Genomic DNA, 144179 nt, shown 5'->3' with positions numbered 1-144179 from the left:
CAGTTTCTAAAGAGTTTTTATCATAAATGGGTGTTGAATTTTGTCAAAAGCTTTTTCTGTATCTATTGAGATAATCATATGGTTTTTATTCTTCGATTTGTTAATATGGTGTATCACATTGATTGATTTGCGTATATTGAAGAATCCTTGCATCCCTGGGATAAATGCCACTTGATCATGGTGTATGATCCTTTTAATGTGTTGTTGGATTCTGTTTGCTAGTATTTTGTTGAGGATTTTTGTATCTATATTCATCAGTGATATTGGTCTGTAATATTCTTTTTTTGTAGTATCTCTGTCTGGTTTTGGTATCAGGGTGATGGTGGCCTCGTAGAATGAGTTTGGGAGTGTTCCTTCCTCTGGAATTTTTTGGAAGAGTTTGAGAAGGATGGGTGTTAGCTCTTCTCTAAATATTTGATAGAATTCACCTGTGAAGCCCATCTGGTCCTGGACTTTTATTGTTGGAAGATTTTTTTTTTAATATATTTACTATTTTTTATTTTTATTTATTTATTTATTTTTGGCTGTGTTGGGTCTTCATTTCTGTGCGAGGGCTTTCTCTAGTTGCGGCGAGCAGGGGCCACTCTTCATCGCGGTGCGTGGGCCTCTCACTGTGGTGGCCTCTCTTGTTGCGGAGCACAAGCTCCAGACACGCAGGCTCAGTAGTTGTGGCTCATGGGCCTAGTTGCTCCGCGAAATGTGGGATCTTCCCAGACCAGGGCTCGAACCCCTGTCCCCTGCATTGGCAGGCAGATTCTCAACCACTGCGCCACCAGGGAAGCCCTGTTGGAAGATTTTTAATCACAGTTTCAATGTCATTACTTGTGATTTGTCTGTTCATATTTTCTATTTCTTCCTGGTTCAGTCTTGGAAGTTTATACCTTTCTAAGAATTTGTCCATTTCTTCCAGGTTGTCCAATTTATTGGCATAGTGTTGCTTGTAGTAGTCTCTTATGATGCTTTGTATCTCTGCGGTGTCTGTTGTAACATCTCCTTTTTCATTTCTAATTTTATTGATTTGAGTCCTCTCCGTTTTTTTCTTGATGAGTCTGGCTAAAAGGTTTATCAATTTTGTTTATCTTCTCAAAGAACCAGCTTTTACTTTTATTGATCTTTGCTATTGTTTTCTTTATTTCTATTTCATTTATTTCTGCTCTGATCTTTATGATTTCTTTCCTTCTGCTAACTTTGGGTTTTGTTTGTTCTTCTTTCTCTAGTTCCTTTAGTTGTAAGATTAGCTTGTTTATTTGAGATTTTTCTTGTTTCTTGAAGTAGGATTGTATCGGTATAAACTTCCCTCTTAAAACTGCTTTTGCTGCATCCCATAGGTTTTGGATCATCGTGTTTTCATTGTCATTTGTCTCCAGGTATTTTTTTATTTCCTCTTTGATTTCTTCAGTGATCTCTTGGTTATTTAGTAACATATAGTTTAGCCTCCATGTGTTTGTGTTTTTTATGTTTTTTTCCCTGTAATTGATTTCTAATCTCATAGCGTTGTGGTCAGAAAAGATGCTTGATACGATTTCAGTTTTCTTATATTTACCGAGGTTTGATTTGTGACCCAAGATGTGATCTATCCTGAAGAAGGTTCCGTGGGCATTTGAGAAGTGTAATCTGCTGTTTTCAGATGGAATGTCCTATAAATATCAATTAAATTTATCTGGTCTATTGTGTCATTCATTTATTTTTTATTGTGTCATTTAAAGCCTGTGTTTTCTTATTAATTTTCTGTTTGGATGATCTGTCCATTGGTGTAAGTGACATGTTAAAGTCCCCCAGTATTATTGTGTTACTGTCAATTTCCTCTTTTAGAGCTGTTAGCAGTTGCCTTATGTATTGAGGTGCTCCTATGTTGGGTGCATATATATTTATAATTGTTTTATCTTCTTCTTGGATTGATCCCTTGATCATTATGTAGTGTCCTTCCTTGTCTCTTGTAACATTCTTTATTTAAAAGTCTATTTTATCTGATATGAGTATTGCTACTCCAGCTTTCTTTTGATTTCCATTTGCATGGGATATCTTTTTCCATACCCTCACTTTCAGTCTATATGTGTCCTTAGGTCTGAAGTGGGTCTCTTTTAGACCACCTATTGGTCTTGTTTTTGTATCTATTCAGTGAGCCTGTGTCTTTTGGTTGGAGCATTTAATCCATTTACATTCAAGGTGACTATCAATATGTATGTTCCTATTACCATTTTCTTAATTGTTTTGGGTTTATTTTTGTAGGTCCTTTTCTTCTCTTGTGTTTCCTGCTTAGAGAAATTCCTTTAGCATTTGTTGTAGAGCTGGTTTTGTGGTGGTGAATTCTCTTAGCTTTTGCTTGTCTATAAAGCTTTGGATTTCTCCGTCCAATCTGAATGAGGTCCTCGCCGGGTAGAGTAATCCTGGTTGTAGGTTTTTCCCTTTCATCACTTTATATATATCGTGTCACTCCCGTCTGGCTTGTAGAGCTTCTGCTGAGAAATCAGCTGTTAACCTTATGGGAGTCCCCCTGTATGTTATTTGTCATTTTTCCCTTGTTGCTTTTAATAATTTTTCTTTGTCTTTAATTTTTGTCAATTTGATTACTATGTGTCTCGGCATGTTTCTCCTTGGGTTTATCCTGCCTGGGACTCTCTGAGCTTCCTGGACTTGCGTGGCCATTTCCTTTCTCATGTTAGGGAAGTTTTCGACTATAATATCTTCAAATATTTTCTCGGGTCCTTTCTCTCTCTCTTCTCCTTCTGGGACCCCTATAATGCGAATGTTGGTGCATTTAATGTTGTCCCAGAAATCTCTTAGGCTATCTTTTCTTTTCATTCTTTATTCTTTTTTCTGTTCTGCAGCACTGAATTCCACCATTCTGTCTTCCAGGTCACTTATCCATTCTTCCTTCTGTCTCAGTTATTCTGCTATTGATCCCTTCTAGTGTATTTTTCATTTCAGTTATTGTGTTGTTCATCTCTGTTTGTTTGTTCTTTAATTCTTCTAGGTGTTTGTTCTTTAATTCTTCTAGGTCTTTATTAAACATTTCTTGCACCTTCTCAATCTTTTCCTCCATTCTTTTTCCGAAGTCCTGGATCATCTTCACTATCATTATTTTGAATTCTTTTTCTGGAAGATTGCCTATCTCCACTTAATTTAGTTCTTTTTCTGGGGTTTTATCTTGTTCCTTCATCTGGTACATAGCCCTCTGCCTTTTCATCTTGTCTATATTTCTGTGAGTGTGGTTTCTGTTCCACAGGCTGCAGGATTGTAGTTCTTCTTGCTTCTGCTGTCTGCCCTCTGGTGGATGAGGCTATCTAAGAGGCTTGTGCAAGTTTCTTGCTTTGGAGGGACTGGTGGTGGGTAGAGCTGGGTGTTGCTCTGGTGGGCAGAGCTCAGTAAAACTTTAATCCGCTTGTCTGATGGGTGGGGTTGGGTTCCCTCCGTGTTGGTTGTTTGGCCTGAGGCGACCCAACATTGGAGCCTAGAGGCTCCTTGGTGGGGCTAATGGCAGACTCTGGGAGGGCTCACGCCAAGGAGTACTTCCCAGAACTTCTGCTGCCAGTGTCCTTGTCCTCATGGTGGGGACATTCTATGACTACCAAGAAATGAAAAAGTTGTGGCAGAGATTTCTAGCTATCAACCAAAATATACTACTCTCCCCTTAATTCATAGGGTGTAGGTTGAATTATTGTTCTCAACTATTCACATACTCCCTGTAATAGAATTACACACACACACCTTTGCTATTTGAGCTTGCAGCATCTCCCAATAGAATAGGCAGAATATTTCCCTACACTATTGATGTTGAGCTTGGTCATGAGACTTGATTCGACCAATGGAAAGTGGGTGAAAGTGACAATGTGGCACTTCTGGGCTGAGCCTCCAGAAGCATCAAGCATTTCTGTGCATTCTTGTGCACTTCTATCATGAGAAGAACATGCCCCAAAAAGACACTTCCCTTTCTGCCTGGGTGCCAGAACAAACACATGTGGAATAGGCCTGAATCGAACCCACAGCCTGACACCATGCCCAGCCAACCTATAGCCTTAATCAGAGCATTCCTGCCCAGCCAAGCTTAGGTCAACTGAACAGCAGCCAATGAGCAAATTTGTCAGAGTGAGAATAAATGCTTGTGGTTTAAAGCCACCAGATTTAGGAGAGGTTTGTTACATAGCATTATTGCTACGGTAGTTAACTAACACACATACTAATAGTTCTCATCTAATACTAATAGTTCTATTACTGGACACGTGGTTGCCTCACTACATTATATGTCCCTTGCAGTTAAGTACAGGCATGTGACTAACTTCTTACCAATAAAATGTAAGCAGAAGTGTTAGGTGCCACTTTCAGATCTGGGCAAGGCTATGAATGTGCTTCCTCTTCTCTCAATGGCAAGGACTCAGATATGGAAGCCACTCAGCTTTGATAATCCATATGATGACAATTCCCTATAGCATAATGGGACTATTCTGGGTCCCTGGATGACCACCAACCTAGAGTGTTCTCCTTGGAACTGTTAGATGAAAGAGGAGAAAGTTCCATAGTCTTTAAACCATGGTATGCTGAGCATCTTTGTTACAGCCACTTACTTTAACCCTTACTAATGAAGTTGGGAGACAATGCCTTCTCTGAGAAGTTCTGAGGTGTTACTCCTAAAAACTTAGCCCCAAGTCTGCTTCTCTATCCCACTTCCCCCTCCCCAATGATTTTGTGAGCTACCCAATATCCTTTTAATATCACTTATTTTCTGGCTAATCAGTCAGCTTCCAAAGCTTGCTTGTGACATAGCAAGCAAACAGAAGACATCAAAAGAGACAAAAGCACTATGAGCCTTTCCTGTCCAGTTCATAAGGAAAAGTTTATGACACCCATCATGGCCAAGTGCCTTCTAAATTTCTTTACATAAGACTTTCCAGACCCTACTGAACCTCCCTTCCTTACTCTCTCCTTCAAGCCTATCTGACCCCTTCAGCTCTTCATTCATTCCAAAAACTTTTATGGAGTAGTTAGTATGCACCAGACACCAGGGTATGGAGACAAGTAAAAGTTTATTAGACAGAATTTACTAGGTTATACTGCAGTAACAAATGACCCTAAAATCTCAATGGCTTTAAACAACTTATTTCTTGCTTATTCTGCATGACCATCACATGTCAGCTTCACTCCAGGATGCAGCATGACAGAGTAATCTGGAATATTTGATAGTCATCATGGCAAAGAGCAAAAGGAAAGAATATGACAGATCACAGTCTGGCTGTTAAAGCTTCTGCCTCAAAATGATATATATATCATTCAATCAGCCAAATAAGTCCCATGGCCAAGCGTGACAGTAATAGAAAGAAGTTAAATAACAATAGTAGGGAAGTATAATCCTTGCCACAGAGAAGAGCAGTATATTTATGCAAAGAAGAACACAGACTACCACAAAGAAGAGCTCAGGCTGCCCTCTTTTCCTCTGTGCTTCCACTGTCTCCATTATACTTCTCTATCTGTATTTACTATGCTGTATCACAATTAATTATGTATGTGTCCATCCCATCTCCAGTATTATGAGCTTCATCAGACAGGACTCAGGTCTTATGCATCATCCCAGCCTAGCACAATGCCTGGTACCAGGTAACTATTATCTACTTGGAGAATAAAGGAATAAAGGTGTGGATGGAATCAAGTGCTCCTGGTCTAGAGAAGGTGTGAGATATGCAAGTGAACACTCAGAAGGCAATCTGACTAGATATTTAGGAATTGCTGAAGAGATGACAAAGGCTCCTTCAATTCAGCGGGCTTCTTTGCCCAGAAGATAGAAGAGTATCTATAAACTGAGATGAGAGTGGGCACGTAATTGGCATCTGTGATGAGTAGGTTCTGAGATGTGTCATCCTTTACTACTTGAATGTGTTGTCAATCTTTGAAGGAAGCTAGGGGAGAGGGAGGATGAAATAGCACTATCTGTGGCAAAAGCAGAGACACGAGAAGCTGATGACAAAGCAGGCCACCGCAGTGACCTCACTGACAGAGGCTGCCCACAAGCAGCTGGGAGGCGCTCACTCCAGTGTCAGCAAGTTTCTCTCTGGGGAAATGATTTGAAAGCTTAACAAAAACCACATCCCCGGGCAGACCACCACAGGGCATTCAAGGCGGTGCTCAAGGTGACTCCAACCAGAAATAAATACAGGATTCTAAGACTCCACTGCCAGGACACCTGGAACTCGGTTCTTTCCTAGGCCTTAGCTGCCTTTGCCACCACACCTGGCTCCACACGACCTTTAGCAATTTCCAAATACTGAAACTAATCCCTCAGGGCAAGAATTTGCTGTCATTGAACCACAGGCTCTGTGAAAGAAAGATTTTACCCTTTTGGGGAGGGGAAGGAGGGAGGCAAGATATCAATGTAAAACTTGCAATAATAGTAGAATTATAGAATGTCAAATTGGCAGAAGCTTAGAGACCAACCACTTATACCTCTCATTTTGGAGCTCTGGGATGTAAGTTCCTTGAGGACAGAGTCATGTCTGTTTGTAAATCCAGTGCCCAGCAGAGTTTCACCTACGAATGGTGCTCAATAAATGTTTGTTGAACAAGTGAGAGGTGAACAGTAAGTAAATAATTGTTAAATTAAAAAAAGTTTCAAATGAGAGGGTGAATGAAGAAATGCACGCATACAATGTGGAAACTGAGACTCAAAGAAATGCAGTATTGCGCCCAAGATTACATGGTGACATCGAAGCAGAGCTGTGATTAAAAGCCAGGCCCTATAGCGCCCAACCAGGGCCTTTTATGGTGTACCAAGGCTGTGTTAGCCACTGTCCCAGCTCAGGGCCTTGCCGAGTTGTTTCCCCGCTTCCCCGAACTTTCCACTTCCCAGGAGAGTGTGGGGAGCTGTCCTGTCACCCCACCCTCACCTGCTGGGTGTCTAGGATGCCACGCCACTTCTCTTGGGTCCTACAGGTGTCCTGAGAGAGTGCAGGGTCAGGCTGGCTGTCCTCACAATGTGACAATCCTGCTGCACAGCCTCTGAGTGAGGTGCTGGTGGTCATGGAGGTAAAGGTTTCACAGATCCCCGACAAAATGCTGGGTTATCCCAGCCCCTGGCTCAGATGCGGAGTGACGTTCACTCAAGTGTGAGCACTGACTGGGACCCCAGCTGGCTCCTGGGTGCTCAAACCAAGGCCACAGTGCCGCTCCCGGTGGGCCCTGAGGGAAACGGCCTCCCTCTGGCTCCAGTGACCGTCTGCTCTCTCCCCACCCACCCCAGCTAGTCTAGGCGGGGGCCTCTCCTCGGCTTCCCAACACGTTAGCTATGCCCCAGTCCTCTGTGGGTCACAAAGGGCATGGGCTTTCAAAATGCAAAGCCAGGAAGAAGGCTTCTTTTCTCTGCTTTCTGCCAAAGAGGGAAAAACGACAAATGATGGGGCATGGAGCTGGGGAGACTAGTCAACCTCTCAAACGTTATCCTGCCACAAAGTGCGTGAGGGTCTTCCAAGCATTTTCACTGGAAAGAATATTCAAACAGTAACGTTTGCTATATACATTCTGACATGTTTATTTAAAATCAGTCACCTGATGGTATTCCTACTTTGCAATGCCAACTCAGTATGCCCACCTCTGATGAAACTTCATCACCGTGAGCCCTTCCTTAGTCTTTAACAGCATTAAATTCACTGTCACGATATTTAAAGGCTGTTGCCAGTGAGAAAGGAATGCTCAGGTCTCAGTCCCATCTACGCCTTCAGGGGTCTCGAGGCTGAGACTCTGTCTGAGTCAGTCTGAGTACAGCGGTCACATCAACAGTGGAGACAATGATCAAAGGTTCATTGACTGACCTACTGAGAACACTGGCCATTCACCTAATTTCTTTTAAATCATCCCCACTGCTGTATAAAACTATGTCCACTTACTGCCTAAATATTCCTCTCCTCTTCTACACCATATAAGCAAGAAGAAAGGGAAAGAAGGAAGGAGGAATTTTCTAAATCCCTATTAAGTGCCGAGCTCTAGACTGTCTGGGGAAAGTAATCACTGTCAGGGCCAGCAGTCTCATCCTTTTCTATTTGCACATTTGCATGACTATGAGGTCTCCCATCACCATCAGATTGTCTAAAACCTGACAACTTAATATGAAAGCCCAACTGAGAGCAGTAGGTGAAAACAAGGGCGGGTTTCCCTGACTAAAGCACAGCAGAAAACTGAGAGTTCAGGGAAAGCACATCTCTGATCTGCCTCAATTATCCAAAGCTTCCTGTGGGCTGGTCTGTGTTGAGTTGGCAGATATGGGACCATTTGTAGAGAGAGAAATACACGCTTTCTTCATGCTCAAGAGCCATCACTTCAGTCACCGATACCTCTGATTGCTGGCAAAAAATACACATATTTCTTAAAGAAACTCCACTTAGCTTGTCAAAGGGCGAACCCAGAATAACAGCAGAGCTGATTATCGGCTTTTTAACATCAAGAGGCCATAAGGTGGAGCAGGCCAGCCAACTTGAGCAAAGTTGGAAAATAATCACCTCAGAAAGCAGAGGCAGACATTGGAAACACTTTCTACTTAAGGCTTTTGCCCAGCTGGAGCTAGCTGGTAGTCAGCTTGTTGATGCCAGAGATATTTAACTTAATTTTCCCCACGTAAACACTGCATGAATTCATTCATCCAGAGAGGCCATTTCCCAGGAAGAAGAAGGAGATTTTATCATGTACACAATTGTTCCAGTTGCCTTCCTTTCTCTGTTATTCTGCTGAAATATTCCAGAGACAGCTGACGCTATTTCTGAAATGGAAGCAAAGGGCACAGACCACCGCCCATCACAGTGGCAGCGCTCCCAATCCTTCAAGGATTCACCGGGCCCCGCTGTACCAGGTCATCGTGAGAGGATACAAAAGTGCCCAAGGTTAGAGATTGTCTACTGATGTCACGGTCACTTTGGATTACTGGAAGCACATGCTATAGTTTCACAACAGAACCATGAGGAAGACCGAGAGCTGGAGGAAGATGTTACCCAGAGATGAAGTATAAGGAAGCTGATTCCAGCGTGGGGCCGTCCACCCCCAGATCAGGACCCCTCTTCTTCCTCCTGGAGGCTCCTCACCGGCCACAGGGCTCCTGAGCCTGAGACACATGACTTCCTGCACAGATACTGCCCATGCCCCAGGCCAAACCCCAGCTGTCCCCAGTCCCTTTCTTTTCACATCTGGCTGGTGAATGGCGGGTCAATCCAGTACATTAGTGAATGATAGGGATGTGATGGGTGACAATGACACATGTGTCATCCCTCCAAGTAAAATTAACATGCACTTAACTGAAGTTTAAGCCTTGACCTGACTTCCGCTAATGATGGGGATTTTAGGTAATACAGCAGGCTAACAGAGAAATCTGGGGGGACTGGTCTCATTTCACATCAAATAAGCCACCAGTTATTCAGCTGACACACAGAGCCAGCTCTGCATACCCCGTCTGTGAGAGGAATAAAGGCTCTGAAGTGGTGTGTTAAAGCACTATTTATAATAAATAGTCCAATTATCCAAAAATATGGAAATAGCCATGTATTAATTCTGGGAAATCTAGTACAGCTTCTGACATTACAATTATGAGGATTATGTAGAAATATGCCCACAATTATGAGGATTATGTAGAAATATGCCCAAGTACATTTTAAATTATGCTACATGAAAAAAATCAAAATAGCATCTATACTATAATTGTAACTATTTTTAAAACACATGTAAATATGAATGATATTTGACACAGTATTGGAAAATATAAACAGCCAATACAGTAAGGGGTAGGATTATAGAACCAGTTTTGTTTCTTTGAAGTTGTCCATAAACTTTTTTTTTTGCAAAGATAATAGTCTAAGAAAAGGGAGGATTTGGTCACAAACATTCTAGCCTGCAGGTTCCAGAGACTCTCGGAAGGTAGATCGAGGAGATATCAGTGTTCAGATATGGACTGTACCGAATAAAACAAGTAGAGATTTAATGCCATTTTTAAAAGACTCATGCCATCTTTTTACCAAGCATGTTTATCTTAGATGGGCCAGGAAACTTCAATAACACTAGAGATCTCTCTCTTACAGGTGGTCTTTTGGGATAAATAGACTCTCCCCCAAATCAATCTAAAGAGCTTCGGCCCATCCACAGGCATCCACCTGTCCTGCGGGCTGAGGTGAGAGCATGCTGCCCATGGAAATGTGGACGTGCTGTCCGGTGCCCAGCCCATCCTTGGAATTCTGCAGCGTTTCCTTCCTCTCCTGCAAGTAGCCTCAAATCAAAGGAGTAAGGAAAGCGGCTATTTGATTGTTGCTGTTTCCATTCCCAATTTTCTAAATTTAGCTCCCAGATTTTCTGACCTGATCATCTGAGGTTAAATCACTTGAATATTTTCCATCCAAGTTTTTTATTTCAGTTATTTTATGTCAAATTGAAAACATTTCAACACACAAGCTAAAATTCTCTAGAATTTTCTGGTTTCTGTAAATTCCAAAGTTTAAGGGTAGGTACAGAGCTCCTGGGTTTCATTCAAGTTCCCACCAGATTTTTCAGCTTGAGTTTTTGTCGAAAAAAGTGGTTTGTGCTAATTCCCACCTCCTCCACCAACCTCCTTTCACTCATGCAACACTGGACATTTACTAAATATTGTGTTGGCCAAAAAGTTCGTGCGGGTTTTACATATGGTACAAAAAACCCAAACGAACTTTTTGGCCAACCCAATAGCTACTATTGGTCATGTACTCCTCTGGACACTGAGAACACAGCATGAACAAAAGATGTCTGCTTACCTTATAGTGAGAAATAATAAGAAATAAATAGGAAAATAGTAAGATAGATGGTCATACATACTTTGAAGGAAAATAAGCAGAGAAAGGAAATAGGGGTGTCGAGAGTAGGGATGGATGCTGCAATTTATTAGGGGAACTACATGAAATTGTTATTTTGGAGGTCAACATGGTTGATGACTGGAAATTTCATGTCATTCAATCTACATCAGTTTTCTATTGTTGCAAAACAAATTACCACAAACTCAGCATTCCTGGCTAAAAGTGCAGAGAGTACAAAGGTCCTGAGGCACTTGTGTGTCTGGATTAAGGTCTGTGTAGCTGAGCTGGAGTGATAGCAGAAGAATAATAGGATCCCAAGTCAGGAGGCATTGTGGGCTAAGTAGATCATGAAGGGATTTCTAGGTAATTTCAAGGATTTTGACTCTTACTCTGAGAGAGCTGAGAAGTCAACAAAGGATTTTGAGCAGAAAGGTGACATGATCTGACTTACAAACTAACTGCGAACGTGTTAAGAACATGAGAAATTCAAGGGAAGAAGCAGGGAGACCCAATTAGGAATCTGTTTCCATAATCTAGACAAGAAATAATGATGATTTGGACCTGGATGATAGCAATGGAGGTGGTGAGCAGGGATTGGATTATGGATGTATTTTGACAGTAGGACTGAATTTTTCTAATGGACTAAATGTGAGGTAAGAGAAGAAAAGTCAAAGATACCTCCAAAGTTTTTGACTTGAGCAACCAAAAGGATGAAACCACCAGTCATGAAAATAGAAAAGACTGTAGGAAGAGCAGGTTTGTAGGGGAGCTATTGAGAGCTCAGTTTTGATCAAGTTGAATTTTATCTGCTTGTTGACATCTGAATTGAAATTTGAAGTAGACAGTTGTATATAAAAGTCTAGGATCAGGGGAGGTGTCTAGCTAAGATAGCAATTTGGGGTCTGCAGATAGTATTTAAAGTCACAAAACTGGATGAGATCACCAGGAAATATTTGTAGATGGAAAGAGAAAACGTCCAAGGACTGAGCCCTGGGACACACCAATGCTTAGAGGTCAGAGAGATGAGAAGGAATCAGCAAAAGAGACTAAGAACAATTAGCCAGTGAGATAAAAAGAAAGCTAGGGCCTACAGTGTCCTGAACTAAGAAACATTTGTTTGTAGCACTTTGCTACTTTCTGGTTTTATAAGATGCTCCACCTCATCTGTATTTACCACCCCCCCAGCCCTAAAGTCAGCCATTTCTTCAAGGGGCCCTGGTTCCTTTTATTAGAGAAAGGTATTAGAAACCAATATCTAGGCCTTGAATGTGCTTATTGCTACTGGGGTGTCATTGCTTCTAGGTCCCCTCAGCAGACTGGGCTAGGTAACATGTACATGTATGCTCATGCATATATACACACTTATCTAGAATTATTTCCATATATATAATATACATATACATATATTAAGCTAAGCATGAGTTCATACTGCTGTCTCTGACTCTGCTTCAGTACCACTGGGCTCATTCTAGTTTTCCTATCTTGCTTCTCTATAACTTTCCTCTCTGCCAATTGGAAATGTAGCTCCCACCAATGGAAGTTATTTTTGACCTCAACAGAGCAGTTTCTGTGGAATGCAGGGATCTAAAGCTTGGCTGGAATGCATTCAAGAGACAATGAGAAGAGAGAAATTGGAGTCAGCAACTATATGCTAAATAGTAGTTCTCAACTTTTAGCTTGTATCAGAATCATCTGGAGGGCTTGTTAAAGAGAAGATTGCTGGGTAAAAATCCCCAGAATTGTTTATTCATTAGATCTGAAGGGGGGCCAGGAATTTTCATTTCTAACAAGCTCCTGGGTGGTGCCAATGCTGATGCTGCATCTCAAAGTGCACTTTGAGAACCAAGGAGTTCTGCTTGAAAGAAAGGTAAGAAATGGAGCAATAGAAACTAATATTGTAAGTCAACTATACTTCAATTTAAAAAAGAAATGGAGCAGTACATAGATAGTGAAGTGCATCATGAGAAGTTTTTTGGGTGTGTGCATGTGTGTGCGTGTGCATGTGTGTGTGTGTGTGTGTGTTTTAAGGAAAGAAGTAATGATACATTTGTAATCTAATGAGAAGAGTCCAGTGAATAAGAAAATAATAGTGATGCAAGAGACAGGGGTGTTAAGGATGGTAGGGAATTGCTGAAGCAAAATCCTTGAGCTGGTAAGAGAGGATAGAATCAATGCCAAGAAAGAGCTGGCCTTAAAGAGGAACCTGTTCAGTTCATCCATAGTAACAGGAGGAGAAGCAGAGCATATTGGAACAAATGGAGTTAGCTAGGAGAGGCAGTAGTAAGGTCTTGAAAGTTCTCTTCTGATTGCCTCTCATATCTCAGTGAAAGAGAATGCAAGGTCATCAGCTCACATAGAGGTTGGGGGAGACAATGTTAGAGGTTGGAAGTGAAAGAATGAAATAATCTAGGAGAATGGGACTGTGAATTGATTCAAAAAATATGCAATGGTTGCTGTGCAGAATCAAGGGTCCTCTTGGGGTTAAGTGATCAGAAATTGACAGTGAGACCTGTCCAGTGTGGTTGGTTTTTTTTCTCTAGCCACATTCAGAAGTGCAGGAGCAGGTGTGGTGTAAGTGAAGACTTGGATTTGAGCAGTATGTGATTTTGCAAGGAAAGACAATACAGAAGGGGAGAAGCAGATTTGCCTTGTTGGCTGTGATGAAAGCACTTTCAATTTCTGTTTTGCCTTATGAAATATTCAGTATAAATACTTTCTAAATTTATCTTTCCCATTATTGAAGCGATAATAATAGCAATTTTGAAGGCTGTGAACATCATGTTTATAACATATCGTTATTGAAAAAAAAAGTAGAATACAAAACTGGGTCTGATCTGGAATTACACTTAAATAAAAATGATGAAAGAATGTGGACAAATCTGGGTCCAGAGAGAAGTAAAATGGTTTGATTCACTTAGTGGCAGTATTTGGGGGGAATTTCTTTCTTACTTTCCCTTTATTTTATGTTCAATTCAGGTCATTAAACATTAATTGAGCATCTATTGATGTCGGGCACTGTGCTGGGCTCCAAGAGTACAAAAAAAGGAGAAGAATGCAAAAAAAAAGGAAGAGGGGAAGGAGGAATTATAGTTTTATACTTAGGAAGCATATAGGCTAAGAATGATATTGTTGTTTCTCTTTGTATAATAAATCATTATATTAAAACTATTATCATAAATGTGGCAAATAGGATGTTAGTCTCTTTAAAAGACTACATTAGTTAATATTATCTTAGTTGTAAGTAGTAGAAACCTACTAAAATTGACTAAAGCAAAAAGGGGGTGATATGATTTAAGGACTGGATCACAAAACCTAAGGGCAGTAGACAGTAGGACCCCGGGAGCAAGCTGGAAGCAGGGACCTGAACTCAACTCAACTAGTCTCTCTGTCTGTCATCTCTGTTATGCTTTGCCTTCATTCCTCAAGAGATACTGGCCAAGCTGGGGCCAGATGGACACCTCTGAATAAATCAAAAGTGGCCAAAGGGTTGTGTTATATTTTCAAAACATGGCTGTTGGGAGTCCCACCACTGTAAGCATGCGGATGAAAGGGAGAGACCATTCTCAAAATTAGCAGGGCTATCATCCCAGTAGATATCAGTTACATCCTTCCCTTTTCTACCTACCTCATACACTCTTATACTGCACATAAAATTCCAAAAGTGACCTTACCTAACATACTACAACTATCATCTCCCAAAGGGCAAAGTCACACCCAGCTACTGTACTGAGAGGAGATTTCACAGAGCCACCGTTCTTCATTCAGGATCTTTAGGTACCATCTATTATTTCTTTAGTACAATCCCAATCTGGACCAGATATGCTTCTTCCTGATTTTGCAACTGGTGGGAAAATGATAAATGTAACCAACCCTTACCCAATATACAATGGTGCAGGGAAAATAACTACAAAAAACAGATCTCTAGATGGTCACTGGCCCAAAATATATATCTTACCCTTTTGTTAGACACAACAAGGTACATGAAATAACTGGTGTATTTCATGGATCACTAATAAATTCCATTTAAGGAACTCCATTTGACAATACTCCTCCTTGGAACAAATCTTTTTATTACCTTTACATCCCTAACTCTGCTAAGTAGTACTCCAGGAACAGAGCTATGTTCATGCACCTTCTGTTCCTTAGCAAAAACACTGAGGATTCTGCCCATCACCTCTGTATCCATTTAAGGACCTTGGTCTTGGGCCACACATGCAAAACTGGAATGTAGGACATGATAGCAAGGTGGCTTTCCTCTAAAATTACATTCAAATATTGCCCCTGTAACTCAGGCTCTACCCTTAGTCCTGAAAGCCACATCCCTTGGTTCAATGAAAGACCTAGAAGAAGATGCTTTGCAGGGACATAGGTCCTCCAAGACTTCTCTTTCCTAACTGCTAGATTCTCCACCTTCCTAATGAGAACCTCAATCTTAGTTTTTAAAATGGGGTATAACAGAGAATGCAGCTATTATCTTTCAACCAAACAAGTGATTTTCTGAACTTAAATTGCCTCAGTTCACTAGCTACTAACAGGAAGGATGTTTCTGGGTGATTTACATCCTTTTTCTATCATTCTCTGACTACTTTCAGCCCAACTCCTGAGACTAAGACTTACCACTGACGGTGACACCACCTTGAGAACACAGAATGCAGCCTCACCTGCCTGCAGTTACAATGCCCACTCCCCAGGACTGGGTTCTCTACTAGTCAAGACTCTATTAGTTGTATTTGAAAGATGTCTTCTCAAAGGATCTAATAAACAAAAGGCTGTGAGAGTGAGGGATCACTGGCAGGGGTGCAACCCAATTTCAATAACATGAACTAAAACCAGGATTTAATCCTAACCAAACCTCTGCCCCCCATATTCACTCAAGTCAGCTGTGCTGATGCCTCTCACTGCAGAATGGTTTTCTGTTTTTCAGGCAATGGGATGGTAAATGTGGCTGCCAATAGCTTCTGACCTTACATGTTACTATGTGACTAAAGGGAAAATAGCTCTTTCTCAACCCCTCATTGGTCAGATGGACCAGTCAATAGTATCTATGCAGCCTGGCTCATATCTTATAAATGTTGCTAGGGAACACTGCCACAGTAACCACAGAGAAAAGGGGTGGACAATTCCCAGAAAGAGGGGGGGATACACTTGGTCAACAATTACATAAAATTGTATACCAACAAATTTAGATAACTCAGATTGAATAAAGTCCCAGAAAGACACAAACTATCAAAACTGACTCAAGAAGAAATAGAAAATCTGAATAAACCTATAACAAGTAAAGAGACTGAATTAGGAAGAAAGTGCCAATTCTTCACAAACTCCTCCAAAAACTAGAAGAGAAGGAAAGGAGCAATTTCCATCTCATTCTGTGTGACCTGGTTCCAAAGCCAGACAAAGATTTTTAAGAAAAGAAAATTCCAGATCAATATCTCTTATGAATATAGATGAAAAAATCCTGAACAAAATACTAGCAATCCAAATCCAGCAACATATAAAAAGGATTAATCACCATGACCAAGTAGGATTTATCCCAGGAATGCAAGATTGACGTAACAGTCATAAATAAATTAATGTAATACATCATATCAATAGAATAAGGGACATGATAATCTCAAGAGATGCAGGAAAAGCTTTGTTTGAGGACTTCCCTGGTGGCACAGTGGTTAAGAATCCTCCTGCCAATGCAGGGGACACGGGTTTGAGCCCTGGTCCAGGAAGATCCCACATGCCACAGAGCAACTAAGCCCGAGTGCCGCAAATACTGAGCCTGCGCTCTAGAGCCCGCAAGCCACAACTACTGTGCCCTCGTGCCTCAGCTACTGAAGCCCACCCACCTAGAGCCCGTGCTCTGCAACAAGAGAAGCCACCACAATGAGAAGGCTGTGCACCACAACGAAGAGTAGCCCCCGCTCACCACAACTAGAGAAAGCCCACACACAGCAATGAAGACCCAACACAGCCAAAAATCAATAAATTAATTAATTAATTTTAAAAAAAGACAGTCTTGCATTTGATGGACCTTATCAAGTTGTGTACCCATCTTGCCAAATTGCTAAGTCTTCAAAAATTCTTTAAAAAAAACAAAGAGAAAGAAAAAGCTCTGTTTGAAAAAAAGCTTTGCAGAAAAGTTTGACAAAGCCTAACACTTTGTCATAATAAAAATAACAAAGAATAAAAGGGAACTTCCTCTACCTGATAAAAGATATCTACCAAAAAAACCTACAGCTAATATCATTCTTAATGTTAGAAGACTGAACGCTCTCTCCCTAAGATCAAGAACAAGACAAGGATGTTCATTCTTATTACTTCTGTTCAAAATTGTGCAGAAGATTATAGCCAAGGCAATTAGGCAAGAAAAATAAAAGACATCTAGATTGGAAAGGAAAAAATAAAACTATCTCTATTCTGACATTATTCTATATACAAAAAAATCCTGATGAATCCACAAAAAAGCTATTAGAACTAATTAACACTTTCAGCAAGGTTGCAGGACACAAGAGCAATATACAAAAATCAATAGCATTTCTATACACTAGCAATGAACAATCTAAAATTTTAAGAAAATAATTCCATTTACCATAGTACCAAAAAAAAAATACTTAGAAATAAAATTTTTAGAGGAGTACAACTGAAAAGTGCAAATTATTGTTGAAAAAAGTTAACAATTTAAATGAATAGAAAGAATCCCATCCCATGTTGATGGATAGGAAGAATGTTGTTAAGATGGCAATATTCCTTAAACTGATACACAAATTTAGTGCAATCTCCATCAAAATCCTAAATGACTATTTTTTTTGCAGAAATTGACAAGCTTATTCTAAAATTTGTATGAGAATATAAAGGACCCAGAATAACCAAAACCATCTTTTAAAAAAAAGTTAGAAGCTCACACTTTCTAATTTCAAAACGTACAACAAAGCAACAGTAATGAAGACAGTGTGGTAGTGACAAAAGGATGACACAGATCAATGAAATAGAATTAGAATCCACACATTAATCTTCACATTTATGGTCAATTGATTTTCAACACGGATGTCAATGCAATTAAATGGGAGAAAGAATAGTCTTTTCAACAGATGGTGCTGGGACAATGGGATACCTCCATACGAAAAAAAAAAAATGAAATTGGACCCATTCTTCAACCACACACAAAAACTCCAAATGGACCGTAGACCTAAATGCAAAAGTTATTAAAACTTTTAGAAGAAAACATAGGTAAAAATCTTTGTGACCTTGGGTTAGGCAAAGACTTCTTAGGTATAACACCAAAAGCACAAGCAGCAATGGAAAAAATAGATAAATTAGACACTATCAAAATTAAAAATATGTACTTCAATATATCATAAAAGTGAAAAAACAACCCATAGAATGAGAGGAGATATTTGCAAAATATATATCTGATAAGGAAATTGTATCCAGAATGTAGAAAGGACTCTTACAATTCAATAATAAAAAGACAAATAACCCAATTTTAAATAGGGTAAACATCTGCATAGATCTCCAAAGATATACAACCGGCCAATAAGCACATGAAAAAACGCCCAACATCACTAATCACTAGGGAAATGTAAATCAAAATCACAACTGTATACCATTTCACACCCACTAGGATGCTTATAATCAAACAGACAGATAATACCAAGTACTGACAAGGATGTAAAGTAATAGGAACCCTCATAAACTGTTAATGGGAATGTAAAATGATACGGCTACTTCGGGAAACAGTTCAGCAGATTAAACACAGAGTTATCAAATGATTAAACACAGATTAATCAAAAGATTAAAAATACAAAATAGGGCTTCCCTGGTGGCACAGTGGTTAAGAATCTGCCTGCCAATGCAGGGGACACAGGTCCGAGCCCTGGTCCGGGAAGATCCCACATGCCACAGAGTAACTAAGCCCGTGCGCCACAACTGACCCTGCGCTCTAGAGCCCGCGAGCCACAACTACTGAGCCCAGGAGCCACAACTACTGAAGCCCACGCGCCTAGAGCCTGTGCTCTGCAACAAGAGAAGCCACCGCAATGAGGAGCCCACGCACCGCAACAAAGAGTGGCCCCCGCTCACTGCAACTAGAGGAAGCCCATGCTCAGCAACGAAGACCCAACGCAGGCAAAAATAAATAAATAAATAAATAAATAAATAAAAAAGACAAATGTCCACACAAAAACTTGCACAAAAATGTTCATAGAAGCATTATTCAAAATGCTTCCTGAAAAGTGGGAACAACCCAAACATGCATCAACTGATTTGTGGGTAAATAAAATACGGTATATTCATACAATGGAATATTATTTGGCAATAAAAACTAACAAAGTCCTGATACATGTTATAACATGTAACATGAATCTTGAAAATATCATGCTAAGTGAAAACAATGACAAAAGACCACATAATTTATGAATATTTTATATGTAATGTCCAGAATGGGTTAAGGGGCAAGGGATTTGAGAAAAAACGGGGAGAACTGCTAATGGGTCCAGGGTTTCATTTGGGGGTGATAAAAAATGTTCTAAACTTGACTTTGATGATGGTCACACAACTCTGCAAATATACTAAAAACCACTGAATTGTACACTTTTAATTGTATGGTATGTGAATCATATCTTAGTAAAGCCATTATTAAAATAAAAAGAAGTATCTAAATCAAGTCTTTTTATTGAAATATAGTTGATGTACAATATTATGTTAGTTTTGTGTATACTACATAGTGATTGGATATTTGCATACATTATGAAATGATCACCACAATAAATCTAGTAACCATCTTTAATCAAGTATTGAGATAAGACCCAGATCAGAAAATGTTGAGACTGGAAGCATTCCAGTTTCAGTGAAAAGATAGCCAATGGATCTTTAAGAAAACTTCTAAAATGATACAAATGAACTTATTTACAAAACAGAAAAAGACTCACAGACATAGAAAACCAATTTACGGTTACCAAAGGGGAAAGGAGAGGAGAAGGATGAATTAGGAGTTTGGGATTAACATATATACACTACGATATATAAAATAACAAGTACCTACTATACAGCACAGGGAACTATACTCAATATCTTGTAATAACCTATAATGGAAAAGAAACTGAAAAAGAATAGGTATATATAACTCAGTATATATATATAGCTGAATCCCTTTGCTGTACACCTGAAATTAACACAACATTGTAAATCAACTATACTTCAATAAAAAATTTTTTAAAAAAGAAAACTTCCAATGTTAAATTCAGTTAAAGTGGTATCACAGAGTTTATTTTCTCTTAAACTTGCTTTATTAGGGAACTTAGCACTTGCAGATATTTTAATAAAGAGTGGCCTTTTCATTTTAAAATTTTAGGGTAGGAAAATATGCTACCTCCCCTTACACTGGAACACCCCCAAAATCACCAACTTCCACATATGACAGTGTGCTCTAATTACAATCTCAGATGAGGTATACAGCTCTCCACAGTGACAGCTTATAAGCTTGATTATAGGCTTAATGTGAATTAAGCAGAAGAATGAAATATTGGTGAGATGCTACATTTTAATTTTAATTCCCTGGAATTGGTAGTGTTTGGAAAGGTTCCAAACATTAACTTATAGTATCAGTGAGTCAGTTCTCAAACTTAAGTTGCTTTTGTGACCTAGAGTTGAGGTCAGGTACAATTAGTGAAGGAGCTGAGGAAATTTCTCAGAGACCCAGAAATCAATCTCTAATAGTAAGGAGAAATTGCAATTGAGGTAGATAAGCCTATAGTCATTTTGCCCACAAAAGTTTTGAACGTGGAATATATCTCACTCATAAGAAAGCACTGTGTTTTGAAAATTGAAATTATTCCAGGAAACATAAAGTCGTTTTCAGGTGATACTTAGATTCCTCACTGGCCATGACTTATTTCCAGAACCAACAGTAATTATTTTTCATCTGAAATAATTCTGTGACTTTCAAATCACCTCTATTTTTGAGAATTCATTTTAGTGAAACTAATCTATTTTTACTGCCTTTTCTGCACATGAACTTGTCCTTGTAAAAACTTACTTTGTTCAGATTATTCTTCTCAAAAAACAAAAAAGGCTAAATTTCACTTTGGAAAACTTCAACATTAAGAACTTAACCATACATCACCTTACTCACACCTGGTTCCCTTAAACTTGTGTTTAAAACCAGCTGGGTTCCAGCCCTGCCACCAGAGGGAGTAGTAGAGGTCCTTTCTAGCAATACTAGCAGCAATTTTATTTATCTATTTATTTATTTAAGATTCTTTTTTTGATGTGGACCATTTTTAAAGTCTTTATTAAACTTGTTACAATATTGCTTCTGTTTTATGTTTTGGTTTTTTGGCCCAGAGGCATGTGGGATCTTAGCTCGCTGACCAGGGATCAAACCTGAAACCCCTGCATTGGAAAGTGAAGTCTTAACCACTGGACCGCCAGGGAAGTCCCAATACTAGCAGCAATTTTAAAATGCAAAAGCTTTTTGTTCTTTTCCCCAATTTTCCCACAGTACTGGACATATTTCTATTATATTTTGGCCAGAGGGAAAGTATATTTTTATCATTTTTCTCAACGAATAACTTAAATCGTGTTACCAAATCCACTGAACATGCTGTGGGCTTCCAGCCACTCTTCCAGATTTCCTTTGACTTGAGTTCACAAAGAACTCCAATTTCACTGTTGGTGGGAATGTAAATTTGTGCAACCACTATGGAAAACAGTATGGAGGTTACTCAAAAAATTAAAAATATAACTACCATATGATCCAGCAATTCCACTTCTGGGTATTTATCCAAAGAAAATGAAAACATTAATTCAAAAAGACATATGCACCCCAATGCTTATTGCAGCATTTTTTACAATAGGCAAGATATGGAAGCAACCTAAATGTCCACGAATAGATGAATGGATAAAGAAGATGTGGTGTATATGTACAATGGAATATTATTCAGCCTTTTGGGACAACATGGATGGACTTTGAGGGCTCTGTGCTAAGTGAAATAAGACAGAGAAAAACAGATACATGATTTAACTTCTATGTGGAATCTGAAAAACAAAACAAATGAACAAACAGAACAGAAACCAGCTCACAGATACAGAGAACAAACTGGTGGTTGCCAGAGGGGGGAGGATGGGTGAAATAGGCTAAGGGGATCAAGAGGTACAAACTTTCAGTTATGAAATAAATGTCTTGGGGATGTAATGTACAGCACAGAATATAGTCAATAATATTGTAATTACTTTGTATGGCGATAGATGGTAACTAGACTGATTATGGTGACCATTTTGTAATATATAAAAATATCGAATAATTATGTTGTGTATCTGAGACTAATATAACATTGTAAGTCAGTTATACCTCAATAAAACAAACAACAACCAACCAACTCCAATTTAAACAAGTTCCCTGCAGTGTGAAACCTGAAAGGCAGGGCACTCGGGGGGCTCAGGCAGAGGCTGTGTACTAGTGCTCATAGAGGCATTTCAATATTTTAGTAACTGGCACAGCCCTATAGTTGGGAACCAGCCAGGTATCAGCCCTTAATATGTGCTTAAAGATAAGTCTGAAAGGAAACACCTTAGACCTTTAGCATCAAATGCCTTGGGAGAGAAGAGAGGGACTTCTAGAGACAATCATTTTATGCTCTACACAAGTCCACAGCACTTAAATTTTTTTACAATGCACATATTCTACTTTGGGTAACTTTTTTTTAACCTCAAAAATAGCAAAGATTTGCTGCTCTCCCTGAGCTTCTGGAAGACCGTCCCAGGATCCCGGTAAATTACTAACCTGACATTGTTGTATAAAATATGAGATCCAACGCTTTTATTTCTCCAGACCATGGTACTATTAACAAATAAACAAGAAGAAGGAAAGTTTGGGGCCAGCTAGGTTAAGCACCCAATCCCAGTAACTTAAGCAAGTAGCAAGGCATTGAAAAACACACTTGAAAATTCTCATCCTGGACCTTTTCCTCCCTTCTCCTCTGACAGGAGGAGGAATAAAGCTGACACAGAACGTCCACAGTCAGGCAATGCTTGGCGTATCCCTTGGTCTCCCTGGCTGGAGACAACAGGGACAGCTGGCCCCCGGACCAGCAGCATCACCTGGAAGCTTGCTAGGAACACAAATTCTCAGACCCCACACCAGCTGAATTAGAAAGTTTGGGGGTGGGGCCCAGCAGTCTGCATTTTAGCAAGCCCTCCAGGGGAATCTGATGCAGTAAAGTCAGACTCTCTGCCTTAGGGCATCTGCTTTCCCCTTAAGGGATCCATTGCTGGAGGCCACCTGAACAGAGCAAGCCGGCTGTGGGAGGCATGGGACCCTTCAGAGGAGGAAATGAGCTTCCTCCTTGAAACCCTGGGGAGAAAGGATGTATTCAGACTGCTGTTTTGCCCGTGTATTCCACAACTTGTATCACAGGGCCTTGGAAGCTTCTCACATAATTATATACCAAGATGGAAAATACAGATGTTTTCTAACCAGAGAAAAACATGGACAGAGAAGGGCAAATGGAGAGGGAAAGTTGGCTCGGAGATGATTTAAGAAGGGACTTGCCTTTCTGAAGAAACATATCCTACCTACACAGGGCTCATCCACGCCTGAAATTCTACCACCAGATCCCTGCTCCTTGCGCATGACAGCCTCTGAGATCGTCAGCTGACACCTCAGTGGCGATGAGGTCAGCTGAGAGCACACGGGAGGCGGTTGAGGGAAGGTGAGAGATGAGATAATGACTGAAGTACCCCTTGCACTGTTATTCCTAACCATACCCCGCATGGGGATGAAAGAGTGAACACTAGGAAGGAGGCTAGAAAGCTACGTTTCTTGAAACCAGTGTCTTGGGAGATTTCAAGCGAGTTTCACTTTGCTTTCAAAATTGTGCCATAACTCTTCCAGTTTCCCTCAAAAGGCAACAGAAGGGAGGGACAGTGGTTCTCCCAGGACACAAGCTCAGCACTCGGCCATTTATTGGCTATGTGACCTCAGGAAATTACTTAACCTTTCCAGTTGTCTGGTCTGTGAAATAGGGCAATAGTAGTACAAGTAAGATCCCTGGCATGTAGTGTTACCTGTTATGATTATATCGAAACGTCGATTATTGAATTAAATTAAATAAGTGAAAACTTCATAGTAAGACACTGAAAGACAAGGGCTTCCTGGGAACAAGAATAAAGCATTTCGATTCACCTTGTGTTTATGTCTGAGGTTTCTTAAACCAGAACCACATTAAAACTCCTGGAAATTGTCTACTTTTCATTTGGAGCACGGACAGCACTGTCACTGGCAAGTGAAGAAGGGATGTGAGTGAGTCAGAAACCCACAGGGCAGCCAACGGTCAGACTCATTCTATACAAACTGGAGACCTCTCCCAACCAGGAGGAGCGAGGTGGTTCCTTTAATACAGCAACGTAAGAGCCCAGGAGGGAAGGCCTGAGAGCCAAAAGAACCCAACAAGAGAGGGGGTGTTCCCAAACCAGGTGTTCGCCCAACTTGCAGCAAGCCAGATAATGAGACGCGGAGGTTTGCAGCAGAGAAAAGGTTTATTCCAAGGCAGCCAAGCGAGGAGACAGGAGAACAAATCTCAAACCCACTTCCCCAAAGGCGAGGGACTCAGGATATTCACGGGATAAAGCTGAGTCATCAGGAGCATGGAGGAAGGTGATTGGAAATAAGAAAAAGGTGAGATAATCATCATTCTGCGCAGGTGCAACTAAGCTAAAGCTTCTTCATGGGACATGTACTCAGAAAACGGTGCCTTAGCACATTCGGAGGGTGGAGTTTTGGGCCCTCTGATGTCAAAAGGACACTTGTGCATGCTTGGTTGGTGGGTCAGTGTTCCCAACCAGTCTTAACCAGCTCAAGCTCAAATTGGACACAGCTGACTCCAAGTTACTGAATAACAACTTGGGCAAACACCTTATTGTTTATTTAGGTCACGTGATGCTTGTAGGACATGCAAGTTTTTGTAAAAACAATTAAAGCGAGCTTGGTCAGTGAAGGCAGATTACAGTTCATTATTTATTAAGCAAGCTATAGTTTAATGAATCTAACTGATGACTACCCTCGGTTTCTTTAAAGAAATACTAAATATAACACAGTAACAAACTGTTATATATACATCCATAAATAAAGATTACAGTTCCCAGGATCCTTTGAAGTTGGGTGTGGCTGTATGTCTAAATTTGGGGACAACAAAATGGGATGTAAGCAGATAACAATGGGATGTAAGCAGAAGTGAGTTTACCCTATTCTTTCTTCTTCCTCTCTGCTGCCTGGAATGTAGACATGATGGCTGGAGCTCTGAGCAGCCATCTTGAACCATGAGGTGACCATGAGCCTGGAAGCCTGTGCTAACATAGATAGACAAGAGCCTGAATCCTCTACAATTTTGTGAAACTGCCATCCAGTCTTGAACTGCCTACTTCCAGATTTCTTTTATATGAGAGAAAAATTAATTTCCAATTTATTTAATCCACTGTTATTTTTGGCTTTTCTAATACATGCAGACAAATATAATCCCAAATGGTACAGAAATTTGACACATTAGTTATCTAAAAAGATTTTTTAAGTTTGTGAGTGTACAACATAATCAGGGAAACTAGATATTTGATGCTGGTTCCTGAAGAAAGGGATAGTGAGTATCCCAAATGGCAAAAGAGATAAAGAGGGAACTTTCATAATAAAAGAATAATTTCAATAGGAAGATTTTTTTTAATCTTAAATGTGTATGCAGTTAATACCATAGCTTCAAATTATATAAAGCAAAAACTGGGGCTTCCCTGGTGGCGCAGTGGTTGAGAATCTGCCTGCCAATGCAGGGGACGTGGGTTCGAGCCCTGGTCTGGGAGGATCCCATATGCCGCGGAGCAACTGGGCCCGTGAGCCACAATTGCTGAGCCTGCGCGTCTGGAGCCTGTGCTCCCCAACAAGAGAGGCCGCGACAGTGAGAGGTCCGCGCACCGCGATGAAGAGTGGCCCCCACTTGCCACAACTAGAGAAAGCCCTCGCAGAGAAACGAAGACCCAACACAGCCATAAATAAAATAAATAAATAAATTTTTTTAAAAAACAAAAAACTAACAGACTACTGGGAGAGGTAAACAAATTCACAAATTATTTTAACAATCTCTCTTAGTAACTGATAGAACAAGCAAACAAACAAAAAGGTAGTAATAATGTAGAGGGTCTAAACAATCCAATTCCCTCCTGGGCATATTCAAAGAAATGAGCTCTTATGGGACTTCCCTGGTGGTTCCACATGCCTCAGGGCCAAAAAACCAAAACATAAAACAGAAGCAGTATTGTAACAAATTCAATAAAGACTTTAAAACCGGTCCACATCAAAAAAAAAAAAAAAATCTTAAAAAAATAATTTAAAAAATAATTTAAAAAAAAGAAAGAAATGAGCTCTTATGTCCACCAAAAGACATGTGCAAGAATATTCACAGCAGCTTTATTTATAATAGCCAAAAAACTGGAAACAACCTATATGGTTATTAATAGCAGAATGGATAAATAAGTTGTGTTATGTTAATCAACAAATATGGCACAGCAATGAAAAGAAATGGATGGCCAATACAGTTCATTCATCAATCACATGGATGTGATGTTGAATAAAAGAAATCGGTTACAGAGTATATATTCTAGGATTCTGGGTACCTGAAGTTCAAAAGTGGATAAAACTGATGTATAATACAGGTCAGAATGGCATTTAACCCTTGAAGGTTACGAGCTGGAAGCAGAGCAGAAAGGAGCCTCCTGTGGTGCTGGAATGTTCCATATCTCTACCTAGGAGGTGATTACATGGATGTATGTATGTGTAAAAATTTATCACATTTATCTGTATACTTTACTATATATATATGTTATACCTCAATAAATAAAATAAGTTGAAGAGGCATTATTTGGGCGTTTAATGCAGATGAATTATTTCATATCTTCCCAAATATCTAGCATTTTTTCTTGTTATAATTATGTAAAGAAAAAGTAACGTTTTCTCACCAAACACCATGCATACATCCCCAAACCCCTCCAGTTCATACTTGGGTGCAATAAAAATGTTTAATTTTCTCTATGTACCTTGACATGAATAGGCTCGAAACTTCTGCTGTGGGTAACAAGAAGCTACTTAGGTTGTTTGGGCATAGCCTGGGAGTAAAAGGACCAGTGATGGAGAATTCCGGCATTGGACTGGGGAGGGACTTGGCTGACGGAGGTGTGATGTCAACTTTATGTGTCAACTTAACTGGGTCACAGGATGCCCAGATGCCTGCATAAACATTATTTCTGGGTGTGTCTGTGAGGGGTGTTTCCAGAAGAGCTTAGGTTGTGAATCAGTGGACTCAGTATAGCAGACGGCCCTCCCCAATGTGAGTGGGCATCATCCAACCCGTTGAGGGTCCGAATAGAACAAAAAGGCAAAGGAAGGTTGAATTCTCTCTCTCTCTCTGCCTGACTGAATGGGCTGAGATATCAGTCTTCTCCTGCCACTGCCTGATGTGGAGGGGTGTTTAAGAAAGAGATGTGTGAAAACTGCTATTAAATTGTCTGTAATGAAGGAATAGAGGGTGTCGTCCTCAATGTCTCTCAGTGTTCCCTACGTAAGGAAAACCTCTCTCAGGCCACAACGACAGGAAGGGCTGTGCTTTTTGAGAAGCTGGTTTGGGTTTACCTTAGGATGAATGATTATTTTCCCCACCTTGTCCTGGCTGCTAAGGAGCTTGCAGCTACGGCAACTAGAGAGGGCTTTGAAATGCACCTGAGAACTCATCTACTCCTAGCTTCACCTTCTTTTCTTTGTTCTGCTTCCTTTTACTCCACTTTCTCAACTGTTTCATTTTGTGTTCTTAAATCTATCTTTGGAAGCTGCCACAACTCCTCCTTTAGGATACAGGTGGGGAATAAATAAATAAGAAAGGATTCAGACTATATTACAAAGCTACAGTAATCAAGACAGTTTGGTACTGGCACAAAAACAGAAATATTGATCAATGGAACAGGATAGAAAGCCCAGAGATAAACCCACGCACATATGGTCACCTTATCTTTGATAAAGGAGGCAAGCATATACAGTGGAGAAAAGACAGCCTCTTCAATAAGTGGTGCTGGGAAAATTGGACAGATACATGTAAAAGTATGAAATTAGAACACTCCCTGACACCATGCACAAAAATAAACTCAAAATGGATTAAAGACCTAAGTGTAAGGCCAGACACTATCAAACTCTTAGAGGAAAACATAGGCAGAACACTCTATGACATACATCACAGCAAGATTCTTTTTGACCCAGCTCCCAGAGAAATGGAAATAAGAACACAAATAAACAAATGGGACCTAATGAAACTTAAAAGCTTTTGCACAGCAAAGGAAACCATAAACAAGACCAAAAGACAACCATCAGAATGGGAGAAAATATTTGCAAATGAAGCAACTGACAAAGGATTAATCTCCAAGATTTACAAGCAGCTCATGCAGCTCAATAACAAAAAAACGAACAACCCAATCCCAAAATGGGCAGAAGACCTAAATAGACATTTCTCCAAAGAAGATATACAGATGGCCTACAGACACATGAAAGAATGCTCAACATCATTAATCATTAGAGAAATGCAAATCAAAACTACAATGAGATATCATCTCACACCGGTCAGAATGGCCATCATCAAAAAATCTAGAAACAATAAATGCTGGAGGGGGTGTGGAGGAAAGGGAACTCTCTTGCACTGTTGGTGGGAATGTAAATTGATACAGCCACTATGGAGAACAGTATGGAGGTTCCTTAAAAAACAACAAATAGAACTACCATACGATCCAGCAATCCCACTACTGGGCATATACCCTGAGAAAACCATAGTTCAAAAAGAGTCATGTACCAAAATGTTCATTGCAGCTCTATTTACAATAGCCAGGACATGGAAGCAACCTAAATGTCCATCGACAGATGAATGGATAAAGAAGATGTGGCACATATATACAATGGAATATTACTCAGCCATAAAAAGAAATGAAATGGAGGTATTTGTAATGAGGTGGATGGAGTTAGAGTCTGTCATACAGAGTGAAGTAAGTCAGAAAGAGAAAAACAAATACAGTATGCTAACACATATATACGGAATCTAAGGGAAAAAAAAAAAGCCATGAAGAACCTAGTGGCAAGACGGGAATAAAGACACAGACCTACTAGAGAATGGACTTGAGGATATGGGGAGGGGGTAGGGTGAGATGTGACAGGGTGAGAGAGTGTCATGGACATATATACACTACCAAATGTAAAATAGATAGCTAGTGGGAAGCAGCCGCATAGCACAGGGAGATCAGCTCGGTGCTTTGTGACCACCTAGAGGGGTGGGATGGGGAGGGTGGGAGGGAGGGAGATGCAAGAGGGAAGAGATATGGGAACATATTGTATATGTATAACTGATTAACTTTGTTATAAAGCAGAAGCTAACACACCATTGTAAGGCAATTATACTTCAATAAAGATGTTTAAAAAAAAAAAAAAAAAAGAAAGGAGATGGACAAGTCCACTAAGATGGAGAAAGAGTGCAAAAAAGGCTGAATAGACATTACTCCAAAGACAATGGTCAACAGGCATATAAAAATATGATTAAAATCACTAACCATGCAAGAAATGCAAATTAAAACCACAATGAGATTTTGCCTCATACTGATTAGGATAGCAGGAAGGAAGGAAGGGAGGGAGGGAGGAAGAAAGGAACGGAGAAAGGAGGGAGGAAAAAAACAAGTGTTGGCAAGGATGAGGAGAAAAGGGAACACTTGTACACTGTTGGTGAGATTGTAAGATGGTGCAACTGTTATGGAAAACATTATGGAGGCTCCTCAAAAAGTAAAAATAGAACTACCATATGATCCAGTAATTTCACGTCTGGGTATATATCCAAAAGAACTGAAAGTTGGATTTTGAAGAGATATTTGCAGACCCATATTCATAGCAGCACTATTCACAATAGACAAGAGGTAGAAGCAACCCAAATGTCCATCAACAAATGGATAAACAAAATGTGGTACATACATACATTAGAATGCTATGCAGTCCTAAAAAGTAAGTTCTCACACATGCTACAACATGGATGAACCTTGAAGACTTTATGCTAAGTGAAATAAACTTGTCACAAAAGTAGAATACTGTATGATTTCACTTATATGAGGTATGACAGAAAGTAGAATGATGGCTACCAGGGGGAGTGGGAAGTTGTTCTTTAAAGGGTACAGAATTTCAGTTTTGCAAGATGAAAAGTTCTTGAGTATTAGGTACACTTACATTGTAGTGTAAGTATACACAACAACGTGTACTTAACGGAGAAAGGGTTAAGATGGTAAATTTTATGTTATGTGCAATTTACCACATTTTTTAAAAGTAAAGGCAAAAAAGATAAGCTTATATCCTTTCACAGTTTTGCTCAGTATGCTTCCCAATCTCAAACTGAAAGAAGCTGGAGGTTTCATTTGGAATCTGTCACATTCCATTCCTGTCATTCAGGAGAGAGGGGAGGTATTTCCATGCAACCAGTGACGGTAAGAAGAAATTCAATCACCTGGCCTGGATGTCAGTAAACATTCAGCATCTGAACAAAGAAGCCTTTCACTTGTATGATAATTTTTCTTAGGTTTCCTTTTTCCCCGAGTAAGATTGCCAAAACTTTTAACTGCTTTCCTTGAATACATAATCAGAACCACGTGATTATTAGACAGGATTTTTTTTTTTTCTTTCTGCTTCTCTCTCAACATCTACCCCCTTGTTCTTACATGCTTATGACAATGTATCTCCCACACACAACTAAAGAAGCAAAAATTTTTCAGTGAAGTGCTTTATATTGAAGATCCAAGTTATTTAACATACTGTGTGACTAAAGCAGGCTAATGGTATAAGCAGAGAAGAATATAGGTTAGTGAGTCAACACTTTTCTAGTTCATCTGAGGCCAAGCAGTCTTTTCAGATGATTCATGGTTCATTCACTTTTATTCAGTCTTGGTTGCTTTACTTTTTTTTTTTCACTCCAACCTGAAGGCCACACTCATGGGTGGTTCCCATTCCATGCTGTGTTAAAGTTTTGTATGAGGTTAAAACATGATAAGTTTGGTTCAGGTATCTGGTTTTAATGTCATATGATAAAAGCCAGAGATAAACCAAGAAACAAAATGAAGTAAGAATGTATAAAATAAAGTGATTGTTCTGTGAATTTAAAAAGTGAAAAACTGTTCACTCCACCTGATACATCACCCCACACTCAAGTATAAGAGCTGAGTTAAATTTAGATGGTAATCATACTTGCTCTGTAACCTCGGAAAAATCTTCAACTTTCATCTAATTTTTTCCACCCATAAATGATCATTAATATGCTGTACTTCAGGGACTTCCCTGGTGGTCCAGTGGTTTAGACTCTGCACTCCCAATGCAGGGGGCCCGTGTTCCATCCCTGGTCAGGGAACAAGATTCCACATGCCGCAACTAAAGGAGCCCATATGCCTCAACTAAAAGATCCCACGTGCCGCAACTAAGACCTGGCACAGCTAAATAAATAAATAAATATTTTAAAAATTATTATGTACTTCTGACTCAAGAAATGTTGATTCCAATGAGGAACAGAAATGCTATGGGATATGCTCAGAATTTCATACAGAGGCAGAGAAAAACAAGCTGACAGAATGCACTTGAGGGAGGTCAAGGTGAGAAAGGTGCTTTCTGCTTGCAACTTTCTCAGTCCAGCTTATCCAACATACCAGCTCCACTAGGAGTCATGCTTTACTTGAAATCCGAGCCAGTCCCTGCCAATGAGGTACCAGAGGTAAGTTTCCTCTTCCCTCTCTCCCATCCCCCCTTCCTTTCTTCATTCCTCCCTTCTTCCCTCCCAGTCCTTCCTTCAGCAGGTGTATTTTGAGCACCTGCTATACACCAGGCACAGCACGAGATGCTAAGGATACAGACATGGCTCCCATAGTCATGGAGACAAGAGTAGCGTGAAGACGGACCTTTAAAAAAGTAAATGTGGAAACGAAATTACAAACCTTATATGCTTTAACTCACCTTGGTTAGAAAAGGTAATCAGAACAGAAGCTAATTGCCTCAGTCACCTCAGTTAGCAGTTAACAAACAACTCTTAAAACAGCAGTTCTTAAAGTGAGGTCCAAAGAACCTTGGGATCCCCTGGGAGCTTGACGGCTTCCCAAGACTTAAAGTCTTTTCTGATGAGATCAATGGTGATATTACAAAGATGATTTTTTAAACATATTGTATAATGAAGTGTGTCAACATATGGGTGATTTGCACCTGTCAATCTATTTTCCAAGTGACCAGTGCATGATGTTACAAAATCACTGCATGGGTAAAAGATCCATTCAAAGTGCAAGACTGATCACGGGATTTTAATGTAACAGAGAACAAAAAGTTCATTCATATGGATTCAGATTCCACGTTGCAACTAGACTTTAAGAAGCTACCACTTATCAAGTTTTGATATAATATCAAAGAAGAATATGGATAAGTTTCTTAAAAGACTTTTAAAATGCCCCACCCACCATTTCCAACACATGTCCATGTGAGGCCAGAATTTCTCTTTTGTTTTTTTTTAAAGATTTAATTTTATTTTTATTTTTTGGCTGCATTGGATCTTCGTTGCTGCGTGCTGGCTTTCTCTAGTTGTGGCGAGCAGGGGGCTACTCTCCCTTGTGCTGCACGGGTTTCTCATTGCAGTTGCTTCTCTTGTTGCAGAGCACGGGCTCTAGGCACACGGGCTTCAGTAGTTGTGGCACATGGGCTTCAGTAGTTGTGGCTCACGGGCTTAGTTGCTCCGTGGCATGTGGGATCTTCCTGGACAAGGGCTCGAACCCATGTCCCCTGAATTAGCAGGCGGATTCTTACCCACTGCGCCACCAGGGAAGCCCCTCTTTTTTTTTTTAACTTCTATTTGCATTTATTTTTCGCGGCATTTATTCCCGGGCCGTAAGTTTTTGTTTCCTCAGTTTCTTCTGGGATATCTTTTTCTTCTGTGCAACCTCCTCTTCTAGTTTAGGAACAATCTGCTCTTCTTCAGCAAGGATCATCTCAGTGTGGCAGGGAGAACTCATGTATGGGTTGCATCTTAGGGGCTTTGTTCACCTGGATGTGCTCAATGACCAGACAGTCTACATCTAAGCCCCTAAGTTCAGCATTACTCTCTGCATTTTTGAGCATGTGCAATAAAAATTCAGCACTCTTTTTGGGCCACCTGCATCCAGCCCCACTGTTTGGCCTGGGCACACCTACCAAGTCCACCACTGAAACAACGGAATGGCACACATTGCTCTGTAAAGTGACATCCTTCAGGTACTTCGTGGATTTTCAGATATGCATACCCTTAATAGCCTGGGCAGTTTCATGAGTGTTCTCAAAGTGAACCTCTTGATTTGCATGATTTTGTGGGGTTTTCTGGGTCAAGTGAATAGCAACTCATTTTCAGAAGTAACTTCAGGCTGCTTGTAGTTTCTTATTAGAACCCAGAGGGGAAAAAGCAATCCTCCTCTGTCAGGCAGTCAACTGACTGTGGTGGTAAGCCATTCATTTATTCAACTGTATTTGCACAGTACCCACCATGTGCCAGGCACTGTGCTAATGATGGGAATACAATTGTAAGGAAAATGGTTATGATCAAGACTTTCATGGAGCTGACAATCAAGAAGGGGACAGATGTTAAACAAAGACAAAATAAATGTCAGGCAGAGTTAAGACGGCAAAGTGGGAGGACACGGAGTTCGTATTTCCCCACAACTAGGGCACATACCAGATGCTGGTGGGAGACCTCAATGCCCAAGGAGACAGGAGGAACCCCCAAGTGACCGGGTAGGACATGGGGGGGAGTGAGGGAGGAGAAGTGGAGGCCAGACGGGACTGGCACCCCTGAGGGGTGGCTGGGAGAGGGGAGGAGTTCCCACAACTGGAGGGACCCTAGGGGGCTCGGACGATCAGCAGGGAGTGCAGCTAGCATTTCCCCTGCCCAATCGGGCCCCGGGAAGCCTGCTGGGCTCCCGGGCCAGGTCCTCTGCCCTCCGAGGCCCCCTCCAGCTGCATTGGTCCCAGGGGCGTAGGAGGGAGGGAGGAAGGGGGAAGAGGAGGAGAGGCAGACAGGGCGTGGGGGGGGGGGACCTTCCAGAACCAGAGGATCAGAGGAAGCGCAGCGGGTGTTTCCCCCACTCACTTGGGCCCCAGGAAGCCGGCTGGGCTACCAGGCTAGGTCCTCTGCCCTCCAAGGGCCCCTCTGGCCACGTTGGTCCTAGGGGCATAGAAGGGAGGGGCGGAGGAAGAGGAGGGGCCAACAGGGAGGGACCCTCCAGGAATGGAGGATGGGGGGGCCACACCTAGCATTTCCCCCACCCACTCGGGCCCAGGGGCCTGCTGGGGTCCCAGAACTGGTCCTCCACTCTCCGAGGCCAGAGGCACTCCTGGGCCCCTCCGGCTGCCTCTGAGCCTAAGCCCTGCCCCGCAACCGCCCAGGGCCTTTTCCACCCCTGTGGATCCTATGCATAGGCCCTGCCCCTGCCTAAACCCCACCCCTGCCTAAGCCCTGCCCTTTTCTGGCTTTTCGTTTTCCTCTTTTTTGGTATTGTGGTTCTGTTTTAACTTCCAGTTGCTGTTTCATCTATATTTTTATTTTTTTAACATATCTGTTAGTTTTCTAATTTTATTTTACTTTTTGCTTTGTTATTGTTCTGCTCCTTTTTTTCCTTTTCTTTTTTTTTTTCTTGCTGCCCCACTCAGCTGTGGGATCTTGGTTCATGAGCGGGGGTCGGGCCTGAGCTCCTGTGGCGGGAGCTCCAAGTCCAAACCACTGGACTAACAGAGAACCTCACACTCCAGGGAATATTCATCAGAGTGAGGTCTCCCAGAGGTCCTCATCTCGGCACCAAGACCTGGCTCTACCCAACAGCCTACAAACTCCAGTGCTGGAAGCCTCAGGCCAAACAACCAGTAAGACAGGAACAAAATCCCACGCATCAAAAAAAAAAAAAAAAACAGGAGATGACAAAAAAATATGTCACAGATGAAGGAGCAAGGTAAAAACCTACAAGAACAAATAAATGAAGAGGAAATAGGCAACCTACCTGAAAAAGAATTCAGAGTAATGATAGTAAAGATGATCCATAATCTCGGAAACAGAATGGTGGCACAGATCAAGACAATACAAGAAACGTTTAAGAAAAATCTAGAAGAACTAAACAACAAACAGAGATGAACAACACAATAACTGAAATGAAAAATACACTAGAAGGAATAAACAACAGAATAACAGAGGCAGAAGAAAGAATAAGTGAGCTGGAAGACAGAATGGTGGAAATAACTGCCAAGGAGCAGAATAAAGAAAAAAGAATGAAAAGAATTGAAGACAATCTCAGAGATATCTGGGACAACACCAAGTGCACCAACATTCGAATTATAGGGGTCCTGGAAGAACAGAAAAAGAAAGGGTCTGAGAAAATATTCAAAGAGACTATAGTCGAAAACTTCCCTAACATGGGAAAGGAAATAGCCACCAAAGTCCAGGAAGCACAGGGAGTCTCATACAGGATTAACCCTAGGAGAAACACACCAAGACACATATTAATCAAACTAATGAAAATTAAATTCAAAGGAAAAATACTAAAAGCAGCAAGGGAAAAGCAAAAAATAACATACAAGGGAATCCCCATAAGGTTATCGGCTGATTTTTCAGCAGAAACTCTGCAGGCCAGAAGGGAGTGGCAGTATATACTTAAAGGGCTGAAAGAGAAAAACCTACAAACAAGATTACTCTACCCAGCAAGGATCTCATTCAGATTCCATGGAGAAATCAAAAGCTTCACAGACAAGCAAAAGCTAAGAGAATTCAGCACCACCAAACCAGCTTTACAACAAATGCTAAAGGAACTTCTCAAGGCAGGAAACACAAAAGAAGAAAAAGACCCACAAAAGCAAACCCAAAACAATTAAGAAAATGGTAATAGGAACATATATATCAATAACTACCTTAAATGTAAATGGATTAACTGCTCCAACCAAAAGACACAGGCTGGCTGAATGGATACAAAACCAACACCCATATATAAGCTGTCTGCAAGAGACCCACTTCAGACCTAGGGACACATACAGACTGAAAGTGAAGGCATGGAAAAAGATATTCCATGTAAATGGAAATCAAAAGAAAGCTGGAGTAGCAATACTCGTATCAGATAAAATAGACTTTAAAATAAAGACTGTTACAAGAGACAAGGAAGGACACTACATAATGATCAAGGGATCAATCCAAGAAGAAGATATAACAATTATAAACATTTATGCACTCAACATAGGAGCACCTCAATACATAAGGCAAATGCTAACAGCCGTAAAAGGGGAAACTGACAGTAACACAATAATAGTGGGGGACTTTAACACCCACTTACACCAATGGACAGATCATCCAAACAGAAAAGAAAGAAAGAAATACAAGCTTTAAATGACACAGTAGACCAAATAGATTTAATTGACATTTATAGGACATTCTACCCGAAAGTGGCAGAATACACTTTCCTCTCAAGTGCACACGGAACATTCTCCAGGATAGATCACATATTGGGTCACAAATCAAGCCTTGGAAATTTTAAGAACACTGAAATTGTATCAAGTATCTTTTCTGACCACAATGCTATGAGATTACAAATCAATTACAGGAAAAAAACTGTAAAAAACACAAATACATGGAGGCTACACAGTGCACTACTAAATAACCAAGAGATCACTGAAGAAATCTAAGAGGAAATTTAGTAATACATAGAAACAAATGACAACGAAAACACGATGACCCAAAACATATGGGACGCAGCAAAAGCAGTTCTAAGAGGGAAGTTTATAGCAATTCAAACTCACCTCAAGAAACAAGAAAAATCTCAAATAAACAATTTAACCTTACATCTAAAGCAACTAGAGAAAGAAGAACAAAGAAAACCCAGTCAGTAGAAGGAAAGAAATCATAAAGATCAGAGCAGAAATAAATGAAATAGAAACGAAGAAAACAATAGCAAAGATCAATAAAACTAAAAGTTGGTTCCTTGAAAAGATAAACAAAATTGATAAACCTTTAGCCAGACTCATCAAGAAAAAAAGGGAGAGGACGCAAATCAATAAAATTAGAAATGAAAAAGGAGAAATCAGAACTGACACCACAGAAATACAAAAGATTATAAGAGACTACTACAAACAACTATATGCCAATAAAATGGACAACCTCAAAGAAATGGACAGATTCTTGGAAAGTTATAACCTTCCAAGACTGAAACAGGAAGAATTAGAAAATATAAACAGACCTATCACAAGTAATGAAATTGAAACTGTAATTATAAATCTTCCAACAAATAGAAGTCCAGGACCAGATGGCTTCACAGGTGAATTCTATCAAACATTTACAGAAGAGCTAACACCTATCCTTCTCAAACTCTTCCAAAAAATTGCAGAAGGAGGAACACTCCGAAATTCGTTCTACGAGGCCACTATCACCCTGATACCAAAACCAGACAAGGATATCACAAAAAAGGAAAACTGCAGACAAATATCACTTATGAACATAGATGCAAAAATTCTCAACAAAATACTAGCAAACAGAATCCACCAACACATTAAAAGGATTATACACCATGATCAAGTGGGGTTTATCCCAGGAATGCAAGAATTCTTCAATATACACAAATCAATCAATGTGATACACCGTATTAACAAATTAAGGAATAAAAACCATATGATCATCTCAATTGATGCAGAAAAAGCTTTTGACAAAATTCAACACCCATTTATGATAAAAAATCTCCAGAAAGTGGGCACAGAGGGAACCTATCTCAACATAATAAAGGCCATACACAACAAACCCACAGCAAACATCATTCTCAATGGTGAAAAATTGAAAGCATTTCCTCTAAGATCAGGAACAAGACAATGATGTCCACTCTCGCCACTAGTATTCGACATAGTTTTGGAAGTCTTAGCCACGATAATTGGAAAAGAAAAAGAAATAAAAGGAATACAAATTGGAAAAGAAGAAGTAAATCTGTCACTGTTTGCAGATGACATGGTACTCTACATAGAAAATCCTAAAGATGCCTCCAGAAAACTACTAGAACTAATCAATGAATTTGGTAAGGTTGCTGGATTCAAAATTAATGCACAGAAATCTCTTGCATTCCTGTACTCTAACAATGAAAAATCAGAAAGAGAAATTAAGGAAACAATCCCATTCACCATTGCAACAAAAAGAACAAAATACCTAGGAATAAACCTACCTAAGGATGCAAAAGACCTGTATTCAGAAAACTATAAAACACTGATGAAAGAAATCAAAGATGACATAAACAGATGGAGAAATACACCATGTTCTTGGATTGGAAGAATCAATATTGTGAAAATGACTATATTACCCAAAGCAATCAACAGATTCAATGCAATCTATTAAATTACCAATGGCATTCTTCACAGAATCAAAACAAAAAATTTTACAATTTGTATAGAAACACAAAAGACCTCAAATAGCCAAAGCAATCTTGAGAAAGAAAAACAGAGCTGGAGGAATCAGGCACCCCCAACTTCAAACTATACTACAAAGCTACAGTAATCAAGAAAGTATGGTACTGGCACCAAAAAAGAAATATAGATCAACAGTACAGGATTGAAAGCCCAGAGATAAACCTACGCACATATGGTCACCTAATTTATGACAAAGGAAGCAAGAATATACAATGGAGAAAAGACAGCCTCTTCAATAAGTGGTGCTGGGAAAACTGGACAGCTACATGTAAAAGAATGAAATTAGAACACTACCTAACACCATACACAAAAATAAACTCAAAATGGATTAAAGACCTAAATGTAAGACAGACACTGTAAAACTCTTAGAGGAAAACATATGCAGAACACTCTTTGACATAAATCACAACAACATCTTTTTTGACCCACCTCCTAGAGTAATGAAAATAAAAACAAAAATAAACAAATGGAACCTAATGAAACTTCAAAGCTTTTGCACAGCAAAGGAAGCTATAAATAAGACGAAAAGACAACCCTCAGAATGGGAGAAAATATTTGCAAACAAAGCAATGGACAAAGGATTAATCTCCAAAATATAAAAACAGCTCATGGAGCTCAATATCAAAAAAACAAACAATCCAATTAAAAAGTGGGCAGGAGACCTAAATAGACATTTCACCAAAGAAGACATACAGATGGCAAAGAGGCACATGAAAAGATGCTCAACATCACTAATTATTAGAGAAATGTAAATCAAAACTACAATGAGGTATCACCTCACACTGGTCAGAATGGACCTCATCAAAAAATCTACAAACAGTAAATGCTGGAGAGGGTGTGGAGAAAAGGGAACCCTTTTGCACTGTTGGTGGGAATGTAAATTGATACAGCCACTATGGAGAACAGTATGGAGGTTCCTTAAAAAACTAAAACTAGAACTACCATATGACCCAGCAATCCCACTACTGGGCATATACCCTGAGAAAACCATAATTCAAAAGGACACATGTACCCCAATGTTCATTGCAGCACTATTTACAATAGCCAGGACATGGAAGCAACCTAAATGTCCAAGACAGATGAATGGATAAAAAAGATGTGGTACATATATACAATGGAATATTACTCAGCCATAAAAAGTCAGAATTTGGGTCATTTGTAGAGATGTGGTTGGACATAGAGACTGTCATACAAAGTGAAGTAAGTCAGAAAGAGAAAAACAAATATCGTATATTAATGCATATATGTGAAATCTAGAAAAATGGTACAGATGAACCTATTTGCAGGGCAGGAATAGAGATGTAGATGTAGAGAACGGACATGTGGATGGGGGGCGGGGGGGAAGGAGAGGGTGGGACAAATTGGGGGATTAGGATAGACATATGTACACTACCATGCATAAAATAGATAGCTAATGGGAACAATCTATAAAACACAGGAAGCTCAGCTCGGTGCTCTGTGACAACCTAGATGGGTGGGATGGGGAGAGGGGTGGGAGGGAGGTCCAAGAGGGAGGGGATATAGTTATACATATAGCTGATTCACTTCATTGTACAGCAGAAACTAACACAACATTGTAAAGCAATTATACTCCAATAAAAAAAAGACAAAATAAATGTCTAAGCATAAATTGTGATGAGTGCTATGAAGGAAGAGAGTGGATTCTACGATTGAGAGAGATGAAGCCAGAGGCAGTCAGAGAAATCTTCCACTATGAAGTGGAAGTGAAGGAAGCCCATGTGAGCTGGGATCTGAGGAGTACGTGGGAGTTAAGAGGAGTTGGAGGGAGGGGTGCAATGGGAATGTTCCAGTCAGAAGGAGCAGCAAGTGCAAAGGCCCAGGAGGGGATGCACTTGACCAGATACAGGGGTTTAACTAAGGCCAGTACATGGTGACAAAAAAGGAGAGTAGCCCAGGATGAGGCCAGAGAGTTCAGAAGGGCCAGGTGACACAGGATGCTGTAGGTAATGTAAAGGAGCTTGGATTTCATTCTAAGTGTGATGATTCCCCCAGTGAAGGGCCATGAGCACAAAAGTGATGGTCTAATTCAGAAAGACCCTCTGGCTACCAGGTATCCAATGGATTTGAGGGTGGGGAGGTGCAGGGTGCCTCAGGAGTGGAAGCTGGATGAGCAATAGGAGACATTTGCAGCAAATCGGTGAGAGACCAGGCAGCTTGGACGAGAGGGCTGACGTGGAGATGGGCAAGGTGAGGACACTGGGGAGCTGTGTCTCTGTCTGTATACAAAAGCATGGCACTGGAGGACTGGTGGAAAGAGAAAAGAACATGACCCAACACAGAGTGCTGGGGAGCCCCAACATTTACAAACAAGGGTCAGGCTGTCATAGGTGGAGTTGGTAATAACGACCATGATCTCCAACAATTACGGAGCTCTTGCCATGTGCCAAACTCTTCTGCCCATTTTTTAATCAGATTGTTGCGTTTCGTTTTGTTTTGTTTTTGAGTTGTATGCGTTCTTCATATATTTTGGGCATTAGCCCCTTATCCAGTATATGGTTTGCAAATATTTTCTCCCATTCCATAGGTTGCCATTTCATTTTGTTGATTGTTTCTTTGGCCGTGCAGAAGCATTTTAGTTTGATGCGGTCTCACTTGTTGATTTTTGCTTTTGTTGCTTGTTGGAGTCCTGATTTCTTAACCAAATCCCAGATCCTGGCTAACAGCCAGTTATTCTTGAGATCCCCCTGAGAAATCACCAACATGAGCAAGAATTCGGACTGAGGCCATTCTGTATGCATGACTTATTGAAATGCAATGCCATGTAAGTAATGAATGGCAGACTGCAGAAACACACCTCTCCTGAAGAGCTATGCACAGTCATTACCTCTAACTTTGGCTCTCTGTGTTCAATATAAAATGTTTATTAACATTATAATCTTGCACTTGTATAAATATTTCTCACTTTGAATTCATTTAACCATATTCTTGAAAAATAATAAGGTATATACTGTAAAAACAAGTTGGCTTAGAATTTTCCATCTCAAATGTGTAATAGGACACTATCCAAACCAAGGTGCTAATATAAATCATGTTGGATCACGTGATGTTATGGTTAAAACTGAAAGGATTCTGGATGTTGGACTCAGGTAAACATTTTTTCAAGTTCCTGCTTCACCATTTATTAACTAGTTCTTTAACCTTGCTGTGTCATTTTCTCATCTGATAAATCACAATCTCACAAGGTCATTATGAAAAGTAAAGGAGACAGTGTATAAAAGTGCTGTGCCCTGCATCTGACCACTGGGAGCCTCTTCCTCTCCCACTCCTCAGGTGGTCAGATTTCAGGGGTCAGGCCAATAGCCAGCTCCCCAGTACTGTGTCATACAAGTGAAATACTGGCTGAGCCTCAAGAGGGGTCTTAGCAATCACCTACTTTACCACTCTACTCTCCTTGATTTAACAGATGAGAAAAACTGAGGCCAAGAGAAGTGATTCCATTTTTTATTCTATTTAGTCAATACGTTTATTTATTCAAATATTTATTGAGCACCTCCCATGAAAAGCACTGTGTAAGGTCATTGACATTGGAGCATCCACTGTGAACTCAACAGTGTGCTAGGTGCCATGAGCATGAGACCTATAAAAGGTGAAATATGTTTACAGACACACCTTCTCAAGACACCAATGCTTGAGGAGGAGTGGGGAAGAGGTGCAGGAGGACAGACAAAGGCTATGGAAATGGTTATGAATGATCCTTTGAAGTGAAAGAAATAAATTAATAATCAACACATAAAGCAAAAATTATTACAATCCATGATAAATCCATCCATATTGAATCCGTCATGATCAATCACAAACACCCCATAGTTAATCAGTACACCCCATCTTGCACAGAACAGGACCACACCAAAAACTCTGCCCCAGAGTACTCCCCAGATGTGATTCTACTCCCCAAAGGGAAGGTCAACATTCATGGCAAAATCAGCTGCTTTCCAGAAACCCCGTGTGGAGTAGAAACCCTCTTGAGGTGCTTTCCACATCTGTAATTAGGAGAAACTGTTATTCTTTTCCTGCCCATTCTCAGTGAACAGACTACTTCCGGACCCTGATGAAGTCAATTCAAACAGCAGACAGGTGGCCATGACAGTGCAGAGGGAAAATCAATGCGATCTGTGTGAGTGTGTGTGCATGTAGTGTACTTGGGAACTCACTGGCACAGAGGCCAGAGTGGAAAAGGGCAGAATATTCATTATCGAATGTTACAGTAATGTTTTGTAACAAACAACCACAAAACATCAGCAGCATACAACATTCAGCGTTTATTTCTCACAGGGCTGGAGGTGGCCCTGCCAATCTCAGCTAAGCCCTCCCATGTGTTTGCAGGTCGATCGGCACTTCGCTGGTCCAGACTAAGCTCAGCTGGGTGGCTTGGCTCTAAGCAGCAGGCCCAGCCAGGTGTGGCTCTTCAGAGTGGGTTGGGCTCAGGCCAGTTCTATGTGTGTCAGGTCTGGAGCTCTGATTCACAGAAAAACAGCTACTGAGGGCAAACTCCTCTCAAGGTGATGACAGAAGCACAAGAGGACAAACAGAAAAATATGATGCTTCTTAAGGCCTAGGCTCAAAATATGCACATCGTCCCTTCTGTCCACATTCCATCAGCCAGTCAATCAGATGGCCAAGCTCAGAGTCAAGAAGCAGAAAACTACACTCAGCTCTAGGGGGAGGAGCTGCCAAGTAACATGGCAAAGGCAACGGGTGTGGGTATAGCATGGGAAGAACAGGGCTAATAAGTCAATATATACCTCAAACAGGTAGAAAGAATAAGTAGCTAAACCAAAACAGAGCACCAAAATCAGTGTAATGCCATCCACTAGCATTCGATCAGTAAGAAATACAGCTCTAAAAAATCACTCTCTTTTGCAAGACGAAAAAGTTCTGGAGATCTGTTGCACAACAACGTGAATATATTTAACACTGCTGAACTGCACACTTCAAAACGGTTAAGATGATAAATTTTACGTATGTGTTTTACCAGGATTGAATTTTTTTTAAAAAAAGAGCAAAATTAGGGAATTCCCTGGCAGTCCAGTGGTTAAGACGCGGGGCTTTCACTGCCGTGGGCCCAGGCTCAATCTCTGGTCAGGGAACTAAGATCCCACAAGCCGCGAGGCGCGGGTAAGTAAATAAAAATAAAAAAATAAATTAATAAAAAGAGCAAAATTATTCCATTATAGATTCTGTCTGTGGTAGCCAGCCTCCAAGAAGGCCTCCAAAAATCCCAACCTCCTGATGTTCACACCTGTGTAGTCTCCTCCCACATTGTTCCAGAAGTGATGGTCTGTCACTTCCACAACTAGGTTATAAAAGGTTGTGGCTAGAGTGGCCCCCACTTGCCGCAACTGGAGAAAGCCCTCGCACAGAAACGAAGACCCAACACAGCCATAAATAAATAAATAAATAAATAAATAAGTAAATAAATAAATAAACCCAAAGTTTAAAAAAAAAAAAACATAAAAAAAAAAAAAGGTTGTGGCTTTCATTTCTCTCTCTCTTGCTCTCTCTCCCTCTCTCTCATCACTCACTCTGAAGGAAACCAGCTACCGTGTTATGAAGGCCCTCAGGCAGCCTTCAGAGAGGCAGACACAGCAAAGAACTGAGGTCTCAAGTCAACATCAGGTGATGACCTGAAGCCTGCCAATAACCATGTGAGTGAGCTTGGAAGCAGATCCTCCCTGAGTTGAGCTTTGAGATGAAACTGCAGCCCCACTAAGAGCTCAACTGCCAGTCCCAGATTCCTGGTCTTCAGAAACTGTAAGATGATAAATACTTGCTTTAGAGCTGCTAAGTTTTGGGGTAATTTGTAATGCAGCAATAAAATAATACCCTATGGGATGATCATTGATATTCGTAATGATGACCCAGAGCACTGAAATATCCTGACGTGTTTTCTGAATCGTCAATAAGAAGCTGCAATTGCAGAAGGTCTCCTGATACTGTTGAAGGCTTAGTTATATTCAAATTTCCTGGTGACACTAATCATGACTCTTAGTCAGCAAGGAAGTTTGATTAAGTTGAAACCCATATTTCCCTGCCCCTTCAGGGTAACTAAGAATTTATTAGAGAGAAGAACCAAGAAAGAATAAGACAGAAGAGACAAATAGTGAGCAACTCAGCAATTTTCATTCATTTAAAAGAATGCTGTAAAGAAAACTTAGAAAATGTACACCACATGAGCAAAAGTTTTGAAAGACTGGCATACTTTGAATTAACCCAAGAAAACTCAACTAACTTTTCTTCAAGACAATAAAGAAAAGAAGAAGCTATCTTTACAAGAGTTACGCAGCATAATAGTATCTTCCATTCAAAGAGAATTTGGAGGAGAAACTTAGTTGTCTGGAGAATTTATACTTGTAAAAACTATCGTCATTACTGTATTGATTAAAAGGTAAGAGAAACTGTATCTGGAGTGTGTTTAAATGAAAGAAAGAAAGAAAGGAAGGGAGGGAGGGAGGAAGGAAGGAAGGAAAGATGGAAGGAAGGAAGGAAGGGAGGGAGGGAAGGAAAATAGGGAATGTATGTCATCAAAGTGTTGTCTGAATCAACTGGCCACTGATAGAGAAGATAGAAGAGATAGAGACATGATAAAAAATAGGCAAAAGTGTATTTTTGTTCTGTTTTAAGTGGATTTAATTTAATTAAAATGAGTATTCACAACCTAATGCCAATAAAGGAGTATGCTACAACATCATTGGTGTCAGTGATAGTTACCATCAGGTGCAACGTCAGCAGAAACACTACCAAACGTAAAATAGATAGCTAGTGGGAAGCAACCGCATAGCGCAGGGAGATCAGCTCTGTGCTTTGTGACCGCCTGGGGGGGTGGGATGGGGAGGGTGGGAGGGAGGGAGATGCAGGAGGGAGGAGATGTGGGAACATATGTATATGTATGACTGATTCACTTTGTTATAGAGCAGAAACTAACACCCCATTGTAAAGCAATTATACTCCAATAAAGATGTTTAAAAAAAAAAAAAAGAAAGAGAAAAACAAATACCGTATGTTAACACATATATATAGAATCTAAAAAAAAAAAAAAATGGTTATGAAGAACCTAGGGGCAGGACAGGAATAAAGACACAGATGCAGAGAATACACTTGAGGACCCAGGGAGGGGGAAGGGTAAGCTGGGACGAAGTGAGAGAGTGGCATGGACTAATATATACTACCAAATGTAAAATAGCTAGTGGGAAGCCGCATAGCACAGGGAGATCAGCTCAGTGCTTTGCGACCACCTAGAGGGGTGGCATAGGGAGGGAGGGAGGGAGACGCAAGACGGAGGAGATATGGGGATATATGTATATGTATAGCTGATTCACTTTGTTATAAAGCAGAAACTAACACACCATTGTAAAGCAATTATACTCCAATAAAGATGTTTTTAAAAAAAAAAAAAAGAAAAGAAACACTAGCAGCCATTTAAGAAGTAAACCAAGCTGGAGGAGATGAAAGTCAAGGTCAATTTAGATTCTTAGCATATCAGACATTACTCATTCCTGCTTCGCCAGCTCACTTTCCTGAGTCCCTCACTGCTGCTGGGACTTGCAAATTAGGTAGGAAAGATCCCAACTGTGTGTGTGCATGATATATCATACATATAGAAGTATATAAAATGCATATGTACGGTTTAAGGTAAAATAATACAATAAACACTTGTGCATCTGTATTAGTCAGGGTTCTCCAGAAAAACAGAACCAATAGGAAACATAGAGATATACAGAAGATTTATTATGAGGAGTTGGCTCATGCAATTATGGAGTCTGTGGTCTGCTACCACGATCTACTTTCTGCAAGCTGGGGGCCCAGGAAAGCCAGTGGCATAGTTCCAGTCCAAGCCCAAAGACCTGAGAACCAAGAGCCCAATGTCCAAGGGTAAAAGAAGACAGATGTCCCAGCTCAACAGAGACAGCAAATTCACCCTTCCTCTGTCATTTTGTTATATTCAGGCCCTCAGTGTTATTGGATGATGCCCACCCGCATTTGTGAGGGCCATCTGTTTTACTCAGTCTATCAATTAAAATGCTAACCTCTTCTAGAAACACCCCCACAGAAACACCCATAATGTTTTACAAGCTACCTGGGCACCTCTTAGCCCAGTCAAGTTGACACGTAAAATTAACCATCACACTGTCCAATATATAGGTTGAAAATAGAATATTGCCAGTTTACCAGAAGACGTTTTGTGCCTCTTCTGACACACATCATCTTGAATTTTCGGTTAATCATTCTCTTGCTTTTCTGCATAGTTTTATTATACATGTATATATATCCTTAGACTATAAACATATTGCTTAATTTTCTTGTTTTTAAACAAGAAATGGGAATTACATAGATTTAATTCTTCTAATCAGCATTATGGTTTTGATATGCCTTTGTATCAATAGCTGTAATTCATTCATACTATTGGCTATACAGTGTTTCATCATTTGAATATGCAATGATTTATTAAGCCATCTCATCGCTGATGGATATTCAGGTTGTTTCCAGATTGGAGCTATTATGAACACAACTTCTTGTACATTTGTGTACATATATCCTGTAGTGTTAACCTAGGAATAAAATTGCAGAACTGTAGGGTATATGCCTATTCAGTTTTATTCTATCATGCCAAACTGTCTTTCAAGAAAGGTGACACCAATTTACATTTCTCCCAGCGGAGGATGAGTATTCTTAATTCCTAATATCCCATATATACATCTTCAGAGTATAAGTTTTGTATTTCTTTTATTAATTTTTTCCTAATTATTTTGTTCTTTTCGATGCTGCTGTAAATGGGATTTTTCTTCTTAATTTCCCTTTCAGATTGTTCATTGCTGGTGTATAGAAATACAATTGCTTTTTGTGTGTTGATCGTGTAGCCTGAAACCTTTCTGGACTCATTTATCAGCTCTAATAGGGTCATCGTAGATGTCTCAGAATTTTCTGTATACAACACCATATAATCTAGAAGTATAGTTTTACTTATTCCTTTCTAATCAGGATGCCTTTATTTCTTTTTCTTGGCTAATTGCCCTGGTTAGAATCTCCAGTAGAATGCTGAATGGAAGTGATGAGAACAGACATGCTTGCTTGTTCCTGATCATAGGGGAAACATTCAGTCTTTCACCGTTAAGTAGAACATTTGCCGTGGGGTCCACAGATGCTCTTTATCAGGTTGAGGATTTTGTATTCCTAGTCTGTTGAGTATCTTATCATGAAGAGATGTTGAATTTTGTCAAATGCTTTTTCCGCATCTACTGAGGTAGCAAAAATCATTTTACCTTTGTGCAAACTTTGTTCTGGGCCCTTTGAGTGACCCTTTTTAGTTATGAAGATGTGAAGCAAGTTCACAACCATTACTTCCAGGAGAATGTATAATAGGCTACGTTGGGGCTTGATTAAGACATGGGGGCTTCCCTGGTGGCGCAGTGGTTGAGAATCTGCCTGCCCATGCAGGGGACACGGGTTCAAGCCCTGGGCTGGGAAGATCCCACATGCTGCAGAGCAACTAGGCCCGAGAGCCACAACTACTGAGCCTGCGCGTCTGGAGCCTGTGCCCTGCAACAAGAGAGGCCGCAACAGCGAAAGGCCCGCGCACCGCGATGAAGAGTGGCCCCCACTTGCCACAACTAGAGAAAGCCCTCACATAGAAACGAAGACTCAACACAGCCCAAAAAATTAAATAAATAAATAAATAAATATTAAAAAAAAGACATGGGATTTGGTCTGTGGAGCTCTTCCATGCATCTATTTGAATTCTCAAAATTAAACCAAGATCAAGGACCCATCTGGAAGGGAAGAGGTGCTGATGCAACCTCTTCTTAATGAGACTTGTCAGATGTGAGACCACTGTTACAGGAATATCTGCCCTGCCCAGCCATCCTGGTAGATGCTTTGCTTCCTAGGGAAGTGCTTGTGTGCATTAAGGTGCTCCCCCCTGCACCCCACCTAACCCCTGTAGAAGGAGCAGCTGCATACAGGAGCCTTTCTACAGCCACTATTACCAGATAAGACTTACAGTGCAGGATGTCCTCGGTCTGGGGGTGATCTGGACTTGGGTCACTATAGTAACACAAGCAGAAAGCAGTGCCTTGCTGAGGGTCTCTTCAGGCTTCCAGGGTACCATGTGCCTCAGTTAGTACAGCAGCTCCTGCAGTAGATAGACAGGACCTAATATCAGATTGCCCAACAGCTGAGAAGCCCTGAGACAACCAGGACCAGCAGGTGGCACTCTCAGTAGTCAAAAAATGTGAAATTCAGCTCTTAGGGTCATTTCTGAGTTCTGCTGTCCTGGAAGCAAGCACAGGAGGATTCGTTCACTGACTCTTGAGAAAAAAAGTGCTGGATAGCTTTCCTTTGACCCATCAGATATACCCTCCAACCTTCTCTTCCCTCCTCTGTGTCCGGGAGATTGGCATGCACTGGCGGACTCAATAGACTCTCTAGCTCTCTGTCTTCCAGCTGGGACTGGCCAGTGGGGTTTGGTCACTAGCAGGAGATCAAAGGGCAAGAGAAGGGGAGGGGGGGCTTCCCTGGTGGCGCAGTGGTTGAGAATCTGCCTGCCAATGCAGGGGACACGGGTTCGAGCCCTGGTCTGGGAAGATCCCACATGCCGCAGAGCAACTAGGCCCGTGAGCCACAACTACTGAGCCTGCGCGTCTGGAGCCTGTGCTCCGCAACAAGAGAGGCCGCGATAGTGAGAGGCCCGCGCACGGCGATGAGGAGTGGCCCCCACTTGCCGCAACTAGAGAAAGCCCTCGCACAGAAACAAAGACCCAACACAGCCAAAAATTAATTAATTAATTAATTAATTTTTTTAAAAAAAGGAAATCAGACTTAAAAAAATGTATCAGTGTTAATTTAAAAAAATAATAATAATAAACAAATTAAATTAATTTATAAAAAAAAAAGAGAAGGGAAGGGGAGGTCATTTATTCTCCTGATTCCCTCCCTGTTGGGTCAATAAGGGGTGTCTATCTATCTCTCTTCCTAAGGTCACATTTCCTATCAGACATCTCTACCCAAACAGCACTCACACGCTCTCTCTCTCCCCCCTCAACCTAGCCCAATGAAGGCTCCCTTCCACTGCCCCTCACACCTCCCCTCACTTACTAAGACTAGGACCTTGTGTTGCTTTAACTGACCCCACCTGCATCTCTGTAAATAGCCCCTTTACTGAACCCTTTCAAATCACCCAACTTGAGTGTGTTGTTTCTTGCCACCACTATGACTAGTACAGAAAATATGAGGTCCTTGGACATATCTTGGGAGGGACATCTGGGGAGAATAAACAGAATTTCTGCTAACCATTCTGCGTTTGAATTTTTAAAGAAATGTGAACTCTATTTTTTTTTTTTTTTTTACCCCAACTGGTAAAGCAGAGCACAGGTTACAGCAATGCTTATACATCTATCCCCCTACCTGCCTGGAAGCACCTGGAGGGCAACAGTATTCACCTTTGGAGTCCTGCGGATGGTAGATGTTCAAGAAATGTTCATCAAGCACAACTGAACTGTAAGACCTTAGGCGTCACCTCTCTCTCCGGGTCTGTTTCTTCATCTGTACAACCTCTATCCAGGAACACTGAAATTTCACCCACTTGAGCTACATAAGAAAAAAAGTCGGTGCAGGGGTAATTGAAATATTCTTTAGATAAATGCTTTTATGTCAGCTTTATTGTTTTCAAGAACACAGAGTAATATGATCTTGGATAACGAAGGAGGTTGGGCAGAATGTCATTGGAAGTACTTTTAATCAAGTATTTTAAATGGCACATAATTAACATTGTTTTAAAGCAAAACGACCCTTCAAAGGGTGCTTCTTCCCCTTAAGTAGTTTACCTGAGAACAGGAACCAGATTAAATAGCAGAGCCATGACATGTGCCACTATGGGCCAGTCTATATTTGACACCAAAAGAAATCTGCCTTGTATTGTATTATTGTGACAAAATGCCAGGTTACAAAACACCGTGTACAGCATGACCCCAACTTCATAAAATATTCATACCCATTTATCTATGCGAGACGGGGTATCATTTTGGGAACGGACGCTTGTTGCCTGCCAGTGCGGGAAAGTGTGAATTCATTTTCTGCTTTTTCTTTTTACAACATTTAAAAAACAAATAAATGCTCTTTCCATTGGTGAAGGAGGAGCCAGAGGGTCGGGCCTGCAAGGGCGAGGCTCCCCTGCAGCGGAGAGGGGCTACGAGAGGAGGACCGCAGGTGCAGGGACTCGGGGTCGGCTCCCTCCTGCCTGCGGGAGGCTCCACTTACCGCACGAGGGAAACGGGCGCGGAGGGCGCAGCGAGACCTGGGTGGAAGTGGGGGGAAGGGGAAGCGGTGGGCCGCCGGGTGCGCGGGTCTCGCCGGCGCTGCGGGGGGCGGGGCGGCTGGGGGCGGAGCGCATGGGGGCGGAGTCTCGCGTGGGACGGGTCTGGTCGGGGAAGGGGCGCGAGGGGGAGGGGAAGGTGTCGGCGTGGGTGGCGGGCGGCTGGGGACGGGATGAGGGGTGGAGCACTGTTGGGGTGGGGTCTTGGTGGGGGCTTTGGGGTGGGGTCCGCCTGGGCCGGGCTGGGTCGCGGGTGGCTCCGCCCCCCGTGGCTGGGAAGGCGGAGCAGACCGGCCCCAGAAGGCTACGGGAAGGAGCGGGACTCCGGGCGATGGCGGCGTCCGGCGCGCTGCTGGTGATGGGCGTGAGCGGCTCGGGGAAGTAGGTCCGGGCGGGCCGGGGCGCGGGGGGCGCAGTGGAGGGGCGGAGCGGGGCGGCGCGGGGCGGCGGAGGCCACACTCGCCGGCGTTCCGGGCCCGCGGCGACGGGAGGGTCCTTTCCCTTTGCTGATGAGGGAACTGAGGCCCAGGGCACCTGCTCCCTCTCCCCGCTTGCCAACCTGCTCGCCCCCGGGGCGCCCGGCCCGGGGCCACATCCCAGACTCGGGCTCTCCGTCTGTAAATTTAGGCAGAGGCTTTAGCGAAAGCGCCTTGTGAAGAGGCGCCTGCAGGGGCGCGAATAGAGTAAGGACTTCCCCGCGCCACCTGGAGCGGCCCGGGCCGTCACAGGTGCCCGTGTTTGGGGGCCTCGTGTGGGCACAGCGTGCAAGGGAGCAAGGCCCACAGAGCAGGGGCAAGCCTCGTCCCAGGCTCCTACAGACTTTTGTCAAGCTGGACAGCGCGCCAGCTCCCCCCTGCCGGGCCCTGGACTTTTCTGATTAGATTTTGGAAAGTGAATTTAACCTTCCTATTTACTGTGTTCCCCCTTCAACTGGAAGGATTCGGTGTTAAAATGAAGAGTGGCCCCTGAAGGTTTGTGAGCAGGGAGGAGCACTGAATACCACAAAACCTCTGCCCAGCCCAGTCTGGCCAGCTTGGGGGCTGAGGAAGCCTTTGGCTTCCTGTTTAGACCAAAGTCTGACAATGCCCTTTATTATCAGAAAAGGCAGCTACGGCAGCATTCCACCAGAGGCAGCAAAAGACAACTAAAATATCACAACCTGCAAAGGCTTATCCAGACCCTTCTAGGATGATCTGAATCAGGAACTGCCCATGCGGTCCAGTGTATTTTAAAGACTCTTTCTTTCTCCAGGTAGGTAGGTTTAGCTTCCAAAAATTATTGTGGCATTTTTAGCCTCAAAGACAGGGAATCTTGAACTGAAATTTAAAATAAAACACAGAGCCAGAAAGTCCCTCACTGTGTATGACTGAAGAACTCAGAGAATGAAAAACTGCCGCTCTGGTGTGATGTAGTAAAAGTCAAGAGCCCTAGGTCTTGGTTCTACTGCTGTCTGGTTGTGAGCTTGGGCAGTTCATGTGCTGCCCCCCGACCCAAGTCTTGGGTCAGATGAGGGGAGACTGTACCATATGTCATATGGTTATGATATTCATGCATTCAGTAAATGTTTATCGAGCTCAATCCTTCCTCAATGTCACTGACATGTAGTGAGCAGGATAGATAAATCCCTGCCCTCAAAGAGTTTACATCCTAGTAAGGGAGGGAGACAGTAAGGGAATAAATACATGTGCAGTGCACCAGGCAGCGGTAGGTGCTATAGGGGAAAATAAAGGAAGGTAAATGGAACAAAGAGCCAGGCAGGATAGTGAGGGAGGGCTCCTCTGAGGAAGTGGTGCTGGAGAAAGACCTACAAGAAGAGAGGAAATAAGTCCGTGGATAGCCAGGAAAGGGCATATGGGCAGAGGGAATGGCAAGTGCAAAGGCCCTGAGGCTTGGCTTTCTTGTGGACTATCAGGGAGGCCATTGTGGCTGAGTGATTGGGAGATGAAGTCAGAAAAACAATGCAGGTGAAGAGAAGTGGTCATATGCTGGAATATTTTGAAAGTAGAGCCAAAAAGATGTGTTGATGAACTGGATGTGGGATATGAAGGAGAGAAAAGTCATGGATGATTTCAAGATTTTGGGCCTGGGTAACTGGAAGAAAAGAGTTTCTATTGACTGATGGGGAAGCAATAGGCAGAGCAGGTTTGGAAGAAAATTTCAGGAGCTCAGTGTGGGATGTGGTGAGTTGGACATGCCTATTGGTCATCCAGGTGGATCTGTCAAGTGGGCAATCAGATATCCAAGTCGAGTTCAGGAGAGAGGGACTTTAGGTGTAAATGTAGGACTCATCGGTGTGTGGATATGTTTAAAGACATAGATGTTCAGAACACCAAGGGAGTGAGTGTGGATAAGCTGGCCAAGGACTGAGCCCTGGGCCCTCTAATGGTTAGGTCAATGTCAACTGTTGTCGATGGACTGAGTGATAAAATGCCTGAGAATTGATTACATTGATCATTGGATGTAGCAACATTGAGTTCTTTGGTGACTTTTATGAGCCCCTCTTAGGGCCCTGCAGGATTTTTAAATATACTCCATAACATTTGGAGCGGTGGGGTAATACCTTAAGAGAACAATAGTCTCAAACCAGAAAGATCCCATTTAAAACACTGTTAAAGTAATGTCAAGTAATAAGTTTATTATGTTTATTGCCTTCCCTCCCCTACCTGAATGTAAGGGATCTTTTTCTTTTTTGTTTATTGACATATGTGTCTAGAACAATGCCTGGCATATAGTAGGTGCTTAATAAATATGTATTGACTTGATGAATGAATGAATGGAGCCATTTGAGTGGGTGGCGGTGTTAGCTTTCTTTATATTTTAACAATCTTAGTGAAGCCACCCTCAGCTTCTTTCCGTGTTTCCTTCTTTTTCCTGCTGTCGCAACAAGCTCAGGCCTTTTGAATACCTTTCTCATTATTCTGTGCCCCAGCCTACTGCCTACTGTCTTTTTAAGTCTCCTTGATCCTGATTTAGACCAACCCACTGGAAGACATTTGGGCCCCAAACTGGTTTGTAATGTTCGGCCCTGACCAGTCTCCTGTGAGCCGAGCACTTTGCCGTATTTCTGCTGGGGGTCCCTGGTTCATATTCAAACAGTCCAGCTGTCCTCTGGTTAGGAAGTTTGGTTAGAGTGGTTTTTCCTTTTCTTTCTATCTCCTTCCTGCCCGTCTACACCCCAATCTAGTTAGCTTTTCTTTTTAACTTATGACTGGTGGCTGACATGTTCATTCCTGGCTCATCTAACTTGGTCTTAAGTGTGATTTCCGTCGTACACAGAGCTGATTTCACCAGCCCTGGAGTTTGGCTGGGACGGTTTAGTCACCAGTAGGCTACAACATGTCACCCTATGCAGCCTCCAAAGGAGTGAACATAATGGGAGAGGTTCCAGTTCTCTCAATCCTTTGGTTACCTTCGGGAGCAGGTCTCAGTTGGGTACAAGTGTGTCTTTTTAAAACTTCCCTGATACCTTCTTAACAAAAGAGAGAGGACCCTTGGTAAGCAATAGTATCCAGCTAGAATTTCATCACAGTGCTTTGTTTTCACTGTATACATCTTTTTGGTTGCCTCCTGTTTAAGGCAAATGAGGGTGGCTTCCTGTATAAGGGAAGGAAAGAGTTTCCTTGTTTAACACATTCGTTTAATTTTAAAGAGTGAAGCAATTAAACAAAAATAACAAGTAGATAATTGTAAAAGTGCATGTAAAACTTAGGCAAGAGGGCATGATGAAATGGTAGGAGGATACAGTAAAAAATTCTGAAGTTCATACTTCAGTGATTGGCATTTTGGGTAACACTTCAGAAACTGATAGCATGAAGGGGCTTCGTTTCTAATTAATCGCCTGACGGCCTCCACCCCTACCCCACGGCGCTAGCCTGTAAGCCTCAAGATGGCCAGTCTCAGTGGGCTGAGCATCATGTCCTAGGAGCTAGTAGGTGCTCAGTAGATATTGGCTGAGTGAAATGAGTAGGTGAATGGATAAATGTAGCTCAGTTCCCTTGTTTTACAGGTGAGAAAACTGAGATTTAGAGGACAAGGTGACTTACACAGGAGGACACAGTCATTTAGTGGCAGCATGGAGACCGTAGCCAGACCTCAGTTTCTAGGACCCAAGCCCTCTTCACTGACCGTGCAGCCTGTTAGGGTCTGAACAGGTAGATCATTCTTAGATGCATTGCACAGAGAGCATTCAACTCCCAGACTTAATAATGAGTGCTGGTGATTCTCCATGTCCTTTATTTGAAGTGTGTCCCTTTTAAGCCCCAATATTTTAATGCTTTTATGAGCTCCTTGAACCTTGTGTGGGTGCTTAGAGGTTAAATGCCGTGTCAGACCTCTCCCTCCAATATCCTCAGTAGAATTTATCACTTTAATAATTCAATATTTTTTCTCAAAAAAATAATTATCTACAAAACAGGGACCGAAAACTTAAGGAAAAAACTTCAGGAGTTTAGTGAGATCTTATGTATTGCTTTTGGGAGAAAAATTAGTGATGACTGGATAATTATTTCATTCAAATTCCTGGAGAGAACTAAAGCCATGCTCTAGACTCCAGGGTCAGGAGCATCTGTCTCAGTTTCAGTATCGTAAGTTGTCGGTGATTAATACCGGTAGGGCAGCCCTCTGCTTCCCAGGGCTCCTCGGGCGGAAGAGGCACAGCGCAGGCTGGGAAAGGGCAGTCATGTAACATCTATGTCCTCTCCACAGATCCACCGTCGGCGCCCTGCTGGCATCCCAGGTAACCTGTTCTAATGCCTCCCAGTTGCTAGTCCCGTCATGTTGTCTCTTTGCTTCTCTCCCTTTCCCCTCCCTGCCTTTTCTTCTGGCCTGAGTGGTTTGTAAACTCACCACAGACACCTCCATGCAGCTTGTGAAACCCACCGGAGCAATTTTGTTTTTCTCCTTGGTGATCATAAATAGTGATGAATGAAAACAAGAGCTGCAGCAGCCCAGGGAGCGGGATTCGTGACGCGACTTCAGAGCCCTCCCCACTCCTGCACCTGGGTGGGCGGTGGGGGGGGGGGGTTCCTCGGGCTGCTGGTGGGGAAGAGGGTGGCAGGGTTGTTTCTGTACTTGCCCGTTAGTTTCAGTAACCCCACAGTGGCTGTCACATGGGCCGCACTACCTGCCACATACCCTCTTTCACTTTGTTCTTAAAGCTAGGATGGAAATTCTACGATGCAGATGACTATCACCCAGAGGAAAATCGAATGAAGATGGGAAAAGGGATACCTCTGAATGACCAGGTAATCTTTGCTGTCTGTTTTTATTTCCAACACAGATGTCCTGTGATGCAGGGTGACTCAGTTTAAGATTCCTGCGGTGCTTGTTGTAGTAGAGTTCCTGGGTCATGCGCTCACGTACAGTGCTCCAAAAGCCAGGTGCACAGCGGGTCCACCACATATGTTAGCTTTGGCCCTGAACTCCCGTCTAAACTCTAAACTGGCATCAACAGTGATGCCACCCTCTGCCCCAGCTCGGCAGGATCTGCCAGAACACTTTGTTGAGGGATTTTAATCTGCAGAATGTAATCCCTGAGAGGGCAGAGGCTCCCCTGTGCCTCATATGTAGGGAAGTTCATCTTTTCTTCCTAGGACTTATCAGTCTACCACCTCGCCAGGCCCTGGCGTCTTTGCAAACTCAGATCTGGCCCTCTGGAGGTTTCCCACTGATCTCAAGGTCAAGACCAAACACCTAAACTCCTACACGTGCGTGGTCAGGCCAGACTGACCATGCCCCACTCCAGTCTCTTTTGGTGCCACGCGTCCCCTCCTTGTATCCACTGGAGCCACCCTTGCCTCTTTCAGTTGCTCTACCACCATGCTCCTCCCCGCAGGGCCTTTGTATCTGTTGTTCCCACTGTGAGGAATAATGCACTTCCCTGCCCTCTTCTCAGTTACCCGGCTTATGCTTCACATCTCAGCTCCTATGCCCCTTCTTCAGGGAAGCTCTCCCTGACTTCTAGGTAAAACCTCCTATAATAAACTCTCATGGCACTGTATCCCTTATCGTCCTTGTCCCAGTTGCAACATGGCATTTGATGGTGTGAGAATTTGATTACTATTTATCTCTACAACTAGATTTTACCTCCAAAAGGGCAGGCACTATGGCCATTTCTATTAACCATTATACATCCGCAGAGCCTGACACACAGTACATGTCAGAAAATATTTGTGGCAAATTTGTGAGTGAATGAATGAATGAGTGTAAGAATGAATGACTAGCACCTCATTTCTTTTTTTTTTAAATTTTATTTATTTATTTATTTATTTATGGCTGTGTTGGGTCTTCGTTTCTGTGCTAGGGCTTTCTCTAGTTGCGGCAAGAGGGGGCCACTGTTCATCGCGGTGCGCGGGCCTCTCACTATCGCGGCCTCTTTTGTTGCGGAGCACAGGCTCCAGACACGCAGGCTCAGTAATTGTGGCTTACGGGCCCAGTTGCTCCGCGGCATGTGGAATCTTCCCAGACCAGGGCTCGAACCCGTGTCCCCTGCATTGGCAGGCGGAGTCTCAACCACTGCGCCACCAGGGAAGCCCCCGCACCTCATTTCTTTATACACTGTCATGAGGCCCTTTCCTAGAGGGTCTCTCTCAAACCAGAGTCACAAACTGGATTCATTGGCGTGATTAGATGTAACCCAGGAGAGACTGAGGGCAGGGCGTAGGGCTGAGTCCACAGAGCAGCTGAGAGCAGGGGCTCTAGCTGGGCCCATGTGCCGAGGGTGTCCAAAGGGCAGGTATGGTATGGAACTGGCCAAAGAGCAACACTGGTGTTTTCACTTTCATGACCTTGGCTCACCCCAGTTGGGCCCCACTTTCTTCTCTTTGTCCTGCCGTGAAGGACTGGAGTCATTAACCCATATTAGGTCTAATTCTAGAGCACTCTGAGGGTTTCTCTTGTCTCAGGGAGTGCACCTCGAGTCTGTAATAGTTCAAACGTTAAACCATCAAAATCAAGTTTACAGCATCTGACTTTAGAAGGCAGGAGGAGAGAAGCAAAAAAGGGATACAGAGTAATAATTTAAACATAATAATGATACTATACGAGAGATAATAAACATAATATAGACAACCTGGCCTCACCACTGAGCTTGTGTGACTTTTGGCAGATGGCTTAGTCTCTCTGTGCCTCATTTTCCGCCTGTGAAGTAGGAATGGTGACAGGACCTATTTCCTTGAGTTCTTGGGAGGATTAAATGAGATACTATGAAACATGTGCACAGAGAAGTACCTGAAGCATTCAGTAAATATCACTTCTTATTGTTGTTGCTAATATCTTATCTATATATACATACATGTAACAGAAACCATTTCTGTGGAGTGTGTAAAGTGTGACTGTGCTAGGGTTATTTTATTTTTCTCCTTGGCAAGTACAAATGAAACTTAAAATAAGGAACAAAGTAAAGCAACCCAAATGGACAGATTTTAAAATGGCATTTAAGCATCCTTCCTCTTGTTCACAAGTGAGGCTTGTTAAGTGGGCAGTATGGATGGGGGGCTGGGGAGGAGAATTCAGAAGAGGAATTTATTGTACAGAAGAAAAGGTTATCAGTTACTGGAAGAAACACAACAAGTTACTAAATATATTCAGAGGCAGCTGTACAAGTTAGCCTGACCTTAGAGAGAAGCAGAGAGAAAGAGGTAAGATGGCAGATGGCTTACATTTTTGATGAGAGCCCAGCGAGTCTAAGAGTGAAGGTGTGGGTCACAGCTGAGCTGGCACCAAGGACCTCCTGGTTGCTCTGGCAACCAGCCCCCCATCCCAAAGATACTGTACTGAACATCAGTTAGAGTGTTAGAGGCAGACATCGCGGTTGGCCTTGGGGAAGAGTCTCAGGAGGGTTTGGGGAGGGTATTGTGCTCAGAAGGCCAAGATATGAAGAGAAAGAACCTGAGTTGAATATACCAAGGGCTCCTTAAGTCTATTTCAATTAAATTAAATGTAAACTCCAGTTCCTGGGTTGCACTGCCACATTTCAAGTGTTCAACAGCCACATGTGGCTGGTGGCTGCCACAGATAGAGGACATTTGGTGGCACAGATAGAGGACATTTCCCTCAGGGCAGAAAGCTCTATTGGACAGCGCTGGTATAGAGAGATACGCCACCCAGGCTGCAATACATTATTAGCGTGATGATGATGATAATAATAAAGAATTTCCAAGCTGCCAGTGAGTGAGTCTCCCATATGTGCCAGGTTCATGCTGTCCTGGCAGCGTATGGTGACACTTGAGCAGACTTCAACCTCAAAGTCTATTTAAAAGAGGGTTTTTTGACAATTCCCCCTGATTATAAATATAATACTTATCCTGTATAGAAAATTCGACTAGTGCCGAAAAATCCTTTCACAGAATTTTCATCACCCTTGGTTTCATCTTCCAAAAATACCTACTAACTGAATTTGAGTTTTTCCCCCTTATCTTTTTTGGGGTATATATTAGTTTTACATGCATTCTTTCCTCTATGGGCTTAAGTTCACTTTTGCACCAGATAAAACCAGTCCCTCGCCTGTTGTCCTCCCCTCCTACTTTCCTTGCCCTCTCTCCACCTCCCCCAGCAATGCTGGGCACACTCATCTTCCATCTGTTCCTCTGAGCTCCTGCCCTGCCCTTTAACCATCATCCCCTTCCAGAAGACACTGTTTCTCTAGATAGGCCAAGTGCTTAAGCACTGGGCTGGGGGTTCAGGATACACTGCCCCCCCATCCCTGCATGTAAGGACTATCAGGAATGAAGGGACCTAGAACATCAGATCCAGCAAGCAGGGATGTTCATTTGGGTTATGTTGTTTCCTCCTCTCTTTCCCCTAAGACTTTGTGTGTTTGACTTGCCTAAGTTACCATATCGTCCGTAGTAACTATTTACACACAGAGGTCAGTGAATTTGCTTTAATATATCCTCTGTTTTGCCCCAGTTTCTGCATCTGTGAAAAGGAGATCTCAATCATTCCCTTTCTTCACAAACATGAATACAAAATTTGGAGCTCATGTGTCCAAGTCCTCCCTAAGACCCTAACAATAAAGTCCAGACTCCTTAGCAGGTCACTCAAGGTCTTGACTCTCTAGTCCTGACAGTTTCTCCTGACCTTCCTCACCTATCAATTCCCACACCTCCTGTTCACCAGTGCTGAGCTCCTGCCTCATCCATTTAGACAAGAGTCTTGGTAAACCATCTTTAATATGCCAAGTCTTGCCCTTCCCTCTGCTTGACAGGCCCTGCTTCCATTAAAATCCTCTTTAGTCTTCCTAGGGCCTGATCAACATTGCTCTCTCCCCTTATCTTATCATAGCCCTTCTTATATTTCTTGGAGCCCTCATTACTGTCCTGTGGGTAGTTTAATTGATAAATACCCATCCTCAGGCTGTGACCCCCTCAAGGACAGGGACTGCACCGTTCATATTTATATCCCCAGCGCTCGATATGGTGCTTTGCACATATTAAGTATTCATTGTTTGTGGAGTTAGAGCCCACTGCATACTAAATTTATTTATTAAAGGTCTTTTCAAAATTCAAAGTTGGAAATGAATGCTGTTTATTGCAGCTCTTAAATCAGCCAAAAAGTAATGTTTAAAATGGAGTCTACTCCTGTTCCTGTTTAAGTCCCAAAGCAGCTCAATGTATTATGTATGATTCCCCCATTTTGCAGATGAACAAAGGGAGGCACAGAGAAGTTAAGTAACTTGAGCAAAAACACAGAGTGAGGGGGATCTCTCTAACCTCTAAGACTCTACTTTTTCTACTGTGTTAAAGGCCCTGATACTCCACACACACAAAAATAATCTACAAGAAGTGAATCAGGGTTGATTAAGTGGAGTAAGAAAGGGTGAAAGCAAGGGTGAGGGTGCGAACAGGAGAGAGGCACAGCCCTCGGTGAGCACATCCATTGTAGGGGCCTAGGCCTTGAAGGGTATTTGAGGCAGGTGACACCTGGCTTTACACAGCAGGTCTGAGAATTCTGGTTTCCACATGGGCGTCTAGGTAGCCTCTGGAGCTGCTTTGGAAAAACTCTCTGCTTGTGGCCCCATGTGATCCTCCAAGGAAGGATCCCAATTGTGTAATTATGACTCAATACTTGGAAACTTCTGTAAAATGAAGGTGAAAGTGCTTCTGTTTTATCTCCAACCTTCTCTCATTGTTTTTATGGCTGGTGGACCCAGACCTTACCAGTGCAGTGAATAAACTGGTCCAACATACATTCTGATTGGGCAAATGTCTGAAAGCATCCATTTTTGTTTAAATAGTTTAATGTTTCCATGTACTAATATTAGTTGTCATGGTTGAGCTTCTGAGGAATTTTATTATGACTAAGTGATGCAACAAGCTTAATTCTTGACGAAGGCACATATTGAGGCACTATTAAAACAATAAAAAAGCATGGATTCAAAGTAAAGTTCCATTTTCCTATACATAGGATAGGAAGCTTATTACCCAAACATGTTTTCCGTTATTTTTAATTTGTTTCGTCTTTATTGTGAAATGTTTCAGGCATGCAGAAAATGTAATGAATAATAAAGTCAATACCCAACTTAACACCATAACATATTTGTTTCCTAAGCCATAAAATCATACAGAGATTGATCTCTGTACAAAGAGAGATTTGTGCCGATGGACTGGAGGAAATGTGCTATCTAAGTAAAACAACAGAACACAAGTTTGCTCCTCTGCTAATGTGAAGAAAGAAGAGATATCTAAAGTACTAGAAATTAAACAAATTATCCCCTCTCCTTGGTTCGTCCAAACCCACTAGGAACATTTTACTCATGCAGAAGAACAACTCATTTTTTTGTTGTGTTTGCATCTGTAAATCAGTCCTAATGCATCATAATTGCTCCTTGAACTCTAAGTAGGTACGTGAATACTGAATATGTGAATTAGCATTCGGCCCTCTGAACCTTCCAACTACCTCTTCTAAACCAAACATTCTTGCTGAATGGGGGTTAGCAGCCCACGGCACTAGTCTCAGGATTTTGTTTCACCTAGAGACTTGTACAGTGACAAGGGATGTATTGTGGAAAAGGCTGTCTGCCTACCCAGATAGGACAAGGGTAGTCAGGCTCTGTCTTGCCAGCTCAATGCCTGATACCGTCAACACATTGAACACGCATTCATGTCTCATATGAGAACCCCACTAGTCAGGTTCACAAGATTTCTACATAAAACCAGAATGCCAGTTGATTATTTTACAAGGAGAAATTTAAGTGCCACATGGCCCGTAACACTCACATGGATCCGATTTCAGAAGCCAACATACAATCAGGTTTCTCAGTGAACATGCAATCAAAAGAGTAGGAGAGTTAGGGCTGAAGTTTCTAATGGTGTGAGACCATCCATCCCCTTACAGGAAGACATTTGCTAATGAGAATATGATATTCAAAGTCCTATGGCCAGAACTCAGTCCTATGGCCAGACATGTCCTCTGGTCAGTACTCTGCTGTTTAATTCCGTAGTGCTCCTGCCCTGGGCCTTCACACCCACCAAGCCTTGCTGGGACAGATGTGCTTCCTTTATGTGTGTAAAAATATGTAGTTGGATCATAGTGATGTCCTGCTAGCCTGAGGGTCACTTTTACTCCTTCAGATGAGTTTATACATCTCTGCCCCTTTCTATTAAGTGTTATTCTTTAAATTAAAGTTTTAAAGAACAAGCTTCTTTGCTTCTTTTCCAAGTGCTTAGGAAGTTACCTCACTGTGGGCCCCATATGCTATAAGCAGACTCCTTAACTTTATAAAAGTTGACATCATTTCTGCAGCTTGAAATGGGATGCCCCCATTTACATGTAAAACACACAATGAAGTTAGTCCCCTTAATGATTAGTATACCACTTTACCAAGTAAGTGGCCTGTGCTGCCCTTCCTGCAGGCCTGAAAGGCACTATATCTTTGTAGGACTGGATCCTAGGTAGGAAACTGCTCACCCTGCTGACGTGTGAGTCTTTAAGGCCCAGTCACCCTGCTCTGCTACAGCCTTCTATTAGAGGAGCTGTTTTGGAAAATATAGCCAAAGAGGTTTAAAAAAAATTTTTTTAAGGTCATTGTATAACTAACAGTGTTCTCTTTTTCATCCCTGTTAGTTCATGAATATAGTAGAAAAGCTTAGCTATTCACAGTGAGAGTACAGGAAAGAAAGGAATTTAGAACGTTGAGTGCAAATGGAATCTTAGAAGTTAAACTTAGGGTGATCATGTCTAGAGTACTGAAAGAAAGCACCCAGAGCAGAGTGTCTGGATCTCCCTAAGCACACAACAAACGCTTGTAAATGGATGAAGGAAAGGGGAAATCCAAATCTGTGCTTGAACTGGCAGCTTTTCCCATGGGCAATTTTCCATCATAAAATACTGCACAGCTCAGTAAGTCCATCTGATTATCCCCGCTACCTATAATCCTTGACACTCTTCTTCCTGGACCCCTGCCATAAGCCCAGAAAATACTGCGTTACAGTGCAATTTCAAGTTTCATAAGTATAACTCCTACAACTTTTTTTCTCCTCATAGACTTCTCCAGAACATTTAGTTTTTGAGTATGATGTCTTAGAAAACCTTGCCAATAATAAACCTTAAACATATACACTCTTTTCCAAGAGCACATAGGTCTCCTCATAAAGCACAGAGTTCTTTGTGGTCTGCAAATCTGGAGCTGGTAAGCCTCATTATCTTGTTACTTTGTTTAGAAATAACCACAATGATTCTACTGACTACAGTCAGACAAGTGCTAACACAAACAAATGTTTCATTCATTAAATACATTTGAGCTACAATGTGTGCACATTGTAGTAGCTGTTGTAATTTGAGTAATAATTTCTGTGAATTATGTATTAATAGCTGTTGTATTATTATTTGTGTAAGTTAGGTGATAGTTGTCATTTGATCTGTGTCTTGTGTGGATTTTGTAACTGTTGCATTTGTACTTCTAAGTGGTCTCTGGCCGACTAGTGTGTACATAGAAGTGAAGTCTTTTTTTTTTTAATTTATTTAATTTATTATTATTATTTTTGGCTGCGTTGGGTCTTCATTGCTGCGCACGGACTTTCTCTAGTTGCAGCAAGCGGGGGCTACTCTTCATTGCTAGCATGGGCTGCAGGCACGCAGGCTTCAGTAGTTGTGGCACGTGGGCTCAGTAGTTGTGGCTCACAGGCTCTAGAGAGCAGGCTCAGTAGTTGTGGTGCACGGGCTTATTTGCTCTGCAGCATGTGGAATCTTCCCGGACCAGGGCTCGAACCTGTGTCCCCTGCATTGGCAGGCAGGTTCTTAACCACTGTGCCATCAGGGAAGTACCCATAGAGGTAAAGTCTTAAAAAATTCTATCACTAGTAAAACTTCCAGGAACCTCAACCCAATATTAGCACACATGCTTTTTAAAAATTTTATTTAATATGAAAAAATTAAATATATGTGTGTGTTGTGTGTGTGTGTAAAATTCTCTTCTGCTTCCTGACAAGGGTGGGTCCGAGTAACTGGAGGGTCTTTAGTTTGCTGAGTACAGAGTGAAGGCCTTGGTGGAATGAACCTTTCACTTACTGAGTATTTAGTTACTCTGAATAAGAAATGGGAAAGCCTGAGCCCAGGGGAGATATTCAGGAACCAAAGGAGCTCACCCAGAGCTGGAGAACTTGAAAGGCTCCTGGTGGAAAAGATTTGGGTGGGAGGGGCAGGGGGGGCATAGCCAAGGGCTTAACCAAGGTCAGAAGCAAAATGAGAAATTCTCAGGTGCCAGAATCAAAGTGGCAAGATTTAATTAAACCTAAATAACCTCTTCCCCCAAGTTTTGGAAATGCATGTAAGCCAGGAGGCTGGGGACTGAGATTCTGATGCCCCTGTAGAGATGGGAGATGAGGCCTATATGATGCATGGAACTGGACCTGAAACTAAGTGCAAGGACTTGCATAAAGTATTTAAAGGAAGACTTTATTTGAGTGAGGATTACAAATATCTCCACTCACTAGATTCAAGAAGCAGCAAAGAATCTGGCTGTCTCCCCTGGACCACAGGTGGAAAACCAGAGACTTTCCTACACCCAATTCACTTCGTATGACATAGACCAAGTTGAAAAATTAATGTAATACTAGTCTGGAATTGGTGAAACTACCTATGGAAATGTTTCCAAAACTCAGCACTCCTACAAGGGAAAAAAAATCTGAAGATGCACCTGCAGTCAAAAAGTACAAACTATACAAGTAAATGAACCACTATGAGAGAGAATCAGCAAAAAAGCACAAATGGAATAAGTCATACTCCAAGAAATAGAATCAAATGAAATAATACAATATTGCAAATCAACTATACTTTAATTTTTTTTAAAAGAATCAAATGAAAGACAAGAAACAGAAAATTTATTGATAATGTTTCATTATCAATAGATGGATTAAACAATAAACTAGAAACAGCTGAAGAGAGAACTAGTGAATTAGAAGGCAGACTAGAGGATATTACCCAGAGTGAATAAGAGAGCTAGATAACTAGAAAAATATTCGAGAAAAATTAAGAGACTGGTATAATAAAATAAGTTTCTCAAACAGCTAAAAGGAATCCAAGGAGAATAGAATAAGTGGGGGAAAGGCAATATTCAAAGAGATAATAATTAACAGTTTCCTTAGACTGAATATATAAAATGAGTCCTGAACAGGATAAATAGTAAAACTGCAAAACATCAAGGACAAAGAGGTTTATTTTCTACCTATAGCTACCAAAGAGAAAATATATGTTCTAAATGATTGCCCAATATAACAAGAGATACTTCTCAACAACAATAGAGCCCTAAAGACAGTGAGTAAGTATTCAAACTGCTGAGGGAAAATAACTGTCAACCAAGAATTCTTTACCAACTGAAATCTTATTTAAAATGAGTAAGAGTAAGAGCAGAAGACATTTTCAGACATACACAAAGACAGAAGGGAAAACTCAATTCTTAATCTATGGGAGAATTTAAAACAACTCTCTTGAAAACATCAAAACAGACAAAAGATATACGAAACAGACAAGAAAAATTAGTAAAGATATAGAAGATTTAAACAACAAATATATTGAAAAGCATGAATAAAAAATAAACATTCTTGTCAAGTACATATGGAACATTTATAAATATTGACCATATACTAGACCACATAGTACTAGTGCTATATGGCACAATTTGCCACAAATTCCAAAGAGTCAATATCATACCAATCATATCATATCATCACATTTTTTATCATAATGCACAAGAATTAGAAATCAATAATAAAAATTCTCACAAATCATAAAATGGTTGGAAACTGTAGAAATAAGTAAAATTGAAAAATAAAAATAGACATTCATATAAATAATTCATAAGTTAAAAATCATAATGGAAATTATAAGATATTTAGAAATGTATGACAAAAGTGCTATCAACTAAAACTTATGGGATATAGCTGAAAGAGTACTTAGAAGGAAATTTACAGCCTCTGAATGCAGTTTTGGAAAAATAACAAGAATGAAAATGATGATCTAAGGGTTTAAGTAGAAAAAAAATAATAAAAAGGAAGAATGTAGAAAAGTATAGAAGTAAGTGCTGAAATTAATGGAATATAAAACAAAGAAACCATATAGGTGATGAGTGAAACTAATTGTTTGAAAAGATAAAAACAGACAAATCTCTGGCAAGATTGATCAAGGGGGAAAAAAAGCACAATTAAGACTAGGAATGAAAAGAGGCCATGAAAAATCTGATACCAGTGAATTTTAAGACTTAGATAAAATTGGACACTTTCATAGAAAAATATAAATTACTGTGGGAAAACAGGCTTGGATGACAGTGATCTGATGGTAGAGACAGTGCTCAGGGACACAGTCTACTCCCCGCCCCCCCAATGAAAATGTGACCTTGCTGATTCTAAAGTATTTCAGTTACCAAAACTGAATCAAGAATAGAAAAATCTGACTATAACACAATGCTCATTCAAGAAATTGAACCTGTAATCAGAGATCTTTCCTCAAAAAAAAAAAAAAGCCCCAGGCACAGAGTTTTTAAGATGAGTTTTAGTCAGCTCAGGCTGCTGTAACAAAATATCATAGACGGGGTGGCTTAAACAATAGACACTTATTTCTCACAGTTCTGGAGGGTGAAAGTCCAAGAGCAAGATGCCAGCATGGTCAGGTTCTTGTTTATTCTGAGCCTGGAGTTTCTCTCCCTGGCTTATAGATGGCTGCCTTTTTACTGTATCCTCACTGGGTGATTGAGGGGGAGGGCAGTGGAAGGAGAGAAGGAGTACACACTAGCTCACTGGTCTCCTCTCAAAAGGGCACTAATCCCATCATGAGGACCCCACCCTCATGACCTCATCTAAACCTAATTACCTCCAAATATCATCACATTGGGGGGTATGAATTTTGGGGAAATAATAACATTCAGTTCATAACAATAATATATTGTATACAAGCTGTTTCAAAGAACAGAAAAAGAGGGAAAGCTGCCCTACTTATTTTATGAGGCTAGTATAACCTTGATACCAAAATATAACATGGACTATACAAGAAAACAAATGCAGGTCAGTCTCAATTATATAAATGCAAAAATCCTAAATAAAATGGTAGTAATCAAATGTTTAAGAGCAAGGACTTTTAAAGACACATCATGTTTCTTGAATATGCATCAAAATGATAAAGGATGAGGGCACAGGTAAGGATATGGCTGGGACATATATAAAATCAGACTGTGAGCTGAAAATCATTGAATATGTTTAAAATCTCCATAATAAAAAATTATGTTTTTCTTTAAATGCATTATGGCCAATCAGTATTTACCCTAGGAGGATTCCTTTGTGAAACACTATAGGGTGTCCTATGTAAACTTCCTCTGCCTTCTCTGGAGAAATACAAAATTCTCACACTGCTTATATCTGAGTAGAGCTTTGCTTTTGGAGGGTTTGAAGAATAGGACCAGGGAGCAGCTGACATAAGGGTTTCTGTGAATACCTCTGTGCATTTGAGATCAGAGGCACCTAAAGAATCATGCAGTATAATAAAAGATTTATATACATATCAGAACCAGAGAAAATATACTTACAATGGGAAGATTAAGATGGCGGAAGTTACATACTGGTATTTTAGGGCAATTTTTATTATTATGAAAAGAACCTCTGATACCTGGACCAGGAAAATGTTTCTGTGCTGAACTGCCTAGTGACTTGACCCCTCAGCCTTGTGCATGGCCTACTTCTCAAAACCACTAAGATCTCTCTGGACCTTTACATTGATGAACATGATTAACTTTCTGTAAAAACAAACAAAACCTGGAAAAGCCACTTTGTGTCTGCCTTAATTTCAGGACAGGATTCCATGGCTCTGCAACTTGCATGGCATTTTACAAAGGTAAGAGAAATTCAGTCCCCAGGTAAGCCAGTGAGTAAAGAAAACCCATCACAAAGTACAGGGGAAAAAATACACTCTTGAAATCACAACTGACTGCTGATATGGCATCCCAGAAATGAAATGCACCTCTATCAAGTAACCAACAATGATTTTAATCAGCCACAGATGTGTAGTTTAGTTGGGTTCTGAAGTCAACCTTCTAAACAACTCCACGATTACTTGGTCAGCCACTTGGCTTCCATAAACCTGTTTCTTCATCTGAAAATGCGGATAAATATAGTTCCTACTCACAGACTGTTGTGAGGAATTAGTGAGATGAAGCATGGGTAGCACTTAGAACAGTACCTAATATATATAGTAAGTGCTAAAAAAATAATAATGACGTATAGCTATACCTTAGCCACCACTTTTATTGCCTCCTACTTCAAACTCTGACAACCAGGAAGATCTGGGGTCATTCATAAGTCAACAGATAACTGGCCACCAGGATTGAAGTCTCAAATTGTTCAGCTCTGTAGCATGCCTCTGAGCAAACGAGGTCCTCCCCATCCCATCTGTGGGCCAGACCCCTGGGAATCCTGGTTGGGACATGGAAGATAAAGAAGTGGCAGGGAATAGGTTCGAAATCTTGCTGTCTCAGATGAAGTCGTGTTTTATAAATCTAAAATCATGTGGGCCATATGAAATTAGACTATACTTATGATTAAAAATCAGTTTACTTTTTTTAGACTGCACAGACATGGCTGGCAGCCCTGTCTTTGCATGGGCTTAGGGGTTTAAGGTGTGGAGTTGAGAACTCCTGCCCACTTGGGTCTCTAAAATAAACAGACTTGTCAGAGATCTAACATACTGACTGTGATGGAAGCAGAAGTGAAGATCCTCAGGAGAATAGAGATCAGACCTCCAGGCTCAGAATAAACAAGCTCTCATTCATGGCCCTTGGGAAGAGCCAGAAGGCTCAGGTACATAGGTTTGTTGCTGATGACACACTCCATCCACTGGGTCTCCAGTCTACAATGGCCATGAATCAAGGCGGGCCCCTTCAGAATTCTCAGTTCTGAACTGAAATTTCTAAGTACCCAAGCCAGCTTTGACCCTTCACCTCTTTATTCAGTTCCTTCCTGGCCCCAAGATGACTTCCTCTTCTGGCTGGTACATGTAGGTTTAGTGGAAAGGGAGCTCACCCTCATGTGTGGTCTTGAACCACACTGGTTTTCCCTTATTGGTGCCTTGTCACTCTACCTCTATTTCTGGCTCAGATTTTTTTTTTTTCCTTAGCACATCCCTGGAAACTTCTCACATCCTACTCACCTTGACCACACAGAGGCTGATGCTCCCTTTTCTCCCGCTTTCTCTAGCTCTGCACTGGTAACTTCCCCAGACTCTTCCAGCATACTGTAGAGTAGGAATGGAGAGAAGCCAGTTGTGAAATTCAAATCCCTGAATACCTGACGAGAGCCTGAGCTGTGCTGTGTGTGGGGCACAGGTGCCTGCCGGCAGCCACCCATGTCTACGAGTGGTGGCTCAGTCACATCCTACATCCAAGGGGCAGAGCCAGTACTTACCAAGCATTTCCTGTGTGCTGGGCACCTTGATAAACTTACTCATCACAGTTCTATGGGCAGGTACCCTGAGTAGCTGCATTTAGCAGATGATGAACTGATGCTCGGGGAGGTAAATATGTTACCCAAGATGCCTCACTAGTGGAAGATCTTTACCTCAAAGCCAGGGCTGCCTGATACTTGGCCACCATTTGTAACACCTTCCACTGTCAGAGAAGTGGGACTCTAGTCCTCAACCTAGACTTGACGCCAATTATTTTAAATGTCTTCACTCTAGCATCTTCCCCCCACACACTTTATTTTTTTTAACAGAGATGTAGCCTCTGGACAGCATGTAATTCTTGCCTGTTCAGCTCTGAAGAAAGTATACAGAGACATCTTAATACAAGGAAAAGATGGTGCACCTCTGAAGTGTGATGAGTCAGGAAAGGAAGAAAAGCTGGCTGAAGTGAAGCTCCTTGTGGTCCATCTGACTGGGTCGTTCGAGGTCATCTCTGGACGCTTACTCAAAAGAAAAGGGCATTTTATGTCCCCTGAGTTACTGCAGTCCCAGTTTGATACTCTGGAGCCCCCATCAGCTCCAGAAAATTTCATCCAAATCAGTGTGGACAAAAATCTTTCAGAGATAATTGCTACAATTATGGAAACTCTAAAATGAAGTGAGAAGCATTTATATCAGTGGTCCAGAACACAACTGGGCATAACTCTGTCTCCCATCCCAAACCGTGTTCCAGTATCCTTGTTGATACTGTATTCTAGATTCTTCTTAAGGTGAATAAACCATAATGTATTGAGATATGCTTGTTTGGGTGGATTTTTAGGAATCTGTGATACTCTTGTCTTCATGCTCTGGCATATACAGAGAAAAGGAGAGGAAACTTTGAAAGTGAAGCTTCAATTGAAGTTTAAATTCGTGTGACCCAATCAAATAATCAGAGGAAATTCTGTAATCTGTGCTGTAAACCATGACTTATTTAGAACACTCTTGATCATGCCTGTACTTGGACAAATAAATGAAACTTGGCTATCCTTGGCACCCTCTGGAGATCGGTCTCAGGAGCAGAAAAGCGTACAAAATTGACCATTCACCAGCAAGTCATGTTACACCACACACCTCTTATTTCTCTCTCTCTTTGAGTCATTTCTAGGTAAATAAAAAGCACACACAGTTCAAAGATAAAAAAAAAAATTTGCAAAGGTGGAACTTGAGTGAATGAAATGCATGACTCACTGATTCAGTCTGCCCCCACCTCATTTTAGAGACCCCTGTGAGACCAGGCTGTTATCAACCTGCCCACCTTCCTGCTGTAAAAGCTGTCAATGATGGACACTAGGCAGGCTAGGAAGGAACACCAGAGGAACTGCTATGGCCGAAAACTGAAACAAAACTTTCCAATGGGCAGCTTTATGCCAGTGGCAGCGGGGTTGGGCGAGGCTGTGGGGAGCTTAGGGGCACTGGTGCATTGCTGGCATGCAGCTTACCAGGTACCAGCAGGGAAAGCTGCAATCTGGCCAGCATGGGTTGGGTTTGAGCCCTTCCCTGATGGGGCTCCAGGAAGAAGCTTCCTTATCCCTCTATCCTAAACAGGGCCACAAGACCCAGCCACTTTGCAGGGCCACTGGTTGGTTCTGGCCAAAAAGTGAGTTTTGGAACCAATTACCTGTTTTCTTTCACAAGGATATGCATTTCTTTGTCTCAGGAACCACAAATAGAATATGTGCGTGGGGTGCCAATGGAATGAAAGGGCCCTTCGGGGTGGACGGAACTTGCCTAAGAAAATGTGGAGAGAATGAGGAAGGTGATGGAGGAGTAAGACGTGGAGCTCACCTTCTCCTCACAGATATATCAAAAATACATCTACATGCGGAACAACTCCTACAGAACAACACCTACTGAACACTGGCAGAAGACCTCAGACTTCCAGAAAGGCAAGAAAATCACATAACTGGGGTCTTGGTTCTGTGGCCAGGGGTCGAGCCTGAGTTTCTGAGGTAGGAAGAGCCGAGAGCAGGATGCTGGACCACCAGAGAACTCCTGGCCCCAGGGAATATCAGTTGGGGAGAGCCCTCCCAGAGGTCTCCATCTCAACACCAAGACCTAGCTCCACTGAACGGCCAGCAAGCTCCAGTGCTGGACGCCTCACACTAAACAACTAGCAAGACAGGAACACAACCCCACCCATTAGCAGAGAGGCTGCCTAAAATCATACTAAGTTCACAGACACCCCAAAACACACCAACTGATGCAGCCTTGCCCATCAGAGGGACAAGATCCAACTCCACCCACCAGAATGCAAGCACAACTCCCCTCCACAAGGAAGCCTACACAAGCCACTGGACCAACCTCACCCACTGTGAGTGGACTTACCAGAAGCAAGAGGAACTATGACCCTGCAGCCTGCAGCAAGGAGACCCCCAAAAAGTAAGTTAAACAAAATGAGAAGACAGAGAAATATGTTGCAGACGAAGGAGCAAGGTAAAAACCCACAAGACCAAATAAATGAGGAGGAAGTAGGCAATCTACCTGAAAAAGGATTCAGACTAATGATAGTAAAGATGATCCAAAATCTTGGAAATAGAATGAAGAAAATACAAAAAAAAAAAAAAAAAAAGTTTAACAAGGACCTAGAAGGACTAAAAAACAAACAGTAATGAACAACACAATAACTGAAATGAAAAATACTCTAGAAGGAATCAATAGCAGAAAAACTGAGGGAGAAGAACAGATAAGTGAGCTGCAAGATAGACAGAATGGTGGAAATAACTGCCACAGAGCAGAATTAAGAAAAAAGAATGAAAAGAATTGAGGACAGTCTCAGAGACCTCTGGGACAACATTAAATGCACCAACATTAGAATTATAGGGGTCCCAGAAGAAGAAGAGAAAAAGAAAGGGTCTGAGAAAATATTTGAAGAGATTATAGTCAAAACTTCCCTAACATGGGAAAGGAAATAGTCAATCAAGTCCAGGAAGCACAGAGAGTCCCATACAGGAGAAACACACCGAGACACATATTAATCATACTAACAGGAATTAAATTCAAAGAAAAAATATTAAAAGCAGCAACAAATAACATACAAGGGAATCCCCATAAGGTTATCAGCTGATTATTCAACAGAAACTCTGCAGGCCAGAAGGCAGTGGAAGGATATATTTAAATTGATGAAAGGGAAAAAACCTACAACCAAGATTACTCTACCCAGCAAGGATCTCATTCAGATTTGACGGAGAAATCAAAAGCTTTACAGACAAGCAAAAGCTAAGAGTATTCAGCACCACAAAACCAGCTCTATAACAAACGCTAAAGGAACTTCTCTAAGTGGGAAACACAAGAGAAGAAAAGGACCTACAAAAACAAACCCAAAACAATTAAGAAAATGGTAATAGGTACATACATATCGATAATTACCTTAAATATAAATGGATTAAATGCTCCAACCAAAAGACACAGACTGGCTGAATGGATATAAAAACAAGACCCGTATATATGCTGTCTACAAGAGACCCACTTCAGACTTAGGGACACATACAGACTGAAAGTGAGGGGATGGAAAAAGATATTCCATGCAAATGGAAATCAAAAGAAAGCTGGAGTAGCAATACTCCTATCAGATAAAATAGACTTTAAAATAAAGAATGTTACAAGAGACAAGGAAGGGGACTCCCCTGGTGGCGCAGTGGTTAAGAATTCCCTGCCAATGCAGGCAACACAGGTTCAAGCCCTGGTCCAGGAGGATTCCACATGCCACGGAGCAACTAAGCTCGTGTGCCACAACTACTGAGCCTGCGCTCTAGAGCCCGTGAGCCACAACTACTGAGCCCACGTGCCACAACTACTGAAGCCTGTGGGCCTAGAGCCTGTGCTCTGCAACAAGAGAAGCCACTGCAATGAGAAGCCCGCACACCGCAACGAAGAGTAGCCCCCACTCGCCACAACTAGAGAAAAGCCTGTGCAGAGCAACGAAGACCCAACTCAGCCATAAATAAATAAATAAATAAATAAAAATAAAATTATAAATATGCACCCAACATAGGAGCACCTCAATACATAAGGCAAATGCTAACAGCCATAAAAGGGGAAATCGACAGTAACACAATAATAGTGGGGGACTTTAACACCTCACTTACACCAATGGACAGATCATCCAGACAGAAAATTAATAAGGAAACACAGCTTGAAATGACACAGTAGACCAGATAGATTTAACTGATATTTATAGGACATTCCACCCAAAAGTGGCAGAATACACTTTCTTCTCAAGTGCACATGGGACATTCTCCAGGATAGATCACATCTTAGGTCACAAATCAAGCCTCGATAAATTTAAGAAAATTGAAATCATTTCAAGCATCTTTTCCGACCACACGGCTATGAGATTAGAAATCAATTACAGGGAAAAAAACTAAAAAATACAAACACATGGAGGATAAACAATACACTATTAGGTAACCAAGAGATCACTGAAGAAATCAAAGAGGAAATCAAAAAATAACTAGAGACATATGACAATGAAAACACGACGATCCAAAACCTATGGGATGCAGCAAAAGCAGTTCTAAGAGGGAAGTTTATAGCTATACAAGCCTACCTCAAGAAACAAGAAAAATCTCAAATAAACAATCTAACCTTACACCTAAAGGAACTAGAGATAGAAGAACAAACAAAACCCAAAGTTAGCAGAAGGAAAGAAATCATAAAGATCAGAGCAGAAATAAAGGAAATAAAAACAAAGAAAACAATAGCAAAGATCAATAAAAGTAAAAACTAAACAAAATTGATAAACCTTTAGCCAGACTCATCAAGAAAAAGAGGGAGAGGGCTCAAATCAACAAAATTAGAAATGAAAAAGGAGAAGTTACAGTGGACACTGCAGAAATACAAAAGATCATAAGAGACTACTACGGGCAACTATATGCCAATAAATTGGACAACCTGGAAGAAATGGACAAATTCTTAGAAACGTATAACCTTCCAAGACTGAACCAGGAAGAAATAGAAAATACAATTACCAATCACATGTAATGAAATTGAAACTGTAATTTAAAATCTTCCAACAAACAGAAGTCCAGGACCAGATGGCTTCACAGGCAAATTCTATCAAACATTTATAGAAGAGCTAACACCCATCCTTCTCGAACTCTTCCAAAAAATTGCAGAGGAAGGAACACTCCCAAGCTCGTTCCACAAGGCCACCATCACCCTGATACCAAAACCAGACAAAGATATCACAAAAAAACAAAACTACAGACCAATATCACTGATGAACATACATGCAAAAATCCTCAACAAAATACTAGCAAACAGAATCCAAAAACGCATTAGAAGGATGACACAGCACTATCAAGTGGGATTTATCCCAGGGATGCAAGGATTCTTTAATATACACAGATCAATCAGTGTGATACACCATGTTAACAAAGAATAAAAAACCATGTGATCATCTCAATAGATGCAGAAAAAGCTTTTGAGAAAATTCAACACCCATTTATAAGAAAAGCTCTCCAGAAAGTGTGCATAGAGGAACCTAACTCAACATAATAAAGGCCATATATGAAAAACCCACAGCAAACATTTGGGTTTGCTGTGGCCATATATGAGAAACCCACAGCAAACATTTCACTCTCAATGGTGAAAAACTGAAAGCAATTCCTCTAAGATCAGGAAGAAGACAAGGATGTCCACTCTCACCACTATTATTCAACATAGTTTTGGAAGTCCTAGCCACAGCAATCAGAGAAGAAAAAGAAATAAAACGAATACAAATTGGAAAAGAAGTAAAACTGTCACTGTTTGTAGACGACATCATACCATACATAAAAAATCCTAAGGATGCCTCCAGAAAACTACTAGAGCTAAATCAATGAATTTGGTAAAGTTTCAAGGTACAAAATTAATGCACAGAAATCTCTTGCATTCCTATACACTAACAATGAAAAAACTGAAAGAGAAATTAAGGAAACAATCCCATTCACCATTGCAACAAAAAGAATAAAATACCTAGGAATAAACCTACCTAAGGAGGAACCTACCTACCTACAAGACACTGATGAAAGAAATCAAAGAGGACACAAAAAGATGAAGAGATATACCATGTTCTTGGATTGGAAGAATCAATATTGTGAAAATGACTATACTACCTAAAGCAATCTACAGATTCAATCCAATCCCTATCAAATTACCCTTGGCATTTTTCACAGAACTAGAACAAAAAATCTTAAAATTTGTATGGAGACACAAAAGACCCCAAATAGCCAAAGCAATCTTGAAAAAGAAAAATGGAACTGGAAGAAGTCAGGCTCCCTGACTTCACACTATACTACAAAACTACAGTAATCAAGACAATATGGTACTGGCACAAAAACAGAAATACAGATCAATGGTACAGGATAGAAGGCCCAGAGTTAAACCCACACATCTATGGTCACCTTATCTTTGATAAAGGAGGCAAGAATATACAATGGAGAAAAGACAGCCTCTTCAATAAATGGTGCTGGGAAAACTGGACAGCTACGTGTAAAAGAATGAAATTAGAACACTCCCTAACACCATACACAAAAATAAACTCAAAATGGATTAAAGACATAAATGTAAGACTGGACACTATAAAACTCTTAGAGGAAAACACAGGAAAAACACTCTTTGATGTAAATCACAGCAAGATCTTGACCCACCTTCTAGAGTAATGAAAATAAAAACAAATGGGACCTAATGAAACTTAAAAGCTTTTGCACAGCAAAGGAAACCATAAGACTAAAAGTCAACCCTCAGAATGGAAGAAAATATTTGCAAACAAAGCAATGGACAAGGGATTAATCTCCAAAATATACAAACAGCTCACGGAGCTCAGTATCCAAAAAGCAAACAACCCAGTCAAAAAATGGGCCAAAGACCTAAATAGACATTTCTCCAAAGAAGACATACAGATGGCCAACAAACACATGAAAAGCTGCTCAACATCACTAATTATTAGAGAAATGCAAAGCAAAACTACAGTGAGGTATCACCTCACACTGGTCAGAATGGCCATCTTCAAAAAATCTACAAACAATAAATGCAGGAGTGGGTGTGAAGAAAAGAGAACCCTCTCGCACTGTTGGTGGGGATGTAAACTGATACAGCCACTACTGAGAACAGTATGGAGGTTCCTTAAAAAACTAAAAGTAGACTTACCATATGACCCAGCAATCCCACTACTGGGCATATACCCGAGAAAACCATAATTCAAAAAGACACATGCACCCCAGTGTTCACTGCAGCACTATTTACAATAGCCAGGTCATGGAAGCAACCTAAATATCCATCGAAAGATGAATGGATAAAGATGTGGTACATATATACAATGGAATATTACTCAGCCATAAAAAGGAACGAAATTGGGTCATTTGTAGAGACGTGGATGGACCTAGAGACTGTCATACAGAGTGAAGTAAGTCAGAAAGAGAAAAACAGATATTGTATATTAATGCATATATGTGAAATCTAGAAAAATGGTACAGATGAACCCGGTTTGCAAGGCAGAAATAGAGACACAGACGTAGAGAACAAACGTATGGACACCAATGGGGGGAAGAGGGGGGTGGGATGAATTGGGAGATTGGGATTGATATATATACGCTAATATGTGTGAAATAGATAACTAATGAGAACCTGCTGTATATCATAGGGAACTCTACTTAATGCTCTGTGGTGACCTAAATGGGAAGGAAATCCAAAAAAAAGAGGGGATATATGTATACATATAGCTGATTCACTTCACTGTACAGCAGAAACACAACATTGTAAAGCAACTATACCCAATTTTAAAAAAAATGTGGAGCCCTGGATTTTCGTCGCTGCCAGACTATTTGGGGCACCTCCTGTTTGGTTTACATCAACACTCATGTTCAGGATCTAGGCCCTTAAGTTGTCCAGGTAATATACTCTGGCTGGATGAGAGTCACCCCCAGGTGTAGAGAAAGGACTCAATCATTTCAGTGTACTCAGTGAGTAAGTACTGGGTACTGTGATGGGCACTCTGGAGGGTTTAAGGACCCGCAACACAAAGCTCTGGCTCTCAGGGGGCCTAAGTTGGGGTGGAAAGATAGGGCATCTCATATCCTCTGGTACCAGCTAGAGTTCTCAGTGAAGGCAGTTCTTCACAAGAATTAATTTTCAAATATCCTGCTGGACTTTCATGTAGGACCAAATGAAAAAGAGTGTTTATAATTATAGGAGCATTGAATCTAACTCTATTTTATACATAAATTAAAGCTTTGTGGGTTTTTTTGCAGTTTTAATATACACTGGAATTTCCAAGAATGCAATAAAGGGACAATTGGATTCTATTTTACTTTTAACTTTACCAAGAATTGTTTACCATTTCAGAAAATCACAGTGAACTTCTGTCAAATACAACAACCTACATCCACCTGCATTTGTAATTTTTCTTTCTCAGTGATCCGATGGCAGAGCATCAAACTAACTCTATTGTGCTCATCTAGTGTAGCCATGTCCAAGCATCACATATTGAAACCCATCAGTTTATTACATGTTACTTTCCTTTTTTTCTCCTTTCAGAGTTAAAGTATCATATTATTTGCTTAGGTAAGTTTTATTCGGAGTTACTTTCACTTCATGATGGTAAAGGGGGCATTAGAAAATAGTTATTTAAAAAACAAACAGGAAAAGGAGTCTGGTGGGGCCGAGAATCAGGGCTCTAATCTTCCCAAGAATGGCCGCAGGGAGGCCGAGGTGTGGACCGGTACTGCCCTCTGGTGGCCGTGGGGGACATAGCAAGCACAAACTGCTCTCCCACCCCTGAGAATCCCTCTGTCACTGAGGGTCAGTTCCTGGGTCAGGGGCGGTGGAATGCTGCTCACCCAGCCCTGACCACACCCCTGCCCAGCCACTATGACCTGGGAAGAAGGGGCAGGTGGGAAAACGTTTGCAGTGGTTCAAAAACAGAAGCCAACCAAAGAGTTCCTCAATCCTGCAAATACCACTTACCACCCCCTCTGGCAGCACTCCCTCCACTTTGCCTCTCTCCATTCCCCACCACTGGAGGAAGTTCAGGTTAAACATTTTCCTCTCCTATAAAATGGGGTCACCACCTGCCTCATAAGGTTGTAGGAACTGATATAACACATGTGATATAACACATGCAAAGTGCTGAGGCCAAAACCATGGAAAATGGAAAATCCATGCCTTATCTAAAAAGGGCAGCCACTACTCATTGCCAGATGATGAGGAACACCTGAATTGAACAAGTTGGGTTTATTGCTCACTGCATAAGGGAGAACACACACCTTCAGAATCGTGAGGGGAAATCTCTGTAGGATGCTACAAAGGACTTGTGATTTGGACAAGTTAGGTGATTTGGAGGAGGGTTCAAAGAAGCAGGGCTCTCTCTAAATGGATGCTGTGAGGAAGTGCTGGATGATTGGCTATCTCAGTAATGTGAGAGGCATGAAGTGAGGCTAAAACTATCATTCTTAAAGAAGTACATTAGCCAGGACAGGGAGACAGAATATTTAGTCTTTTTTTTTTCTGGGCCGTGCCATGCGGCTTGTGGGATCTTAGTTCCCCGGCCAGGGATTGAACCCAGGCCCTTGGCAGTGAAAAGCGCGGAGTGCTAACCACTGGACCGCCAAGGAATTCCCAATATTTGGTCATTTTTGTGGTTTGGACAATGTTCATGTTTTTCTCTGTGTTCAGGCAGAATTACAGAATGGTCTTTTGTCTTGACCATGGTCACGGAGCAGTACTGTAGGTGTTCTGTGAAATTGTCTATTTTTAGCAGGACAGAGAGGCCTACCTTTTAGTACTAGGCCAGCTCCTGGATGACAGGCACTGCTTTTCCTTCATCATCAGAGATCCTAGTCATTAAGGTTTTTTAGGCCTTGATTTGAAATAGTTGAGGACATATCATTTATAACATTTATCTTTACAATAAGCAAAGAGCTTAGAGGGTTTAACTTGAACTTCCCTTCTCAAGAAATGAGAACTTGGTAGGTTTTCCACCTTCAGTAAGGGCAAGATTGTGGTAATTGGTTATACCCTGAGGTCAGAGGGTTGAATGACAGGGAGCTAGTGGATTAATCTCCCAGGACACATACCTTCCCCTTCCATAACTAGGGCTCCAGTGGTTAGGGTATGCAGAGCTGGAAGACCTTGAGAAGTTCTCTCATCCCACCTAGCAGACACATTTGTCCAGGGAACACCCAGGGCCTCTAAAAATGTCTGTCCCCGATTTAGCATGTATCAATATTTCATTCCTTTCTATTGCTAAATAGTATTCTCATTGTATGTATATACCACATTTTATTTATCCATTCATCAGTTCATAGATATTTGGGTCAAATGCTAACTAACTCCATGGTTTAACCTTTTAAGAAACGGAACTCTTTTCCAAGTAGTAGCTGCACCATTTTACATTCTCACCAGCAATCCTAGTCAACATATGTTATTCTCTGTCTACGTGATTATAGCCATCCTAATGGGATATGAAGTGGCATCTCATTAAAGTTTTGATCTGCATGTCACTAATCTTTTCATGTGCTTATTGGCCATTTGCTTATCTTCTTTGCAGAAATGTCTGTTCTAATCCTTTGTCCATTTTTTAATTGGATTGTCTTTTTTATTGAGTTTTAAGAGTTCTTTCTATAACCTGGATACTAGATTCTTATCAAATATACGATCTGCAAATATTTTCACCCATTCCGTGGGTTGTCTTTTTCACTTGATCAACTTTTTCTAACCTTAATTAAAAAAAAAACTTTATTGCTAAAAATGCTAACCATCACCTGAGCCCTCAGCGAGCTGTAATCTTTTTGCAGTAGTAACATCACAGATCACTGATCACCAGAACACATATAATAATAATGAAAAAGTTTGAGATATTGTGAGGATTAGCAAAATGTGACACAGAGACATGAAGGGAGCAAATGCTGTTGGAAAAACGACCTTGATGGACTTGACGCAGGGTTGCCACAAACCTTCAGTTTGTTAAAAAAAAAAAAAAAAAAGCAATAAAGTGAAGCACAATAAAACGAGGTCTGCCTGCACTGCACAGCAACCGTGAACCATGTGGCAGGCAGTGGAGCTCCAAGTGGGGACAGTGCTCATCCCTTGCCCTCAAGTCTCTTGGGGGACGTGGCACAGGGCTGCTATATAGGACGTAGGTGCTGACTCAAGGGACAGAACATGCAGCGGGACCCGAGCGGGGGACACCTCACAAGGAGATGAGAGGCGACCAGGGAAGGTTGCCCAGAGACGCTGACCCTGAAGCTGATTCTTAAAGAACGAGTCAGAGTTTGCCAGACACAAAAGAGTCAAGTGGAAACAAAGAGTCGTGATGTGTCCAAGAAGTGGCCTGTAAGTGGTTTAATGAGCCTGCGACACAGCGTGTATGCCGGGGGCTTCTGGGAAGTGAGGGAGCTGGGGCCGGGTTAACGAAGTGCTTGGACATCAGGTCAAGAAGTCTGGATTTCGGCTTCCCTGGTGGCGCAGTGGTTGAGAATCTGCCTGCCAATGCAGGGGACACGGGTTCGAGCCCTGGTCTGGGAAGATCCCACATGCCGCGGAGCAACTAGGCCCGTGAGCCACAACTACTGAGCCTGCGCATCTGGAGCCTGTGCTACGCAACAAGAAAGGCCGCGATAGTGAGAGGCCCGCGCACCGCGATGAAGAGTGGCCCCCGCTTGCCGCAACTAGAGAGAGCCCTCGCACAGAAACGAAAACCCAACACAGCCATAAATAAATAAATTTTAAAAAAAAGAAAAAAAAAAAAAAAGAAGTCTGGATTTCATCCTGTAGACAATGGGAAGTGAGTGAAAGATCGTCCTTAGGGAAGCGATGTGATCAAATGTGCATTTTAGGCAAGTCCAATGAGAAGTGTTTGAGTTTCACCTTATAAAAAGCTTCTAGATGCCCTTCACACTTACATAGCTGCCATGTATTAATCCCCTACTGTGTGCCTAGGCATGCCCAAATATCTTTTTTTTTTTTCCCTATACTCTTTATCCCTTTCTCTCTACTGGCTCTTAGTCTGCCTCATCCCATGCCAAGTTTGTAAACAATGTTATAAATAAAATAATGATACTAAGACATTAAGGTGAGAATATTGCCACCGCTGTAGTGAAGCCAGGCAACCTTGGAAAGAGCCGTTTCAGTTGAGGGACAGGAGCAGTGGTCAGGAATTGACTGACACGTCAGGAAGGTGAAGTGGGGGATAGAGATGCTCTGTCTGGGAACCTTACAGTGAAAGGAAGGAGTTAAGCACAGAAGGTTGTAAGAAGTGTGTGATCTCCAAGGGAGCCTGGGAGGAGAGAGCCTGAAGGCACGAGAAAGTTGGTGCGTGGATTTGTTTCAAGAGGGGAAAGAGGAGGTAGAGGAGGGATGGATGGAAAGATCTTTTCCACTGTCAATGGAGGATGACGGAAGGCTGAACGTAGATTGTCTGTGGCGTGTGGGAAGTTGGGGAAGGCTTATTTTACTGCCTGCCTTCGATTTTTCCAGTGAAGATCTACTGAGAATGGAGAAGAGGCTGGTGAGAAAGGAATCTGAAGGGAATGGGCAATGTTTGAAGGAGTGTTTGTGTGGGAAGGAGTGGGACATGTTGAGAAGGATGATCACCAACGCCCTGTGGGAGCCCAGCGAGGTTGGGGACCACAGGCAGGATGGGGCCCCACAGAGCGAGGCTGGGAAACTTCCTTCAGCATCATCAGCAGACCGGCGTGGGAACAGAGAAGGTCTGAGTGGAGGCTGAGGTTTGGTTGTGTGGGTCAGAGGAGATGAAGGGTGTGAGAAAAGTATGGGGACGTGATAGATAACAGCATCCAGTCCTTTTAGGAAGAGATGCTTAACAGGGAGGGGACTGGAAGACAAGAGATAGTCAGAGGAGGCGACTGTGAGAACTGAAAGGTTGTGATCAGAAGTGAGGACGTAAGAAAGCTGACCATTTCAGACCCAGAGCAACAGGTGGGCTCAAATCCAAGGGATGGCTGTTAATGTGGGTAGAGAGCTGACTTGATCAACTTTTAAGCACAAAAATTTTTAAGTTTGATGAAGTCCAACTTATTTATCATTGGCTGCTTGTACTTTTGGTGTCGTATCTAAGAAACCACTGCCTAGACCAAGGTCATCACACTACGTTTTCTTCTAGCTTCTAAGAGTTTTACAGTTTTAGCTAACTTTTATGTCTTAGAAACATTCAGAGTTAGTTTTTCAATCAGAATATGCAATGTAATAAGATCCCAGGTGATCTCTATGCACAATGAAGGTGAGGAGCATTGCTTTAAATTACTAATAAATTCCTTTTTTTTTTTTTTTTTTGCTGGAGCATATGGTAGTTTTTTTAATTTTTTTTGAATTTTTGAATTTTATTTTTTTATACAGCAGGTTCTTACTAGTCATCAGTTTATACACATCATGTATACATGTCAATCCCAATCGCCCAATTCATCACACCACCACCCCCACCTAATAAATTCTTATTTCCTTTAAATCAGTGGTTCCAAGCCTGGCCTTACAATCACTTCAGAAGCTTTTAAAAATGCCTGAGCCTTACAGATATAACAATTCCACTTAGTCTGGGGTGGGCTTATTTCTTAATCTTTTTAGTTGACTCTGATGTGAAGCCAAGGTTGAGAACTACCACCTCCTCTTTGCAGATTAACATCTTCTGCATCCCTCAACTATCTCCTCAATTTCTTGAGGATGTCCACTAAACTATCTCCATCCACATGCCTCACTATCTAATCAATGTTTCGTGTCTTTCTCACTTGAAAAGAAATCCTTAATGAACACATACTTTCTGTATAGATTTCACCCACATGCCATCGCCAGGCTGGTTTGCACCCACTGCCTGCTTTACATCTGATGCTGGGACCTACAACAGTGCCACATTAAGACTGGGATCAGTGTTCACAGTTTGTACATAAGACTTAAGTTTAGTGCCTGAATATGACACATATCACACTTCGATCAAGAGACTACAAGATGGAGGTCATATTGGGTGATAGTGGAAATAGGGATGAGAAGAGGAAATGAAGAACCTCTGAGACTGTTTTGGGAAAACCAAGACTGGCCAAGAGTATGGTCTACAGCTGGCTACATTTTAACATCTAGCCATCATGTTCTCTTTGAGGCATTATTCATCCTTTTTTTTTTCTTGAAAGATCGGGATGAAAATGAGTAAAAAAAACACTCCTATATTCTCTTTGCAAATCCAGAACCACAGGACCAATTCAAATGGATCAATGATCTGTACATAAGAGCTAAATCCATAAAATTCTTGGAAGAAAACAGGGGAAAAATCTTTACGACCTTGGATTTGGCAATGAATTCTTAAATATGGCACCAAAACCACAAGCAACAGAAGAAAAAAACAGACAAATTTGACTTCATCAAAATGTAAAACTTTTGTGCAAAGAACATTTTTGTGCACAGAAAGTGAAAAAACAACCTGCAACTGAAAGGGTTTAATATCTAGCATATATAAAGAAGTCCTACAACTCAACAATATTTTCAAAAGGCAAAGGACTTGAAAAGACCTTTCTCCAAAGAAGACATACAAACAGCCAATAAGGCACAAGAAAAGATGCTCATCATCAAGTCATTAAGGAAATGCAAATCAAAACCACAATGGGGGGCTTCCCTGGTGGCGCAGTGGTTAAGAATCCGCCTGCCAATGCGGGGGACAAGGGTTCAAGCCCTGGTCCGGGAAGTTCCCACATGCCACAGAGCAATGAAGCCTGTGCACCACAACTACTGAGCCTGTGCTCTAGAGCCCGCGAGCCACAATTACTGAGTCCTCGTGCCCCAACTACTGAAGCCCGCGCGCCTAGAGCCCGTGCTCCGCGATAAGAGAAGCCACCGCAATGAGAAGCCCACGCACTGCAACAAAGAGTAGCCCCCGCTCACCGCAACTGGAGAAAGCACGCACGCAGCAAGGAAGACCCAACGCAGCCAAAAATAAATAAATAAAATAAATTAATTAATTAAAAAAAAAACAAAACCACAATGGGATAACCATCCAACACTTAGTAGGATGGCTGAAATTTAAAACCAAGAAAAGCAGAAAATGAGAAGTGCTGCCAAGGAGACAGAAAATTGGAACCCATACCTTGCTGATGGGAATGTAAAATGGTTCAGCTGTTGTGGAAAACAGGCAGTTCATCAAAAAGTTAAAAATATTTATAATTACCATATGACCCAACAATTCCACTCTAGGAATATACCCAAATGAATTAAAAACAGACTCAAACAAATACTAATGTTATAGCATTATTCATAGTATCTAAATGATGTTGTGTCCATCAACACGTGAGTGAATAAAACGTGGTATGTCCATACAATAGAATATTATTCAGCCACAAAAGGGAACGAAGTGTTGATACATGCTACAACATGAAATGAACCCTGAAAACATGGTAAGAAGCCTGACACAAAAGGCCACATAGAGGCCACCTCGTTTTATCGTGCTTTACTGCACTTCGAAAATACATTTTTTTACAAAATGAAGATTTGTGGCAACCCTGTGTTGAGCAAGTCTTCCAGGGCCATTTTTCAAAAAGCATTTGTCCACTTCATATCTCTGTGTCACATTTTGGTTAATTCTTGAAATATTTCAAATTTGTTCAGTATTACTATATTTGTACGGTGATCTGTGATCAGTGGTCTTTGATGTTACTCTTATAACTGCAGATGTGGTGGAAATAGCAAGAGTACTAGAATTAGAAGTGGAGCCTGAAGATGTGACTGAATGAATGGCTACAAACTCCTGATAAAACTTTAACGAATAAGTAGTTGCTTTTTATGGATGAGCAAAGAAAGTGATTTCTTGAGATGAAATCTATGTAGTCCTGGTGAAGAATCTGTGAAGATTGTTGAAATGACAATAAAGGGTTTAGAATATCACATATTATATTAACTAATATAAAGCAGTGGCAGGGTTTGAGAGGACTGATTCCAATTTTGAAAGAAGTTCAACTGTGGGTAAAAATGCTATCAAACAGCACTGCATGCTACCAAAAAAGCACTTGTGAAAGGAAGAGTCAATCAATGGGGCAAACTTTATTGTTGTCTTATTTTAAGAAACTTCCACAGCCACCCCACAACCTTCAGCAGCCACCACCCTAATCAGTCAGCAGCCACAAACATCGAGACAAGACCCTCCACCATAAAAAAAGATTACGACTCACTGAAGGTGCAGATGATGGTTAGCATTTTTTAGCAATATCTTAAGGTATATACATTGTTTTTTAGACATAATACTAGTGCACACTAATTAACAGACTACAGTATAGTGTAAGCATGACTTTTATATGCACTGGAAAACCAAACACTGTGTGACTTGCTTTATTGTGATATTAGCTTTATTAAAGTGGTCTGGAACTGAACCCACACTATCTCCAAGTATGCCTGTATTATATAATTACATTTACATGAAACATCCAAAATAGGTAAATGCACAGATGACAGAAAGCAGGCTGGTGGTTGCCCGGGGCTGGGGTAAGGGGGGAATGGTGAGTGACTGCTTAATGGCTATAGGGTTTCCTCTTGGGGTGATGAAGAAGTTCTGGATGATTGTGATAGTTGCACAACACTGTGAATATATTTAAATACCACTGAACTATACATTTTTAAATGGTTACAATAGTAAATTTTGTTGTATTTTTTGGCAAAAATGAAAACCACAGGTCTTCCCCCACAGGAAGCGCTTTCTCACTAACTTTATTACCATATGTGCTAAGATAGCCGACTAGAATGCATGCTTCCTTTGGACAGACTTTCCCGAAGAACAGGGGCTCGGTCAAGTGTACCTCGTTCCTTCTACAGTATTCAATAAGCAGTTAAGTCACTACTTCTCCCTTGGAAAAGAGTGAATACTGAAGAACAAAAATGTGTTCCTCCAACAGTTTTCCCCTTCTGGGATCACAGTGTATGGTAGATTAAGATGATCACAAATTCTGTGACATTCTACCCATCAAGAAGTTGGGCCTATGAACCTTAAATCTGGGCAAGTTAAGACTGCTTGGCCAGTAGAATACAGGAGAAATGACACTGGGCCAGTTTGGGGGCCAGACCTTAAAAAACTGACAACTTTCATTTTTCTTGAAATACTTGCTCTTGAAACCTATCCACCATGTTGTGAGGAAGCACAAGTAGCCCTTGTAAGGCCCAGGTGGAGAGGAACTGAGACCCCCAACTGTACTCCCAGATGAAAGTAGTAGTAATTAAACAGCTATGTGAATAAGCCTTCTTGAAAGTAAATTCTCCAGACCCAGTCAAGTTGCTTCAGCAGTATTCACCAATCCTTGCCAAACTGCTCATTCATGAATAGAATTAGTGACTGATTTTTGTTCTAAGCCCCTAAGCTGTGGGGTAGTTTTTTATGAAGCATTAGATAACCACAACACAGTGGAAATTTCCTTCCCTCTCTAGAAAGTATAAGGAGCGGAGAATGGGTCTATGAATAGCTTTAAAAAAATCTAGCTTGAATATACAGCAACTACTATACATCCCACTAAAGAATCAGACCCCACATTCAGCTTCGGTCTTTTGAGGGAAATTATACTGGGAGCTCCTATATGTGCCTAGTTCTGTTCTAAGCATAGAGTGGTAAGCAAGAGACTGGGTTGTGGATCTGGGACAGGTTACATTATAATTAAGGAGTCTGAGGCACAAATGGTAACATGTATAAACTGGAATTACAAACTGAGAATGTACTTCATCACCATCTCAGCTCTGGAAAAAACCTCAACCTTATTTCTATTCAGTCTCACCAAAGCAAAGATGTTGGGAGGGGGCTGCTTTTCCTCCATTTCCTTGACCACAAAAAGTTCAGATGGGCCTGGAAGGTACCACTCCTACTGACAAGGAAAAGCAGCTGGCTACCTAGCTGAGGAAAACGATGGCTTGAAAGACAAAGAAACCCTCTCCCACACACTTTAGCCCATATAACAAATGTGTCTGCCTGCTTATCTGGATCTATCTATCAAACCTATTCTGGGGATCAACGGTGGTGGTAACTCCTGTTTGTAGTTTTTGGTAGAAAACAATTATTCCATACTCTCCTCCAAAAACAAGCCCCCACTACACACACACACACACACACAGAGCAGTACTTCCCATCTTAAAAGAACACAAAGGGCCAACTTCCTCTATACCGCCACCACTCGCCTCACCACAGCTACTGCCCCCATTTCTCTGATTCTCTTTACTTCAAAATTCTGTGTGTCCTGATATTTTCTAGGTTCACTCTAACCAGAATTTTACGCTAATCACCCTTAAAACCCCTGCCATAGTCATAAAGGTCCTTCCCTTTACTAAATCCATAGGTTAATATTCAATCCATGATGAGTACTTGAAGCAACAGCATTTAACACACTTCATTTACCATCCTTCTCCTCGTGAAAAAGTTTCTCCACTTGCTTTCAGCCTACCTGCCTGTTCATGTCCTTTTCTGGTTTCCTATCCTCTCTGAACTGGAAGTTAAGAGTAAACCAGGACTCAAATCTTCCCAAAGTATGTTTATAAACAATCTCTAAAATTCATCTAGTCAGGATTTCTCAGCCTTGGCACTATTAACATTTTTGGACCAGATATATATCTTTGTTGTGGGAGGCTGCTCTGTGCATCAGAGAATGTTCAGTGGCATCCCTGACCTCTACTCACTAGAGCCAAGAGCAGCCTCACTCAATCATGATGTCAAAAAGGTGTCTCCAGACATTGCCAAAAGCCCCCCTGGGGGGCAAAGTCCCTTCTGGTTGAGAACCACTGACCTAGTTCCTTGGCTTTAAATATTATCTATATACACACTGGCAGCTGTATAACCTGTCTGTAGCCTGAACCTCTCCTCCAACTGCCTTCTCATTATCTCCAATTATATATCTAACCAAGTACATCTCAACACATCAAAACTAGACTTACACTCCTCCCCATATGTACCTTGCTCACCTTGCTTGACATCTCTTTTGTTCTTAACCTCACACTTTTATCCATCAGTAAAACCTACTGGCTCTGCCTTCAAAACATACCCCAAATCTGACTACTACTTCTTACTATCTCCATTGCTACCAATCCAGCCCAAGCTGGTATTATCTCTGAGATATTACCTCTTACCAGTCAGTCTCTCAGCTTCCACCCTGGTTCCCCTAGTCCAATGGTTTTCACCTGGGAACTTGTTAGAAATGCAAATTCTCCTCCAACCCTAGGGCTAGTAAATCAGAAACTCTGGGGATGGGACACAAAAATTGGAGTATTAAGCCCTCCACATCAAACACCTGCACCACTTACCTGTCCCCGTCTCGCCACAGTCCCTTCACCACTTTCTCCCTAGCTCACCTTGCCAGTCACACCAAACTCCCTGTATTCTACAAACACACTCAGAACATTCACATTACAGGGTATTCTCATTAGTTGCCCCTCTTCCTGAAAAGCTGTTCACCCTCCCACATATTCCTCAAGTCTCTACTTAAATGTCACCTTCTCAATGAGGCCTTCTCTGACTACCCTATACAAAATAAAATCCCTGCGTCCTGAACTAATACTCCACTTAATTTTTCACCAAAGCACTTGCCACTACCTAACAGGGCCATGTATGTGTTTTGTTTACTGTCTCCCTACATTCTACTATCTAAACCCCATATGGACAGACTTTATTTACTGCTATACACTTTGAGCAACTAGAAAAGAACCTGTTACTCAACAGATGTTCAATAAATGTTCACTTTCTGAGTCAATGGTTGCCTATGGTTGATGAGAGGAAAGATACAAAGAAGTTGAAGAGAAACACTTACTGTTACCTAAGTAACTAACTGCCAAGAAAATTTCAGAGCAGAAAACCAAACAAAAATCCCCCAAACTGTAAATGAATGAGAGGGACAGAATGCAGCAGTTGACAGTTCAGAGTATATCAACTGGTTAGCAAAGTCTAGGAAGACTACAAAACTGATCCCAGAGGGCACAGTAGACTTTATATAAGCCAAAGAAGACAGATGAAATTCCAGAGAAGAGAATACCATGTGCATTTACTAAGTATAGTTTTCCCCAAGTGTGTTCACTGGATATAGCGTTACCTTAAAGAATAGTTAAGTAAAAAGGACAGCAGAGGATAGGACAAAGCTGTATTAAACAGGTTTCTTTAATGCAGGACTTCTTGTTGACTTAACATGTTTAATGTTAATAGAGTATGCAGTATTTCCCTGCCTTAACAACATAACCTTTTTTGTTTTGCACAAGGACAAAGACATGTGCCCTAGATTCACTTTTATCACTAATGTTAGTGACATTCTTATCTGTCCTAATTTGTTGTAACTTGCCTATTAAATTAACATAGTAATAATGTCTCCCCAAACAAAAAACTCCTTTCATTACTATATTTAAGCCAAGTCTGAAACTCCAATTCTGAATACACAGAGGCCAGCTGTCATTTATCTGATTTGCTGCACTTTGTTTAGGATCACAAATATTCCGCTTGGGGAATAAAATCCTGAAATGTTATTTTCACCACTCTATTCTTTATTCATTTTGTAATAACCCAATATGAGAACAATTTAAGTCTATATTATTTCAAGAGGTTTTTTTAATGCTTTTGAGAATTTTGAGTATTTTGAACTCCTGAACTAAGATGAACATATTAGAAACAAACAAACAACAAAAAAAATCACACCAGGGCAACAACTAAGAGGTACTTAAGAGATCACCCAGTTGGGTGTGCCGCACAGGCCTTACCACCACTTTCACTGAAGAAATCATGATGCCCTGACTCAAAAATCAAATAACTAGTCAAGTACCAAAAAGACCTAGCAAAGCCCAGGCCACCTGACTTCCCAGCTGGCTCTCTTTTTAACACATAATATAGTATATATGCACATATTTTAATTGAGGAAACAAAAAGTTAATGAAAAATAATCTCAAGTGTAATAAAATCAGGTAAACCAACTCCAATAGTCTTTAAAAGACATGGTTAGAGAAAGTAAATTGAAGACACCTTTTTCTTTCTACAAAAAAGGCAAGACAAACAAGTGTAAAAGCTAGAGATTTATTGTTATTTTGTGATTAATAAACTGTCAAATTGGTTATGACACTATCCCACACTGTATACCACCATTTGCCAGTACAAAAGTTTTTAAACCATACTGAGGCATAAGGCAGAGAGAGCAGACACATGAATATCATCCTTAACAACTTCCTCTTAGTCATGCCTCCATCTTGACCTTTGTACATGTTTTTTTCCAGGGGAAAGTGTCAGAACAGTGCACGAAATGGTGGGCAACCTGCCTCTTTACCTTTTTTAATAGCAAGCAACTTACAGAAGTAATGGAATTCAACTTGTATTTCCCTTGATTTTACTGGTCTGAATTCACTTTAGGTTACTTTTAACATCCTTTAACTGTACATGAGAGAATATAATGACCTAAGAGAATACTGAACCAGAGTCAGCCAAATATATTACTGACCCCAAAGTTATGTTTTAATTGGTCCTAAAGGAATGTACCACCCCAATAGTTTGAGAGTTAGGCAAACAGAATTTCTTTGGGGAGGGAAGAAAAAAGCTGTGGAACAGCCAAATGTACTCAACATTGTTAAAACGGCTCTTTGTTTTCACCCCTGAAAGATACTTCTTTACTACACTATATGCACAGAAATCCTAACAGAATCTTGGTTGCCAGTATTATTTAGGCTGGCCCAATCCAGGATAGATCCCCACCCCACCCCCAAAATTCCCCTCTCTCAGGCTCTGAAAAGCACAATATTTAACTATTTCTTAATAGAACTACCAAAACACTTCAGAAACAAGTGGCTCACAACTCATTTTAAATTCATGTATTGCCTGTGCATAAGAAAAATGATAAACCCAGAAGACAGTTCTATTTTTATATGGCAATTAAAAATAACTGAAACATCAAGACACTTTCAGTGAAAGCAACATTTCAATTACAAATTGTAATGCCTGTTAAACTACCTATGGGAGAAGCTGAAAAGTCCTAGGCAAATGCACTTTTGGGTTATACTACAGTGCTCCTTCAGTATGCACAAAGATTAAGGTAATTTACAGTCAATCTGTGAATGTTGAGACAATGTTACATCATCTTGTCTGTACAACTAAATGTCCTTAAAGAGATAACCAGAATCAGCTTTTCTACTATATTTTCAACAAACCTGACTAACCGGTACTTTTGCTGAGATGTGTATCAAAGATGCTGTAAGATTCTACACAATTAGGAAATACTCAGCTTTAAAGTATTTCCTTATCTTCACTTTTTTGGTTACAGATGTTTTTGCTCAGATGATCTATTGCAATATGTTTCTAGAAATGCAGTCCCAAATGTGCATACACAGTCTGTATACAAATAAAGCAAAAACTGTCAGTAGTATAAATCTTACAGCATTTTTGTTTGCAAAAATACATGCCAAAGTCACAATAAGCAATATTGTACCACAAATTACAAAGCGCAAATGATTTGCTTCTTTTTAATGCTTTTATTCTACATAAATTACTACCATAGGCTAATGTTTAAAAAGCAAATAAACTGGACAGATGCAGGACAAAAATATGTTCACCCAACTATAAAAGGTGATATGTTTTTTAAAAATTACAATAAATGCAGAAGTGGTTGATGCATGCAGTAGCCTTAAATGAAAAAGCATTGATTCCCACTGTTCCAGGAAAAAACAAAAAACAAACAAACAAAAACACAGAGAAACCCACACATCTTACTGCACTCCACCTTAAAATGCATCATATTGGGTTTGTTTATAACAGCACAGAATTCCAAGAGTCAAAATGAAATAAAGCGGGTATTTTAAAGATTTAAGAGCCGTTATCAAAAATAAATTACATTTTTTCAAGATACAGAAATGCTGCTATGATGGTTGAGAGCCCAGTAACCTTTCAATAGCCGCATTGATATCACCTCCTGTGGCTATTAGCGCTTGCAAGTTTGCTTCACGGTTCAAAAATCCCATTGCACTGAGCTGTTCTAGTTGCTGCTGAAATCTGACTTCTGGATTCTGTAGCTGTTAAAGAAAAACAAACAAAAACTCTAAGGAAAATCAGTCCATGTCACACCTAAATAATCTTAAAAATTTTAATTGCTTTTTAAAATAACATATGCTAGACTACTGAACTATAAAAGTACTGGCCTCTCTAGAAACATATTAAACATATTTAAAAGTTCAATTAGCACTTTATTTTAAACAATCTAATTTATATCTAAACAATGTCAAAGATCACATAACTCTGCTTTAAAAAAAAAAAGAGCTTAATAGACTTCAACCATTATTTAAGAAGCTCATGAATGTATAGGCAAACTTTAAAAAGTATGTATGCAAATAGTTTAGAATTAGATTATTTATTTTGTAGCTACTGACCAATTAGGTAGTTAAAAAAGCCAGTGTCCTCATGTATAAAATTCTAAAGTTCTAATGAGGCTTAGAATGTAGAATTAATTTCTGTATCAGCCAATCAGGTCTTCAGAAAAGAGTTCCAGTTTCACATGCACAGACTACACTTCTGACTGTTCAGCTGCACCTCCTTTTCAGAAATGATATAAGACAAAAATACATAAATGATCACTCAATTCTGGGCAACCTGATAATGGCGAGGCCTGTAGATTGTTCAACTTAGATAACAATTTGGCCTAATACCTGAAATTGTTTTTTCTTATTAATTCCAAGAATATTTACTGAGCCAGAAGTTATGCTAGGTATCGGGAATACAAATTCTTTATAAGATAAAACTCTGACCTGTTTTTATTGTATTTAATAACGCTTAAAATAAGAAAACTATGCTGTATTTTCACCACGTAGAAGTTTAAGGACAATCTACTGTAATAGGTTTGAACTGGGAATCATAATGGCATATTCTTAGTAAATAAATGATTCCAGATGCAAGAATATTAGGCATTCACATTTTTCAGCCATATCTGTGAGGTGTATTATATATGTAACAAAAGTTACCACAGGAGGCAGTAGTGGGTGGGGTGAGGTAGTTAGGACTTCTTTTACGTCAGAGTACAAAGACTAGATAGAATTCAGGAGATATTGAGAATAATCAAGTTTCTATTCCTCCCTGACAAACTTTTATAAAATATAACCTACTTCAAATAATTTTCAAACAGGGACTGCAAAAAAGAATGCATTTTTAAAGGCAACTTCCAAAAATTAAGGCAAAGCATTTCTTCCCTTCAACTATAACGTTTCTTTAGTGTCCAATATAGTACCAAAGTTAACCATTTTTGTAATGCCTGTTTTTTAGAATCAATATAATTAAGAATGCACTTTTCATTACAGGCTAAACCAAAAAGATGGCCACCTTTTCTTTTCTTTTCTTGAAATTTCTAAATTTCTAACATTAAGAAGAGCAGAAAAGAATCATTACCTGAGGATTCACTCCAGCAAGAGCCTGTAGCATTTGTTGGATAAACTGCTGGTGTCCAGATTCGGTGGTTCCTGCTGTGGGACTTGGGTTTTCACCAGATGCAGAATTAGAGCCACTGGTTCCTGAAGAGCCTCCAGTGCTTCCTAATGCCCCCAGGCCAGGAGTAAACCTAGAGAAAGCGTAAATTGTTAGTAAACCTAAACTCCTGCAAAACAAGAGGCCAGACCAGGCCAGCTGATGGTAAATCAGTTACATTTCAACACAGTATTAGCCAAGTTATCTTCTTAAAATAACCATTTTTAACTTTGAAAACTGTCTTAAATAAAACAATCTCAACCAAAAAAAGGCAGGATGGCATTAAGTCAAATTCTCAGAGAAAAAAACCATTGTGCACTTTCATAATCTTCCCCAAACAAACCTACCCTGGGATGAGGCCGGGGGCTTCAGTCGCTAAGGTCTGTAAACCCTGCTGAATCTGTAACAAGGCCTGCATTGCTCTAGGGTTTGACATTGCTGACAACGTATCAGGATTCTGCATCTAAGGAAGAAAGAAAACCAGTGGTTATGAGGGAATTAAAGTCGGTGAAGGTAAAGTTTAAATGTTTTCTTTGCTACTCTTCTTGAGAAAATCTAACACCTTACTCCTAGACACTGTGAATCCATAATTTCTTTCCCAAAATAAACACAAGCACCTCCTCTTTGACAGCAATCTAGTGTGCAAATCGTTACTTGACCTCCTCCCAAGTCCATCATGAAAGCCATTTTTCATAATGAAAGACAATCAGGAGCTCCTCTGGAAGCCGCAGCTGTTCCCCATTTTCCAACAGATACAAGTATTATTTCTGAGAGACAACCTCCAAATGCACAGTTTATATAACATGGTGATAACAGTGAAAGCCACATATTCCTCCTGACCAAGTGTTATCTGTTGCTGATGTAACAATTTTACCAGTCAGATACACTCTAAAACAATAGTTCCAAAGGTGAAGTTAATACATGTGTCCGGTTCAGCTTCCCTACTTCCAAATATACACCACCTGACTAACCAAAAAAGATAGGCTTCCATCATTACAATAGATCAAGGACACTAACCTTGGATTATGGTTTACAGGCCTGAGGATCATCTGCATAATATTTAAAAGCCCTCCCTAGAACTACCAGTTTCAAAATGCCAAGACTGACTTCTCTTCTTTTTAAATAATAAAATTACCATGGCCATCTCAAGTACTTTTCTAATAATAAAACCTTCTTTATATGACAACACCGACAATTTTAATCTTGCTAATTCGAGTTTGAGGAATGAGATCTACCCCTTGGAGAACAGGCGTTCTATTAATTTGGAGTACCTGAAACATTACAAAGAAATCAAACATGTAAAATAGGATAGGGTAGCTCTTTCCTGTTACTCGAGATTAGTTAAACCATAAAGTGTAACATGACAATGAAGCACTTCAAAGTTAGTAAAGTGAAAGGAAATGGTTTATGGTATTAACGAAGCATTCAAAATCCTAAATCCTCAAAAGCAAAAACCAAATGGTCCTTTCCTCAGAATTTATATTTAAAAAATATAAGCAAAAGGTCAGCAGTGAAATGGGGCTCAATTAAGATCAAGCTGAATTCTCTGCAAATTGACAGCAGACTGTATTCTACGTTTTGCTATCAGCCAGAGAAAAGCAAGGAAAATGTTTATCACCAAACTTTTTCAAGCAAATCATTACCGAAGATAGCTAGCATCTTTTCTTACTCACTTGTTGGAGGAAAGTTGGGAGCTGTTGTCTCATTTGTTCTTGAAGCTGAGGATTTCCAGCAAATAGGGGATTATTCAGCATCATCTATGGGGCAAGTGTTCAAACAATTTTAACTGGAAATATCTGAAACAAGTAATGTACCTTGTTTAATAGTCTATCTTCCCCCAAGTGCCTAATCTGGCACTTAACAAGGAGGAAGGTAGAACATGAATAAAAAAGGGAAGATACTGTCCACAAAAGGGATTGCCAAAACAAAACAAAAACGAGGCATCTTCTCTCTCAATGGGAATGGTGATTATGATAATGACATGCAATATCCTAAAAAACAAAAGCAAACATTTCTTTGACTTTTCCTTGAGTAAAGGTGAGTATTTGCCCTTGAAAGAAAAATGGGAGTAACTGGCATTCATGAAGATATATTTTCTGCTACACTGACAGAATAAACATAAGCATCAATACATGAAACTATACATGGCTTGCACAGACACCTCAACACACAAGTGGCAAGCACAGAGAAAATCCAGATCTGGAACTGCTGTATCTACCTGCCTCCTGAAAAACAGGTAATATTAGGTCCAGAAAAATAACACCGCAGAACAGCAACCAACTTGCCAGAGAAATGGAGCTGCTAGGTGAATATAAGCCTAGGACTAGCACTGATAGATCTCTGGGGATAAAGTATTAAAATGCTTTAAAAAGACCTTAAAAGATATAAATCCATTTGAGAACACGAAGATTAGCCTCTGGATTTCACCTCACTACCACCACAGATGAGAAAAATGGCATGCCTCCTAACCTTCAAATGGGTGTTAAGAGTTAAAAAGTCAGGGTCAATATTAACATGATGTTGTATACCTGAAAGTAAGATTACAATACACGATGATCAACATAACCAGAAACTAGTAGATTCTCATAGCTTCAAAAAAGACAAATTTTTATATCAGTTTCCCCAGATGGAGTGAAAAGTCAACTAACAATGATTTACTGATAGCCTATTTACCAGTCCACATCCAAAGTCTGGGGGGGTGGGGGATGATCCTTGCCCTCAAGTAATTAACCATATTTGAGAGTAATTATATGTTAACTACTAGAAGTAGAGAGAATTCTTCCCTCCCTCCTTTAGTTTATCAATTGTTGCAAAGTAGATTAAGTTAATTTCAACAAAATAACCAAAGTAGGAAGAAGTCAGACAATGTTTTATGGATATACAGCATTTATTTCAAAGTGACCAATAAGTTCACAGTAAATAAAGTAAAACCTACTTGAGACCAACAAACCTGCTGCTTTAACGGCTCCAGTCAAATAATATTTTTTATTATGAACATATATCAATAAAGTTATCACATTTATCTTTCAGGATTCATGTTATTTGAACAAGCGTCCTTCTCAGAAAATTGTATCTCATTTGATTAGGATATTTCTCCTAATGTACCTGACTGTATATAACAACAGTTTATACAATCAGACTTTTTTGAATACCTAAAAATCAAAATCAGAATAGAGAAACTACAAACTTTAATCTGCTGGTAACCAAAGTACATTGTAAACATTTCTAACAATTGTCTATGATAAAGGACGATTCATATCTAGCATTCTTTTGTCAACATTTTTTAGAGTAAAAAAGCAGCACACAAAAGTGCTCAAGTCGCTTTATAAATGTAAAATTGTTAGTTTAATGGCCAGAAATGTGCTTGTTAAAGTCAAAATTTTAAAGCAAGACGCACATTTAATGCTTATTATTAATTAGCTAAATATACATTTAAAACCATACAAATAGGATCACTCTGCATACATATTTTCCATTTATTTTAAACAAAAGTACTATCGCAGTAAGTTGAAGCATTTAATACTAATAACTCAGTCTAATAATTTTCTTATGAATAAAACATTTCATAAAATGTACCTACAATATACAAAATTTAAAGTATACAAAAAATTTATCTAAAAAAATCTTTATTTCCAATTTTACAAATATTAAGAGGACAGAAGCTGTTGCTGAGGATTGCAACTCAAAGATATCTGCTATATACTTGAATCAACATGGTTCCAAATTTTAGAAGTATAAAAACTGTTTCATTTGACATAATGAAGAAAGTGATTAACTTTAAAAGCTTTTAAAATTTTGGAAATGGAAAGTAACTATAAAGGAAACTATTTCAAATTCCCAACATTCCACAGAAGGGAAGCCATTTTTAATAAATAGCAAATACAAATCACAGATGATCAAGGTTTAGTTCACACTCTCCAAGGTTTTTCAAGCCCAGTGGTTCTTAACCCTATGGGTATATCAGAATCACCTAGGGAACTTGGGGAAAAAAAAAAATTCAATACAGTTATATCAAAATCTCTCAGGACAGGACTAAGAATTTTTTTTTCTTTTTTTTAATTTTAAAGTTCCCAAAGTCATTCTAAATGTTAAGCTAGGGTTGAGATCCACTCATTTTTTTTAGTTATGGTCTGTTCAGAAACAAGTTAGAAAATGAATTATTTAATAAAGCACCAGTATACTAACTTTGGGTGGAGATCTGTAAGGGAAAGAATGAGAATACTGTTCCCACAAACCTCTCTCCACCAACAGTAAACAATTTCAGGCTATTTTATAACTGCCATTTTGAACATGACTATTATTCAGAATCTGTGTGATCTAATAAATAAAAGTATCAAATGTATTAACACTTCTAAATCACTTTCAAGATTTACCTTACACTAAAGAATAGGCTTCAAAAGGGAGAGCAATTCAAAACTTTTGTATTCATCTCCTATATCAACATATGTAGATACAAACTAAACCTGCACTTCTTTCTGAAGGGAGTGAACAGCGGAAATGAAGCTGTTTTAATTATATTATGAAGTATTAATTTACTGTAAAGAAACAAACTGTCCAAAAAATTGGAGATGCAGTTTGCCTACTTTTCTAGTGTGTTAAGGCAGCACACACAAATGTGCCAAAATCACAATTATTTGATTAGGCCACTTCAATACACAGTGCTCAGTCCTTTATAATACAATTATAAACTCACCTGTGCAGCAAGGTCAGGGTTCTGGCTTAGTGACTGCATCATGCTTCTCATGTAGGGGGCAGACAACATGTTTTGCATAAGTTGTGGGTTTTCAGTTATTTGTTGCAACAAGCTCTGCATTCCTGGTGTGTTGAACATACTAGCTGAAAGTTTGTTTAAAAAAAAAAACATTTTATCAAGGAAAAGATACATAAAAGAAAATTTTAAAATACAATATATACTGTGCATAATTTTAGCAACTGCAGATAAATACACATATTACTTATCAATTGAACTAAGAAAGAACTTTAAAACTAAGATCTCCAAAACTACATGCCCAACATATACCAATAAAGGAGGGTTTATGGACTTTAAACATTCTGGTTGCATTTATAGGAAAATCACATCTTATGGAAAGGCTAGGTTCTAAAAAATCAATTTAAGGCAAAAATTTGATATGGTAAAAATTACTACTGAAAAAAATCTCATTAAGTGAAGAAGTCTGAGCCAACTTTTCCTCCAGGATCACTTAATTAGAATCATATTCAGCACTCAATATATGTTCCCACTTAAGAAAGAAGGAAGCCTTCTCGCCCAGGCCTCCACCCCATTTTCACTGAATCCTGGCACTCAATGAATTCAACCCCAAATTAAGGGAGTTTCTTCATACTTCAGTTTCCCCATCTGTAAAATGGGGTAAACAGTATCTACTTGATAGAGTGGTTTTGACAATTAATGTGTAGATGCCTGTTACTATTATTCTTTTTTTTTTGTAGAGAGCTATAGCTAAATTTATGTGAATTCAACATTCTTTGAAAACTAATTAATTTGTTCAACATCTATCCAGATTTTCACTTGCTGGCTAGATATACTCAAACTCAAGTAAACTTACAACTGATTAGCTTTTTCATTTCCCTTCTGTTCTTATTCCACCCAGTGTAGTTTAATGGGCTCAAAACATTTGACTCTTCCAGCTTACCTTTCTAGTTTATTATAATTCTGCTCTTCTTCTGTAATAATTTTTGCTTTTCCTATTCTCTCATGTTATTTCAGTTTAGGTTTCTTCCCCCCACATCCTAGAGTCCAAGGATATTCAAAGATAGCTGATAAACATAGCCTGCAGGGCAAATATGGCCCATGACCTGTTTTTGTACAGCCCATGAGCTAAAAATGGTTTTTACATTTTTAAATGGTTGAAAAAAATAATAATAAAATCTGAAAACTGTATGAAATTCAAACTTCAAGATCCATAAGTAACATTTTATTGGAACATAGTCATGCTCCCTCATTTATTATCTATAGCTGCCTCTGCACTACAAAGGCAGAGTAGTTTCGACAGAGGCTCCACGTGGCACTATCATACTGCTCTATACTGCTGTTCAGCATACCACAAATCACAGTGAGTCAGTTATACCTCATGCCATACGAATCACTGTAGCATGCTGTTATTTCTTTTTTCATTACCACTGCATACCAATTATGTCAGAACAAGAAGAAAAAGGGGAGAATTGGACTATGAATGCCCTGCTTTTAAGGCACAGAAGAATATGGATTACTTTATCAAATGAGATGGCAAAACCGTATTTACTTTGCAATGACATTAAAAGAATAAATACACTTCAACACTGCTACAACACTTATCACAGTATTCCCAACTCACAGTAAAGTCAGAAAAATACAAAATCTAAAATACAATTATCTCATAATAGCCAAACTGCTTCACAAAAATAAAAAATGAAAATAAGGCTGTAACCAAAGTTAGGTTCCCAAATGGTTCTTTTGTTAGCCAAGCAAGGAAAGCAGTATACTAGTGATTAATTAGCATGGTTATTTAAATCTTGACTGCAGCAGCCAAATAAATGTGTCCAGAGAAAATAAACTTAAGACCATTAGCCTTTCAAGGAAAACAGTTTCTCAAGAGTTAAAGGACATTCAGCTGTACAGCGATAAAGGACATTGGGCTCTACATCGATAATCAATTAAAAACCAATGCAGGGACTTCCCTGGTGGTCCAGTGGTTAAGACTCTGTGCTCCCAATGCAGGGGGCCTGGGTTCGATCCCTGGTCAGGGAGCTAGATCCCACATGCCACAACAAAGATCCCACACGCGGCAATGAAGATCCCACGTGCCACAACTAAGACCCGGCGCAGCCAAATAAATAAATAAATATATTTTTTAAAATTATACAGAAACTACATAATTTTTTTAAAATGCAAATTATTCTGAGTAGTATTCCTTGCTTCTTGACAAATGTTACTGATACTGCTCAGATCTTGTATTTGAGGAGTCAATATCAAGTTTGAAGTAACTGAAAAATTAGTTTTTATAAACAGTCTGCATGGACTAACTACAGGCAAAACTATTTTCAAAGTTGAGAGAACACTCATTGGTACAACCTGAGGTAGAATCTGCTAAGATGTGCTACATCTGATGATGATAAAAACACATGTGGAGTATTAAAAGAATTACCTGGACAAAGATATAATGCTTATAAAGTATTTTTAATGCTTATAAGTATTTAAATGCTTATAAGGTATATAAAGACTATAGTTAATCACTGTCTTATTCATCAGCAGGTACTCTGGAACATATTTTGAACTTTCACATTATTCAACTGGTAAGAGTATCAATGATGAACTTCACATCACTCTTGTGAACTCAGCCATAGTCAATTTCATGAACTTTTGTCAGAAATACGCTGACTTGCCCAAACACACAGCAGTTTGACAGCTTGACAGAGGTCAAGTTTTCTGGTTTTGTTTGTTTGTGTTTAAAGAGGTAAAGTTTTACTGCAATTTTTTTAGCTCAGAGCTAAGACTGAAATTCTTCTGAACCACTCGACCACCATTATCAAACAATAAATGACTTTGGAAATTATCTTTTGCTAGAGACTTGTTAATGTTTCTCAATGAATTCCCAAAATTACAAGGCAAAACAGCATTTATACGCCAAACTCATACTGTGGTTAAGTCATTTTGACAACAAATGAAATTGTTTGAATCACAGGCAATGTCAGGCTGCTTTATACATTCTCGTGCTGTCAAGTTAAAACAAGCAGCAAGTTCTCCATTCCCACAATTGTGCAGTAAAGATAGTTTTGAACTCACAGTATTGTTCCAACAGCATTTTTTGGACCTCAGTGCAAGTGCAAAGAAATTTCCACATTTTAAAATTAATTTAATTGTATAATTGAGGCACTACCACCTAATCTTCAATTGGAAGTGATTAATCTGTCATGACATGCTAATAGCCAAAAAGAATCTAACAGAATCCTATAAATGCTTTCCAACTGATGAATATGCTACTATAATAATATATTTGGGGAATGAATACACATTTGAATGAAATAAGTAAAATCTCATTACCTATCAGTATTAACAGATGAACATTTGCAATTGACAAAAGGAAACACTGTGAACATCAATTAAGCAAAATGTCATCCCTAAAAAGAATTCCATTCCTATCATTAGTGGATATGTGTAAGAAAATGTTATACCCAATTATTATTACATTTTTAATTCCATCAATAAAAGAACTTGTGGAACTTTGTTTTCTCTCGTAATGTAATATTCTTTTTTGGCCACGCCGCGTGGCTTGCGGGATCCTAGTTCCCAGGGATCAAACCCACGCTCTAGGCAGTGAAAACATGGAGTCCTAACCACTGGACCACTAGGGAATTCCCTTCATAATGTGATATTCTTGATTTTGCCTCTTGGCCTGCAAAGCCTAAAGTATTATCATCCCTTTGCAGAAAAAATTTGCTGACCCCTGCTCTAAGATTTCCTCACCTTGAGAGTGAACGCTTACAGGGCAAAAGAAGAGTCACGAATTTCACCTTTCAGGTATATGGGGTGTACTTATGAATATATATGCATAACTAACTAACTTCGAAGAGTTGAGTAAACATTATAATAGTAAAAAAATATACTAACAATGTTAAGCCATCAGGGTACATTCGTTTTTGTTGTTTCTTATTTTCCTTTGATGGAAATATTAACATGAAATCTTACATACTGTATCAAGCCATTAAATAAAAAATCTGAGTAAGAAGTTGCAAAACCATTTTTTGTTTGTAAGACAAAGTTGTTACTACAGACACCATGCTACAGTAAACAAACAATTCGCCTATCAGTGGGGAAACCCGATTAAACCTTTGTTGTCTTCTGCTCTTTGACCTCTAAAATGTGAATAAAGCATCTCTCTCAAAAGTCTGTCAGTAAGAATCAAATAAGCATTAAGTAAAATCAGAACAGGATAATTCTTTTCCTTGTTTTAAACATGGTATTATCTGGATGTTTAGACTTAGACTGCAGTGATCATTTTGTAATCTATACAAATATTGTATCATTACATTTTACACCTCACACCTGAAGCTAATACGTTATGTCAATCATACCTTAATTTTTTAAAATGGTATTAAATTTTTATAAAACCATTTTGTATTTTATCCAAAAACCTGATGATATCCACTGTATTCTATAAAAGAATATATACTACAGTGACCACTGATTATTTCCTCTCAGTAATGAATTTTTTAAAATTCCTCATCCAGCATCTCATTTTTCTACTTCCTCTGCCAAAACATAGGTATCTTTTAAAACATACCTAATCACTCTCACCTTAGGGACATGGCTCCATGCTTTCATTTCTTCTCATTTAAATGCTAACTATTAGGACTAAAATCATCATTCTGGCTACTGATTTTGGACCTAATTCTTAGCATGTTAAACATCTGAACAGTTGAAAAGGATATCCACTTACTGGGTCTAGTCTACAGAAAAATGACCAAAAGTAAATTCCTAACCTGCTCACACATCAGAATCTCTAGCAACTTTACACAAACACAGATCTTAAACCCCACTGTGGCAGATTCTGATCCATAAGGTCTGAGGTTAAGACTGAGAAATCTGATTTTTAAACAAATCTGGCAGGTACTCTGATGCAGCTAGTTTAGTCCTGGTGTCAGGAGTGGATACCCACTGATTTCTAGAAAAGAACACAAAACTGGACTAAAGCCAAGGAATATGTGTCCCAGTGATTAAGTACACAGGTAACTGTGTTACCCCTACACTTCAATTTTCCTATGCTGTTGAAAGGAGAAGACAACCCACTTCTCCCAAACCATCTTACGAGAAGAGAAAACCACAAAACTGCCTCTGGAAACCTTCAGTAACCTTTTGCACTAAAATGCACACAAGTGATTAATACTAATTATTACGTATTTAAAGCATCCTTAAAAAACAAAAAAAGCACCTTGCAACATGAAAAGATAGCTCACAAAAGTTGTTCCTCATACGCACACAAAAGCACAAAGGATAACAGTATAAGAAATGTTTTCATTGTCTGAGTAAGTGAGAACAAAGGGAAAAAGGATCAGTTGTTATGAGCATACCTCCTACTCCAGGCCCCAAATTTGGCACAGTAGAACTCTGCCCAGCAGTGCCACTGGCAGCACCACTACTAGTGCCCCCCACGGCGCCGGTGGTGCCACTGGAAGCTGACGAACTCTGAGAAGCCTGTGGAGCCCATGGATTGGGTAATGGATCTCTATTTTCTGTACGGGAAGGTTGACTACCTTCACCTGAGGATGTACTGCTCACTAAGGAAGCAAACGGATTGCCACCAAACTGTAATAAAAGACACAAAAATCATAAAGAATAAGCTTTTGTCTTAAATAACAGATATGGAACTCTTTGTTAATGAAAATTGCATTTCTGCATATAAAGGCAACCCTCAACCACACACATACTTATGTTAAAACAGGAGCCTTGGCCTGAGCCTCAGACCCAGTGTTATTACCTGTTCTTGCGCAGCACTCAGCATTGGTTCCTGAATATCTGTGTACATGCGCCGTAAAGCATTATATCCCCCTGGGATGCTTTCCAGGTTGCTCAAAGCTCGGTCCTGGTTTCTCATCATTTCCTGCATCATTGCTGGATTCCTAGCAAGTTCCAATGTCTAAGAAAAAGATTTCCAGGGAGGAAAAAAAAAGGCGCTGAAATACACATGAACTATTTTAGCTATTAACTGCCACAGTTAATTTTATAAGTTTTCTAATTCTATGAATTAGCAATCTTCAATATTTAAATCAGAAAATTATTCTGAATAATTCCTGTTGGAAATCACCTCAAAGAGCAAGCTAACATTCAAATAACATCAAAAGAGAAGCACTTTGTTATGCATGACTGTCCATCTCTTGAATTGGACTCTTTTTGTGTCTTAAATCTGCAAAATAACTATTTACAAAAATCTTTAAAATACAGCATAAAATTCAAAGTTCAGATAGTTCGAATTACAGCTTTGTTGAGTTTTCCTGAACAAGGATTAGGAATTTTTTTTTTTTTTTAGCTTATAAATATGGCAAGCTCTTTAAATACAGAAAATTAAATAGGAAGAAATAAGTATATAATTTCTTAGCTAAATGAAACTTTTCACATACTTGTCTCATAATATCTGGATTATTCAGCATATGACTAATTTCTGGATTTCTCTGTATCAACTGCTGCATTTGTGGATTGGCCATAATTAACTGCCTCATCAGGTCAGGATTTGAAAGCATGCTCTGGACAAAGGGATTCTCCATGATCTGGACCATCATTTCAGGATTGGACATAAGTTGCCGCTGCATCTGGCTCTGTAGTTCAGAGAAGTTGGCAGTATTCAAACCCAAGCTACTCAGACCTGCAAGTCCTCCAAGCCCACCTAAGAAGATAAAGGGAAAAACACACATAAATGAAATTCAGAAATTTTATCATTAATACGACTAGGCTAAAATATGAACATGCAAAAATATTAACTGAATCAATAGCCTATTAACAGAAAACCATTCAGTTTAAAGCAAAAATAGAATTCCTATTACTTTCATAAGTACATGTTTAATTTCTATAATTCAGACTTGTAAAAAATGCATTCACTTTGATATTTAAGTATAAGCAATAAAACCAAATAAATATATATTTCCTACGTGTAGTATAATACAAAAATATATTTGGTCTTTGTCCCTGGTTCTAGGCACAGAGCTCCTAAAACCCTTAGAATTTCCTGACTGAAGGGAATGTCTTTTGTTATTTGTAACAAGCCCCTTTGGATCATACTTCATTTATGCTAATGATGTTTCTTAGGGTGGAGCCCCTAGACAGCCTCAGGATGGGGTGGTCACCACAAAGACCAAGTGATTTGACAGTTGGAACTTTCAGCCCCATCCACCAACCTCCAGGACTAGAAGAGGATATAGAGATGGAGTTCTGTGAAACTCTTGTGCAATGAGGTTCAGAAACTCCTGGGTTGGTGAACACATCTAGGTGCTATTAGGAGGACACGCCCAGAGAGGGCATAGAAGCTCTGCACTCTTCCCCCACCCCCCATACCTTGCCCTATGCTTCTCTTCCACTTGTCTATTTCTGAGATGTATCCTTTATAATAAACTGGTAAATTTAAGTAAAGTGTTCTCCTGAGTTCTGTGAGCCATTCTAGCAAATTACCAAACCTGATAAGGGGGTTGTGGGAACACCCGATTTACAGCCTGCCAGTCAGAAGTACTGGTAGCCTGAGACTTGGACTGGTATCTGAAGTAGCAGCAGTCATGGGGGACTAAGTCCTTTAACTTGTGGCATCTGACACTAACTCCAAGTAGGTAGTGTCAGAATTGAACCACTGGATACCCACCCAGGCAGTGTTGGAGAACTGGCTGGTGTCAGAAGAACACCCCGGAATATGTCCGCAAAGGAAGAAATGAAAAATATACAGTAGATTATACTTCTAATAATCTCTTTCCAGAAGACTACTTTAAGTTTAGCAAGTAGAATTCACCTATGACTGGTTGGAACAGAGCTGCTGCCAATCATGAAAATAGATGTCTCTCTGGAGGAATTAAATCATGGAGAAACCTAATAGATCCAAGAGGATGATTAAGTGCTTATTGTAAAACTTTGTAAAATTATATAACCAGCCAAATGCATTCATTCCTCACTTACTGAGCACTGTGCTACATGTTGGGAATAAGGTGACAAGAAAGACACAAGTATACCCTCAGAACTCAATCTGGTGGGAAAGACTGACAAAGAAAACCAATGCAGAATAAGTACTTCAAAAGAGACATTTACAGGATATCACGGTAATATAGTACCTAAGTGAAATGGCTGCTTTCCCACAAGATGACATTTAATGAACTTGGAAAATGAGAAAGTTGGCAAGAAGTAGGGAATGCTAGGAGGAAGATTTAATTAATACTAGGCACAACAAACATTATATACAAAAGCACAGATATAAATGTGAGAATTGATGTATTCTTGAAACCACAAACAATTCAGTATGACCAAAAGGGCAGACAGCAGTGCTCACCAAACATCTCATGTACAGCCTTCTATTTCTTGTGCAGTTGGACAGGCCCATGTGACTAGTTATGGCCAAAGGATTGCAAGAAATGATGTGTGTCACTTCTGGCCCAAATACAGAATACAAGGTCCAGCTTGGGACACTTTAGCTGTCTATTCTGCCACATTCCAAATGGTGCAGCTACAAGATGGCAGAATTCCATTAGCTTGAGTCCCTGAGGACTATGTAGATGGAGGCCTCACTGACCAGTGAAGAACGTGAAGCACGAGCAAACTATTACATTTAGAACGGATAAACAACAAGGTCCTACTGTATAGCACAGGGAACCATACTGAATATCCTGTGATAAACCATAATGGAAAAGAATATAAAAAAAGAATGTCTCTGTGTATAACTGAGTCACTTTGCTGTACAGCAGAGATTGGCACAGCACTGTAAATCAACTCTACTTCAATTAAATAAAAAATGAAGAATGAAGAAAAGCTTTAGAGCAAGAAATTAAGCTCTGTGGTAATAAGCCACTGAGTTTGGGGTTATCTATTACCACAGGATAGCCTATCCTAACTAGTATAACTGTTGAGATATGGTAAGAAATGGGGATGGAGAGGTAGATGGGGACTACATCACAAAGTCTTGAAAGATTTTAAAAGCAAGACAGTCACTTAAGATATTCTAATAACAGTGTGGAAATGACACAGAGCAGACATTTTTAAAAGTTGAGGCGCTACATCAAGGAAGTAACAACAGAATAGAATAACTGCATGGGGTGGGATAGAGAAGATTTTATGGACCAAGAGATTTGGTTGGGGAGAGGTAGTAGTTTGAGACAAGATGATGAGTTTTTATATTTGTTTTGTTCTTCTTTGCTTTCTAAGGAGGCACATACAGGCTAACGGACTCAGAGAACATCAGGCAATATCAAAGAGAGCTGAATACAAGGCATGGAGTTCAGAAGTGATGTGGGCTGAGGTAAAGATCTGAGAGTCAACAAGTTATAGTTAGGATAATGTCACTTGGGGAAAATAGAGTAAAAGAAGTGAAGAAAAACAAGGCAGAACTCTGGGGAACAATACTAATATAAGGAATAGGAAGAAGAGACCCACAAATGAGAGAGAAAAAAACTGGTCAGAAAATTAAGCAGGGAAAAAGAGTTATCAGGAGTTAAAGAAAAAAAATTTCAAGGAAAGACTGGTATGCATTGGAAGAGAGTGAATTAGATTTTAAATCACTTTCTTTTAATCTAAGTATCTAAAAATCTAAAAAAGTGTCCTCTAAATTTGGCAAGCTAAGAGGTCAATGGTGACTTTATCAAGGGAATTTTCAGTAAAGTGATGGGGACAAGAAATGGAGCACAGCAAACTTAGTGAAAGAGAAATACAGACAGAAAACAGAAAATGCCTTTTCCAAAGATAGCTGACAAAGGAAGCAAAAGAAAGGTGGTAGTGGGATTCTGTGGCTTTTAAACATGGAATAGACCTTAACGAAAAGAGACAGCAAAAGAAAAGCTGAATATATAGGGTAAATGGAATAACTGATGGAGAAAAGTAACTAAGATAGGAGGGGGTGGGAATGAGATAAGAAATGAAGGGACTAGGGAGATGTATGGCCTCAGACAAATTAACTAAAAGCCTCCGTGGGCTTCAATTTCTTTGCCTATAAAATGAGGGAAGACGGGAGAGATTTACCTCAAAAATACCTTTCATGAGTCTGAACACTAAATAATTTCATCCTAATCTCTCTACATTGTTCATGTTAATAATTTTGCCATCTAAAACTCATCTGCTTCAACCAAAAGAGACACATTTAACCCAAGATCATTTTAAAAAATAAGAGCATCAAACATTAAAAAAAAAGGCAAATGTGAATCCATGCCATTACAAGAAAACTTTTTCTGGAAGAGGTGGAAGGTATGATCCTCGATATGTGAAAACTGTACATATTTTTAAAAATGTCATTTCAAGGTACTATACTTGTCATACAACTTCGGAACTGAAAGAAGCATTAAGCCATTTATCTACCTAGTTCAACTTTTGTTAGCTTCAGACTACTCTTTTTCCCAAAAAAACCTCCCAAAGAACCTCAGTGTAAAAACTAATATAAGAAAACTATTGATAGTTTTGGCTGATGCAGAAGATTCTTAACCACTGGGCTTGTTCCCAGGCCTCTTTGTGTGCATTTACAACAGTTAGAAAATCACTAATGCAATCTGATCCCTTCATTTTACAAACAAGAAAATTGTATTCAGGGGGTTAGCTTATGATCAACAACTAGCTAATCCTCTCCAGAGTCAATTATGTGGTGGTCGGATCAGGTATACATACAGTACATTTCTTTCATTATTGAAAAGAAATGTGTCACTTACTGACTACTTATTATATGTAAATGTAATCTAAGCAAGTACATCTGTATTCCCAACTACTACTCCCTTAATACCTACAACTACAGAAATAAGCTATACAAGTTTTTGTTTTCATTGCTAAAGTGACTTAATGTTTAATTCTATCATTTTATTTAAAACTACCCTGGGGGGAAGGAATTTTTTTTTAAATCCTTATAAAAAATGACTAAAGATACTTACCTAAACCAAAAGGGTTGCTAGTGGCAGAACCAGATGTGGAGGTACTATTAGGAGCTGATGACGCGGTAGCATTGCTTCCACTGGTGTTGGTTTGCTGAGCTGAATGATCCTGAGGCCTAGGAAAAATAATTATATCATGGTATAAACACTGGAGCTAATTATTTCAAAAGAACCTCTGAAACTCCAATACGCAGAAATAAAGTTTAAGTTTTCAGAACTCAAATTATCATAGAGTAAACACCCTGAAATAACTAAGCACTAGGAACACAAATATAAAGAAACATAGTGAAACCCCACAAAATCCAAACTATATTTCAACTGCCCTTCCTCAAGTATACTGTCATAAATATTTTATTACTTTCAATCATACTGACTATGTAAGAGAAGGAGATAGGTCACCTTACAGAAGAGAATCTAATGACTGGTCACAATCACAAAGCTTGACTATATAAGCTATTTTTTATCTACCCCTTTCTAAGTTCTTAAGGGTTGGGGGGGCACTTTTACTCAGAACCTAAAAAAGTTAAAAGTAAAAAATAAAGAGAGACTTCACCAAAAGAAGGCTGAGAAATCAGTACAAGTAATAACTGATTATTACTTAATATCCTTAAGTAAAAAAATGAGAGTTTATTGGAAACCCCTTCCATGTGACATCAGTTAAGAGTTCTGAATTTCATTTCATCTGAATGATGATAAAATACCATATCTGAATAAGTCTAAGGGAGCTCTAGGAGCTCTTTCACTAAGTATAATAATTTTAAGTGAAAAGAAAATATACCAATTTGATTGGCGATATTTTTACTTAGTGGTACACAAATAAAGGTATCTCTTAAAAACTGAATGGTGCCTTAGATTTAATGAAACATGGTTACTAATTTGTGGTTTGCCAAGAAGATGAGTCACCCCTGATCTCTGTCCAAAAATCTCTCTAAACAAGAAAACACAGCTAAAAACATTAATTTGCTTGTTTTGTAATTCAAATAATATAATAACTCAATGATAAACCGTCTAAAATATCAGATGTGTAAGCATTAGCATTACTGAATCATTAAAACATTTGCTATCTACATGAGCAGCAAATAAATGAATTTTAATCCATTTACATATTAATGACAGAAAGCCATTTAAAGCCAAGACTGGTTATTTTTAAGAGAGAAATATAAACATTTATTCATGGTTTAAAGTTAAGTCTTCTAAAAACATACCTGTTTTGTGTTTTGATGACAAGGTGAACAGTAAGTCCATCATGAATTCCATGCTGACTCAAAGTATCTTGATCTTTTAAAATTTTTCCAGCAAATATCAACACAAGTTGGTCGGTATGGGATTTAAAACGTTTAGAGATTTCTTCCTTGAACTAAATAAGATAAAATAAATATGTATTACAGATGTTTGCATAACACCATCTAGTCTAGTTTCTGGAAGTACCTCAAAAGAAGCCCCCACTACAGATACTGCAACAATTCAAATATAAAGACATAGTATTTCTGTGTCCATATCTTGATCTTAGTCGGAAATGAGTGTTACCACTTCACTCATCTCTAATGCAAACATTTTATTACAGGTGTACATATCCTATATTCAATCGTCTGCTAAGATACAATAATTCACTTCTTTGTCATAGCCTTATTCTTTTTATATCAATGGTGCTAAACGTAGTTCAAGCCACACATAGCTCTTACCAAGTTTACAATAATCTTTTCCTCAGATTTCCATCTCGAATCCTGCTCCTTTCTAGTTCAATATAAAGAAAGCCAATTATACTGACTTTACGCCCCACCTCTTTCATTAAACATTTATTAACAAGCAGTAGCATGCAAATGCAAAGATAGAAAGCAAAAATCTTTTCCTGAAGGCGAGCAGTCAGTAAACCACAAAGTACAGAGGAAGCACAAAGGGTAGTTAGAGAAAGTTTTCCAGTGAAAACTAATTAGAAAGTAGCCAGGAAAACCTGAAGAAAGGCTTCCCAGGGACAAGAATAAAATGCAGAAACAGAATAGAAAAGAGTGTCATACTATAAGAAAAGCTTACTTATTCTACACTAGATCAGTTTCTCAAACCTTCATCAAAATCACCTGTATACTTAGGTTTTTTTACTCCACTGTCAAAGTCAGGAAACCTCAGGGTGGTAAAGAAATTCAAAGAATCACATCTTACACCAATGCCGTACAGACACCAATGCCCTACAGAAGTGGCTCTCAATAGATGACAGCATTATCGCCAAGGCAATGTTTTGGAAATAAAAGGGGATATTTTTGGTTGTCACAGTAAGTGGAAAGACACAGTAAATAACGATATCTAACATTTTCTTGCAGGGGCAGGAGGGGAGATGAAGAGGAATACAAATATAAAGCAAGATAGGCCATATGTCAATCACTGTTGAAAATGAGAGGTACACAAAAGTTCATCACATTATACCTTTGTGTATAAATGAAATTTTCCATAATCAAGTTACAACATTCAATGTAACCAACTGGTTTTTTAAAAAATCATATAATGCGAAATTATACTGCAGTAAATATTCTGGACCTTTTCCATCTGAACTTTCCTTCCTTTATTTTAAAATATATGATAGAAAACCATAATTCAAAAAAACACATGCACCCCAATGTTCACAGCAGCACTATTTACAATAGCCAGGACACGGAAGCAACCTAAATGTCCATCGACAGAGGAATGGATAAAGAAGATCTGGTACATATATACAAAGAAATATTACTCAACCATAAAAAGGAATGAAATTGGGTCATTTATAGAGACGTGGACGGACCTAGAAAGCATCATACAGAGTGAAGTAAGTCAGAAAAAGAAAAGCAAATATCTTATAATGACACATATATGTGGAATCTAGAAAAATGGTATAGATGATCTTATTTGCAAAGCAGAAATAGAGACACAGACATAGAGAACAAATGTATGGGGGAAAGGGGTGGGGTGGGAGGAATTGGGAGACTGGGATTGACGCATATACATTATTGATACTATGTACAAAATAGACAATTGATAGGAACATACTGTATAGCACAGGGAACTCTACCTAATGCACTGTGGTAACCTAAATGGGAGGGAAGTCCAAAAGGGAGGGGATATCTGTATGTGTATGGCTGATTCATTTGTTGTGCAGTGGAGGCTAACACATTATAAAGCAACCATACTCCAATAAAAACTAATTGTAAAAAAAAGGAAATAAATGATATATAACCCTTTTACCTAAGATAAACAATTTCCAACAAGAAAAATCTTTTTAAAGTACCATTAGCACAATATTCTATATAAAGAAGTAAGTCAAACCATGATTTAACCATTCTCCTATTATTAAACATTTCATTCTCCCTTTGGCAGCTATTAGAAATAATAATAAGCTAACGAGCAGAACACATGTTTTTATAAGGATTGAATGAGAATGTATGTAAAATTCAAGCATCAGTCACATACGTGGTGGTCAATAAATAGTAGCTACTACAATGCCAGCTCTTTTAATCCTCAGTAACTTAAGAAGATGACTTTTAATCCTATTTCAGATATAGAAACAGAGAGGTTCAATATGTCCCCCTCCTCTCACAGTGACACAGCTAATAAACTGCTAGGTTAAGCTTGAAATCTAGGTCTGACTTCAAGAACATCAAAACATTTTCATATGTAAAATGAGGTTAATCTAAGTTTGTGTTTCTTAAACTAAGAAATCCTTTTCAGAATCCTTGATACACCTCATGTCATTCCAAAATATATAATTTAATTGTTTAACATACAATTATATAGCATTTTAGCACATTTTAGGACTTGAAGGTAAGATGCTAGATTGATGACACATCTCTTACCTCCTTTCAAATCCCCATTGAAACAACGATGAAAGATTTCTTCATGCTTTATGGAGATATAACTCACATATACAATTCACCCATTTAAGGTGTACAATGGTTTTTAGTATATTCACAGATACGTGCTACCATCACCACAGTCAATTATGAAATTTTCATCTTCTCAAAAAGAAACCAGTACCCTTTAGCTATCACCTCCCTATTCTCCCATCACTCCAAACCATAAGAAACCACTAATCGGGGAGTTCCCTGGTGGTCCAGTGGTTAGGGCTAGGCACTTTCACTGCCAGGGCCCCAGGTTCAATCCCTGGTTGGGGAACTAAGATTCTGCAATCCGCGTGGCACGGCCAAAAAAAAAGCCAGTGACTCCACAAATACCAATATTTTAAAAAAAGAAAAAAGAAACCACTCACTGATCTACTTTCTGTCAAATAGATTTGCCTATGCCGGACATTTCACAATAAGTGAAATCATATAATATGCAATGTTTGCAAGGTGCATCCATGTCATGGTATATAGCAATACTTCCTTTTTATGGCCAAACAACATTCTACTGTATGAATACACAACATTTTGTTTATTCATTCATCAATTGATGGGCATTGGGGCTGTTTCCACCTTTGGGCTATTATGAATAATGTTGCTATAAACATTCATGTACAAGTTTTTCTGTGGACATATGTTTTCATTTCTCTTGGGTATATACCTAGATGTGGAATTAAATTACTGGGTCATACGGTAACTCTTGATTTAATCATTTGAGGAACCACCAAAGTGTTATCCGAAGTGGCTAATGGCTATACCATTGTACAATCCTACCAGCAATGTATAAGGGTTCTAATCTCTCCATGCCTTCACCAACATTTATTACCTGACTGTTTTTTTTAATAGCCATCCTAGTAGATGTGCAGTAGTTTTGATTTGCATTCCCCTGATGGCGAACAATGTTGAGCATCTTTTCATGTGCCTATTTATATATCTTCTTTGGACAACTTTATTAACATCCTTTGCCATTTTTTAATTGGGTTATTTGCCTTCCTATTACTGAGTTGTAAAAATTCCTTATATATTCTACATACAAGTCTTATCAGACATACGATCTGCACAAAGAAATTTTTAAAGCAGAAACTCAGACAACAGAACAAATTGAGACCTTTCAGTCTTAACTGGAACAAAGTTTTGAACCCAGACATCCAGTGGACCCAAGAGAACTGAATCCTGAACTGGCAATACAAAAAGCCAAGCTAAAAGCTAATTCAATCCCCACAATCTACAGAATTCCTGGAAGACTTGACATGGTACCACCAGAGGCTGAGGATAAGGTATAAGGTGAGAGGTGCCTAAGGGCTAAAATAAGGGGATTTGAAAGTCTAAGAAGCAGACACATCTTCACTGCACACTAAGCAAGCAACTGTCCCTCCCCAAACCCAACGAAAGACTAGAAGATTTTTTTTTCTCTCTGGAAGGGGAACAGAGGGTCTCTGAACTAAAGAACACACCAGACACAATGAGAACAGACATACAACACTAAAAACAGAAGATTAAGTAAACAGAGACATACCAGATGCTGAGCCTTTCCCCCTTCACCTCACACCTATCAAACAGAATGCTGGCATCTGGACCTTCAACATCCAAGCAGAAAGATTATAATATATAGTGTCTCCAAGGAGAATCTAACCAGGCTAAAATAAAAGAACTTAGAGATAAAGACCTAAGAGTTTTCCCCAGTTAGTCACCCTAAAGCAGCGGTTCCTAAAGTGAATGGAGGCCTCTATCTGCCCTGGAAGCATTTGGCAATGTCTAAAGACATTTCTGGTTGTCACAACAGGGCTTAAGTACCACTGGTGGGTAGAGACCGAAGATGGTGAACATCCTACAATGCACAGAACAACCCCAACGACAAAGAATTTTCCAACTCAAAATGTAATCAATAACAAGATTGAGAAACTGCTGTACTTCTCAAAGTGCTGTCCCCAGATGAGCAACATTCACCATTCTCAGGTTAACTTGGTAGAAATGCAAATTCTCAGGCCCCAACCAAATCAGAAACTCTGAGGATGGGGCCCAGTAATCTATGGCTTAACAAGCTTCCCAGGTGATTCTGATGGACACTACTAAGAACCACTGCCTGCTCTAGGTCTAATAAATTTCCCCCAGATTTGTAGGCAATAAAGGAATACATTAAGTGACATTAAAAGGATACAGCTACTAAAATCAACAAAAAAGGTGTCCTTAACAAATAAATTGCTACAGGGAAAAAGCAGAGGAGAACCTATAGATGAAATGGTACTTTTAAGTACACAAGGGACACTCAACCAAGGTAAGACCATAAACTGGGTCATAAAAACAAACCTTGGAAATTTTAAATAATTGAACCATATAAGTATATTCCTTGACAATAATGGAATTACACTAGAAATCAATAACAGAAAGATATCTGGAAAACTCCCAAATTAAACAAAATACTTCTAAAGAATTCATGGGTCAAAAAGAAAGTCTTGAGGAGCAATTAGAAAATATTTTCAACTGAACAAAAATGAAGTTACAATATGTCAAAATTTCTGAGATGCAACTAAAGCAATGCCTAAGAAAATTTACAGTATTAAAGGCTTAAATTTAAGAAAGATCACAAATCAGTAATCTAAGTTTCAACCTTTAGAAACTAGACAAAGAGCAAATGAAACCCAACAAAAAATAAAAATAAGAGCAGAAATCAAAATAAAAACAGAAAAATAAGAAAAAAATCTTTTAAAATATTAGTAAAACTGATTAACCTCTAACTAGAATGGCCAAGAAAAAAACAGAGAAAACATAGACTAGCAATATCAGTAACAACAGAAGGAAATGACTACAGACCTCACAGATTTTATTAATAGAATACGGAAAACTACAGGCAAGTATTTGACAACTTGGATGAAATGGACCAATTTCTTGAAAGATTCAAGCTGCCAGAACTCATTCACTCTCTTCTGAAAACAGAAGAGGAAACACTTCTCAATTTACTTTGTGAGGCCAATATTACCCTGATACCAAAACCAGAAAAGAAAACTAGGGACCAATATCCCTCATGAACACAGATGCAGAAATCCTCTGTAAAATACTAGCAAACAAATCCAGCAATATAGAACAAGAGTAATTCTTCATTACCAAGTTAGGTTTATCCTAGAAATGTGAGGCTAAGTAAGTCAACATTTGAAAAATCAATAATTCACCACACTGACAAAAGAAAAAGAAAAGCCACACCGTCTTATTAATCGATAGTAAAAAAGCATTTGAAAGCATTCATTCATGACTAAAGTCCCAAGGAATCAGGAATAAAAGGGAACTACCCAGATCTGATAAAGCACATCTACAAAATATCTACAATTTGGTGTAGTAATGGTGAACAACTGAATGCTTTCCCTCTAAGATCAGTAACAAAGCAAGGATGTATGCTCTCTATTCACTCTATTCAACAACATATTAAAAATGTCAGCCAATGAAACGAGGCAGGAAAAAGAAATAAAAGCATACTTGCCAGAAAAGAAAAAATAGGAAACTTATCAGTCCCTTGCAATGTATGAGCTTTATTTGGATCCCACTTGAAAAAAAAAAATCTTTTGCAAGAGAATGAGAAGACAAGCCAGACTGGGAGAAAATATTTGGAAATGACACATCTGATAAAGGACGGTTACCCAAAGTATACAAAGAACTCTTAAAACTCAACAAGAAACTGAACAACCCAATTAAAAAATGGGCAAAAAATTTTAACAGACATCTCATCAAAAAAGATATACAAATGGTAAATAAGCATATCCGTAAAGATGCTCTGCATCATAGGCCATTAGAGGAATTGCCAATTAAAATAAGGAGACTGCGCTATACAACTACTAGGATGGCCAAACCAAAACAGATAACACTACCAAATTCTGGCAACAGTATGGAACAATAGAAACTCTCATTCACTGCTGATGGGAATACAAAATGGTATAGCCACTTTGGAAGACAGTTTAGCAATTTCTTACAAAACTAAACATACTCTTACCATTCGATCCAGCAATCACCCTCTCCTTGGTATTTACCCAAAGGAATTGAGAACTTATGTCCAGACAAAACCTGCACACAGATGTATATAGCAGCTTTATTCATTAATGTTAAAACTTTGAAGCAACCAAGAAATTCTTCTACAGGTGAATGGATAAATAAACCTTGGACATTATCCAAGACAGACAATGGGATATTATTCAGCAATAAAAAGAAATGAGCTATCAAACTATGAACTATCAAACCATGAAAAGAACCATAGAGGAACCTTAAATGCATACTACTAAGTCAAATAAGCCAATCTAAAAGGTTATGTACTGTATAATTCCAACTAGATGACATTCTGGAAAGAACAAAACTATGGAGACAGTAAATGGATCAGTGGTTGCCAGGAGTTAGGGTAGAGGTAGAGCACATACACTATACATTTGCCAAAACACCAAGAGTGAATCTTAAACTATGAACTTTGAGTGATAATGATGTGTCAGTAGAGGTCCATCAATTGTAACAAATGTACCACCTTGCGACGGATGTCGATGGTGGGGGAGGTTAAAGTAGGGGGAGCAGGGAGTATGGGAACTCTGTACTTTGTGCTCTATTAGCTGTAAATCTAAAACTGCTCGAAAAAGTAAAGTCTATTTTTTAAAAGTTAAAGCTACATAATAATAAATTCATGCTAACATTACACTTAAAAAATCATTTTGAAACAATGGGGAAATTCTGGACTGGTGAAATTAAGACATTATTAATTGGTAAAGCAGGATAATATATTGCGTTTTTTAAAGGGATCCTTAGCTTTTAGAGATACATGCTGAAATATTAAAGGATGAAGTGATATAAGGCATGAGAGATGCATCAAAATAATGGAGTATGGAAAGGGGCCTTAAGGGAAAGTACACCTGAAACAAGACTGGCTCCAAAATTAATTGTCAAAGCTGGGTGAAGGATTCATGGCGGGGCTAACTTACGATTATCTCTACTTCTGTATACTTGAAATTATCCATGATTTAAAAATTAAGAAAAAAATTATAAAGGGGGAAGAGTAACTGGCAAACTAAAATTTTATATCCAGTGCAAAATCCCTCAAAATGAAATCAAAATAGACATTTTCAGACGCACAAAAACAGAGAATTTTTTACCCAGCATATACAGACTACAGGAAATGTTCCTCAGACAGAAGAAAATGATCCTCTCCTAGATGAAGGAATAAAAAAATGGGAAGAATAAATTGAAATAAAAACTGACTTTATAAAGCATTAGTAACAATGTTTTGTGTTGGAATGAAGAAAAGAAGAGAGGAAACAAGGAAGGAAGGAAGATCAAGTGTAGTCCACAGGCAGGTAAACAGTGTTCAACTGTTCTAAGGTTCTTGAATTAACTGGAAAGTACAAGTACTTACTGATTTAGACATTTTATAAGATGCATATAGTAATCTCTAGGATAACTACTAAAAGAATAGTTTAAGCAGCATGCATCTACCAACCTAATAAAAGGGGCAACTGGGAAAAAGGGGGGGAACAATTGGAATAATACAAAACAATCCAAAAGAAAGAGAAAAAAGCAACATAGAAGAGACAGGAAAAACAGAAATCAAACAGTATAATGGTAAACGTAAACCAAATGTATCAGTGATTACATAACAGACTATGTGTTAAAAAGATAAAATTGCCGGACTGGATTTAGAAACCCAACTTCATGCTGCTTAAAAAAGATATACACATAAACTATTAAGGAAAAGAAAGATTGAAAATAAAAAGAATGAATAAAGATAGTCCATGCAAAAACTAACCAAATAAAGTTAGTGAGGCTACTCTAATTGACAAAGCAAACTTTTTTCTTAAACTGAAGTGTAGTTTATTTACAGTGTTGTGTTAATTACTGCTGTACAACAAAGTGACTCAGTTATACATATATATACATTCTTTTTCATATTCTTTTCCATTACGGTTTATCACATGATATTGAATATAGTTCCCTGGAAAAAGCAAACTTTAATACAAAAGCAACTAGGACATTTCAACATTATAAAGTGTTCAACTCACAAGAAGATAAAACTTTAAATGTATATGTACATAATACAGCTTCAGAATACATAAAGCAAAAATTAAATTGAACTACAGAGAAAAACAGACTAATCCAAAAGTACAGTAAAATATTTTAGCATATTTACCTCAGTAACTGATAAAATAAAATAGGACCAAAAGAAAAAAAAAAGGATATAAAAGCTTTGAACAACAAAATTAACTGATGACCCAACTGGCATGTATAGAACACTGTACTCAACAACTACAGAATAAGTATTCTTTTAAAATACATTTACAAACTTATATACTGGGCCATAAAGCAAGTCGACATATTTCAAAAATTTTCAATCATATGGAGTATGTACTCTAACTACATGCAAATTAAACAGTACCTTGCAATTAAACAATACCAAAAAGATGAATCAATAAAATATTAGTTCAACTGGAAAAGATTTCCTGAACAGGACACAAAAAGATTTAGCCATAAAAAAGGCACAATAAATTAAACTATCATTAATAGAGTAAAAAGATAAGCAACAAAGAAAAAATATCTACAATACCAAAAACCAACAAAGCTTGAATCCAGATTTTATACATAAAGCATGAAAATCAGCAAGACACAACCCAACTGAAAACTAGTCAATAGACTGAAATAGGAACTTCACAAAAATGAAATCTAAATGGCCAATAATACAGAGGAAGGGGACTCATCCTAATTAACAACATCAGGTAACTTTAAAACCAGTGACACACCCACCCAACAGTCCAGTATAAAGACTGTTACAGGGACTTCCCTGGTGGTCCAGTGGTTAAAAATCCACCTTCCAATGCAGGGGACGCGGGCTCGATCCCTCCCTGGTGCGGGAACTAAGATCCCACATGCCACAGGGCAACTAAGCCCGCGCGCCACAGCTACAAAGCCCACACGCTCTGGAGCCCGTTGGCCACAACTAGAGAAGCCCGGGTGCCGCAACAAAAGATCTCATGTGCTGCAATGAAGGCCCGATGCAGCCTAAATAAATAAATAAATAAATAAATAAATAAATAAATAAATAAATAAATAAAGTGGTTGTACTATTAAAAAAGACTGTTACAGACTGCTGCAGAGGATTTGGAGCAACTGGAATCCACATATATTGCGAACAGAAGTATAAATTCACATATTTCAGAAAAACATTTCACAGTAGAAGCTGAATGTATGCTTGTTGTATGACTCAACAATTCTACTTCTGGGATTTTATCTAACAAATTATGTGTTCACACAGGTACACCAAAAGACACGTTCAATGAAGTTCAAACTTTATTACCCCAAAACTTAAAACAACCCAAACCCTCAACTGTAGAACAAATTGTGATATATTCAATAGACTGTTACACACGATGACAACACATGAACTACAGCCACATGTCACCATGGATCAATGTAGAGCAAAAGCAGCCAATCACAAATGACAATACACTACATTATTTCATTAACATAAGTTATCATTAACATAAGTTAAAAGAGAGGAAAGGGGCAAAAACCATAGTGTCAAAAGTGAGAAAAGTTGTAGTTAAGAGGAGGTGGTGACTGTAAGGGATCACAAGTGACATCTGGGAAGCTGATAATATTCTGCTTCTAACTTTTGTGCTAATAAATGAAGCTGTACATTTTTGTGCGCATTGTTCTGTACTATACTTAAATTAAAATAGGTTTAAAAGTTGATTGTGAATGCCCTACACATAAGAAACAGCAGGAAGTCAAAACATAAATGACCAACTTTCCTGAGCATCCAATTTCAAGTGACTCACCTAGCCAGAAAGCTATCATATACTTTGTCTTGGGTAGGTCATCAGAAACAAATTGGGATGAAGATACCCTAGTTTTAAGAGTCACAGATGTAGAAAACAAACTTATGGTTTCCAGGGGGTAAAGGGGGAGGGATAAATTGAGACATTGGGATTGACATATACACACTACTATACGTAAAACAGATAGCCAATAAGAACCTACTGTATAGCACAGGTAACTCTACTCAATACTCTGTAATGACCTACATGGGAAAAGAATGTAAAAAAAGGGTGGATATATGTATATGTATAACTGATTCACTTTGCTGTACACCTGAAACACAACATTGGAAATCAACTATACTCCAATAAAAATTTAAAAATAAATAAATAAAATTTGTCTTGGGGGAAGAAAAAAAAAAGATACCTTAGTTTTAGGTAGCAGACCAGAGTGGCTATAAGACATGTAAATCACAGCAGGGATGATCACCCAAGAATAAGAGATGGTCATCCATGAACATCATTATCTAGCATCAAATGCTTATAGAACAGTTGTGAACAGTTTAGTTGAGCCCTTAGTAATATTTAAGGGCTGGAATCCTACTAGCCATGAGTTGTCAGTGTTAGGAAGGATAGGTGGGCTTTCTGGACAGACTAGGGGCTTCTCTATGGTATCCTAGATGCAAAAGAGTAAAATCCTATGGCACACAGTTCAAAAAGCATTTACATTCATTGCTAATTTAGCAGCTACACTGTGCCTGGAACCACACCCCCACATCATCTCATTCAATCCTCACAACAAAATCTCAAGAAACCAAAGTCCTTAATAAGACCCATAAGAAATAACTTCCTCCTACAGAATTACAGCATTGTTGAAAATTAACATCACTGATACTAGGATCCTCTAGCCTCATGGAACTCTTGGTTCTGAGGGGCACCTAAGGCAATTCAAAAGTATGAGTTTATAGCACTTCATGGTGAAAGTTGGAAAGCATTGTGACAGAGATAGGGTACAGCTATACTTCTAGTACCATACAAAGGGAAACTGTATAAACTGACTACCTATTATAATCTAATTCTTATACAAACAAATTTTACATTTCAAACAACCGATGTCAAACAATTTAGGTATTAGAACTACTCCCAAATAGACTAATGTAATATTCATTTACTCTGAGTAAATTACCCAAAGCTTGGAACAAACTTACAAAAACCAAGGATTACGATGCTCAACAGCCTGCCACTCCACTGGAAACAAAAATGAATAAACCGCTGGGGAGGAGACAAAACAAGATGGCGGAGTAGAAGGATGTGCTCTCACTCTCTCTTGCGAGAATACCAGAATCACAACTAGCTGCTGAACAATCATCGACAGTAAGACACTGGAACTCACCAAAAAAGATACCCCACATCCAAAGACAAAGGAGAAGCCACAATGAGACGGTAGGAGGAGCGCAATCAGAGTAAAATCAAATCCCATAGCTGGTGGGTGGGTGACTCACAGACTGGCGAACACTTATACCACAGAATTCCACCAACTGGAGTGAAGGTTCTGAGCCCCACGTCAGGCTTCCCAACCTGGGGGTCCGGCAACGGGAGGAGGAATTCATAGAGAATCAGACTTTGAAGCCTAGTGGGAATTGACTGCAGGACTTCGACAGGACTGGGGGAAGCAGAGACCCCACTCGTGGAGGCCGCACACAAAATAGTGTGTGCATCGGGACCCAGGGAAAGGAGCAGTGACCCTGGGAGAGACTGAACCAGACCTACCTGCTAGTGTTGGAAGGTCTCCTGCAGAGGCGGGGGGTGGCTCTGTTTCACCGTGGGGACAAGGACACTGGCAGCAGAAGTTCTGGGAAGTACTCCTTGGAGTGAGCCCTCCCAGAGTCTGTCATTAGCCCCACAAAGGGGTCCAGGTAGGCTCCAGGGTTGGGTTGCCTCAGGCAAAACAACCAACAGGGAGGGAACCCAGCCCCACCCATCAACAGTCAAGTGGATTAAACTTTTACTGAGCTCTGGCTGCCAAAGCAACAGTCAGCTCTACCCACCACCAGAGCCTCCCATCAAGCCTCTTAGATAGCCTCAACCACCAGAGGGCAGACAGCAGAAGCAAGAAAAACTACAATCCTGCAGCCTGTGGAACAAAAACCACATTCACAGAAAGATAGACAAGATGAAAAGGCAGAGGGCTATATACCAGTTGAAGGAACAAGAAAAAACCCCAGAAAAACAACTAAATGAAGTGGAGATAGGCAACCTTCCAGAAAAAGAATTCAGAATAATGATAGTGAAGATGATCCAGGACCTCGGAATAAGAATGGAGGCAAAGGGCTTCCCTGGTGGCGCAGTGGTTGAGAATCTGCCTGCCGATGCAGGGCACACGGGTTCGAACCCTGGTCTGGGAAGATCCCACATGCCGCGGAGCAACTAGGCCCGTGAGCCACAATTACTGAGCCTGCGCGTCTGGAGCCTGTGCTCCGCAATGAGAGGCCGCGATAGTGAGAGGCCCGTGCACGGCGATGAAGAGTGGCCCCCGCTTGCCGCAACTAGAGAAAGCCCTCACACAGAAACGAAGACCCAACACAGCTATAAATAAATAAATAAATAAATAATTAAAAAAAAAAAAAGATATGAACACTTCAACTTGCAAGTGTTTGTATTTAAAAATTATAAAAAAAAAAAAAAAAAAAAAAGAATGGAGGCAAAGATCAAGAAGATGCAAGAAATGTTTAACAAAGACCTAGAAGAATTAAAGAGCAAACACCTAGAAGAATTAAAGAACAAACAAATGGAGATGAACAATACAATGACTGAAATGAAAAATACACTAGAAGGAATCAATAGCAGAATAACTGAGGCAGAAGAACGGATAAGTGACCTGGAAGACAGAATGGTAGAATTCACTGTCACAGAACAGAATAAAGAGAAAAGAATGCAAAGAAATGAAGACAGCTTAAGAGACCTCTGGGACAACATTAAACGTACCAACTTTCACATTATAGGAGTCCCAGAAGGAGAAGAGAGAGAGAAAGGACCCAAGAAAATATTTGAAGAGATTATAGTCGAAAACTCCCTAACATGGGAAAGGAAAGAGCCACCCAAGTCCAGGAAGCACAGACAGTCCCATACAGGATAAACCCAAGGAGAAACACACCAAGACACATAGTAATCAAATTGGCAAAAATTAAAGACAAAGAAAAATTATTGAAAGCAGCAAGGGAAAAACGACAAATAACATACAAGGGAACTCCCATAAGGTTAACAGCTGATTTCTCAGCAGAAACTCTACAAGCCAGAAGGGAGTGACATGATATACTTAAAGTGATGAAAGGGAAGAACTTACAACCAAGATTACTCTACCCGGCAAGGATCTCATTTAGATTTGATGGAGAAATCAAAAGCTTTACAGACAAGCAAAAGCTAAGAGAATTCAGCACCACAAAACCAGCTTTACAACAAATGCTAAAGGAACTTCTCTGACTGGGAAACACAAGAGAAGAAAAGGACCTACAAAAACAAGCCCGTAACAAATAAGAAAATGGCCATAGGAACATACATATCGATAATTACCTTAAACGTGAATGGATTAAATGCTCCAACGAAAAAGACACAGGCTTGCTGAATGGATACAAAAACAAGACCCATATATATGCTGTCTACAAGAGACCCACTTTAGACCTAGGAACACATAAAGACTGAAAGTGAGGGGATGGAAAAAGATATTCCATGCAAATGGAAATCAAAAGAAAACTGGAGTAGCTATACTCATATCAAATAAAATAGACTTTAAAATAAAGAATGTTACAAGAGACAAGGAAGGACACTACATAATGATCAAAGGATCAATCCAAGAAAAAGATATAACAATTATAAATATATATGCACCCAACATAGGAGCACCTCAATACATAAGGCAACTGCTAACACCTATAAAAGAGGAAATCGACAGTAACACAATCATAGTGGGGGACTTTAACACCTCACTTACACCAATGGACAGATCATCCAAAATGAAAATAAATAAGGAAACAGAAACTTTAAATGACACAACAGGCCAGAGAGATTTAATTGATATTTATAGGACATTCCATCCAAAAACAGCAGATTACACTTTCTTCTCAAGTGCGCATGGAACATTCTCCAGGATAAATCACATCTTGAGTCACAAATCAAGCCTCAGTAAATTTAAGAAAATTGAAATCATATCAAGCATCTTTTCCGACCACAACGCTATGAGATTAGAAATGAATTACAGGGAAAAAAACGCAAAAAACACAAACACATGGAGGCTAAACAATATGTTACTAAATAACCAAGAGATCACTGAAGAAATCAAAGAGGAAATCAAAAAATACCTAGAGACAAATGACAATGAAAACACGACGACCCAAAACCTATGGGATGCAGCAAAAGCAATTCTAAGAGGGAAGTTTATAGCTATACAAGCCTACCTAAAGAAACAAGAAAAATCTCAAGTAAACAATCTAACCTTACACATAAAGAAACTAGAGAAAGAAGAACAAACAAAACCCAAAGTTAGCAGAAGGAAAGAAATCATAAAGATCAGAGCAGAAATAAATGAAATAGAAACAAAGAAAACAATAGCAAAGATCAATAAAACTAAAAGCTGGTTCTTTGAGAAGATAAATAAAATTGATAAGCCATTAGCCAGACTCATCAAGAAAAAGAGGGAGAGGACTCAACTCAATAAAATCAGAAATGAAAAAGGAGAAGTTACAACAGACACCGCAGAAATACAAAGCATCTTAAGAGACTACTACAAGCAACTCTATACCAATAAAATGGACAACCTGGAAGAAATACAAATTCTTGAAAGGTATAACCTTCCAAGACTGAACCAGGAAGAAACAGAAAATATGAACAGACCAATCACAAGTCATGAAATTGAAACTGTGATTAAAAATCTTCCAACAAACAAAAGTCCAGGACCAGATGGCTTCACAGGTGAATTCTATCAAACATTTAGAGAAGAGCTAACACCCATCCTTCTCAAACTCTTCCAAAAAATTGCAGAGGAAGGAACACTCCCAAACTCATTCTATGAGGTCACCATCACCCTGATACCAAAACCAGACAAAGATACTACAAAAAAAGAAAATTACAGACCAATATCACTGATGAATATAGATGCAAAAATCCTCAACAAAATACTAGCAAACAGAATCCAACAACACATTAAAAGGATCATACACCATGATCAACTGGGATTTATCCCAGGGATGCAAGGATTCTTCAATAAACGCAAATCAATCAATGTGATACACCATATTAACAAACTGAAGAATAAAAACCATGATCATCTCAATAGATGCAGAAAACGCTTTTGACAAAATTCAACACCCATTTATGATAAAAACTCTCCAGAAAGTGGGCATAGAGGGAACCTACCTCAACATAATGAAGGCCATATACGACAAACCCACAGCAAACATCATTCTCAATGGTGAAAAACTGAAAGCATTTCCTCTAAGATCAGGAACGAGACAAGGATGTCCACTCTCACCACTATTACTCAACATAGTTTTGAAGTCCTAGCCATGGCAATCAGAGAAGAAAAAGAAATAAAAGGAATACAAATTGGAAAAGAAGAAGTAAAACTGTCACTGTTTGCAGATGACATGATACTATACATAGAGAATCCTAAAACTGCCACCAGAAAACTACTAGAGCTAATTAATGAATTTGGTAAAGTTGCAGGATACAAAACTAATGCATAGAAATCTCTTGCATTCCTATACACTAATGATGGAAAATCTGAAAGAGAAATTATGGAAACACTCCCATTTACCATTGCAACAAAAAGAATAAAATACCTAGGAATAAACCTACCTAGGGAGACAAAAGACCTGTATGCAGAAAACTATAAGACACTGATAAAAGAAATTAAAGATGATACCAACAGATGGAGAGATATACCATGTTCTTGGATTGGAAGAATGAATATTGTGAAAATGACTATACTACCCAAAGCAATCTACAGATTCAATGCAATCCCTATCAAATTACCAAGGGCATTTTTTACAGAACTAGAACAAATCATCTTAAAATTTGTATGGAGACACAAAAGACCCCGAATAGCCAAAGCAGTTTTGAGGGAAAAAAATGGAGCTGGAGGAATCAGACTCCCTGACTTCAGACTATACTACAAAGCTACAGTACTCAAGACAATATAGTACTGGCACAAAAACAGAAACATAGATCAATGGAACAAGATAGAAAGCCCAGAGATAAACCCACACACATATGGTCAACTAATCTATGACAAAGGAGGCAAGGATATACAATGGAGAAAAGACAGTCTCTTCAATAAGTGGTGCTGGGAAAACTGGACAGCTACATGGAAAAGAATGAAATTAGAACACTCCCTAACACCGTACACAAAAATAAACTCAAAATGGGTTAGAGACCTAAATGTAAGACTGGACACTATAAAACTCTTGGAGGAAAACAGGAAGAAAACTCTTTGACATAAATCACAGCAAGATCTTTTTTGACCCACCTCCTAGAGTAATGGAAATAAAAACAAAAGTAAACAAATGGGACCTAATGAAACTTCAAAGCTTTTGCACAGCAAAGGAAACCATAAACAAGACGAAAAGACAACCCTCAGAATGGGAGAAAATATTTGCAAATGAATCAACGGACAAAGGATTAATCTCCAAAATATATAAACAGCTCATTCAGCTCAGTATTAAAGAAACAAACAACCCAATCCAAGAACGGGCAGAAGACCTAAATAGACATTTCTCCAAAGAAGACATACAGGCGGCCACGAAGCACATGAAAAGATGCTCAACGTCCCTAATTATTAGAGAAATGCAAATCAAAACTACAATGAGGTATCACCTCACACCAGTTAGAATGGGCATCATCAGAAAATCTACAAACAACAAATGCTGGAGAGGGTGTGGAGAAAAGGGAACCCTCTTGCACTGTGGATGGGAATGTAAATTGATACAGCCACTATGGAGAACAATATGGAGATTCCTTAAAAAACTAAAAATAGAATTACCATATGACCCAGCAATCCCACTACTGGGCATATACCCAGAGAAAACCATAATTCAAAAAGACACATGCACCCCAATGTTCATTGCAGCACTATTTACAATAGCCAGGTCATGGAAGCAACCTAAATGCCCATCGACAGACGGATGGATAAAGAAGTTGTGGTACATATATACAATGGAATATTACTCAGCCATAAAAAGGAACGAAATTGAGTCATTTGTTGAGACGTGGATGGATCTAGAGACTGTCATACAGAGTGAAGTAAGTCAGAAAGAGAAAAACAAATATCGTATGTTAACGCATGCATGTGGAACCTAAAAAAAGTGATACAGTTGAACCGGGTTGCAGGGCAGAAGTTGAGACACAGATGTAGAGAACAAACGTATGGACACCAAGGGGGGAAAACTGTGGTGGGGTGGGGATGGTGGTGTGCTGAAATGGGCGATTGGGATTGACATGTATACAGTGATGTGTATAAAACTGATGACTGATTTAAAAAAAAAAAAAACAAATTACAAATACAACTACATTGGAACAGTGTTGGTGAAGCTCATAAATACAATGGTCACCAAATGAAGCCAGACTGGAAAATGTATATGTGTGATTATATAAAGTTGCAGAACCAACAAAATGAATTTAGGCTGCTAGATGTCAGGAGGATGAAGGAAGTTATGACACTTTGACTTTGTAGGCGGTGGCTGGAAGGAAACAGGAGTGGCCTTCTGAGAGGTGGTAATGCTTGTCCCTTGATATAGGGGCTGGTTGCAGAAGTGTGTTTCATTTGTGCAAAATTGATAGAACTGTGCACTTTTGATGTGTTCCCTTTTTGTATGTACTTTATACTATAATAAAATTTCATAATTAAAAAAAAAAAGAATGGAATGTGCTAGGAAAAAAGCCATTTAAAGTTTATGTCTCATTACTTCTTGTTCGTATTTTTAACTTAATTTTTATTTTTTATCACAGCACATTTGATTACAATGTTTTGTTTGTTCAAAAAAAAAATGAATAAACCTCAGTTTTTAACTGTACCATATCAAAGAGATATGCTATACTTTCCCAAATAAGCTGCATTTTATAAAATTTTAATCCAAATATGATCAATTTAAACAATGTTATGTGTTTGCAGAAGAGCCAAAAATCCTGCACATACTTCATATATCCTTAAACTTCTATTCTGCACTCTTAAAAAAAGGCAGAGGAAATAGTTTACCGTGGCTTCAAATTTTCCAAAATTTGATCTCTAACATTTGAACTTTACTTCTATGTTTGTTTTAACTACTACACTTTTACTGAACACTACAACAAAAAATCAGAAACTACGTAGTATTGACTTAGGAAAAAAAACAATTAGCAATCTTAAAAATTCTCAACGCAGCTTTAGACAGAGGCAGTCCACAAACACTATTCCTCTGCAGAAACATAAAACTTATTGCAACAAATGCCTGAGTCTGAGTAACCTTAAAGTACCCTCATTAAAAAACATTGTACAGGGGCTTCCCTGGTGGCACAGTGGTTGAGAATCCGCCTGCCAATGCAGGGGACACGTATTTGAGCCCTGGTCAGAGAAGACCCTACATGCCGCAGAGCAACTAAGCCTGTGTGCCACAACTACTCAGTCTGTGCTCTACAGCCCGTGAGCCACAACTACTGAAGCCCATATGCCTAGAGCCCGTGCTCCGCAACAAGAGAAGCCACCGCAATGAGAAGCCCACGCACCACAATGAAGAGTAGCCTCCGCTCACCACAACTAAAGAAAGGCCTGCACACGGCAACAAAGATCCAACGCAGCCAAAAATAAATTTTAAAATTATATATTAAAAAAAAAACCATTGCATAAATCCTACACGAAGATGTTGGGTATAAAATAAACTAGAAACATAAGCAGCTATATGAGAAAAGGGCACCTTCTTATAAATATAAAACTGAACACTCAGTCAAAAATGTTATAGTGCATTATCAATAAAAATGTAATCTTTAGGAGTTTCTATGACCTAAATCTAACATCCACAAACTAAATGTTTCACTTACACATGCTCGCATTCTTCCTTCTACTACAAAAAAATTAAGACTCAATTCACTGGCAAACAAAAGAGTACAGGAGGAAAGAAACCAATACAAGTAAAGTATATAAACTCTGAGCCAGGTACTTTTACATATTATCTCATGAAATCCTCCAAACAATCTAGTGAAGCAGATATTATATCACATGTTAAAAATGTGGCCTGTGAGGCTCAGAGGTGTAAAGCACCTTGCCCAAAGTCAGATCTCTCAAATTCCAAGGTTCATGCTCTCTCCAAAATGCAGACCTCATTTCAATATTAATAATGACAACACACCCTTTCCCCATTTCTCAAAATATTAATAAATATATAAACACAAGTAATCATAAATAGTGGAATGAGTTAGCTCTACACATGCCAATATGGAAAGACTGCAAAGATACAAATAAAAAGAGTAAGGTAAAAGTGTGGGTAATAATCCATCTGCTTAACAGGAATAAACAGAAAATTATATACGGGTAAATAGAGAAACACTTTTCCGGACAGAATCAGATAAATAGATAAACACTTTGAGTAACTTTTTTTGAACGGGTCCCCTTATTTCATACTTTTCTACATCATTCGAATTTCCTAAAGTAACAGCATGCATAATGTATTTCATTTTCTTTGCAGTCTGTATTTTAAAAATGAATAAAGCCATATCCTTTATAAAAACTGGAGAGAGCTTTAAAGGCTATAAAAAATTTATCAAAAAACATTTTACTAGTCTAGAAATCTGTATAGAAGCTGCTTAATTAATAAACCAAGCAGTCTGTGTTGTCGTATCTACAGAACATCAAACTAAGTCAGAATGGCATAAATTTACCTGGAACAAACCACAGTTCAGATCTTCTTATAATGAAAGGATTTGCAAAATAGAGGCGCATATATATACATTTTATTTATGCCTATAATAAATGGAATTTGTTCAGTATGTTAACTCAGTAATATTTGCATCAAACAGATTTGGAGACCGCAACTTTAGTCTCTTAAAAAATTCCCAATCCTAATTTTAATGGGATTTTCTTTTTAAGCTGCTCAGATACAAAAACAACTAAAATAATGCCTTTAGACATTTGATTAAACTAAGAATAAACGTCACATTTTTCTAAGTAAATCACATTGTTAAAATAGTCCCAACTAAGTACAAAATACTGCAAATAAATCTTTAAAACACTATTTGTTCATTCACTCAATAAATATTTGCATTACTCAATGTGTGCCAAGTGCAATACTAGGCAGGTACAATGAGATTAAGAGGTAAGCAAAACACCCCTACCTTTGTAAATTCTTACAGTATGGGGTGGGGAGGAAAAAGTCCATATAATCACAAAATGGTATCAAGAGATTATAGTCATTGATCTAATTTAGATTGGTGAGTCCAATCAACCTTTAATGAACTGACATTTAAATAAACCCAAAGGCTGAAAAGCCAACCAGAGGAAAGTCAAGGCAGCTTGGAGCAGTGGTTAGGTGTGGGCTCCAAAGTTAGTCACTGGATTTCAATCTAGGCTCCACTATTTAACAGGCATATAAATTTAATCACATTACTAATCTGAGTTTCAGTTTCTTCACTTTAAAAAAGAGGTAACAACAGTACTTTCATCATAAAGTTGTGAAACTTAAAAAAAATAACAATAATGCAGTATGCTTTGATAAGCCTGGAATAAGTACTGTTATGTTACTGTCATTAGCAACATTGGCAAAAGCTCAAAAAGGGAAAGAGCTAGTGATAGTTGGAGGGAAAGACTTAAAACAGCTGAAATGCAGTGAATAAAGGGGGAGAGGTAAGTAGGGAACGAAGCATGAAAACTTTATTAGCTATGCTATCTAATTCGGAAGTCTCTAACCAAATGTGGTTATTGAGCACTTGAAATGTGGCTAGTCCAAATTGAGATGTGCTGTGTGTGTAAAATACACACCAGATCTTTCACACCTAGTATGAAAAAAAAAGTAAAATATCTCAATTTTTAAAATATCAATTACATGTTGAAATGATACTTAAGATATACTAGGCTAAATAAAACATATTTAACATTACAATACCCAAATGATAGAAACAATCCAGTGACACTGACAGCTGAATGGATACACAAAGTGGGTATATACATACAATGGTATACACATACAATGGAGCATCATTCAGCCTTAAAGAGGAACGATATTGTCACATGCTACAACATGGGTGAAACTTGAGGACACTATGCTAAGTGAAATAAGTCAGTCACAAAAGGACAAATACTATGATTCCACTCTTATGAGAAACCTATAGTAGTCAAATTCATAGAGACCAAAAGTAGAATGGCTGTTGCCAGAGGCTGGCAGGAGGAGATAATGGGGAACTATTGTTTTAACAGGTACAGGGTTTCAGTTTTTCAAGATGAACAGAGTTCTGGAGATGGATGGTGGTGATGGTTGCACAAGAATATGAATGTATTTAATGTCACTGAACTATACACCCAAAAATGGTTAAGATGGTAAATTTTATGTTCTAAATATTCTAATAAAAAATTAATTTTATTTTTGAAGTGGCTGAGAAAACTTAAATTACATATGTAGCTTGCATTTTATCTCTATTGATCACACTGTTAAACTTAAGTCATGGCAAAATTTTCCAATGAGAAGGGTTTTGAGGAAGTGTGACAAGATCGAGATCCAGTAAGCCCTAATGCCCTAAAGGCAGGGGTCAGCAAACTTTCTGTAAAGGGACAGACAGTAAATGTTTTCAGCTCTGTGAGCCACATGGTCTGTCCTGAAAGCATAGATAATAAAGACGTGCATGGGCACGGTGGATTTGGCCCACTCTAGTTGGCTGACACCTGCCTTAAGACACCACTGCAAGCAATGGCTCCTACCGGCTCAGACTGCTGAATTTTCAGGAATTGTGTAAGCCAGTTTAGTATCAGTAGCCTAAAATCTTCCATGATGAGAGGTATTTACAAATGGAAATCAGCAAACACTACAAATCAGTGCTGTTTCTTCCCAAGGAACTAGTTGATAAACATTTACCAGCACACCCTACTTTACGTAAAGAATTAACTTCTCTCCTATGCATTTAAAAGTATATTAGCTGGAAAAACTGACAGTCATTCAAATCCCTGCTGTGCTCTGTGGTTCAGATGAAGATCCTCAGTTAAGAAAGGCTATTCTAGAAGAATTATTCCAGTAACCAGAAGCGAGAGTGAACACCCTGTGGCAGTCAAGAGTGGTGAGCTAAGGGGAGAGCAGTTTAAAACGAAGCCGTGAGAGGAGGGCAAGAAACCAATGAGATTATGTACACACTCAGCCGTCCAAATCCACAAATGCAGAGGGCGACTGTGGAACGTGAACATTTGTGGGTTTTGGTATCCACAGTGGGTCCTGGAACCAATCCCCGACAGACAGCGAGGGACAACTGTACTGAACTCAGTAAAGACTGAACAACTGGTAGTAATTATTAATTATACATTATCATGCATATGACAGATTCATTTGTAAACAAATATTTACTGAACCCATACTATGTGCTAAGCTCTGGTAACACAATAGTGAACAATCACAGATCCTCTCTAGCAAAAAAATAAGCATTAATCAAATAATCACATAAATATAGACTTTAAATTGTAATAAATTATGACCAAAAACAGGGTGCTGTGAGAAAGTACAATGGGGAATCCCAACCAACTCTGGAAAATCAGGGATACTTCTTTGAGAAAGCGACCTTTGCACTGAGTGAGAATGGGCAAAGAGTGGGAGGCATTCCAGGTAGCAAGAACAAACTGCACAAAACTCCTGAGGCAGGAAAAAAAAATGTGATTAACAGATCAAGGAACTAAGAAGTCAATAAAGCAAGAGCCAAGGAGGAAAGATGGCGTCAGAATGGAGACATAGGATGGAATCTTATCACACAGGGCCTCATGGCCACATTATATACGGCCACATTATATAAGTCCAAGATCAATGGAGAGCTGTTAGTTTTATGTAGAGAATAAAATGATCTGATCAATGTTTTTCAGAGATTGCTCTAGGCATTAATGGGGGAAACTGACCAGTAGGCTACCATAATTTCTAGGCAAGAAATAATAGTAACTTATTGAAGTCAATCCTCAATCTTTTTTTAAAAAATTAATTAATTTATGTATTTATTTTTGGCTGCCTTGGTCTTCACTGCTGCACGCGGGCTTTCTCTAGTTGCAGCAAGCAGGGGCTACTCTTCATTGCAGTGCGCGGGCTTCTCATTGCGGTGGCTCCTCTTGTTGTGGAGCACAGCTCTAGGCGTGCGGGCTTCAGTAGTTGTGGCACGCCGGTCTCAGCAGTTGTGGCTCACGGGCTCTAGAGCGCAGGCTCAGTAGTTGTGGCACACGGGCTTAGTTGCTCCGTGGCATGTGGGACCTTCCTGGACCAGGGCTCGAACCCGCGTCCCCTACATTGGCAGGCGGACTCCCAACAACCACTGCGCCATCAGGGAAGCCCAATCCTCAATCTTACAAGTACCTATGTAATCTTTTAAATACTCCATTGCAGCAATTTTTGGCCTCAGGACACAACTCTTACAAATTTGAAACCCCAGAGTTTTTCTTTATGTAGGTTATATCTATTGATACACTAGGAGATTAAAACTGAGAAATCTTTGAAAAATTCATTCAAGATAACAAACTCATTAAATACCTTTTTTATGAAAAATAACTATTTTCCTAGTTTGAAGAATAGCACTGTTTTAAATTTTTGCAAATCACTTTAGTCTCATAATAGAAGACAATTGGATTTCCACGTTTCACATCTAACAAATTCTGAAAAATACGCTTGTTTGTGAGAAAATTAGAGTGAAAAACACAAATAATCTCTCAGAACTATCATGAAACTAGTTTTGATCTTATGATCCTCCTAGAAGGGCCCTGGGGACCCCCCAGACCATATTAAGAACTGCTGCTTGAGCAACAGAAAGCCAAGCAATCACAGTAAGGTACTTCACAGCAATTAGGAAGGCTACAATCAAAGACAGACCAATAACAAGTGTTATACACAATGGAAAGTGATTGGAATCCTCATGCACTGCTGGTGGGAATAAAAATTGGTACAGCCACTTTGGAAAATAGTTTGGCAGTCCCTCAAAAAGGTAAACAGAGAGCTATCACATGACCCAGTAATTCAACTCACAGGCATACGCTCAAGAAATATGAAAACATATGGCCACAAAAAACTTGTGTAAGTATTCACATAGGCGTTATTCATAATGGTCAAGAAGTAGAAACAACCCAAATGTCCCTCAACTGATGAATGGAAAAATAAAATGTAACATATGTATCCATACATGGGAATATTATTCAGCAATAAAAAGGAAGTACTGATACATGCTACAACATGGATAAATGTTGAAAACATTATGCAAAGAAACAAGCCACAAGTTTTCAAAATCTGGTGTGTATTTTACCCCTACAGCACATTTCAAATCAGTCTAGCCACATTTTAAGTGTTCAACAGTCAGACGTGGCTGGTGGCACCACTGGGGACAAGAGTTCTAGATCTACCCTATAAAGTATAATTTTAAATGATGTTTGTGATGATGACACTGACGCAATGTAATTTCCCTTATCAAGGAAAGGTTCACTTCTATTCAATACATAATATTTACGTTACGTCTAAGTATGTTAATATTTTTCTAAAAGCTTCAAGTGACAAAGATATTTTCTAAAACTAGAATATACACTGCCTGAATATTTCAGGTGACTGCATTTCAAAATCTTACACTATAATCTAGAGAGCCACAAAATCCCAGAACAAGCTAGTTAGGAGCTAGTATACAGAAGTGCCCTTCCATTCTCTGCACTAATTTTACCCACTCACACACAGACAACATTCCTCTGGACTTCATCTTGTTTGTTGACACTTAGAAATCCTCAAACTGTTTCCAACAGAAAATAATGAATAATTAATAGAAAGCATAATCTCATACACAGGGACTTTTTGCCATTACACATTTTAAAAAATCTATCTACTTATATTATGAAAACCCTTATTAATGAAACCACCTTGGAACATACATAGTGAAGTTTATATTCTAACCACCTTTAGTTAGAAATTTAAGCATTACTCAACTGATTCTGAGTACGCAATGAAAAATAAATTTCACTTTAATTTTAGAAAAGTATAAGCCTTATTATCAATCGAACAAGTTAAAAATGTTAAATACAAACTGTATTAAAGTATCTTTTTTCTGCCTGTTATATACAAACAGAAATTGAGGGAAAAATAAGAAAATTAATAACCACCTTATAACTTTTTTTATACCTAAGAGATTTAATATAATTTCATCCAATTATTAGAGCATGTTCATATAAATACTATTTCAGCATAATGTATTGAAAATTTACATTATATAGAAACAGTGAAAGAAATTTTAAATTGTAGAAAATGGGATTTGCCTGATAGAAAGCCTAAGCTTTCAATATTATCCTTTTGTAGGTCTTTTGCTTACCCTCTTTACCTCTAAGATTAGATAAGAATTTTCTGGACCAAATACTTCCCAATTTTTTACTAAACATTTTTAGTGAAATCTCAATGTCATTAAGTTTATTTTAATGACTAATTTTAATCTGCAGCAAATAGTTTAAATCTGTGAAACCCTTAGAAAAAATGTAAAATTATAAAATGACAGATCTTTTTTTGTGCTTCAAGTAGAATTTTACAACCCATGTGAAAACTACTTTTCTTATTCTTGTACATTTTTCTGTATGTACTTCCCCTAACAGAGCCCATAGGCAGTTCAATTTGTCTTCTGGTTCTTGATGCAGTGATGAGCTTCAATTTTTATCACGTTTTCTGCTTCAACAGAAAGTATTCGTCAAAACAAAAATTCAACTGCCATGAGAAAAAGTTGCTACAGAGAGACTTTAATTTTATCTATTAAAATTTTACTTTGGTTACAGAGGAGTAAAACTAAAACTTCCACAGAATTTGAAATTCTAGTTTCACCATCACAAAAAGTTAAAAAATCCTCACAGATAAAAGCATAATACACTGAACTAAATGAATTCTTCTATTTACAAAATATTGACTTTATTTCTAATCTTTTACAGTAAAATGCTGAAAGCAGCCAGGATGGTGAAGACATGAACCAGGAATCTTAGAAAGAACTATGGGCTTCAAAAGTTAATATGGCTACACACCCACTAAAAAAAAACTGATACTATCAAATGTTAGTAGGAATGTGGAGCAACGGGAATTCCCATGCACTGTCAGTGTGACTGTAAAATGGTACAAGCACTTTTGAAAAACATAGTTCCTTATGAAACTAAACCTACAGCTATGCTATGACCCAGTCATCCCACTTCTAAGCACTTCTAACAGGAGAGATAAACGCACTTGTCCAACAATACAGATCTGTATAAGAGTACTCATAGCAACTAACTGGAAAGAGCCCAGGTGACCCTCAACAGGAAAATGGATAGATTATGGTGGTATATTCATACAATGGAAGACAACATAGCAATGAAAAGGAAAGAACTACTGAGGATACACGAGTCTTAAAAACACTAAGCTGAATGAAAAAGCCTTTCCCAAGAGTACATACCACATAATCCCACTTATGTGAAATTCTAGAATAAGCAAAACGAGTCCATGGGAGGAAAAAAATCAAAACACTGGTTGACAGAGAAGAGTGACTGAACTGACTGGAAAAGGGCAAGAGGGAACTTTCTAGTTAATTACGAAGTTCTACAACTCCATTAGGCTTCGGATTAAACAGGTGTATGTGTTTGTGTAAACTCATGGAATGGCAACCGTGCGCATTTCACTGCAAGTCAAACTTACGTAAAAAAAATTTTAAGTTAAAAATTGAACTCAGGTTAACGATATGCACATTGCTGAAGTGCTTTTTAAGGGTAACATGTACTAATACTTGCAACTTACTTTGAAATGCACCCAAAAAATAAAATTGACTGATAAATGATTAATTGTGCGATACAGCAAATAAAGCAAAATGCTAATTGTAGGTGATAGACACATGGGTGGTCACTGCACAATTATTTCAATTTTCCTGTATGCCGCAAAATATTAAGGAAAATTTTTATAGGAGAATTGAGAGACCAAAAGAAGTGATTCAATAGGTGGTCAAAGTTTCTCACTACACACCACCTTTCAGAATTACATAAAAAAATACCCCAATCATTTATTATTCCTAGGGAAATTTGTAGGTACATTTCAGGAATTTTTGCTTCTTCATAAACTGTTCACATTGCCTGAAATCAATTCAATAATTAGGGCAATATCCTGGGACGTATATTCAACAACAAACTAAAACGATTTGTTAAATTCCTCAAGATTATTAACTACAAAATTTGTATTCCTGAACAGATTTTAAGCCGTAAATTATTTTTTATTTTTCTCCAGTAACTCCAATTTCGTTTTCTTTTATCCGATTGCAAGCGCCAGTATCTGAAGAACATAGCTACCCCTCTAAAATAAAACAAAATCCTCCCCAACGATTAGCATCTAAGGATAACAAATATACTTTAAAAAGAAATCCAGCAAGTCGTCACTGAAAGTCATCTACCTTTCTCCTTAAGCCTTGTACTATTAAGATGCGGCTGAAAGCAATTTCTGTATCATAGTTAATTTTTTCTTTAAAGACCGGAAGGTGGGAAAGATTTCAGCAGAACTAAATGTACACGTGATCCTCACCCCCCAAAATCCACCTTAACCCGCAGGCAGGTAAAACAATGAGCACACCCTCTTTTTTTTCCTTCATGAGACAAAACCGCGGACTAGGCTAAGGCAAACCCTCGCCCAGCCTCCACCCCGCCTGGAGCCAGGCGGCGGGTCCCTTTCCTTTGTGAGGAGCCGGAGGGAGGCGGCTGGGGGCGGGGAGCTGGGGGAGGCGGCTGGGGGTCTGCGGACGCCCGAGCAGGAGGAAGGCGCTGAGGGAAGCGGCGTCGGCACGTCCCGCAAACAGGCCGCGCGGCCCCGCCACAAATCTCTGCGGTGTCCCCAGGTGCAAACCCACGAACCTGGGTGTGATCTAATTTAGGAGGAGACCCGAGAGAAAAACCGAGGGCACCTCCGGGGACGACCCCCTTCTCCCAGGCCCTTGCAAAACCTTCTCCCGCCGCGGGAGGAGGTCCTGCCGCCATCCCCACCCCGCCCCGAGCCTCGGGCGGCCCTCACCTGCTGGACGGAGCTATTCTCGGGCACTGCGAACTCCTCCTTCTCCTTCGGGGTCTTCACGGTGACTTTCATGATCTTGGGTTCCGTGGAAGCAGCAGCGGCGGCGGGGGCGCCGGCACCTTCGGCAGCGGCGGCGCTGTCCTGGGAGCTCGGAGGGCCGCCGCTTTCACCATTCTCGGCCATGGCGGCGGCGGTGACTCAGGCGCGCAGGAGGGAGCGGGCGAGCGAGGGGGAGCCAGGGGACGCCAGAGCCGGCCGGCCCGAGAAGCGGAGAATGTGGGGCACGTCGCCTCAGTGACAACGGGCGCAAGGCCGCCCTACCGGGCGAGGGGCCGCGGAGCTTGGCCTGGGCTCCGGCGCAGGCCCGGGTCGGGCGCTCAGCAGCCGCCCTGTGCTCAAACACCACTCGGTCGCAGCGACATCCGCAGCCGCCGCCGCTTCCTCCTCCCCGCCCCTCCCCCCACGTCCCTCCGCCGGCGCCGCGCGGGGCACGCCGGGTAACGTGGCTGGCGACGTCGCCGAGTCATGCCTGGCCGCCGCCGCTTGGAGCTCTGGCCGCTTTTCTTTCCCTCTTCCGCTCCATTGCTCAAAGCGTAGGCGCGTTCAGAGAGAAGGACTAAAAACAAAGTGGGGCGGAAGAGGTCAATTCGTTCCTTTTTACCCCTTTACCAATAAATGAATTTGCGGCTTCTGGGAGGCACCGTAAGGGCGCACGGGGATGACGTCACGGCTAGCGAAATTACTGGAAAGGGGGCTCGACCACTGGGCGCTGCGGCCGGAAATGCGCCTGCGCGCTGGCGGGCTAGGTAGTTTCTTCCACCCAGTCATCTCACACGCCGCGGTTACGGTGCGCGCCGACTCCGCGCCCGTGCTGGCTTCGCATACCCCACTGGGAGGAGGGTCTGAAACAAATGCCCGAGAGGTTTTTTGTGATTCATTTTTAAATGTGCTTAAGTTTTGCATACTTGAAAATTTTTAAACGCTTGCTCTTACAGTCCGGTGCGCCGGAGGTGAAAGGTTAATGGATGAAAAAAAATCCTCATCATAACGAAGGGAAAATGGTGTACGCGCCTGTAGCTACCCTGCGCAATTCCGCGGAGTCATTTCTCCACGACCAGAGCTTCCCACCCTCGGGTCAGCCCGGTTTGGTCAGGTGATCAGGCCACCTGTGTTGACAATGGCCTCCGCTCCCGCGCTGACAGCCCTGCTAGCCCACCCCTGAATTCTCTGTGAATACTGTCCCCCAGGATGTCTGGGGCAGAAACAAGGGTACCCAAGGAGTGCCCACCCAACTGGGACAGTTTAATGTAGCTGAGGTGTTCATTTTGTATTCTATCAAATTAAGTTACTGCTCCATTTCAGACTTTAGGTGGCATTAAAGGTAGTTGTTCAAAAATTATTATCGATGTAGTATGGGTATAAATAAGAAACAGGAAGTTAATTTTCCCGTAGAGAATTCTAAATTTTAAATGACCTTGTCATTTGCCTTTAAACATGACTTGCAAAGAATGTACAACACTGGACCTGAACTTTATTAACCAGTATTGCAAATGTAAACTCTTGACACCACGCCGTGACCCAAATATGCAAAGATACACTGTGTATTTCTGTTCTTAAACCATCCAACTGTGTTCTGGCTATAAGTACTCTTGCATGAAGACCACTTTTTAGCAGAGCCATTTTGGAATCTGGGTCTAAGAGAAGTTCTTAAAGTATAAATTGCAGTATAGACATCATTTCATATCAGCTGTGTTTCTGGCAGCATTGTTCAATAACATGAAGAAATTACACAAGGCTTTCTGCTAAAGGATGACTATTTGCTTATGTTTACATGTGAGGTAATCATTACTTCTCAAGGTAGAAAGTTCCACCACTGGAAAACCATTTATATCTAACCCTACGCTTATGAAATTGCTCTATAATTATCTGTGTCTACATTAATTTCTACAAAATTCTGATGTCTATGCACAATTTATGAAGTAATATAATTTATCTATAAGAATATACAGTATAGTAATTCATTATGGCCCTTTTTAGAAACAATCCTACCTTTTAAGAAACTGTTGGATGTGTGGGTCTAGATCAGGGATCAGCAAACTTTCAGAGAGGACTAGATAGTAGATATGTTGGGCTTTGTGGACCATACATTTCCTGTCTCAAATACTCAGCTCTGCCCTTGTAGCACAAAGCAACCATAGACAATACATACATGACTAAACCTGGCCGTGTCCGAGTAAAACTACTTACAAAAACAGGCATAGGATCTGATTTGGCCCACAAGGTCTAGATTTCTATTTGAGTTTCTTTTGAATGATTTTTGTTTATTAAATAGTCTGGAAAAAAATTACAAGAGCGTATTTCATTCATTCTATAAACATTAATTGAGCACGTTAATGTCCAAATACTGTGTTGAGGATACAGAGACAAATAAGATTCAGTCTCCGCCCTTAAAAACCTTGGGGGGGGGGGGTAGAAGAATGGAGGGAGGTGGAGACAAGCAGTGCCATGGTGATATATGTTTAATAACCATCTCTCCAGAAAACAAGCTTTGATTTTTTAGCATTTCCCAATCTCCTTGATGTAAATACTTGCAAAATGGCCAATCTCAAGCTACCAACTTGTGGTCCTTGCTCACAAAATTCCTGAAATTTATCATTCAATTTTCACAAGCCAATATGAGCCAGCTCTAACTGGATAGATCCCTTTTTATAAGTCTCAATATTCAAAATTCAAGTATATTAATGAGATTATTATTCACATGGTAGAAGAATTCTTCCTTGACAAAATCAGTCAATCGATTCAGTCAATCAACAAGAATTTATTGAGCAAATTTTAATCCTGTGTCCAGGATTAAACTTACATAATAACACAAGGTGGTATATATGTCATGTCAAATAAGTGGTGTAAATAACACGCCTTCATCATGTTACTCCCCTACTCGAGATCCATCGTAAACTCCCATTGTCTCAAAACTGAAGCCCAACCAAGCTTCTTAACTAGATGCAAGGCCTTCTACAACTAACTCCTGGTCTTTCAAGCTTCACTCCCATTACTTTATAGATACAGTCTGCTGCAGTCAAACATATTTACTCTCATCTCTAGAAGCACATGTGCATTGTAGTTTTCTCACCTATGATCATTCCTTCAGGTCACTACACACCCCGAGTTTGTGTCCATTATTGCTGCTTTCTCTCTTAGAAAACACCCAAGCAGAATAATTTTTTCCTCTGACCATCATAATTATTTGTTCACTTCACCTGACAATTCATCACTCGTAACGTGCCTTCTATTATCTAAAACTATTTCTCCTGCTACCAGTCTAGTTCACACCCTCATTAATTCTGGCCTAGATTGCAACAATAACCTCCTACAGATTCCTTTGCCTCAGTCTAAAGTCACCATCCTCAAAACTATTTTCTATTGGTGCCATATGTTATCCTTCCAGAACTAAGCTTCCATTATGACACCCAGAAAATTGTCATTAACCCTCACCAAACTTTCAGAATAATATCTAAACTTGTGGCATGGCGTCCAGGGCCCTCTGTGACCAAAAAACCTTGCTCCTCATTCATATCTTACCCTCAACCAAGTGAGTCCACTAAGCATTCCAAGCTTGCCTCGTGCTTTCCTGCCTGTAGGTTTCAACACAACATTTTCACTGCAAGTAGAAATTCTTCCCTCTCATTTTGACTTGTTTTGCCCATCCTTCAAGACTTACCTGAAATGTGATGTTCCCTAACAATTTTTCCCTGATTACAGTTTTTGATCAGACATATTCTCTAAATATATTCCCATATGACTTTATTACCTTTCTGCTGTCACTTATCACATTCCGCCTTGTGTTACACTTAACTATGTGCATATTTCTTTTATTAGACAAGGTCCTTGAATACAGGGATCAAGCCTTAATCATCATTAGTACCACACAATGCCTAAGCTAATTTCTTGGCATGAGAGCATTTACTGCTAACATGAATTGTCGAACTGTCATTTTTACCACTAGAGAAGAAATTCATTTAGATCAATAAATCATATTTTATACTCCTTTGTCTCCCCCAAGGTTTATAGTGCAGTGATAGATAGGTAGATGATAGATAGATAATAGATACCATACATAACCTGAGCCTTATTTGCTTTGCAATAGTTTCAGAGGAAGGAAACATTATTCACTCCCTGCTTGGTGCCAGGGAAGGAGAGAGAGTCAGAGATGGATTTTAAAGGAAATGATTTGAGCCAGACCTTGAGGAATGGATATGATTTGGTTAAGTATGTTGAAAGGGGCAACTTCATGAGAAAGATGCAGTGGTGAGAATTAGAAACTCTGCTAGGACACTGATCTTAAACTGTGGTCCACAGTCTAGGAAGAGTCCACAAATATCTCTAGGGCTACTTCCAAATCACAGGGAATAGGGTAAAATGTTCAGTAAGTTTCTGAGCCTTAGGACTGGGGAAGAGGTGGTGAGGATGGTTGTTTATTAATTTGTCAACTAAAGCTTTAGACCACTGGGTAGAATGTACAAATACATCTACAGCCACCACAAGCTTTGAATACAAGCTGCTAAGTAGGATCTCACAGCTGTGCCAGCCACTGCATAACATACAGAAGCAACGAGGGGGCCAGCAGAGGCACAAGGGAAGAGAAACCTCTCTGAAGAACACACCTGTGGTTCTTATTTTGCTCCAGTCTCACCATTTCCTTTTTTTTTTAATTTATTTATTTATTTATTTTGGCTGTGCTGGGTCTTAGTTGTAGCACGCAGAATCTTCATTTCAGCATGCAGATCTTTTTTTTTTTAGTTGTGGCATGCAGGCTCATAG

General features: G+C 39.7%; 2 protein-coding genes across 9 annotated transcripts; one reads left to right on the top strand and one right to left on the bottom strand.

Annotated features, from left to right (window-relative positions):
• Nucleotides 1-50848: 50848 nt before the first annotated feature.
• IDNK (IDNK gluconokinase) lies at nucleotides 50849-70279 on the top strand. Of its 7 annotated transcripts, none has more exons than XM_036856883.1 (6): nucleotides 50908-50986; nucleotides 54612-54756; nucleotides 55310-55340; nucleotides 55766-55848; nucleotides 67878-67921; nucleotides 69796-70279. In XM_036856883.1, the coding sequence occupies exons 4-6, from the start codon at nucleotides 55813-55815 to the stop codon at nucleotides 70139-70141; spliced, it is 426 nt and encodes a 141-aa protein (XP_036712778.1). In that variant the 5' UTR covers nucleotides 50908-50986; nucleotides 54612-54756; nucleotides 55310-55340; nucleotides 55766-55812; the 3' UTR covers nucleotides 70142-70279. The 7 variants fall into 7 exon arrangements, with proteins under 7 accessions (XP_036712772.1, XP_036712778.1, XP_036712773.1 ...); XM_036856878.1 differs by having other exon boundaries at nucleotides 55762-55848; XM_036856879.1 differs by having other exon boundaries at nucleotides 50912-50990; nucleotides 55762-55848.
• A 21652-nt stretch (nucleotides 70280-91931) lies between these two features.
• Nucleotides 91932-139830, bottom strand: UBQLN1 (ubiquilin 1). 2 transcript variants are annotated; one of them, XM_036856875.1, is made up of 11 exons: nucleotides 139362-139830; nucleotides 110717-110868; nucleotides 109512-109627; nucleotides 105039-105301; nucleotides 104399-104557; nucleotides 103992-104226; nucleotides 98620-98762; nucleotides 95600-95683; nucleotides 94274-94389; nucleotides 93852-94020; nucleotides 91932-92488 (listed from the first exon to the last, which is right to left on the bottom strand). In XM_036856875.1, exons 1-11 carry the CDS (start codon nucleotides 139542-139544, stop codon nucleotides 92336-92338), a joined length of 1773 nt encoding a protein of 590 aa, XP_036712770.1. In that variant the 5' UTR covers nucleotides 139545-139830; the 3' UTR covers nucleotides 91932-92335. The 2 variants fall into 2 exon arrangements, with proteins under 2 accessions (XP_036712770.1, XP_036712771.1); XM_036856876.1 differs by lacking the exon at nucleotides 95600-95683 and having other exon boundaries at nucleotides 92336-92488; nucleotides 139362-139544.
• Nucleotides 139831-144179: the final 4349 nt, after the last annotated feature.

The sequence above is a fragment of the Balaenoptera musculus genome, chromosome 6, assembly GCF_009873245.2.
Source record: "Balaenoptera musculus isolate JJ_BM4_2016_0621 chromosome 6, mBalMus1.pri.v3, whole genome shotgun sequence".
Classification (NCBI taxonomy): domain Eukaryota; kingdom Metazoa; phylum Chordata; class Mammalia; order Artiodactyla; family Balaenopteridae; genus Balaenoptera; species Balaenoptera musculus.
The sequence above is the reverse complement of the archived record's forward strand: the minus strand, read 5'-3'. Positions and strand labels throughout refer to the sequence as shown.

Bases quoted from the DNA above. Each gene is read 5' to 3' on its own strand.
- IDNK (XM_036856877.1), top strand. From the start codon at position 50,937: ATGGCGGCGTCCGGCGCGCTGCTGGTGATGGGCGTGAGCGGCTCGGGG. The intron at 55,849-67,877 runs GTAATCTTTGCT...CCTTAATTTCAG, and splicing joins GGATACCTCTGAATGACCAG to GACAGGATTCCATGGCTCTG. The intron at 67,922-69,795 runs GTAAGAGAAATT...TTTTTTTAACAG, and splicing joins TTGCATGGCATTTTACAAAG to AGATGTAGCCTCTGGACAGC.
- UBQLN1 (XM_036856875.1), bottom strand. From the start codon at position 139,544: ATGGCCGAGAATGGTGAAAGCGGCGGCCCTCCGAGCTCCCAGGACAGC. The intron at 105,302-109,511 runs GTAAGTATCTTT...TTATCTTCTTAG, and splicing joins TAGCAACCCTTTTGGTTTAG to GTGGGCTTGGAGGACTTGCA. The intron at 94,021-94,273 runs GTAGGTTTGTTT...CGCTTTCTCTAG, and splicing joins GCCCCCGGCCTCATCCCAGG to GTTTACTCCTGGCCTGGGGG.